General features: G+C 44.5%; 2 protein-coding genes across 6 annotated transcripts; both read left to right on the top strand.

Moving 5' to 3' along the window:
* The first annotated feature begins 8,358 nt into the window (after positions 1 to 8,358).
* On the top strand, positions 8,359 to 21,271 carry CAVIN1 (caveolae associated protein 1). Its single transcript, XM_068529509.1, has 2 exons — positions 8,359 to 9,009; positions 18,807 to 21,271. Exons 1-2 carry the CDS (start codon positions 8,539 to 8,541, stop codon positions 19,506 to 19,508), a joined length of 1,173 nt encoding a protein of 390 aa, XP_068385610.1. The 5' UTR covers positions 8,359 to 8,538; the 3' UTR covers positions 19,509 to 21,271.
* Positions 21,272 to 36,882: 15,611 nt separating this feature from the next.
* On the top strand, positions 36,883 to 100,804 carry STAT3 (signal transducer and activator of transcription 3). Of its 5 annotated transcripts, none has more exons than XM_068531438.1 (24): positions 36,883 to 37,096; positions 71,889 to 72,039; positions 73,275 to 73,419; positions 73,990 to 74,088; positions 81,439 to 81,534; positions 81,690 to 81,771; positions 81,955 to 82,049; positions 82,223 to 82,374; positions 84,494 to 84,652; positions 84,812 to 84,904; positions 85,787 to 85,846; positions 88,623 to 88,652; positions 88,755 to 88,848; positions 88,954 to 89,001; positions 90,943 to 91,026; positions 91,771 to 91,869; positions 91,982 to 92,117; positions 92,835 to 92,887; positions 93,125 to 93,219; positions 93,342 to 93,481; positions 93,996 to 94,205; positions 97,544 to 97,586; positions 97,924 to 97,986; positions 98,805 to 100,804. In XM_068531438.1, exons 2-23 carry the CDS (start codon positions 71,912 to 71,914, stop codon positions 97,946 to 97,948), a joined length of 2,166 nt encoding a protein of 721 aa, XP_068387539.1. In that variant the 5' UTR covers positions 36,883 to 37,096; positions 71,889 to 71,911; the 3' UTR covers positions 97,949 to 97,986; positions 98,805 to 100,804. The 5 variants fall into 5 exon arrangements, with proteins under 5 accessions (XP_068387539.1, XP_068387537.1, XP_068387538.1 ...); XM_068531436.1 differs by having other exon boundaries at positions 97,874 to 97,986; positions 98,805 to 100,803; XM_068531437.1 differs by having other exon boundaries at positions 93,996 to 94,208; positions 98,805 to 100,803.
* Positions 100,805 to 101,058: the final 254 nt, after the last annotated feature.

Here is a 101,058-nt window from a genome sequence, read left to right as displayed (position 1 = left end):
GAAATGTCTCCTGTATCCCTTATGCAAACGTAATCACTCTTTCCCCTGACTGGTGCGAGGTGATATCAATGGAAGCTTAATATGAAATTAAGCTCCCATTGCTCCTTGTATATGTTGCCTTTTATGGCAGTTATCCCACTAAATTGTAATTGTTGAGCTACATATCTAGCTCCCATGTTACACTATAAGCTCCTGATGGCGAAGACCATGTCTTTCCATCTTTGAGTCCCCAACTCGTAGCACTAGAACTAGCAATTTACAGGTAGTTGGTAACTAGTTGCTAAATGTTTGCTTGAATTAATGATGTTCAAAATGAACTTTTTCTAAAGTACTATAAGATCCCAAAGGGCTTTGTGAGTTATCAGAGATTAGAATCATAGAGTCATAGAATGTCAGAACTGGAAGGAATCTTAGAACTCCTATACAGATATCCTATATGGTATCCTAATAGATACTCCTATTTTTTTCATTTGTAGATGAAAAAACTAAGAACTAAGAGAGAGGTGAAAAGCAAGAGAAGGAAAGTCATTCGCTTGAAATCACACCAATTTGGAGACAGATGTGAATAAATATTCTGTTCATCAGATGTGTAGTGTAAAATGGATTTCTCCTAGTCTAATAGATTATGTACAATCTATTCTAATCAGATTATACATTCAATTAACCAATTATTAAATTAACAAGAGCCCTCCTCTATCTTTTTTGGATAAGTGGACTGTTTATTATAATTCAGTTTGAACTGGAATAAAGTTTTGCTGTTATCATGGTCAGGGAGGCTTATTTTCTTTAACTTGCTGGTAGCTCAGATTAAACTCGAGCAAGTCATTATCTCCAGTGTCTAGGAGATACTCATACTATGTGTTAATTAAATTTGTTAAACTCTCAAAGGATAGCTACATTTCCAAGTTATTTAGGAGAAACTCATTATTACCATCAGTTCTGCCTATAAGTGACACTGGGCGCATTAAAAAAATTAAACCTGGCCAGAAGACCTAAATAGACATTTCTCCAAAGAAGACATACAGATGGCCAAGAGGCACATGAAAATATGCTCAACAATGCTAATTATTAGAGAAATGCAAATCAAAACTACAATGAGATATCACCTCGCACCAGTCAGAATGGCCATCATCAAAAAGTCTACAAACAATAAATGCTGGAGAGAGTGTGGAGAAAAGGCAACCCTCCCAAACTGTTGGTGGGAATGTAAATTGGTACAGCCACTATGGAGAACAATATGGAGGTTCCTTAAAAAACTAAAAATAGATCTATATAATCCAGCAATCCCACTCCTGGGCATATATCTGGAAAAAAAACATGGTTCGAAAGGATACATGCATCTCGGTGTTCATCTCAGCACTGTTTACAATAGCCAGAACATGGAAGCAGCCTAAATGTCCATCAACAGACGATGGATAAAGAAGATGTGGTACATATACACAGTGGAATATTACTCAGCCATTAAAAAGAATGAAATAATGCCATTTGCAACAACATGGATGGACCTGGAGATTATCATACTAAGTGAAGTAAGTCAGACAGAGAAAGACAAATATCATATTATATCACTTACATGCGGAATCTAAAAAAAAATGATACAAATGAACTTATTTACAAAACAGAAACAGACAGACTTAGAGAACAAATTTATGGTAACCGGGGGGAAGCGTGGGGGAAGGGATAGCTTGGGAGCTTGGGATTGACATGTACATACTGCTATATTTAAAATAGATAACCAACAAGGACCTACTGTATAGCACAGGGAACTCTGCTCAATATTGTGTAATAACCTAAATGGAAAAAGAATTTGAAAAAGAATAGATACATGTAAATATTTGTATAACTGAATCACTCCACTGTACACCTGAAACTAACACAATATTGTCAATCAGTGATACTCCAATATAAAATAAAAATTTAAAAAAAACCCTTTTGATAGAAGGATTTGTGCTAAGTATTGCTGTTATGCAAATAGTTCTAATTTCAAATTCCATCTATTTGTTTATCACAGAAGGGTTAAGCATAATCTCTACTAGGAAAACTTCTGCGATCAGAGTAATTATACACAGCAGGAAATAATAAAGTTGAATTTCTTTTCAAAATTGTGTACTAAAAAAAAAAAAAAATTGTGTACTATTCCATAATTTAAACTCTACTAATTCATTTTCTATAATGATTCACATTGAAGCAAGTTTCCATTTATGTACCCCACCTTTTCAGGCCTTAGTTTCCTCATCTGAAAAACATTTAATCAGATGATCCCTAAGGTAATTCATGATCCTGAAAGAACATTGTACTACTAAGATCGCTTACTGAGCCAACATTCCATAATTCACTGATTTCAAGCCATAATTCTAAACTGAGTGCCTTCTGAATATATCAAAATGTGCTAGGTGCTGCATAGATTTCAGAAAAGTCCAAGCCTATAAGAATCTAGTTGAAGAGAGCAAACAAACACAGAAAGAAATACTAATGCAAGAGATGTCTAAGGGGATGTTGCTCATGGCATGTCTTTGGAATAGGGTCTATCAGGCAAACTGGAATAGCAGGAAGTTAATGTAAAGGAATAGAAGGAATTAACAATAATAATCCACTTATATTAAATCGTACAAAATCTGGCAGCCAAAAACAAATAAATCTCCACTATACTGAGTGGAGCCATAGAAGGTGATTGTTTTTTTGCCGTGCCACAGGGCTTGCGGGTTCTTAGTTCCCGGCCAGGGATTGAACCTGGCCCCAACAGTGAAAGGTCCAACTCCTAACCACTGGACTGCCAGGGAATTCCCCATAAGGCTTTTTTTTTTTTTTTCCAGAGGGAAGACAACAATCAAAGTAACTTTTTAGGGAGATTAATAGGCAGCGCTGTGCATGCCGGGTAAATTGGAGGGAAGAGATTAGAGACAAAGAAATGGAAATGACATGGACTTCGCTGGTGGCGCAGTGGTTAGGAATCTGCCTGTCAATGCAGGGGAAGCGGGTTTGACCCCTGGTCTGGGAAGATCCCACATGCCGTGGAGCAACTAAGCCCATGCACTACAAATACTGAGCCTGCGCTCTAAAGCCCGTGAGCCACAACTACTGAAGCCCACGCACCTAGAGGCCATGCTCTGCAACAAGAGACGCCACCGCAATGAGAAGCCCGCGCACCACAACAAAGAGTAGCCCCCGCTCGCTGCAACTAGAGAAAGCCCGCACACAGCAACGAAGACCCAACACAGCCATAAATAAATAAATAAAATTAAAAAAAAAAAAAAAAAAGAATCCACCTGCCAAGGTAAGGGACATGGTTTGATCCCTGTTCCGGGAAGATCCCATATGCCGCGGAGCGACTAAGCCTGTGCGCCACAACTACTGAGCCCTCATGCCACAACTACTGAAGCCCACATGCCTAGAGCCCATGCTCTGCAGCAAGAGAAGCCACTGCAATGAGAAGCCTGTGCACCGCAACGAAGAGTAGCCCATACTCGCTGCAACTAGAGAAAGACTGCACGCAGCAATGAAGACCCAACGCAGCCAAAAAAATAAATAAAATTAAGAAAAAAGAAAATAGCGTGATGAATAAAAATAGAAAAGAAAATAGCATGAATGTTCATAGAATTTTTCATAATAGCCAAAAAAAAAAAAAAAAAAGGAAAAAATCCAACTGTCCATACAGACATGTAGCATAACTATACAATAGGATTTTATGCAGCCATTGTGTACTGATACACACTGCTTGTCCCCACGGATCACTCGGAACAAAATGCTTATTATCAAAACTTTGCTTAAACTTATCTCCTTCCAGGCCCCTGACCTTTGGCCCACTCTTAGCCTGAGCCAACACACAACCCATCCTGAGGATAGGCTGGCTTCAGGGAAAAGCGTTCTCTGCTCTGCTCTCTCATCATGCCACCCTTTCATCCCATTCCCTGATCCTCGTTCTTTCTAGCCTTGTTTACTCCTCTCTATAAAAGAAAACCCATTTTTGCCTACCCCTTGAGACACCTGCAGATCTTATGGTCACAGCATTCTCTTTATTACATTAGACCCCCTCCCCTGACTGCCATAGTCCCTTTCCTCCCCTGCAATAATCCTTTCTAATAAAGTCTCTCTTTACTAACTCTGGATTTGTTCTTTATTTGACAGGTTGTTTATTTTGGGGGTTATGAAACTGTTCTAAAATCGATTATGATTGCCACCTCTTCGTACTAAAAACCGTTGAACTGTACACTTTACATAGGTGAATTGTATGGTATGTGAGCTATATGTCAGTAAAGCTAGTGGTTGTTGTTTTTATTTTTATTTTTTGAGGGGTTTCAAAAGCTGGGTTTTTTTAAGACTATGAAAGAAAGAAAAATAACGTTAGCAAACGGGACGAGAAATACTGTAAATAAAAATAATACAGCCTCACAAAGGTCAAGAGGGGGCGTCTGAAGGGCAAATTGGTCAGCAGTGCTAAATCCTGTGGAGAGTTCAAGTAACATTAGAAAAGGAGAGATAATTGGTAGAATATGGAGTTTATTGGTGATTTTTAAGTGCTCTTTTAGTAGAAAGGAAGCCACCTTTTTGGATTAACTGCAGAAACTTAAGGACTGAATTGAGGGTAAGGGATATGTAGCAGCAGTTCTAGAAAACAATGAATCTGAACAGGAGAAAACAGATGGACCAAGCTTTGGGAAGGCAGGAAGATAAAACCAATTAAGACTGTAGTTTTGGTTTGTTTATGTTTGTTTTTTATTTTTAGGATAAGAGACCAGTGCATGCTGAAGGCAGAGGAGGAAAACAGATTTTATGGCATTTCCATTCACATATTTTCTTGACTTTTCCGTTTATCAGCCAGACTCACTGCTTCCCTGAGACTAAAATTCTCACCCCGCAGCAAATTCCCTGTGTTCTTTGAATGTTTTCAAGCACCACAGTATGCATAAATTAGCACTTAATAAATAATTCTGATTGCTTTCTGGTTCAGGAAAGCTGCCCTATATATTAATGTTTGAAGGAGAAGAAAGGAAGGGATTTTTGAGGAAGAGAAATATATAAATATTATAGGCACTTTTCCTATATGTCAGAGAAGCAAGCATAGTGCTTATAAATCTGGGGAGACAAACATCTCTGCTGTCTTTGGCAGCTGTAAGCCAGCTGCTGAAGACTGGTTTTCCATTCGGGATGGTTTCTCTGATGCGATGACACATCATTCATCCCAATCATTTATTGTTAACAAAACACACTGGCTCCCTAGGATCTCTTCCAGCACGATCCAAAACTGAATGGAACATACTGCACTCTGCACCCCTCACACCTTGTTGGAGCTCCCTCAGTGTAAGCTGGTAAGATTTAAGGCAGAACCTCGATAAGAGATGAGAATGCCTGTCTGCTCTCCCACCCACCTGGCCTGTACTTTCACACCTCAGGTCGCTGCAGGAAGGGTAGGGGGTGGGGTGGGGAGGAAGGCTGTACCCTGTGAACCCTTCCCTATTCTCCCAGGAAGTAGTGGGAACCTTCCCAGAGCACCTTCCACTTTGTATCAGAAACTATTTATGCATCTGTCTCCCCCTGCTACGCTATGAGCTTTTCAACAGGAGGGACTGGGCTTTATTGAAGTCCCCAGCCCAGTAGCTGGCTCCTGGTAAATAGTCACACTTTGCTGAACAAATGGATGGATAGAGGAACACGATAGAGAGCTGTGAGATTCCAGCTGCTGACACGGTTGCATCCTGGTGTTCTTTTTCTGGGCCAAAGGGTTGTTTGTTTCCATCTCTCTATCCCTTTTACAGACCCTGCCTCACCAGCTAAAAGTACACAATGGAACACTGTGCCTTTCAGCAAATAGAGTGAGCCATGGAAAATGCAAAGCATCGACCCTGAATACAAGCTATGGCATGCTGAACACAATTCCAAATGAAGAGTAACTGCTTATTTTCACTGAAATGGAGTGAAGTCCTCTGGGAAGGATTGTTTGGCTCCAGTTCTGGGTGTCGGTGTCGATAAAGCTGGTGCACCATAAGGCTCAGCACGCCCCCTGTTGGATTTAGCTGGCATTTAGTAAGAAGAGGAACAGGAGAGAAACTTGTCTGGTGCAAATACTTCTCTTGGACATAGGCAAACAGGGAGGGTAGGGCTCTTTCTGCGAAATTCTCTGTTAAAGAGGCATCAAATGAGTCAGAGGCTCCACAAATACGGACATTCCTTTTTGAAGAATAGAAATACTTTCCTGATGGGAAAATCAGATGGCATGGACTTGATTCCTTTTAGCAAGCATGCAACCACAAAAACAAATCAACCACTAAAACTCCTCTTCAGGACCCCTCCCCAACCAAGTGAGGTTTAAATTGTAATGTGTATATGTCCATTGATAGAGAACTGGTTAAATAAGTATAGTATCAATTCATCCCTACATTGGAAAACAAGGCAGCTCTGCATGCACTGATATGGAACAATCACCAAGATATATTAGTAACTGACAAAAAACAAAGTGCTGATATATATATATGGTGTGCAGAGACTTTCTATAGACGATTCCACAAGAAAATATAACAATTGTTGTCTCCTTGGCCAGAAATTAGTTTGCTGCAGGCAGGGATAGAAAGAAAACTTCTTTTCACTATATTTCTTTGTGTGCTATTTGCAATTTGTACCTTATGTGTCACCTATGAAAATAATCTAATCAATTTTAAAAAGAACCTTAGGAAGGTCCAGTAAGGTTCTCTACTGTCACTCTTCTTCCTCTCTAGAAGTCTTAACAATCTTCAGTGGAAGGAACTTAAACTGCTAAAACACATTTTCTCTCAAATTCTAAAATAAATTGGCAATCTGTCAGTTCTAGTATATAAATACATGTGATTTTATATACCAGTTCATTCTATTTGAATCTCAGATAAGAAAGCCACTTGTTTCTGTGGAAACAGCTATTGAAGTGTCAGGGGAAATATTTTGTTCAATAGCTGTTGGGACTATTCCGGATGATCCCACGCTATCCCAGGCAGTGAGCTCTTCAGCACCTTTCTGGGTTGGTGGCTTCTCTGACTGGATTAATAGGGCCCAGGGTCCCCACCAAGCAGTTTTTCACTCTGCCTAATGACAATGCATGCCAGACTAGAACTGACCTTTTGCCAAGACCATCATCTATCCAGCTGGGGAAACCCAAGGTTGGTTTCCTAACCAGGGAAAAGGTTTGCAGCTTTTCTGGGGGAAAGGGAGCTGGTGCTGCTTCAGGGAACTCACAGCTCCAGTGCTGTGGGAGAGAGCAAAATGGGGGAGAATAGGCACTCTCTCTCCCCCAGACTTCTGAGCTAAGGGCCCTTCTTGATCCTGCTCAGAACTGCCTGCTCCTCGGTACCCATCATGGTTGAAAATATGTTTGTAGCTAAGCCTTAGGTCCACAGGCTGGCGGCACATACGGGTGAGCGTCTGCTCCTCTCTGTCCCAGTGAAAGATACAGCCTGCTAAGGTGGAAAGTGCAGGAGAGGAGTCCTGACACCTGGTTTGAGTGCCAAGCCAACGCTAACCTGCTGGTAACCTCCTGGCAAGTCACTTGCCCTCTCCAGGCCCTCCGTTTCTGGTCCGTCAAGTGAGCAGGTGGCGTTTGATAGCTCAGATTGCTGAGCGCGAGTCTCTGGGCTCCAGAGAGATGGGTGACCCCCAATCCTACTCTCTGAGGTTAGTGTCAGCCAGGTCTCTGGGGCAGGCGGAAACACAGGGAAAGGTGATTTTTAGTGAGTAAAAAGCTTTAGTTTTTACTTTATTGCCCATCTTAATCCTCCTCTTCTAGAATAATTCTAAGAGGAACCTAGAGGAGCTTGGCGGCCCCTTACCACCGCCGTGACTCTAACTTAAGTTCTCCCTTCCCTTCCGCAAACGACCCCCAACCTTTTAGAACAGTGGTGGGTAACTTCGTGGGGTGGGTAGTTAGAGGCCCCTTCGAAAAGATTGTGGAAGCCATAGATCCTTTCCCTCTCAAAAACTGGGCACAGGCAAATACTACAATATTTTGCACGTAACTTCAGGATATCCTGTCCCACCTGATGACCTAATCTAGAACTTAAAAAGGGGGAGGTGGGTTAGCCGGTGAGCGAAAAGAGCGAGAGGGAAAAGTAGAGCAACACTCTAGGACCTGTTTCCCTACCGCGGCTCACATTCCTCCGCCCCAGTCCCGCTCCCGCCGCCTCCGCTACCAGCGGAGGCCCTAGTCTCCCGCTCCAACTATTCCAACCATCCTGGGAAGGGTGGGGGCGCTCGGCTCTTGGGTCCCCCTGGGTCGCCCCCCCTTCCCCAGCATCGGTCTCCCCTTCTGCCCCGGTCCCTCCCTTTCTGGGGCCGAGCCAGCCAATGGGCGACGAGACTCCGGGGTTTGGCCTGGGAGCCGGGCAACTCACAGATCCCCCGCCCCACAGTTCTGGCCGCCATCCCGGTGCGCACGGACGCGGCTCGAATTTCCTCCGCTATCCGCTCTCTCTCTCTCTCTCTCTCTCTCTCTCTGCCCCCTCCCGCTCTTCCTCTTCTCCGGGTCTCCCGCTTCAGCTCCAGCTCCACCCGGCCGGCCCCGCACGGCTCCGGGCAGCCATGGAGGACACCCAGCTCCACATCATCGAGCAGCCGCTTCCCGGGTACCCCGACGCCGGGGACCAGGGGTCCTCCACCATGGGGGCTCCGGCGGCGGAGGAGCCGTCGGGGGCCGGCTCTGAGGAGCTGATCAAATCGGACCAGGTGAACGGCGTGATGGTACTGAGCCTTCTGGACAAAATCATCGGCGCCGTCGACCAGATCCAGCTGACCCAAGCCCAGCTGGAGGAGCGGCAGGCGGAGATGGAGGGCGCCGTGCAGAGCATACAGGGGGAGTTGAGCAAGCTGGGCAAGGCACACGCCACCACCAGCAACACCGTGAGCAAGTTGCTAGAGAAGGTGCGCAAGGTCAGCGTCAACGTGAAGACCGTGCGCGGCAGCCTGGAACGCCAGGCCGGCCAGATCAAGAAGCTGGAGATCAACGAGGCCGAGCTGCTGCGGCGCCGCAACTTTAAAGTCATGATCTACCAGGTGAGCTGGCGGGCGGACCGCGCCCAGAGGCCCGCCGTCCCCCGCCTGGGGCTTGGGGTCGGGGGACCTACCCGAGGCGCGGCTCTCCCGCCAGCCTGGCCCGGCTCGGGGGACCCGCCCTCCTTCCAGCGAGCGTTCCTGGGGTGGAGTGGAGTGGGCGGCGGGCTCCTGGAGCGCACAGAGGGGCGCGCTCTGCATCCTGCGCTCCCTCACCCAGCCCCTCCCTCCGGTGTCAAACGCGTAGCGGAACCGAGTTAGGGGGTTGGACTCGGGGACACTGCCCCTCGCAGATCGCTCCCGACATGGCTCTGTCAAAAGTTTTCCTACTTGGAGGAAGTTTTGGGGAGAGCCGGGGTGCCTGGCGGCCGTTAGGGCCCGCTGTAAGCAGACACTGGCGGCGCGGCCCGTGTTTGGGGCCTCCGACTCTGCCCGCCCGATATAGCGGGTGATTCAGGGCTCAGGCACGCACCGCGGGGGCTGCGCCAGGCGAGGGACGCGACTGCCAGCACGCCCCCGCGGACCCCGCATCAGCCTAGGCCGCCTACGCCACCCCCTCGCCGTGATCTGCTCCCGCCTCGCGGCACTTTCGGCCCCTGGGGACACCCTAGCCCGCGGCGTGCCTGTACCCTCAGCCTGTTGGAAGCAGCCGGCGGGAGGGTGGTGGCCCGCGGCCTGAGGAGTGCTAGAGAGGCTGGTGGAGGGGAGTGGAGGGGAGGGGACAGCCCCCCACACCCGGGGCCCCGCCATCTGGGCGCGGTGAGTCACCCCGCATGCCTGCGGGGGCGGCCGAGGAGCTGGAGGACAGGCGGCGGGAGGCTGGCGCGCCCCAGGCTCCGCCCAGACAGCTTGTTGCTTCCTTTGCACCTCTCTCCATTCCTCCCGCCTGGATGAAAATGGAGTTTTTGTATCCTAGCCCCACGTAAACCTGGGAATCTCAGCACTGCTGCTCCTCTCCACTCTGCCTCCCCAATCCCATTAGGGGTGGGTCTGAGCCGAGCGCTCCGTGATCTTTGATGGCGGGGGAATGTGCCCAGCCTCGCCTCCTCTCTGCTTCCCGCGGGCCTGGTTGATGTTCCCACCCAAGGAGGTGAGATCGTGGGGGTGGAAGGGTTAGTCTATGTCCCCTCTTCCCCTTCCTGCCCCTCCCGAAGGGAATGGAAAGAAAAGAAGGCCAGATTTCCCACATCCCCCCAGGGAGAGGACCTCTATCAGGAAGCTGTGGTTTCACTGACTGCTCAGAGGCCCTGGTACGCTGGGTTCTGAGTGACCATCAGGGATGCGGTGAGGTCCTTGGCTTGGTCAGTGTGGTGGAGCTAAGAGAAATGCAGACTGGGACAAGTTTGGGGGCAGTAGACACACGTGAGCTGACACTTATCTGAGGAGGTGGTGGTGGGACAGAGGCTGAAGTGGCGCTCCCCCAACCCGCTGGCGCCCGGGGACTCCTCCTGAGAGGTACTTGGCCTTTAAGCAGTTTGCTTCCCTCATATAGCACTATCTGATAGAAAATATTTGCCCAGAATTGTTTCTACTTAATTTAACTGCTCCGAGGAAGTAGGATGGGGGGTGTGTGTGTGTGTGTGTGTGACTTTTAAAGAGAACTGCCTAGTGCTGGGGTACATCAAAGGAAGGAGAACAGGGCAGGGGTGTGGGGCAGCAAGCCAGCTCTGTCTTTTCTCCAGAGCCTGGTGTGGTAGAGAGGAGCCATGTAGGGCTTGGATGGGTGACCCTTCTCACTTGAAATGTCCCAGACTGCAGAACCTGGGAAAATTCTCAGCCTGGAGGTAAACCTCCTTATGTCAAAGATGGAGATTCTGAGAGGACAGATATGGAGAGAGACTTCTGTGCAGAGGCCAATGGCGTGTCTCTGTTACTGCCTCTGGCAGTTGGCACGGATTGTGTGTCTGTATATTGTGTATCTGCCGTGGGGAGGGGGTCTAATCACAGGGTGGCTTTGACTGCATCAAGGCCAGTGGGGGACAGAGAGTTGAGGGAGAAGGAATGGTTCAAGCTGGGGACCCTGAGCCCCCAAACCACAGGAGAAATAACTAATACCTAAAGTGGTCCCAACCCACAGAGGAGCTCAGAGGTAAGGAGAAGATTCCAGCAACAGGGAATCTTCCCTGAGTTGCAGAGCAGATGTTCCAGGTGGGGGCGAGGGGGTGGGGTATTCAGCTGCTGGAGGAAGTTGGAGGCTGCTTCTGCCTGAGATCTGCAGGCCTGGGAAGAGAATGAGGTAAAAATAGCTCTGGGCCTTGGCAGACCTAATAGGGAAGATTGGGGGCAGCAACATTTACGATAAACTCAGGCTGAGGGGGTAGGATGTTTGGGTGGCCAGGCAGAGAGATCTGGAAAAAGGCCTCCTGGGATGATGTGAGTTTTCCAGTGTGGGAGCAGGGGAGGTGGTACGGTATTCCCCACTGCAGATGTGGGAGGTGGTGATGTGGCAAGGGGGGGGTGAGGTGGAGGGAGCATGAAGGGGCGGGAAGGCCCCAGCTGTGGGATCAAGCCATCTGGCCTCCCACACCTTCTTCCTGCGGGATAAAGGAAGGAATCCCTCGTGTGACCCCACCCAGATTCAGGGAACTGCTAGACATAATGATTTCACGGGTTAAGTTTGCATTTGACACCTCCCTACACAGACACACAGACACACACACATACACACACACATGAAATTCAGCCGTTCCCATCACAGGCTATCAGGGCCCTCACCTTGAACCCACTTCTGAGTCATTACTGTCCTTCTTTGGCATTTCCCTTCCTGTCTCCTAAACGAAAACTAGCAGTTTGGCATCCCATCCTGTCAGGCGACACCTCATTAGGCAACAGCTAGTGAACGAGAGAAGTGAATTCTACTAGTAGCTAGGGGTAGTGGACTGAGAACTGCTGGGAAGATCAGGCCGACTGTGGGCACCATGCAAATAGGAGGAGCTGTGGTCATTAAGAAGCCAATTCTCCCAGATGACGACTAATTTGGATATTGTTAGGGTTCTTTTAGAATCCAGAAAGGGAGGCTAAACATTTTCCGAAGTAGTTTTGATGAGGCAGTTTTGATGAGGCATGGGTCCTACCCATGGACCCATCAGACCTGCTCCAAGTGCTTGAGGACAGGACCAGGAAGCATTTAAGGGCTTAGGTGGCTCATGGGCATTAAAAGGGAGGATACCAGGACTGGAATGAGGGCCTGCTGGCTTCTCCTCCTCAAATCCTAACCCAACCTATAGCTCCTTCCTGGACTCAAAGCAAATCAGCGCTATCTGGTTCCAGAAGAACCCCACACTTTTGTCCAAAATTCTTCCCAACTTGGGGCTCTGGTCCCTCTCACCCCCTACCCCGGTGGCCTAGCAGAGAGAGTGTTTATCATACCCTTCCTCCAAAGAGCTAGTTTTGGGTTGTTTTTCCTGGTCACTGGATCCAAAGCAGGGAGCATGGGAGCATATTCTTAGGTGTATTCCTAAGACCAAAGGAAATCATACTCTTCCCTCTGATTTTTTTTTTTTAAAGCAAATAAAGTCTGACTATTGTAAAGGTCAAAATCAAAAAGGGAGGAGATGGCACAGAGTGGGCAACTGCTAGGGAAAGGGAATATTGTTGCTAGGCAACCAACTGCAGAGATGAGTGGTGGTTTGTTCTATTGTTTTGAACCATACCATTGTGAATATTTCATCATTCTGTCACTGTAGACTTTTTGAGCTGGAAGATGCCTTGGAGATAATCACCTTCGGCTCTTTTATTTTGTAGTGGAGGAAGCTGAGGCCCAGAGAGGGGAAGTCACTTGCCTACTGTCATTCAAGTGATTGGGGGTCAAAGCTGGGGCAAGAGCCCAGGTGTACCCCTTCTTCTGCTACACTTTCTGTTCCCGGCCTCCCCCTTCTGTTCCCGGGCTGTGCAGCAGAAATCAGGGAGGAGGCTAGCCCTAAGCTAGTTCTGGCTCCTTCATTCTCTGAGGGAGATAGTTGCACAGTCCTGGCACTGGGGCTGCTGTGTGTGTGTGTGTGTGTGTGTGTGTGTGTGTGTGTGTGTGTGCGCGCGCACACACGCGCGCACAGTGTTAGCTGAGTGGCTAAGGTTGGTGGCCATTAGCTGCTCCGCCTCATAGTGCTGAAGCAGAGGCAATGTGTGGTCACCAATGGCAGTGGAGGAGAGGGGTGCAGGGTATAAGGAGTGGAGCTCCCTGGCCAGCAGGGGTGTCCCCTGGCTAAGAGAGGACCACATTGGCTCCTTTCTCCTCAGCCTCCCTGCCACTCCCCCCTTCTCCCTGTATCCTACAGGGAAGGCGGGCACCTGCTGCTTTGGGTGTTTGTGGCTACACGCCTTACTCAACACTGTTGTCGCTGGAGTCTGGTAGTGCCCCTAAATATCCCTCTCCCCTGACTTCTCCTGATTGTCCAAAGCAACAGTGGCAGCTCAGCCACTCAGGAGGGAGAGTTGGGAGCTGCTGCTGGGTGCCTCAGGACATAGGCCCACTGGTTGTAAAAACAGCTTGGTTTTGGGGGTTTTTTTTGGCCGTACCGCGCGGCATGCAGGATCTTAATTCCCCAACCAGAGATCGAACCCATGCCCCCTGCAATGGAAGTGCAGAGCCCTAATTACTGGACCGCCAGGGAATTCCCAAAAATATCAATAGCTTGGTTTTTGATCCTGATTTCTCTGTGCATCTGGGTGTCTGATGGCCTATAAGTTGGTGGGGGGATGGGTGGCAAGGGAGGCAGGAGGTGGGGATGTGGCCAAAGGGAAATAGCCAGGATGTCCCTCTTCCATGCCTCTCCCTCTCCTTATCCGGGGCGGCACCCGTGCCCACCCTGCCCTGGGGAATAACTGGAATCACCAGCATCTGACTCAAGACAGTGAAGCTGTCGGCCTCTCTTTTACTCCTTGGAGACTCCCCAGTTGGAGTCTAACAAGTGGCCTCTTAGAAAACTCCTTCCCCGCCCCCAGCAGCTTCTTTCCCCCATCACTGCAACCTCCAACAGCATCATCCCACGACCACAGCTGGGTCGGGGTAGAAGGTAGGAGGCCAAGGATGGGACTGGGGAAGATTCTAGAGGGAGGCAGGGAGGGGGTTCTGATTAAATTGTGGTTATTAATTCATGGGCCTGGGTTTGTCCCTCCCCTTTCGGCTCTTGTTGAAGCATTTAAACTGTGGTGTCTTTCCATCTTAATCCTTGTGTGCTCCCCTGCCCTCTACTCACCAGCCCCAACTCTGCATGCCAACCAAGGCCTCCTCCTCCCAACTCTGTCTGCACCCATCCCAAGCCCCACTTAAACCCCTTTTCCTCATCTTAGCCCAAGAAGAAGCTGAATGTACCCTCAGACCTGGCCACACCCAAGATCGTGCCTTTTGACCTTCTGCCTGAGACTGAGCCTTTTGACCTGAAGCCTGAGACAGTGCCTGAGCTCCCACCCTTTGACCAGACACCTAGGACCCTGCCCTATTACCCACAGCCTGGGCCTCTGCCCACCCCAGAGGAGCCAACAGCCGGTGGGGGCACTTAGGGTCTCCTGGGTCACATGGGGCCATGGGCATGGGGTGTCACACCCCCAGTCCACCACCAGCTGACTGCTTAGCAGTGGCCAGTCCAGGGTGGCTGGTCTCTTCCAAGCCACTGCCCTTTGTGACTGGGTGATGGGTATTGTGAAAACACTCTCTCATTATGGGGAGTTCAGGCGATGGGGTGGGAGGTGATGGGAAGGGCCATTCCCTACGTCTTGGTTTCTGTCTTAACAGTAGACGCTCCAGACACCACACCTGAGCTGCACCCACTGCTGCCTGCATGAGATAGCCTGCAACTGCCCACACTTCTGATTCCCCCTCCCCTCCCCCTCTGCCTTCGCCTCAGGGACAGACCAGTTTGGCCCCAAGCCTCTTTGGAGAGGGCCCTCATGAAGCCCAGGCCTGGGGTCTGTTCTGTGCCCTCTCCACCCCCTCTCTATAGTTCGGGAAAATATTGACACTTATTTTTTTCCAGTTTTTTTTAGAAAATGTTTTGCAAAGAGATCCCTTATGTTTGCCAGATCCTGCCTTGGGTGGGGCATCCAAAAGCTGCCAACTCAGAGAGGCCAGAAGGGGGTACATTTTCACTGGCTCTGGCCTCCCTATGGCACAGTGTTTCTCAACCTTTTTTTTGTTTGTTTAATATGATCATTCTCCTAAGGAGTCCTTTTAGACATTTTTTTCCCCTAATTGTCCTCTCCCCCGTGAAATTTTTTTTATTTGAATTTTATTTTATTTATTTTATACAACAGGTTCTTATTACTTATCTATTTCCCATGAAATTTTAACACTACAAATATACTACATATCAGGACTCTTTGGAGCACCACAAACTATTGCAATATCTAAGATTCGTGCCCTCCCCCGCAAGAACCAATTTCCGCCCACTTGGGGGCAGCATGCCCCCTGTTGAGAATCATGCTATAGCAGAAAAGAAGGACCCTTCTACCTTTAGTGTCTTTCACCCCCTTGTCCTAGCAACGTAAAGTGGAGGTCCTGAGTTTTTAAGACTGCCCTCTCTTTCACCTCTCTCCATCTGCACCCTCCTCTAACATGGTCTCCGAGCAGATCCAGATCCTGGGTCTCTGAATGACCTCTCCAATGTCTTCTCTGGCCATTCGCAGGCAGTGGTTGGAGACAGAACTAAGTCAAGAGAGGCTCTACCCAGAGCCATATGACACTTGTCCCTTCTCCCTGACAAACGTGAAGTGCCTGGCCAAGGACCAGGCAAATAGTAGGTGCTCAATTAAATTATAATTATATAAAAATCTTCCTAAGCCAGAGAATCTTAAGTTTATATAGCGGGGTTAGGGAGTGGAGAGGAAGGGGCTGGGAGCCATCCTGGGGCTCCTCTAAAATTCATCCTGGACTGGTGCTTTCCTGGGTCGGGGAGCTGTGTGTGCTTGGTGGGGGGCAGGGGAAGCTGTGCATGCTTTTGTTCAGACCTGGTCATTAAAGGTAACTCTGGAAACCAAGCCTGTTGGGACTGGTGGTTTTGTTTAATAAAAATGTAGAAACAGAACAAACAGAGCTCTCCCTCCTTGCCACCCTGAGGCCCCTCCTTTAGCTTAGGAGCTCTGCCAGGGAAGTAGGGGTGCCACAGGGGTGCCCGGCCTCTGTGCCCAGGGTTGGGGGAGGTGCTTTGGGATTGTGTTGCTGGTTGTTGTAGCAACAGGCCAACTGGGTGGGCCCAAGACAGCACTCCAAAGCTGTGAGTCATAGGGGAAACCTGGCTTGGAAATGGGGAGAAAAGACAAAATCCATTCATGGAGGCGAAAAGCTAATGTCATGGTGGTATACCCTCTCCAGCGCCAATCCACTGGATATTATCCGGGACTTAGGTCAAACAGTTTCTTCCCCTATCCCCTGACCTTCCACCAAGAAGGCAGCTCCTCTGGTGTAAGCCATCACTCTGGAGGAAGCCTACAATGAATGGCTTCCAAGTACCTTTCTGGACTGGGGGGAGACAACCCCAGATCCAGGAATAAACCTCCCCTCACTGGGATTGCTCCCTGATGTTGTATTTGAGACCTTTCACCAGGCACTAGGAAGACACGATTGGCTACAAGAAGTCTGGAACTCTCTCCCCAGCCTTGTTCACATTCAAATTCAGCTGGCAGAGACCTTTATCTAGGAAGCCAGAGGCCAGGAAAACCAGCCAGCTCAGCCTTTAGGGGTTGCAGTGGAGCAGAGGGGAGAATCAGGGGTGCTGGCGTGGGGCAGGGAGACAATGTGGATCTGTTTTCCAGCAGCAGGGACTGTTTCCTGACTATTTCCCACCCATCACACTTAATCCTTCCCTTAATTCATCCTCATAGTCTGAGCTTAGTGAAAGGAGGCGTTCTCCTTCAAACGTCGGGGAGCGTGGGTGGGTTTTTAGACTAGGAGGCTGTGAAGGAGAGATCAGAGCTGACATTTTTTGATACTAGGGCTGCCGGTAAATTCTGGGTGGAGATGGATGAAGAAGTAGCCAGGAGTTTAGATGATAGAGAGTCCTAAAATGGTGTGTAAGAGAGAGCGCTCGGGTAGCAGGCAGGGAGAAGTGATTGCAAAAGGGAGACCCAAAGGGTACAACTGGGAATCAGAGGGACTGCTAAGAGAGATTGGGACCCTCCTACACTCAGAGCAAGGAAAACACCCGTTCAGTGCCTCCATGAGTGATAAGAAGCAGAGGATGGACGGACTGCCACAGGATGCCCATGATAGTACCCAGCCAGCTGTGGCAGGTGGAGACTACAAGTCCCAGCATGCCCTGAGCCCTGGTCACCTTGCCTGCTGGGAGATGTAGTTGAGTAACGAGAGCTTGAGGTGGCTTGGTGCCCAGCAGAGCCGGTGCCCAGTTTGGGAGAAGAGGTGGAGCCAGCATTCCCTCTTTGTCCCTGCTAATAATATTGACAGGGAGGGAAGGAAGTTGGGAGGAGGTGTTCCTAGTTTTCAATGTAAACCAGGAAACTCTGTGGGGATGTGGATGGGAGGGAAGAGGAAAGAGGTTGGGGGCTGGGGAAGGAATTTCTGTAGCAGGTGGTACAGAGATACCAAGCAGCCAACGTATACGTGTATGTGCGTGCGCGTGTGTGTGTTTATGGAACGGGTCAGCTCGTGTTGCCTCATTTTTCTCAGATGCGGTTTTCTTACAATTCTGCGAAACAATCTTCAGAAAACCCTTTAGAAAAACTACTGCCTATCATTCCTTTGTATGAAGTCCCTAAAGAGAGTCTGGGCCAAAGAGGAGAGCCTGTTTACATTCTGGGTTATGTCCCCTTTTCCTGTCTGTGCTCAATCTCCCCTACCTTCTGGTGAGAGGTGATCCTGAGATTCTGAAATGTTGGTCCAGAGTCAGGATCTTGGAAAATCTTCCCGGAATGGAAAACAGTGCTGGTGCTAGGCATTCCCAGGGGAAGAGGGAAGAACTGGCTCTGAGCTCCAGGATCTCTTGCCCTCCTACTCCTGGTCCCTTGAGCTCCTGTTTAGGGGGAAAAGAGCAAGAATGGAAAAGCAATCTCTCCCTTCCATTCCAAGGCAGGGACGTCAGAACCAGAAGAAACGTCCAGGTTGGGAAGAAAACATGTCCTTGGCTCCCAGCCAGCTTCTTCCTCTTTCCTCAATTTCTACATGAGGGTGGAGAATGTCCACTGGTGGAGCCAAACAGTATGAGGCGGGGGAGGGAGATAGGGCCACAGCTCTGCTTCCCTAATACTGGTTCTTCTGAAATGATACGAAGTCTGGGAAACGCACTCCCTTTATGGTAAACTTGCCTTCAAGTTACCCTACTTGGGGGCCGCCTGAGATTGGCTGTGAGCTCATCCCCCTACCCGTACCCCTCAACCTAAACAGACTGCCCTTTGGTTTTTGGCCTGGCTTGGGCAGTGTGGGGCCCAGTGCACCAGAGGGCGCTCTGCCCATTTCCAAAGTTAAGTTGTGGTCCCTGGGACGCAAAGGGTAAGGACTGGTTTAAAATGGGTAGTCGCAGGGCTCAAGGAGACGGCTGGAGGGCCGCAGAGATACTTAAGTGCGAAAACACAGGCCAGACTCCGATCCGAAGCTCGGTTCCCTCCTCGCCCTGTCTGTATAGTTACTATTCATTCCATACATATTTCTTGAGCGCCCATGAGGTGTCCAGCTCTGTGCCAGGCGCTGGGGATACAACGGCGAGCAAGTCCAGGCCGATTTCACGGGTACCACGCACTCCGCAGGATCACGGGTGCCACCGCCCAGCCCCGGGTTCTTCGCCCGGCGTCCCCCCAAGTCCCCGCCCAGTTCTCCGGCTCTGCCCCCTCATCTGTTCGCTCTGATCTCCCTTTAGGATGAAGTGAAACTGCCGGCCAAAGTGAGCATCGGCAAGTCCCTGAAAGGGTCGGAGGCGCTGCCCGAGAAGGAAGGCGACGAGCTGGCCGAGGGCGAGCAGCCCGAGGAGGACGCAGCGGTGCTCGAGCTGTCGTCGGACGAGGCGGTGGAGGTGGAGGAGGTCATCGAGGAGTCGCGCGCCGAGCGCATCAAGCGCAGCGGCCTGAGGCGCGTGGACGACTTCAAGAAGGCCTTCTCCAAGGAGAAGATGGAGAAGACCAAGGTGCGCACCCGCGAGAACCTGGAGAGGACCCGCCTCAAGACCAAGGAGAACCTGGAGAAGACGCGGCACACTCTGGAGAAGCGCATGAACAAGCTGGGCACGCGCCTCGTCCCCGCCGAACGGCGGGAGAAGCTTAAGACCTCGCGAGACAAGCTGCGGAAGTCCTTCACGCCCGATCACGTGGTCTACGCGCGCTCCAAGACGGCGGTCTACAGGGTGCCGCCATTTACCTTCCACGTCAAGAAGATCCGCGGGGGCGAGGTAGAGGTGCTGAAGGCCACCGAGATGGTGGAGGTAGGCGCCGACGAAGAGGAGGGCGGCGCGGAGCGCGGCGAGGCGGCCGACCTGCTGCGCGGGAGCAGCCCCGACGTGCACACGCTGCTGGAGATCACCGAGGAGTCGGACGCCGTGCTGGTGGACAAGAGCGACAGCGACTGAGCGGGGCGCCGGGCAGTGCCCGGGAGGCCGCGCCGCCCCGCCTCTCCCCGCCCCCGCCCCGATTCCTTTCTCTCTCTGAACTTTCTCTGTCGCATTCTCTCTCGGCCCCAAACGGGCTGGGATATTTCTAAATTGAGAACACCTCCCCTCAAGTAGCACCCCTCCGAGTCTTACGGCTGTTAAGACGGGAGGCGGAGGCAGCCTGCACCATGGACAGCCCCAGTTTAGGCATATGCTGGGTGGAAATGCAGAAGGCGGTGATGCACGTCCTGGGGATCCAAGTCGTGGATCCTAGAGGAACTTGCTGTCGTTTCCATGATTGGGCCCCCCTTGGGCAAGCTGCCTTCCCCCCACTTCTCCGTAACACTCACACCCAGCTGCTGTCATTCCTGCTCACTGAGCTCTTCTTTCTCATCCTGATCCCTGGCGGCTTCAAAGCCAAAATTACCATGAAAGGGAAGAGTGAATCTTGAAGAGGCCCCTTGCTCACATGGGAGACCCCATACTGGAAGGATGTGAAAGCAGCTTTGGGGAGCATCTGGGGCAGTGTCGGAGGAGAGAGGGCAGAGTGAGCCGTGACCCTGGATGAGGGTCTAGTACAGGCTGTATCTGCAAAAGGTCCCGATAAGGAAGGCTGGAGCCAGGCAGAGCCCTTGGGGAGCGGGTGGCGGGGGGGGGGGGGCACTTACGGTTTATGCATCTGCACCCAGGAGCACATGGCTATGGTTTTGAAAGAGAACAGGAAATAGTAGAAGGTGGAAATGGGTGAAAAGAGAATGTCCATTAGCAGCGTGAGAAACACAGCACAAGAATCCCATCTTACTGGGGTTCTCCGAGGACAGCAGGACCATTTTCAGGATAAGAAGGGAGGGCAATGTGAGAAATCCGAGATCCAAAGAAGAGAGAGGTAAGCCTCACCCCATGCCTCCACTGGGCATGGTGCTCCAGGGGCAGCCCATTTCTCAAAGCCCAGAAAATTAGGGTCCCAGAAGAGGGCAGCACCAGGCTGCGGAGAGCTGGTAGTTAGGAGGGAGATGGACAGGGGGGAAAAGAACTAGGTGCTAAAGGCCAGGCCACCAAGCTGAGAGCTGGAGGGGAGGGGAGGAGAGTGTAGAATTCCTGTGTGTAGAGCAGCCCAGACTTGGCTCACTCCTGGCAGTTTCTTCTCAAGTTCCTTCCCTAGAGCTAGTTATAATAAAGCTGCAGAACTTGCCAAGACTTACTTGGCCTTGTGGGTTCCTCTCCTGACTCTTTGTGGTGAGAGGGGTGCTGCTTCCAGTCCAAAAGCCTGATTTCTGATCAGGTTCTCCTCAGGACACTTTAGTCCCCCTGTTCCTCCCCAGTAACGGCGGCTTGTCAGAAGCAAGAACAGACCCCGTCACCCCCAAGTCACAGCCGGAAGAGGAGGGCTGAAGCCTCCCTCGTTCGCCCCCTACCTCCTCTGCTTTATCTTCTCTGCTCTGCATTATAGAATTGCAGCTAATTGTTTTTAAGGGGTGGAGGGAGGGAGCCTGGGGACACATCTTTTTTACAATACAAAGCTTTGCTTTTTTTTTTCCTCTTGGTTCCCTTCTCTCTTCTGGATGGTTGGAGACACGTTGGCTGAGGGAGGATGGGGATTGTGGGATGAGGTCCCTTGGTGCTGATGGGCTGAAGGGGCCTGAGTTGTGGGCAGATACAGTTTCCTGTGGGCTCTGGGGAGCCTCTCGTGTTGCTGTGTCCTGGTGAGCAGCCCGACCAATAAACCTGCTTTTCTAAAAGGATCTGTGTTGGATTGTATTCTCCGAAGGCAGTTACATAGGATGAGTTCCAGAGGACAGGAGGGAACCAGGGAGGGAAAGAGACAGAGAGAGGACCTTGGGTTTAAGTGGGCCTCACTTGCCTGGGTGGGGAGTGGGGGTGGGGTATTGTTATCATCCCCATTTAGAAATGGAAAAACACACACATAGTGACTGGTCTAAGGTCACGTAGCTGGTAAATTGTGGAGCTGGGATTCTAAGTCAGGCAGCCTGGCTTCAGTCTGTTTAACTGTGTCTGTAATCTTGTACTGTCTAGATCCGCTTCTCGCTGTCGTTCCAGACCCACCCAGTTAACTCTACTCAGCCTGAGCTTCCCCCAGATTCACGCTGCCAAATCAGACCTAGAGGAGGCAGTCTAGGGGAGAGGAAAAGTCAGAGGCCCTGACTCAGAGGCCTGAATGTCATAGAGAAAGGATTCCAGTGCATGGTATAGGTGCCAGTCATAAGCACACAGCATATTTAATTCTCCCCACAGCCCTGGGATGGGCACCTCTTTTTTTTTTAAGATTTATTATATTATTTATTTATTTATTTTTGGCTGTGTTGGGTCTTAGTTGTGGCACACGGGATCTTTGTTGAGGCATGCAGGATCTTTTTCGTTGTGGCGCACGGGCTCGTTGTTGTGGTGCGTGGGCTTCTTTCTAGTTGTGGCGTGTGGGTTTTCTCTCTTCTCTAGTTGTGGCGTGTAGGCTCCAGGGCACGTGGGCTTAGTAGTTGTGGCGTGCGGGCTTAGTTGCCCTGCGACATGTGGGATCTTAATTCCCTGAGCAGCGATCAAACCTGTGTCACCTGCATTGTAAGGCGGATTCTTTACCACTGGACCACCCTGGAAGTCCCTGGGCACCTCTTTCATTGTCTGTACAGTCTCTCTTCCCCATGAGCAGCCTGCCCTACCTGCCCACAAGTTATGGATTTCCTAGAGCAATGGACACAAATCATCATGTGGGTTCCGCCAGCATCAGAATCACCTGGGGAGTGGTGTCCCTAATAAAAACAATGTCATTTCTGGGGCTGTATCCCAGCCTCCTGCTACTACCTCAAACAAGCTGAGTCCTTCCTCAGGAGCCATACATTTCCCTTGGACTCCCCTGCTGCCGCCCCCAGCAGCAAGCACAGCAGTCTCGAGTTCTAAATCCCCCAGAAAGGGTTGGCTTTCCTCCAAAAAAAATGAAAACTAACACAACATTGTAAAGTAACTATACTCTGATAAAAATTAATTTAAAAAAAGAAATGAAATTATACTATACTATACTCTGATAAAAATTAATTAAAGAAATGAAAATTGAGGCTGAAAATTCAGAGCCTGGGAGCCAGGAAAGCCAGGAGAAACCCACTAAGGATCCTCCTTCCTCTGGGATGTAGAGGTGCAGCTGTGAGAAGCAGGGAATGACGTCAGGACCCCAGCAGTGGAGTGATAAGCCTGAGGGAAAGGAGGAAGGGCCCTGGGATAGCAAGCCGTTGTTTACTTCTCTTACCCACAGCAACAAGGCTCCTGGCCCCTCCCCCTTTGTTTCTAGAAGCTTCCCCCCTCACTGGTCCACCACACTTTCAACACCAGCTGAGTTACTTTGCTGTAACTTCCCTACCCAGTTCTATTCTGGGCACTACTTTGTTAGAAGCGACCCTAATTCTCTGAATAGCCACTTTTCTGCTGGCCCCTGCACCATGGCATTCCTCCTTTACGTCACAGCGTGGGGCCGCAGCCCCAGAAGCTCTCCCCACATCAGAAATTATTCCTTTTCTTCTCTTGCGACTGAAGGGAGTAGGAGGCTTTAAAGAAACAGCTGCCTACCAATGAACGTTCCAAGGTCGCACTCCCACAAAGCATCTTTTTTACCAACCGGTCATGAACTTGCCCATCCATCATTAACACTATTTCCATGGGTTAGAATCAGACAATAAACTAGGGGTATTTTCTCTCAAAGGATCCCATCAAATGTTACCTGTTTTGGCCAAAAAAAAAAGGACAACCTAAAAGTTGAGTTATGTTTTATTCGGCAGACATACTGAGGGCTTCAAGCCTGGGACACAGCATCTCAGATAACACTGAGAAACTGTTCCGAAGAGGCGAGAGGGGGAGCCAGGATGTATAGGAGTTTTGCAAAAAGGCCAGGTAGTCAGAACATCAAAAAATTATTGTTAATTAAAGAAATCCAGTCATCTCAAGTTAATGAAATTAGCGCTGATTTACGTATGGGAAGATGCAAAATCTGGGCTCATTAAAATCATTCCTTTGATATGCATCTCAGCTACTGGGGCCAGTATCCTATGTTTTCTCATCCTGAGTCTCCTCAGGGTGCACCATTGGGGGTGGCTGCAGCAGTTGACTGCAGGATGGCTGGCATTCTTTGTTTCTATCCTGAGTTCCCTCAGGGCTCACTGTTGGAGCAGCTGTAATATGGTGGCTTGATGGCTGCAACATCCTTTGTTTACTGATAATGGCAGGCAGCGTTCTTAGATCACACCTGGGATCTAAGGAAGTTCCTCTACAGCCTCAGATTGAGTTATCAGGTCTCTAAATGGTGCCTCCAAAGTCCTTATCCCTAAGAGGTAACTTTCCATTGGGGTCAGGAGAAGACAGCTGCAACCAATCTTGGACTGGTCCAGACCTCATTTGCTCTCACCTGGAGTATTTGAAATGACTTTAGATTCTCTTTCCAATCCTATTCCCCACATTACTGCTAGTTAGAGATGGAGATAGAGATAGATACAGATATAAATATAAATATAGACATAGATATTTATATAGTTTTTTTTTAATGAAAACATACTTTACAGTTTAAATGTCTTCCTTTGACCAAAGGGTTAAACTCCTTGGCATGGCTCACAGGATCCCTTGACAGTTTGGTCCCTGCCTTACTGTTCTTCAATATACTCTTTAGGAGTCTGCTGGTCAGAAATGGACCACAGGGACTTCCCTGGCCCTCCAGTGGTTAGGACTCCACACTTTCACTGCTGAGGGCCTAGGTTCAATCCCTGGTTGGGGAACTAAGATCCCATAAGCCACGTGGTGTGGGAAAAAAAAAAAAAAAAGAAAAGAAAGAAGGAAATGGACCACACACTTTGAGGCCCGTGGGCCTTTGCTCAGGTTGTTACCGCTCTCTGGAATGGCCTCCCTCTTTCCACCTCCCCGTGTAAACCAACCTCTTCCCCAGCTCCACCCAAGCCATACTGATCATTCCCTCCTCAGAGCTTCCATAGAACTCTATGTCAATAAACCTTTGTTGAATGAATTATAAGACTTTATTGCAAGTGTCATAAACTCACCTCAAACTGGCTTCAGCAGAAAAAACAAAATGAAACAAAACAAACGGCACATATGGTCACCTTATTTTTGATAAAGGAGGCAAGAATATACAATGGAGAAAAGATAGCCTCTTCAATAAGTGGTGCTGGGAAAATTGGACAGCTACATGTAAAAGAATGAAATTAGAACACTCCCTAACACCATACACAAAAATAAACTCAAAATGGATTAAAGACCTAAATGTAAGGCCAGACACTATAAATCTCTTAGAGGCAAACATAGGCAGAACACTCTGACATAAATCACAGCAAGATCCTTTTTGACCCACCTCTTAGAGAAATGGAAATAAAAACAAAAATAAACAAATGGGACCTAATGAAACTTAAAAGCTTTTGCACAGCAAAGGAAAACATAAACAAGAGGAAAAGACAACCCTCAGAATGGAAGAAAATATTTGCAAATGAAGCAACTGACAAAGGATTAATCTCCAAAATTTACAAGCAGCTCATGCAGCTCAATATCAAAAAAACAAACAACCCAATCCAAAAATGGGCAGAAGACCTAAATAGACATTTCTCCAAAGAAGATATACAGATTGCCAGCAAACACATGAAAGGATGCTTAACATCACTAATCATTAGAGAAATGCAAATCAAAACTACAATGAAGTATCACCTCACACCAGTCAGAATGGCCATCATCAAAAAATTTACAAACAATAAGTGCTAGAGAGGGTGTGGAGAAAAGGGAACCCTCTTGCACTGTTGGTGGGAATGTAAATTGGTACAGCCACTATGGAGAACAGTATGGAGGTTCCTTAAAAAACTAAAAATAGAACTACCATACGACCCAGCAATCCCACTACTGGGCATATACCCTGAGAAAACCATAATTCAAAAAGAGTCATGTACCACAATGCTCATTGCAGCTCTATTTACAATAGCCAGGACATGGAAGTGACCTAAGTGTCCATCGATAGATGAATAGATAAAGAATATGTGGCACATATATACAATGGAATATTACTCAGCCATAAAAAGAAATGAAATTGAGTTATTTGTAGTGAGGTGGATGGACCTAGAATCTGTCATACAGAATGAAGTAAGTCAGAAAGAGAAAAACAAATACCATATGCTAACACATATATATGGAATCTAAAAAAAAAAATCGTTCTGAAGAACCTAGGGGAGGGGCAGAAATAAAGATGCAGACATAGAAAATGGACTTGAGGACACGGGGAGGGGGAAGGGTAAGCTGGGATGAAGTGAGAGAGTGGCATGGACATATATACACTACCAAATGTAAAATAGATAGCTAGTGGGAAGCAGTCACATAGCACCAGTGAGATCAGCTCTGTGCTTTGTGACCACCTAGAGGGGTGGGATAGGGAGGGTGGGAGGGAGACACAAGAGGGAGGGGATATGGGGATACATGTATATGTATAGGTGATTCACTTTGTTATGAAGCAGAAACTAACACACCACTGTAAAGAAATTATACTCCAATAAAGATGTTAAAACAAAACAAACAAACAAACAAAACCAACCAAAGCTGAAAACAAACATAGAGGGAATTAATGTAACTGAAAAAGTTCCCAGTGATAGGTCCCGGGGTGTCTGGTTGCAAGTTCTGGTGTAACGTCATGAGGAATTTCTCTCTCTTCCTGCCTCCTCTTCTCTGCTGTGTTTGTTTCATTAACAGTCAGATTTTCCCCATGTGTTGGCAAAGATGACCATTCACAGCTGCAGGCTTATGGCTTAACAGCTCAACAACCTCAGTTAAGAGGGTTTCTTTCCAAATCTTTTCAGAATCTCAGATATGGCCCTGATAGGTCACATATTCAAATCACTGTGCCTCTGACCAAATCTAGGTCATGTACCATTTCTAGAACCCACCTGCAAGGTGGAACCGAGAGTGGAGGAAGGCTGATTTCCCAAAAGAAAATTGGGTTGCTCTCAGAGGAAGAAGAGAGGCTAAAGGGCCGACAAAGCGACAGGTGTTCTTTCCGGATGATCTGTTTGTGATGCTGTGCTAGGAGCTGAGAGACTACGAAGACGACATATCTAGCTCTTGATCTGAAACAGTTTGCAATTAGTGGGAGAGGCAGATATTTAAAATAACTCCAAGTGATGACTGTAAGAGAGGTAGAACAAAATGCAACATCAATACACTGAAGACAGATTCATCCCGCTTGGGGCATATGGGGAAACTTAAGGAGGAAGGGGGCTTTTGAGTTACAATCCTTAACAAAGGGTAGGATTTCAAATACTTGTTGCTGAAGGGCAGAGACCATATTTTACTTGATTTTTGTGTCACCAGAGCCTAACAGTGTCTCATATACGATTGCACTGGTTAATGTTATTTGGTTGAAAGCATAAGAAAAGAACATTGGCCGAAAGAGCAGAAAGGAACTTATATGGGAAGGCTGCCAAGTTATCCCATGGACTCCAAGGCTGGGAAGAGTAGGAATCAGGGAATCTCCAGGGACTTCTGAGAGGGAGTTGATGGATGGCCCTCTTGAAAGTGCTGACATTAATGGAACTCAGCTCTAAGGGCTCCCAGGCTCTGTGTCTCTCAGTTTCAAATTCCAAATTCCTGGCATAGAGAATCTGATTAAGCCAGTAAACATGTGTTCACCCCGGATTTAATAATCTATGGCCAGGAGGACAGGACCATGGAATACAGACATGGCTGAAGGGACCCATTCCAGCATATGATTGGGGAGTGGAAGGGGCAATTCCCAGGAAAGGAGGACTTATTGTGAGCCAGGAAGGACCCAAGAAGTATCTATTGACATAGTAGATACTCAATACATGTTAATTAAATATGAGTAGTGATGTGGGACAGGGAAAGTCCTCCAAGCAAAGGGAACAGTGTGTGGAAAGGCAAAGAGGCAGGAACGCTGAAGGCATGATTGAGGAACAGTTAAGAGAATTATGGAATGTTAGAACAAAACGGGTTTTGTTTTATTTTTTATTTATTTTTTGGCTGTGTGGCTTGCGGGATCTTAATTCCCTGACCAGGGATCGAACCCAGGCACTCGGCAGTGAAAGCACGGAGCCCTAACCATTGGACCGCCAGGGAATTCCCAAAAGGTCTTGTTTTATAGATAAGGAAAAGTAGGAGTTGTTTTATAGAGGAAGTTGCGGTGGACCTGAGAAAGCAGTTTATCTGTACCTTATAAGACTCAGCATAAAAGAGTTATCGGAAGAGGGGTGGTCTTTGAAGTGCTAGGAATAATTGAGTTTGCCAAGGGAGGGAGGAAGTTAGGGAGAGAAGAGGATGGATTTTATTTTATTTATTTATCTTTGTTTTTTAAATATTTTTGAGGATGGATTTTAGAATTAAAGCAGGAGCGCCCACCTTTAGAGGATGGAGGGGGCTGGGGGAACAGCAAAGTAGACTGTGGGATGGTTGGAGAGGGAGAAGGACCTCTTAACTGGGTGCAGGGCACTTTCATAAACATTATCTCACCTAATTCAGATGTGTATTGGATGTCCCTGTGCTTGGAAAACCCCTGCCCCCTCCCTCCAGGGCTTTGGCTCTGCTGGGTGACCAGGTCCCCTGCCCCGGTCCATAGCTGCTTTGTAAAGGATGCCTGTCTGGGCCAATGCAATCCTCTCTGTCAGCAATTTAGAATATTGAGCCTACACTTACCAGGAAATTGGATATTTAATTTTAATCAGATGAATCAAATGAAAAAGAATGCTTGAAGTGGTAGCATAAAAACACAAGTGATTAAAAACATTTGGAACCTTTGCTTACCCTTCAAAGGCATTTGTTGCCATAGTTAGAGACTGAACATTTCAGTAGGAGCCTCAAGTCAAGTCATGACAAGGGAAGGGCAGAGTTTAGTGGGACTTCCACTAACTCCTTCTGGTGAGGTTCCTGGAATTGTCCTTTATAAGGTGTGGTTGTTCAAGTCTTTATTGGAATTTGAGAGAGATCTCAGATTCTTTCAAATAGTTTCTTCCACACTGCCCTTGTTTTTTTAGTGGGTTTTTTTTTTTTTGCATAAGATAATAATAGCTAACACTGTATCAAATACTTTGCAGGTTACCTCCTTTAATCTTCACAACAACCTATGAGGTAGGTGCTCTCATATTCTCTGTTCTGTCGATGAGGAAACTGAGGCTCAGAGAGGTTAAGCAACTGGCCCAGGGTCACACTGCTGTGTAGGTGGGCTGCCTGAGCAGTGGACGCTGCCATGACCTGGCTCTTATTTGCCATGTTGCACACTTAATTTGAGAGTATCATCCAATCAAGAACCCTTTAATGCAAACTTACCAAGGTCAGAATTAGGTTCTCGATTTGAAGATGAGGGTGCTGATTGCCCAGGGTTGCACTATTTATTCTGTGTCAGAGCCAGGATTCAAACTCTGTGTGTCTCACTTCAGCTTCCATCAGCTTTCTAGTTAATGCAATTGCTTCTGTTAACCACTGTGATGGTTGAGGGAGGAAAGAATGTCTAGGAGGGAGGAAGGGGGATGATCGGCAGTACCAGATTCTACAGCAAAGTTAGATAAAATGACCAAGAAGAAGACATTAGCTTTGGTGAGGAGGAGGTCCCTAGTGGCCTTTAAGAGTCCTGTCCTATGGCGAGGAGAGGGCAGAAGCCACCTTGGTGCACCAAGTAGGGGTGAGGACATGGGGGCCATAATGGGAAAGGGGGGGTAACTTGAGGGTCAAGATGGGAAAGAAGGAGCATCTTCAGAGACAGAAGAGAGGGAATAAGTGGAAAAGATCTGGAGGGAGAGGAGAACGGATAAAGCTCAGAGGGGGAGGGGTGGGACCAAGAGGACTTCCATTTAGTCCATGTGTTTATTGAGTACCTACTATGTGCCCTGCACTGGAGAGATAAGGGAGCAGTAAACAGTCAAGATCCATCTTCCTGGAACTGACAGTATAATGAGGAAGACAGATAAGAAACTCTTAACACGGACTTCCTTGGTGGCGCAGTGGTTAAGAGTCCATGCTCCCAATGCAGGCAGCCCAGGTTCAATCCGTGGTCCAGGAACTAGATCCCACATGCATGCTGCAACTAAGAGTTCACGAGCTGCAACTAAGGAGCCGGTGAGCCACAACCAAGGAGCCTGCCTGCCACAACTAAGGAGCTGGCGAGCTGCAACTAAGGATCCCGTGAGCTGCAACTAGGGAGCCTGTCTGCCACAACTAAGACCCAACGCAACCAAATAAATAAATAATTTTAAAAAAGAAACTGTAAACAGATAAATAAAATGAGAATTATGATAAGAGTTCCACAAGAAACAGCACATAGAGATAGAGACTAAAGTTCCTAGGAGGAACCTTAGGCGGAGGTAGTTAGACAAGGTCTCTCCGAGCAGGTGAGACCAGAAGGGTGAGAAGGAACTAGCCATGCCAGAGCTAGAGAAGGAACAAGAAGGGCATGTGCAAAGGCCCTGAGGTGGAAATGGACTGGCTGGAATTTAGTAAGCAGGAGGGAGTTTGGTGGGGTAGGCAGGGCCTTGAAGGGGATGAGAAAGGAGAACTCCTTTTTCCTAAGCCCTATGGGAATGACATGGTAAGAATGATGATTTAAGCAGCATAGGAAAAGCGCTTAGCCTTGAAAAATAGTGAGTAGGGAGGACTGTTCTTCAGACAAGAGGGAAGAGAGCTGCTTGCATGATGATGCTTGAGAGCATTTTTGCAGAGAGAAAGTAGAAGTCCAAGGAATTCATGTTGCACAGACCTGCTCTTCCCTGTGATTTTAGTGAAGGTGAGTCGGGCAGCCCCATGTGAGCCTTTCTATTGCTGAGTCCCATGGGGGTCTCATCACCCACACAAGTTGCCCATTGCCCCCTTTGCCACCCCTGAGGGTCTTCTCTAAACCTTCTCTTCCTTTCCGGGTCTTCTTCTTCTTTTTTGTTTTAATTTAATTTAATTTATGTATTTTTGACTACATTGGGTCTTTGTTGCTGTGCGCAGGCTTTCTCTAGTTGCAGCGAGTGGGGGCTACTCTTCGTTGCGGTGCACGGTCTTCTCATTGTGGTGGCTTCTCTTGTTGCGGAGCACAGGCTCTAGGCACATGGGCTTCAGTAGTTGTGGCATGCGAGCTCAGTAGCTGTGGCTCGCAGGCTCTAGAGCGCAGGCTCAGTAGTTGTGGCGCACGGGCTTAGTTGCTCCGCGGCATGTGGGATCTTCCCAGACCAGGGCTCGAACCTGTGTCCCCTGCATTGGCAGGCGGATTTTTAACCACTGCGCCACCAGGGAAGACCCAGGCCGCCTTCTTGATTTAGAGTTTTACTGCTAATTCATCAGTCTCAGTTCCTAATCTAGATTGTAGTTCTTAAGTCTCTCTGAAGTGATAAATGTACACTTATCAGTTACCTATTGCTGTGTAACAAACCATCCCAAAACTTAGTGGCTTAACAATCCTGAGGAAAAAAATAACAAAGCTGGAGGTATCACACTTCCTGATTTCAAACTATATTACAAAGCCATAGTAATCAAAATAGCGTGGTACTGGGGACTTCCCTGGTGGGCCAGTGGTTAAGACTCTGTGCTCCCAATGCAGGGGGCCCAGGTGCGATCCCTGGTCAGAGAACTAGATCCCGCATACCACAACTAAGTGTTTGCATGCCGCAACTAAAGATCACACATGCTGCAACTAAAAGATCCTGCATGCCACAATGAAGATCCTGTGTGCTGCAACTAAAACCTGGTGTAGCCAAATAAATAAATAAATAATAAATAAATAAATAAATAAATAATTTAAAAAATAGCATGGTACTGGCAGTAAAACAGATACATAGATCAGTGGAAAAGAATTGAGAGCCCAGAAATAAATCTACACATATATGGACAAATAATATTCAACAAAGGAGTAAGGACATAACATGGAGAAAGGACAGTCTCTTCAATAGATGATGTTGGGAAAACTGCACAGCCACATGCAAAAGAATGAAACTAAACCACTATCTCACGCCATACACAAAAATCAACTCAAAATGGATTAAAGACTTGAATGTAAGACCTGAAACTGTAAAACTCCTAGAAGAAAACATAGGCAGTATGCTCTTTGACATTGGTCTTGGCAATATCTTTCTAGATATAACTCCTCAGGCAAGGGAAACAAAAGCAAAAATTAGCAAATGAGGGATTTCCCTGGTTGTCCAGTGGTTAGGGCTTGGCACTTTCACTGCCAGGCTGCGTTCGATCCCTGGTTGGAAAACTAAGATCCCACAAGCTGCATGGCATGGACAAAAAAAGAAAAAAAGAAAAAAGAAAAGAAAAACAAATGAGACTACATCAAACTAAAAACTTCTGCACAGCAAAAGAAACCATCAACAAAATGAAAAGACAACCTACAGAATGGGAGAAGATATTTGCAAATGATATATCCAAGGGATTAATATCCAAAACATAGAAAGAACTCATACAGCCTTGTTGTACAACAGAAACTAGGACAGCATTGTGAAGCAATTATACTCTAATAAAGATGTATAAAAGAAAAGAATTATGGAATCACAGAACATTGTAAATCAACTATACTTCAATAAAATTATATATTTATATACATACATATAAAAAAAATAAAAATAAAAATGGGCAGAGAAGATGAATAGACATTTTTCCAAAGAAGACATACCTGTTGATGGCCAATAGGCACATGAAAAGATGTTCAACATCACTAATTATTAGGGAAATGCAAATCAAAACCACGATGAAATATCACCTCATGCCTGTTAGCATGGTTATTATCAAAAAGGCAAAAAATAACATGTGTTGGCAAGGATGTGGAGAAAAGGGAACCCTCATACACTGTTGGTGGGAATGTAAATTGGTGCAGCCACTATGGGAAAAAGTATGGCGGTTCCTCAAAAAATTAAGAACAGAACTAACATATAATCCAGCAATCCCACTTCTGGGTATTTATCCAAAGAATACAAAAAGACTAATTTGAAAAGGTATATGCACCACTATGTTAATTGTGGCATTATGTGCAATAGCCCGGATGTGGAAACAAACTAAGTGCCCATCAATGGATGAATGGATAAAGAAGATGTGGTGTATACACACACACACACACGCACACACACACACACACACACACTCTATGGAATATTACTCAGCCATAAAAAGATTAATTCTTGCCATTTGCAACAACATGGGTGGACCTTGAGAGTATTATGCTAAGTGAAATAAGCCAGACAGAGAAAGACAAGTACTAAATGATTTCCCTCATATGTGGAATATAATAAACAAAGAAAGAAAAAGAATAAATGAACAAACCAAATGAGAACAAACATGCAGATACAGAGAACAGAGTATGACTACCAGAGGGGAAGGGCAAAATGGGTAAAGGGGATCAACTGTATGATGATGGATGGAAACTAAATTTTTGGTGGTAAGTAGGCTATAGGGTATATAGAAGTAGAAATATAATGTACACGTGAAACTTATATAGTGTTATAAACCAGTGTTACCTCAATTAAAGAAAAAACCAAACAAACAACTTAGTGGCTTAAAACAATGACAACATTTATTTTGCTTATGAATTTGTAATTTGGGTAAGGCTCAGCAAAAATGGCTCATTTCTGCTCTGTTTGGCCTCCACTGGGGTGGCTTGAAAACTGGGGGCTGGAATCATCTGGAGTCTGGCTGACTCACAGTGGATGCTTGCTCTCAGCTAGGCCTTAGCTGGACTGTTGGCCAGAACACCTTCACATGGTCACTACATATAGCTTGGGCTTCCTTACAACATGGTGGCTAAGTTCCAAGGGTGAGTTCCAAGAGAAAGAGTCAGGTGGACACTGTATCGCCTTTTATGACCTAACCTCAGAAGTCATGTGGCATCATATCCATTGTATTCTATTTATTAGAAGGGAGTCACTCCTGATGTGGAATGAGAGTCTACCTTTAGATGGGAGAAGTGTCAAATGATATGCAGACATGTTTATAAACCGCCATGGGCTTGAATGGGCTGGGCTTCTGCACTCTGCCTTTATTCACTTGATGAGTAGAGGGTGGGGGCATCATCTTTTCCCCTCCTTTAGACCCTTCCTTCCTTGGGGATCCAAAAGGAAGTTTGAGTCTGGAGATGAAGTCAAGGAAGAGCAGCTATGCAGGCTCTCCAATGAAACACACTTGGGGGCTTCCCTGGTGGTGCAGTGGTTAAGAATCCGCCTGCCAATGCAGGGGACATGGGTTTGAGCCCTGGTCCGGGAAGATCCCACGTGCCGCGGAGCAACTAAGCCTGTGCGCCACAACTACTGAAGCCTGTGCGCCTAGAGCCCATGCTCTGCAACAAGAGAAGCCACCGCAACGAGAAGCCCGCGCACCGCAACGAAGAGTAGCCCCTGATCGCTGCAACTAGAGGAAGCCTGAACGCAGCAACGAAGACGCAACACAGCCAAAAATAAGTAAATAAATAAATTAAAAAAAAAAAAACCACTCTTGGATTTGAACCCTGACTGTCATTTACCAGCTCTGTGTTCTTGGGTAAGTCACTTAACTTTGGATAAGCCTCATTTTCTTCATCTGTAAAATCAGAATATCCTCCTCATGGAGTTATTTTAAGGATTGAATGAGTTAATAGATGAGTTACATAATACATGCTCAGAAGCAGGGACGTGTGCATGGTAAACACTCCATGTGTTAGGTGTTGCTAATATGATTATTCAACACATGTTTATTAATATTTCATTAACTCAGGCTTAGGTGAGTTCTGGGCTAGATGCTGGGATTACGAAAGTGAGCATGAAAGGGTTTAGGCTTCCAGAAACCAGAAGCTTAGGGGAAATGTTTTCAAGCATATGTGGGCAAAGAGTCCAGGCTTTGGAGGCAGCCAGACCTGATTCTCATTCTGAGTTTGCCTGTAGTTTCTATCTGTGGGACCTTGGACCGGTCTTTCAACTTTCTCGGCCATAGTTTCCTAGTGGAAAATGAGAATTATAACAGTACCTACCTCACTGGGTTTTGGTGAGGATCAAACAAGATAATCTATGTAAAAAAGCTTAGCACAGTTCCTGGAAAGTGGTGATTGTTTTATGAATGTTAATCATTAATTTTATTTATCAGGAAGTAGGCTAACAAGTGGATTCATTAGAGTCCAATGTGGAGAATGCCAAACTGGATGGGGAAACAACCTGCTAAAGGAGTCCAGCAGAACAGATTAATTTTGCTAGGAAGAATCTCAGAAAGCCCGGAGGCAGTGATGTGGGAACCCGGCTTTGAAGACTGAGTAAGAGTTTTCAGGTAGGGAATGAGGAAAGAGAAGATATTCCGGGTGGAAGCAAGGAGATTTGCAAAGGCATGAAGTTACAGAAGGCGTTGACATGTTTGGAGGAAGGTGATAAATTCAGTGCGGGAGCTTCAGGTGTGTGGGATGGAGGGGATGAGACTGGAAAAGGGAGTTCAGATCAAAGCATTGGCTCAAGTGAGAGAAACTGCTGACTTTAAGCCAAGGGTAGCCTTGGTGGTATGGAGAAAGGCCAGTGGCTGGGCTGGAGGGAGGTTTTGTAGGTGGAACAGGTAGATTCAGGGCTAGATGTTCCATGTGAATTGAGCGGAGGGCAGTGAGGGAAACAAAGGCCAGCTGCAGAGGAGTCAGGGAGGAGGGCAGGGTTTGGATGGATGGAACAAAGTTATGAGATGTGGACTCTCAAATCCACTGCACCACCAGGGAAGTCCCAGACCCTATATTGTTAAGGAGGTAGTCAACTGCATGCGAGAGCACAGCTAAAGCAGAGTTTAGGTGAAGTGGAAGGTGGGGGATATCTGTCCTGAAGTGAAGTTTAAGGTAAATGCAGCCACCAATACACACACACACACACACACACACACACACACACACTACAGACACATACAGCAATTTCCACGCTGGGCTGGGTCTACAGGAGGGCAATAGGAAACTCTCAACCCCACCATGAGTGACCCTACCAGTTGCCCTATAGATGCTCTCACCTCTCACTTGCATATAAGGTGGTCCAAAGGTCTAAATTGGGGAACCAGGAGAATTTGTAAGTAAAAGCTCATGCTGAATATTTCTGGGACTAGACTCCATAGTCACCAGCAAACTCTCAGAAGTATCAATGATCCCCCAAAGGTTAGGAGTCTTTGATTTTCTCACCAGAAATTAATAAGAATAGCTATCCTTGGGGAGAAGGACTGGTGGGGGAAGGGGGGAGATTTTCAGTTTTAATTTTTGACTTTTCTTAACCGTCTGAATTTTCTAACCACAAACGTGTTAGTTTCATTGAAAAAACTGTCATCAGGGTTTATTTGGGTGGTGAGATAACAGGCTCTTTTTAGATTTCATCTTACTACCTCTTTGTACTAAACAAACACAACAAACACAAACACTAATAGCTGTTATTTTTTAAAAACCCTGATAGTCTTAACACACACACACACAAAATCACACTATTATGCAAAGTACATCCTCTATTATGTAAGGTAAAATGTCTACATTTCCTATAAACTACTAGTTTTAATGCAGTAAAACTAGCATTCGAAGTAGATAAGGCGAAAAAGAAAAAGGCACGCAATTTCAAGTATTTCAACTCAGACGCATAAAAACAATGTGTATACGTGTCATTCTTCATCTGTACTGTCTCCTCATTCCCTTGAATCGGCCAATGTGCGAGCCGTTGGCCTTTGATGCTCGAAGCGAAGACGGAACGCAGGACTGGGTTAAATCCACTACCCTCTCCCCACGCACTCTAGTAATTACTCTATTTCCACGTCATGTTTCCGGGTGTGTGTGTCCCGACTCACGCAGAAACTGAAGTTCAAAGCAGGCGGGAGTCACCATGTTCTTTTTGCTGTCCCCAGAAACCCAATTCAGGCGTTGGGCCCCTAGAGGATCTGGCGATACCTGGGGACTGTCTAACTGGCTGATTCCCACGTGGTAAGTGGCTCCCGACCTCGCCCCCACGTGGTGTAAAGGGCCGGGAAAAGGGAGAGCAGGCAGAAGAGAGCCGCATCAGGGGCATTTAAAATGTCTTGACGTCACGCACTGCCAGGAACTCAGCTGAGTTTTCAGCAGGACATTCCGGTCATCTTCCCTCCCTCCCCCCGAGCCTCTCCACCCAAGTCCTTGGTTCTTCCCCTGCTGTTGCGGAGGGAGGAGCACTAAGCCCTCGGAACAGCCAGAACAGGGGCGTTCCCAGACTTCTATTGGCTCCGCCCTTTCTCCGAGAGGCTCTTCTTATTGGCAGGTGGGCGGGGCATCGGTTGTACAGTACACTCACCAGGGCCTCTGGGTGGCCGAGAAAACTGGCTGTCTCATGAATTATGCATGAGTGGCGTGTCGCGGCCCGGCGGGGCTGGGCGGGGATTGGCTGGAGGGACTGTAATTCAGCGGTTTCCGGAGCAGGGGCAGCGTAGACTGGTAGGGGGAGCCTGGGGTTCCGACGTCGCCGCGGAGGGAGCGAGCCCGAACCGGATCCTTGACAAGAACCCCAGCTCGGCGCTCATCCCACATCTGCTAGGCGAGACTCCGCGGCCTGAGGGACCCCGCGGCCCGCACCCCGGCGCAAGCGCAGCCCCGGCCAGTCGGGCCCCAGCCCGAGCAGCAGGTGAAGGGGATTAAGGGTGGGGCTGCCCCCCGACGGCCTCCAGGCCTGGGCATCCCTGGACGGGGGCGGGGGGCGGGCGCTGGGAGCCTTTGGGGTGTTTGGGGGAGTAGTGGATGGAAACTTCAGTGGGTCGGGGGGGATACGAGGAGAAACGGAGGGTCACTCTGAAGGGGCAACTCCCCGGGATGACAGGAGCCGGCCTCTGAAGGGACAGGGTGCGCTGGAAGGAAGTTTTGTTCTTTGGAGAAAGGGGAGACGCCGAGGAAGAGAGAGAATGGGCTGGAGGGAGAGGACTGTGGGGCGAGGGCACTCTAGGGTGGGGGGGGCAGGAGTGAGGGACATCCCCCCAACTTCCTGCTCCCTGGGGCTCTGGGGACGTTCCGGCCACAGGAGCGACTGTCACGCCGGCGGAGATCTCCACAGAGGTTGGTGGGGCGGGTTGGCAAGCGCCTCCTCCCCGCACCCCGGCGGGGCCCGGCGGCTCCCGGCGGCTCCCGGCTGGGCCACTTCCTCCGCCTTGCCCTGTTCCCGCTCCTTTAGGAGCCAGCTGTGCCCCCCTGGAGGAGGTAGGAATAGGTGTCTTCCTCCTACAGCCTCATGGGCTGGTTGGTTGTGGGTAGGATTATTGCATAAGAATCAAGTTTCCTGTAGGGAAATTGACAGCCTTGTACTCTTTCTAAATTCCCTCCCATCTTTCTCTAGGTTAAAGTCGTGATTCCCTCCTCTCCCTTCTAAAAAAACAGAATAAAACCCCCATCAAGCCAGCTCTAGAGGGAAATAAACCTATTTCCTCCTTGACAATGTTCTTTTATAAACACCTGGTAAACTTGGCCAGAAGATAAATAAATAATTGAGCCCTTGCGTTTACGGGATTGTGGTGTTGCTTAATTGCATAGGACAGAATGAACCAATCCAGAGTGGGAGTTTTCTGTCTCAGAGCCAAGATCTTGGGTAAATGCGGAGGAGAGGGAAACGAAGACAGGCTGGCCTTGGCAAAGTCATGTGTGCAAACTTTACCTGTGTTTGGGGGTGTGGTTGCACTTAAGTTAGCAAAATTCAAACCATCACCCAAGTTGTTTTTTCCATGTTTAGTCCACATCCCTCTGTGTTATATCAGGTGGATATATGGTACTGACACACTTATTCTTATTAAAAATGTATGTAATGTGTCCCTGCTGGTTTTTATTGTGTGTGCATCTAAAGGGTATATTTATTCTGTGTGTGGGTTGTAATTTTTTGGCTGGCTGGGCTGATACAGCATTGGTTTGAATAAATCAGAACAGTGAATTATCTCAATCTTTTATATGTGGATTTAGACTGTGTTATGACTTGATTCAGCCAATTTTCTGTTTTATATTAAATATGTCTATTCCCTGAGTCAACACATTTATTTCCTTATTACATGTGCCAGACTGGGGTCCTAGTAGAATTTTTACTGTGACATTTGTACAGTGGGATGGAGGAAAGAAGTCTTCAAAACAAAACAAAAAATGTAGATGTTAGAGGCTTGATCTTAATCTCTATATCTGCTAGCGTATCCACCACAAAGAACCACTAGAAAATTCATAAATCTTTTATATGTAGTTCTTTTAGGAAGAATAGCCATCTAGAAATATCCACAGTTATGACTTGACCCACAAAGGGTAGATAGTGCATATAACCTTAACTCTGTTTTGTAGATAAGGAAATTGAGATCAAAGGAACGAAACACTTGCCTGGGGCAGCAGAGTGTCATAGTGGTGGAATTTGTACCTTCTGTATATTTTGTTTGCTTTTGACTATCTATGCTTAAGTATTAGATCTTGATTTAGAGTGACTGTAGGCCCTGCTGGGAAAGGTGTCAGTGAAATTCTGACATATGCCTAGACAATGAAATACCACCAGTAGTCTGTAAGGCTCCAAGGGAGATATTTAATAAACAGGTGAAAAATGATGTACAAATGGGGTTTCCTTAGGTTTTTGGGTTTTGTTTTGTTTTGTTTCCTATCTAACTGCTATGTCTAACTTGGGAAGTAACTTTTTTTAAAAGAATATTTTATATTGGAGCATAGTTGATTAACAGTGTTGTGTTAGTTTCAAGCGTACAGCAAAGTGATTCAGTTATACATATACATGTATCTATTGTTTTTCAAATTCTTTTCCCATTTAGGTTATTACAGAATAGTGAGCAGTGTTCCCTGTGCTATACAGTAGGTCCTTGTTGGTTATCTATTGTAAATATAGCAGTGTGTAACCGTCAATCCCAAACTCCCAATCTGTCCCTCCCCACAAGTAGCTAACTTTTTAGTGTGCATAATTTACCATCAGAATTTAGCTGTTTGCTAATGGAAAGAGATATTTATTTAGGCAAGTTTGTAGGTGAAGGACAGTCATGACCTAAATGTCATTTAAACCAAAGTGCCTTGTGGCTTGATCAGTGGTCATTTGTGTCTCCAGAAAGTTGCTTTCTCCTCCCTGCCTCTGCACATCTTGACATTCAGATGGTGAGATGGGGCAGAGGTGGTGGCCATCATTACAGATACCGAGTCTGGCACCTTTTAATCTTATGGCTTTCTCAGAGGTGATGTACAAATCAACAAATATTTACTTTTTACAACTTTGTGAAAGTTGCTATGAGGAGAGGAACAAGACGCCTTGTTTACAGAACTTGAGGTCCACTGAGGCAGCTTCATAAATGCTTTGTCCATGTAGTGCAACATGTTTTCCTCAAAGAGATGGTGAGACGTTAAGCCTGTGCTGTCCAACAACGTAGCTATTCTATGTTAAAAAACATATAGCACAGATATAGAACATTTCCATTATCGTAGAAAGTTCTGTTGGACAGTGCTTCACTAAGCGCTACAGGTCTTCAGAAGAAGGATTGGTTATGAGGCTTGCAGTTGTCTATAAGTCTTCTTGCTAACTGAGAGCTTTGATCTGGGGCCCAAATAATGGTTGGCATTTGACAGATATAAAGAATTTGGGGTGAGGAGGTATGGTGATATAACACAAACAAAATCCTGGTAGATTAGGAAGGTAAGTAGGGGAGAAGGAGTGCCTGCATATAAGAGGTCTTGAATGCAAGACCAAGGAATTTAAAGATTTTTGAGGCTGAATACTGGTGTTTAATTATGGAGTGCCTACCCCATGCCTGACCTTGGTTAACTTGTACAAAGTAAGTCGGTACATATGGCCTCTGCCCTAGGGGAGTTGTCACTGAAGCTGACCTTATACACTGGGTCAGCACTCAAAAAGAGGGGTACTGACTTATCGGATTTGTGTTGTTAAGTGCAGAAGTGCTTTTTGAGGATTTTTAATTGGCTACAAATGTCCACTCACATTTTCTGTCTTCCATATTTAAAAAAATTGATCATAACTTTTGGGTCATGTATAACAACCAGCCAAAGAGCACTTGAAGGACATCCCCAAATCCTGGAGAACTCCTGGTGTCCTGGAGCAGCCTTGGTGAGGTCCAGCAGGATGAAATCCCTGGGCTACTTCATACTTCAGTCTTTGTTGGTTATGGTGAAAAAAATTAATATTGTGATTACACATTTGTTGCAAGGAACCTTGGCTTACTATGGGGCACTTTTGTCAGGAATGCTAGATGTTACTTTGGTGGTAAGTTGTTTGAAATGTCTCCAGTTTTTAAAAGGAATAGCATATGCAAGAAAATTTCTGTTATGGTCAGTTCTCCTATATCAGTATTATCACAACTCAGTTCAGATCAGCAAGCATATTATATATTGAGAGCCAATTATTGTGCTAGGCAGGACCCAAGGATAATGCACTATGGTCCCTGTTTTCACAGAACCGGAAGTGGTGTTGTTGGGCTGGGGTATGTGCTGTGTCAGTATGGACTTAGGGTTGGGAAGATGACAGCACAGTGGTTCAGAGGTCAGGCTCTGGAGTCAGACACATCTGGGATTGGATCTTGGATCTGCCACTTCCTAGTCAGAATCTGAACCTCAGTTTTCTTATCTGTAAAAGGAGAAGATAACAGTACTTATCTCCTAGGGTTGTTGAAGACTCCAGGAGATAATGCAGGTAAAATACTTAGCATAACGCCTGGTACACATTACCAGGAGATGAACTCTTTTTAGGGGTGAGAGAAAGGCTTTATCATAGAGGGGTATTCAGATGGGAACACCTGAAAAGGGTTTTGTAGGATCGGTAGGAATTCTCCCAACAAAGCTGAGTGGTGAATAGTGGCATTCAAGGCTGAGGGAACATGAGTGTGCAGAGGCTTAAAACAGCATAGTGTGTTCAGGGAGCTATAGGTAGAAGTTCTTAATTTAGGAGAACTGAGGGGAAAGGAAGCTACGGCTCTCAGCCCTTCTCTTCTGTTAATGATTGGGTTCAAATGTCATTAAGTTGTTTTGTCCTGTTTATGAAAGTAATGCATGCTATTGTAAATAAATTTATATTTGTAGAAATATAAACTATATTTTATATATATGTCTTATTAATTTGGTGTATGTTTCTCCAGCTTTTTTGCAGTTTTTTCTACTTACCAATTTATCTTGGACAATTTTATTGCAAATTCCTTTTTAACAGCCTAATAAAAGAATAATAAGGAAGGCAGATCTGCCCATCAAATAAAATAAGGTTTAGATTGTCTGGCTTTTCCTTTCTGCTACCCCCTCATCCATATGAATAACTGACTTTCCTAATCACTGAACTTTTCCCTGACTTTTTAGCTACATCAAACAAGGAACTTATGTTTTGAGCTTTCCTAAGGTAACTGTTACTGTAGTGTCAAAATGCTTGGGCGGTGAGTTTGAGGGTTTCATGGTCCACAGTTGCAATAAGAGTTAAAAGAATGGCGATGAGATCAGACTTCCTGGGCTTTAATCCAAGATCCAGCACCTCTTAGATCTTGGGTCAGTTGCTTTAACTTCTCCAGGTTTCAGTTTCTCTGTCCATAAAATGCAAATGCCAGGTCCAATCGTAAGGGATTTGTGAGGATTGAGCAAGATTTGAAGCAACGTATATGAAGTACTTTGCACAGTGCTTGGGAGATAGCTAAAATTGGAGTGCTTAATAATTACTATTATTAAAAACTGCAGTATCTGTCTAACTATAAAGTCAGGCCAGTTATGATTCACAGTAGCCTTTAATGACCCAGAGGAAAGAAGGAGTAATCAGGAGATTTCTAACCTAATAGGAAAAAAACTAAATGAATAGGGATGAGGGGGATTTACACTGTGGTGGAGGAAATGAAGTCTATCACGTAAAAGGAATAGACAGAGCAAACCGTAAATTCCTGTTTACACAGATGCCCTTGTCATACATATGTCTCTTTGCATCTTCTGACTGTGGCCCGTTTATTTGAAGTAATATTCAACACATTAAATTTTTATGACCACTTAGGATTTGAACAGTCCCTTGGAGTTCTTCTTGATACAAAAAGTGCAGATAATATGAAAGGTTTGAGGGCTACGGGAGTCAGGCAAGGACGGTGGGACAGCATGAAGCTTGGGGGAGTGAGGCAGCATCCTAAGTAGAGTGAATGATCTGTACGAGGCTGGGAAGTGATTTGTCCCTTCACATCTGTGTGTGTGTGTGTGTGCACGTGTGTTTTCATTGGAGGAGCCGAGCTTTGCTTTCCTGTCTTGTAACTTTCCTTTGCAAACAAATACTCAAATCAGCCTTGTGGTTTAAGAAGAGCCACTCAGCACCGCCATGAAACGGGTTCTCTCGCACCAGCTCTCCGGTTTGGGGTCAGAGAAGGCTGGAGAGAAAAGGCCTCCCCGCTGTTTCTTGGCCGAATGTGGGGCAGGAGGAAGCCAGCAGAGTTTGAAAGAGAAAGTAAACCTTCTGGTAAATAAATGGCTTCCCTATTGTGGAGGAGGAGTGCAAATTATTAGGGGGATGTTTGGGTAGTTTTTGTAGAAGCCGTTTCTGAAGACTGATTGAGATTATTGAAGGTGAGCCCGATTTAGGAAAACCCTGCCTGGTCTGCTGTGAACCGACTGTTTTCCCGCTTTGTTGATTGATTTTATTAGTTTGTGGCAGCCTGACCTCGCATTCTTGTTATGAGAATTGGAGGATTTGAGTGTGACCTTGAGCACCTGCTTAGATGAAAGCTTCCTAAAATGCATGTTTTTCGCTTCTTTTCTAATGTTAATTTTGTTTTTACTTTTGAGCAAACGCTTTTCCTGACAGAGTCTAAAATCAGGAGACTTTCCTTTTGTTCTCTCCTCCCCCCGACCCCCCAGTTCACCCAAATGTAGTCCTCAAAACCTCAAACCCCAGATGTTAGCTGTGTAATTACCTCTCCTTTAAACCAAGCAAAGTGCAATCATGCATCGAGTTAGCATTAAAATCGTTGGCCTTCGAATTTCTTTCTACTTGTGGTTTAGACACAATAAATATTTAATCTCAGACCGACTTTGCCTGACAAATCAGTGTTATGTTTGGGCCTCTTTTTATCAGTAGGTTTAGGGAAAGCAAATTTATTGAAACATTAACCAAAATAGAACGTAATTAGGATGGTCACTCTCTCGTGCACAGGGGCAGGTGGAATAATCAAAGCATTCTGAAGCCAAATCTCAATATTTATTCTTAATTCCACATGTTATTGTCCCTTTTCATTCGAGTACATAAATAAGAGTGGCCTGTAAGTAGAAGCAGCTGGGACACTTGAGGGTCCTAATTACTATGTTGAAGAATCCTAGGTTTATGGAGCCATTTAAGATTCCTGTTTCTCAAATGTACTGCTGTGGTAGGGGATGTCAGTAGGGGTGGGGGTGAGGGAGGTTAGGTGAACTCTGCACTTCCCACTCAATTTTCCTTTAACCTAAAATTGCTCTAAAAAGTCAAGCTTACTAATTAAAAAAAAATCCTGCAGAAATATCTGAGGTGTCCTGGGTCATATGTGCCCGGTGTACAGCTGTGTGATTCCAATGACTTCTTTCTACCTCAGGGTACCCTAAGCTTGGCAATGAGAGTTCCATCCTTTTACCCAGTGAGTATCTCCCAAGTAATGGAGAGTGAGATGAACCTGCTTCCCCTTTCCTTAGGAAAGATAGGTTAAGAATGCTAGTCTTAACCACAGATTTGCAGCAAGGATGTATCAGTTTTGTTTTTCAGTTCCAGACTTCAGTTTTCTTATTTGGGGGGGCGGGGTTTTAATCAGTACAGTAAGTGGAAAGTCTCCCCTTCACCTTATCCTCTGAACTCTCTCTCCCAGGGACAGCTAGTTACCTATTTCTTACTTATCTTTCTAGAGTGATTGTGCGTGTTATACAAGCAAATGTGTTATTCTCTCTATCTTTTTCCTTCCAGGGATAGAGTAGCAAATTATACGCGTGACTCTGTATCTTACTTTTTGTCACTTTGTTTATCTTAGAAAATTCTCCATGTGAATATGTTTATATCCTCCTCATGTTTTTAAGATCTGCATAGTGTGGATTTAGGGTGGGATGAAATATTCAGTATTGTGATCTCACTTAGGAGAACTTGGAGGGGAAATTTCAGTTTATTGTTGCTTTAAAACAAAATCTTCATAGTAGTCTTCTAGGCTAGGGATGTCATAATTTATTTAATATCCTAATGATAGGCATAGATTGCAGAATCTAAAGACAGGAAGCAGTGTTGTAAGTATCATCATGTTTGTCTTGAGGCACATATGAATAACTCTGTACCTGTATACTTTTAATCATCATATGCATACTGTTTAGAAATGTAGCTTTTCAATGAACAGAGTGCACATTTCCCTCCTCAAACGTAAATTTAATTCTGGGGAGAAGTCTAGCTACCTCATTTTTTTTTTTTTTAATATTTATTTATTTGGCTGCACCGGCTTAGTTGCGGCAGGCGGGATCTTTGTTGCCGTGTGCGGGATCTTTAGTTGCACCATGAGATGTCTTTAGTTGCAGCATGCGGGATCTAGTTCCCTGACCAGGGATTGAACCCGGGCCTCCTGCATTGCGAGCATGGAGTCTTACCCGCTGGACCACCAGGGAAGTCCCTAGCTACCTCATTAAATATGAAACCCCAGTGAGTGTCTGTTACTTGGGCAGGTAGGAATTGTTGCACACCCCGCCCACCCCCCCAATTTTTTTTAAAGCTTGCTGTTCATATACCTATGATACCAAGGTCCAGCTTCTATTAATGTCAACCACTCCATCCTTAAATCACCACAATCTGTTTTGTGTAAGCTCCTGCTACTCCTTTGGCCAGTGGTGGTGGGGTTTTTGTTTTTGTTTTTGTATTGTTCCCATGGATGGTTTGCTCATTGATGCTTCTGAGTTGTCTGTAGCAGGAATTCGCAGAGTGTTGTCCGCAGACCCCGGTGGGTCTCAGAGCCTTTCATGGTGGGTCTTTGTGATCAAAACTATTTTCATAGCATTATTTGTGTTTTTTATGTAGTTGGCATTTGCACTTATACTAGTAGTCATGGTACTCAATGCACTCTCAGGAAAAAAAAAAAAATCTGATTTCCCTTAAGAATGTCTGTGATCAAACAGTAAACAATATTAATTTCATTATCTCTCAGCTCTTGAGGATGTCTTTTTGATATTCTATAATGAAATGGAAGGGATGCCTAAAGCACTTCTGCTGCATAGAGAAGTACAGTAGAAAAGCTCTGTGGTATTGTTTGAGTTGTGATCTCATACTAGCTGCTTTTTTCATGAAACACCATTTTTACTTGAAAGAATGACTGACAGACCGATGGGGGTATTGGTAGGTATCTTCTCAGAAATGAATGAAGGGGAGCTTTCTCTTCAAGGAAAACAGGTGACAGTATTTGTTACCGACGATAAAGTTTAAGCTTTCGATGATAAATTAGAGTGTGAGAAAACTTGTATCCACTACTGTGTGTTTGACGGCTTCCCAGTATTAATTAATGTAATTTTTTGACAATAACAAATGTGATTTTGTGATAGTTTATAATGAAATGTGTTGACATTTGGAAGGTCTGCATGTCTCTGAAGTAGTGTTTTCCAAATGATTAATGCATGGCATTACAAAATCATGCATGGGAAAACATTCTACTCAGAATGCAAGATAGACTAATGGATCTTAATGTAACTGAGTATGAAGAGTTCATTGCTGTGGTTTCAGAATCTGCATTGCATCTAACCTTTAAGAAACTACTACTTGTCAAGTTTTGGTGTAGTATTAAAGAATATCCAAAGTTATCTGCAAAGATTATTAAGATACTCTCCTCCTTTTCCAATTAGTATGAAGCCAAAATTTCTTCTACACTTCAATCAGAACAACATACTGCAACAGACTGAAAGAAAAACAGAGCTGTGAGAATCCAGCTGTCTTCTGTTAAGCCAAGCATTAGAGAAATCATTAAAGAAATTTCCAAAACTTTAACAATGCCACTGTTTCCATGAATTTTTGTTGTTGTTGTTGTTTTGGAAAATAAGTTATTTTTCATAGAGATTTTATTTATGTAATAGGTTTATTGTTTTTTTAATAAATTAATAAATATATTTAAAATTTCTCAGTTTTAATTTGTAATACAGTAAACATTGGTAAACCTCCATAGAGAAAAGCTCTTAGGGGTCCCCAATTTTTAAGGATATAAAGGGGTCCTGAGAACAAAAAGTTTGAGACTGTTGGTCTAAAGGTTTTAGCATAAGAACCCCTGGGATACTTGTTTAAAAAACAAGATTCTATGCTTCTGTTCTAGAGCCTGGTTTAGTAGATTTAGGGTCATTTTTAACAGGCAGCCCTGATACAGGTGGTCCTTGGTTTGAGAAATGCTGCCCTAATGAATCATAAACTATAAAAGTCTTCAGATTAGTGAAGTCATATCCACAGGGTTTAGAAATCATTATTGTTTTGGGGATAAAGGTAAATGGTAGATATGTGGTCCACTAAGTAAAAATGCTTTGGAGATTTCTTTTTATTCTGTTTGTTCTTCTTAGTATTTATGGACCTGAATATTAATCAAATAGATTATGACTATCAAAAGCATCACTTTACCAGATTAATGTTCAGTTTGGTTTTATTGATAGACTATCCATGAACATATTAAGACAGTTTCTGAAGGCTTGGATTAACTTCTAAAGACAATCCTAGTAAAGAATTGTCTTTAAATTCTATAAGAAGTGTTCTATTTCAGACATGTCTTTAACTTCAGTACATGTAATGTAAGTAAAGCTCTCATTTTCCTTTCTTCTTGTAATTGCTTGTATTACTAATTCAAAGAGAAATTTATTTGTCAGAGATCGTACAGCAGAAATAAGACTTAAAAACACAACATTTGACTCTCCTAGCCTGGAGTTTGAAGACTCCAAGTTTGTGTTCTGGTTCTCTCATTATCTGTTGTGATCACTTAACATTTCTGTCCTTAATGGGAATCACAACCTACTTGATGGAATTGTTTTGTTTAAAATAAATAAATTTATTTATTTATTTATTTATTTATGGCTATGTTGGGTCTTCGTTGCTGCGTGCGGGCTTTCTCTAGTTGTGGCGAGCGGGGGCTACTCTTTGTCGCGGTGTGTGGGCTTCTCATTGCGGTGGCTTCTCTTGCTGCGGAGCATGGGCTCAAGAGTGCAGGCTCAGTAGTTGTGGCACACGGGCTTAGTTGCTCCGCGGCATGTGGGATCTTCCTGGACCAGGGCTCGAACCCGTGTCCCCTGTATTGGCGGGCGGATTCTTAACCACTGCGCCACCAGGGAAGTCCCTGGAATTGCTATATTATCTTGGGACCCCAGGGTACTCTTTGGCTGAGTGGTTGACTGGAAAATCCAATGTGAATTCATGCTTCAGGCCAGGTTCTGTATGGGTGTGATTTTTAGAATTTACATCATAAGCTAGCCCCAACCTAAACTGGAATAGTGTTTCTAAATTCTAAATTATTATCTTTATAAGTATTTATTCTTTTTCTTTCTAAGCCATGTCCACCACCTCACTTACATTGTCAGATTATAATTTCATGAGTAATTGAGGCTTTTTCGTAAACTTTGCTTGTGTAGATGCTAATGGATAGGATCAGCTGTTCTCTGAAGAGTGCTCACATCATGCAAAATTATAATGTACAATGAGGTCACTTATTTTTCCAAGTATATTATTCATTTTGATAAGTCTTTCATAGAAAAGCTTGTCTAATTGGGGAGATAGCTTATCTTCCTTCTTAAATATAATTGAAACTTTATGGGGTCAGACTTATCTTTTAAAAATATTTTTCATAAAGCTCAATTAATACACTTTAAAAAAGTAATAGATTATATATTTAAGAGCAGTTTTAGGATACGTAAAAATTGAGCAGAAAGTACAGAGAGTCCCCCTATACCGCCCCCTTCTCTGTCCTTCCCAGTTTCACCAATTATTGATATCTTGCCTTAGTGTGACACATTTGTTACCATTGATGAGCCAATATTGACACGTTATTATTATTATTATTATATTTTAAAGGCATTAACTTTTAAAAAAAATTTATTTATTTTACTTGTTTTATTTTTGGCTGTGTTGGGTCTTCGTTGCTGTGCTCAGGCTTTCTCTAGTTTCAGCGAGTGGGGGCTACTCTTTGTCGAGGTGCACTGGCTTCTCATTGTGGTGGCTTCTCTTGTTGCAGAACACGGGCACGTGGCTCAGTAGTTGTGGCACACGGGCTTAGTTGCTCCGCGGCATGTGGGATCTTCCCAGACCAGGGCTCGAACCCGTGTCCGCATTGGCAGGCGGATTCTTTTTTTTTTTTTTTTTTAAATAGGGAGCATTTTCTTTTTTTTTTTTTTTTTAATTTTATTTATTTACTTTATTTATGGCTGTGTTGGGTCTTCGTTTCTGTGCGAGGGCTTTCTCTAGTTGTGGCAAGCGGGGGCCACTCTTCATCGCGGTGCGCGGGCCTCTCACTATCGCGGCCTCTCTCGTTGCGGAGCACAGGCTCCAGACGCGCAGGCTCAGTAGTTGTGGCTCACGGGCCCAGTTGCTCCGCGGCATGTGGGATCTTCCCAGACCAGGGCTCGAACCTGTGTCCCCTGCATTGGCAGGCAGATTCCCAACCACTGCGCCACCAGGGAAGCCCCATGGCAGGCAGATTCTTAACCACTGCACCACCAAGGAAGCCCGACACATTATTATTAACATTAGAGTTCACTCTGTTTGCATTCTAGGAATTTTGACAAATGTATAATGACATATATCCACCATTACAATATCACACAAAATAGTTTCACTGCCCTACAAATCTCCCGTACTCCACCTATACATCCCTCCCCCAAACCCCTGGCAACCGCTGATCTTTTTAAATATCTGCATAGTTTTATCTTTTCCAGAATGTCATACAGTTGGAATCATACAGTATGTAGCCATTTCAGATTGCCTTCTTTCACTTGGCAACATTCATTCAGATTCCCCATGTCTTTTCAAGGCTTGATAGTGCATTTCTTTTTATTGCTGAATAATATTCCATTGTCTGTATGTACCACGGTTTGTTTATCCATTCATCTATCGAAGGACATCTTGATTGTTTCCAAGTTTTGGCAATTAAGAATGAAGTTGCTGTAAGTATTCATGTGCAGGTTTTTGTATAGACATAAGTTTTCAGCTCATTTGGGTAAATATCAAGGAGCAGTACTGCTAGATCCTAACTGAAGGAAGGAGTAAGAATGGTGGGTTGGAGGGTCACCAAGTTGAAGGGATACTGCTCTGTCACCATCCTGCTCACCCTTTTAGTGATATTGGACACAGCTGAGCATCTTTTTTTTTTTTTTCTTAAAACATTCTCTTCTCTTGGCTTCTGTGACAACATTTCCCCTGGTTTTTCTTCAGTCTTGCTGGTCTTTCCTGCTTGCCTTTCCTGTTTCATCTACCTGAACACTAATGTCGAAGTGCCTCAGGCCTCTGTCTGGGGCTCTCTTTTCTCCTCTTTTTCTGTATTCTCTCCTTGCGTTATCTTATCCTTTACTTTGACTTTATCATCTCTATCCTGATGACTGAATGACTACCAAGGGCGTATCTCCAACCCAGGTGTCTCCAGGCTCCCAATTCCTGTGTCCTGATGCTTAATTGACATTTCCCCTTGGACAGTTGTAGTTATCTCCTGTTTATCTTGTCCAAAACATAACAATTTTTTAAAAAATTGAAGTAGTTGGGGACTTCCCTGGCGGTCCAGTGGTTAAGACTTCACGCTTCCAATGCAGGGGGCACAGGTTTGATCCCTGGTTGGGGAACTAAGATCCCACATGCTGCGTGATGCAGCCAAAAAAAAAAAAAAAAAAAAAAAAAAAAAATTGAAGTAGTTGATTTACAATATTGTGTTAGTTTCAGGTGTACAGCAAAGTGATTCAGTTAAATATATATATAAATTTTTTCAGATTCTTTACTATTATAGGTTATTACAAGATATTGAATATGGTTCCCTGTGCTATAAAGTAAATCCTTGTTGTTTATTTTATATATAGTGGTGTATGTCTGTTAATCCCATACTCCTAATTGAAACCTCTCCCCAAGAAACATAACTCTTAAGCTTTCTGACCACAAGCTTGTGCCCTTCTTCCCACTCAGCTTTTCCCATCTAAGTAAATGGCATCACCACCTAGCCCATGGTACAAGCCAAAAACCTAGGAATAGCCTTAATTCCCCCTTTCTCTCATACCTCTGCTTCTCTTCAAATCATCAGCAAGTCCTGCTGCTGGTTCTACCTCTAAAGTTTTCTTAAATTCCTTTACTTGTATCGTCCTGACTTCTGGTCCTGCTCTATGGTAGACTAGACACCCTGAAAACCTACCGTGCAAAACACCAAGAAATGTTGGATACACTGAGCTCTCCAGGAAATTAGGGAAATCTTCAGAGGCAAAAATCAAACGGAATCGCACCAAAATAAGGGAGAAGTCAGCCTATGATGGGTGTGGGTGTGGGGGACATTTCCCTATCCCCATTGCTAAAGATTTTTAGATTAACAGCCCCTCTAGGCAGCAGACAGGGTCTTGCTCTTGGTAAGGAGTCGGCCAAGTCTAAAAGAATTCCTAAGCATAGGCCTGTCCATTTTAAGATTTGAATTTACACTCTCTTTGGTCCTGGAAACTCCAATCTGAGATTTTTTTTTTTTTTAAATTTTATTTATTTATTTATGGCTGTGTTGGGTCTTCGTTTCTGTGCGAGGGCTTTCTCTAGTTGTGGCGAGTGGGCGGCCACTCTTCATCGCGGTGCGCGGGCCTCTCACTATCGCGGCCTCTCTTGTTGCGGAGCACAGGCTCCAGACGCGCAGGCTCAGCAATTGTGGCTCACGGGCCTAGTTGCTCCGCGGCATGTGGGATCCTCCCAGACCAGGGCGCGAACCCGTGTCCCCTGCATTGGCAGGCGGATTCTCAACCACTGCGCCACCAGGGAAGCCCCAATCTGAGATTTTTAACATAATAAGGTCCCTTTTCCTTTAGGAGTCAGAACAAATAGCTTACATCCTTCCAGATGCCATATCTGAAGTATGACCCCAGTCACTCACTATCCTACATCTTTACTGCTCTTATCACAAGTGATAATTATCGTCCTCATTTAGTTGTCTGTCTTCCTCCATCTCAAGGAGGGAAGAGACCTGTCTGTCCTGTTCACCACTCTGTACCTCTATACTACTGAAGGGTTTTTGTATTTTTTTTTTTTAAATGAATGAACGAATGAATGGGTCAGTGATTCGAGTAAGTAGGCTCCTTCTGAGAGAAAATAAAATGATGTTGCATCAATTTTATTTCATTTTGGTACTAAGCATTTCACTTTAAAACACAGTTTAAATTTTTATCCAGAGTAATGCATACAAATAATTTAGAAATCGAAGAGTACTGAAAGACTTACATTGAAAACAATAGTCTTCTGTCCCATCCATTCTCATTTCCAAGTATTGCTTCCCAGAGACAGCTGCTTTGAAAGCATTTAGCTTTTTGGGGGGGGGCGGTATTTACTTCTATGCTTCTAGGTAATAAGCTTATGCTGGTATTTTTAAAAATTTTTTATTGGAGTATAGTTGATTTACAATGTTGTGTTTCAGATGTACAGCAAAGTGACTCAGTTGTACATGTACATATATCCACTCTTTTTTAGATTCTTTTCCCATATAGGCCATTACAGAGTGTTGAGTTCCCTGTACTCTACAGCAGGTTCTTTTTAGTTATCTATTTTGTATATAGTAGTGTGTATATGTCAGTCCCAATCTCCCAGTTTATCTCCCCATCCCCTGATACGCTGCTACTTTTGAAATATCAAATCTTAGACACCTTTTAACTTCCTATTACCATTGGTGAAGGTTTTCTTTCACCACCGCTCTTCCTTCCCATACCTCACAATGAAATCATGATTTTTATTTTTTGTTTTTTTATCATCATAATCTTTAAACCACTTTAGTTAAACCACTAAATCATGCATTTTATTTTGACTAAATAAGTATTGTTCACTGATAAGCCAATTAGTGTACTATGATTACATTTCCTTTCTCATGCAAATATTTGTTTTTTCTGGAGTTAATGTTTTTATCTTAAAAATTGATTTAGTTTTCTTATACCTATTGCTAACTTTCCCCAAATGTTCCAGCAGTTCTCTCAAATGCCTGGCAGTTTACTTCAGATATTTACACACATTGACAATCTATTCATCATTTTCTTGGCATCCCTCTCACCCCATCGTCCTGCTGCAATCTGGGTCTCCTTTTATTACTCTCCTATGTCAGATTCCCTTTTTCCTAGATCTCGCGTCTTCCTCTTTCTGGCTTGATTGCTTCATTGCTGAACCACAAATTCTAGTAACACGCTATCAGGAAAAGGTGCCTGGGAAGTAAATTTTCTTTTGAGCATCTGAAATCTCTTTATTCTTTCTTCACACTTGAATGATCGTTTGGGTGGGCACTGAATCATTTGTTCATCATTTCGAAGGCATTGTTGGCTCAGTTGGCTTTGAATCTTTCAGTGTCTGTGTTGAAAGTTTTTTTTTTTTGGCTGTGTTGGGTCTTCGTTGCTGGGTGTGGGCTTTCTCTAGTTGCGGCGAGTGGGGGCTACTCTTTGTTGTTGTTCGCGGGCTTCTCATTGCAGTGGCTTCTCTTGTTGCGGAGCACGGGCTCTAGGCGCACGGGCTTCAGTTGTGGCACATGGGCTCAGTAGTTGTGGCTCGTGGGCTGTAGAACGCAGGCTCAGTAGTTGTGGTACACGGGCCTAGCTGCTCCGTGGCATGTGGGATCTTCCGGGACCAGGGCTCGAACCTGAGTTCCCTGCATTGGCAGGCGGATTCTTAACCACTGTGCCACCAGGGAAGTCCCTGTGTTGAAAGTTTGATGCTGTTCTGATTTCTGATCCTCTCCAAGAGACCTGGTTCTTTTCTCTGGAAGTTTGTATGACTTCTTCATTCCCACTGTTCTGAAATTTCACAGAATGTGCCTTCATGCGGGTTTATTTTCATTCATTGGATTGGGTTCTAGATGGGTCCCTTTCAATCTGGAAAGGGAAATTCTTATTATTTCTTTGATAATTCCCACTTTACCATTTTCCCCTTCTCTTTTTCTGTGAATCCTCTTGGTCAGATATTGGATCTTTTGGACAGATCATCTGAGTTGTGTTTTGTTTTGTTTCCCCTCTGCTTCTATTTTCCATCTTTTTTGTTGTGGATTATATTCAAGGAGGTTTCCTTGGCTCTTTCAACCCATCTATTTAGTTTTAAACTCTGGGTGTTACTCTCAATTTCAAGAGTCCTTTCTCAGTTGCCATTTTCATCTTCATTTTTATCCTATTCCTGAGACATATATAATTTGTCTCTTTGAGGATATTATTTATAGTTTTGTGAAATTTTTGTATACGCCTAGTGTTTTCTGATTCCTGAATTCCTCTTTTCTTTTGTTCATCTCTCTCTCTCATGTTGGAGGTTTTCTTCAGAAGTCTAGTAGTTCTTAGTTAAAGTTGAATGGTCATATTTGCTTGTTGGGCTTCCCTGTGGGGTGATTGGGGGAGGCCCTGTTTGCCAGGGTTCTGGGAGCTTCTCACCTAATCTCTGTTGTTTTAGTTCAGTGACTCTCTTGCCCTCAGCTGTGCCTGGTGTCCTCAAGCCTGGACTTGACTTTCTCCAGACAATAAGTATTCTTTCTGTCTTCTGCTGGGTTCGGAGAAAGGTAGTTATCTGGAGGATCTAAATGCTTTTTATACAGATTTTTCAACCAATTCTCCTGTTTTTAGCCAAACTTCTTATCCCTCCTTTCAACCATACCTACCACCTCCAACTTTGAGCTTTTTCAGGGTTATACAGCATACACTTACTGTTCAGTTTTCTCAGCAGTGCTAGGCAGTTACCATCTCTCTGCTTTCTGGATTCCAGAATTTTATTGACATCTTTTGTCCACTGTCATCTCATTTCCCATTCTTTGTCCTTGTGGGTTTGTACCCATTGCCCCTGCTTTACTGTCACTTTAGAAGGCCTGTGGGTCATGTTTAACCAGAAGATCTGTGTCATGTCCTCTTGAGCACCCCTGTGTTTGCACATGCTGGTCCCGCTGCTTGGACTGGCTACCCCTTCCTCTCTAGCGTTACCAGCTCTCCTGCAGAGCTACTGTACCTTGGAAAGCCAGTGTACCTTGTAAAATATAGCACCATTCCATTTCCATGTAATTACCTTGTTATTTGTCTGCCTTTCTTTCAAAACTGTATCCTCCTTGACAGGAGGGACCAGTTTGGACAAGTCCCAGGAACACCATTCACCTTGGTATTTTGGAGTTATGTTCCAGGAGTACACCCTGGACTTGCGCATTCCTCTCACTCTGGCAGAGAGACTATGAATTCTCCAATTCTGTGTTCCTTGGGGCTTAGCAAAGCACCTGGGAAAGAGGCACTCAAATGTTCAGTGAACCAGTGACACCTCTACACGTGGCCTTCTAAATGTCACAAGTTGGCTAGAAAGCCTCTGAGGTGGAGATGTAGTGTATAGCATGATGACCATACTTAACCACACTGTATTGTATGGTTTTTGTTAGTTTGTTCATTTTTTTGTTTTGTTTTGTTTTGTTTATAATTTTGGCTGCACTGAACAGCTATGCGGGATCTCAGTTCCCTGACCAAGGACTGAACCCGCGCCACGGCAGTGAAAGCCCGGAATCGTAACCACTAGGCCACCAGGGAACTCCCTTGTATGTTTGAAAGTTGTGAAGAGAGTAGATCTTAAAAGTTCTCATCACAAGAGAAAAAAACTAACTTTGTGAAGTGACGGATGTTAACTAAACTTACTGTGGTAAGCATTCCACAATATGCACATATTTCAAATCACTGTGTTGTATACCTAAAACTAATACAATGTTATATGTCAATTATAGCTCAATAAAACTGAGGAAGAAAATAAAATAAAAGAAAACCTCTGAGAAAATGATATATTTTGTTTCTGTGCATTTTCGTCTACTGAGGTCACAGTTATGTGATAAACTTTTTTTTTCAGACCCCAACATATTCTTTGGAAGAATAGCAACTGTGACCCTTTTTTTCTGCCTGGATAGAAGATTTTCTCTTTGTAATCAGACTTTTTCCCCACTGTTCTAGCCGTATTTTTCTAGTTGTAAAATTGAAGGCTTGACCTTGCCCTATTTTGTGGTGGAAAGAACACTAGACTAAGTCAGGAGACTGATTATTGGATGTTGTTCCCAATGGTCATGTCAGTGGTCTTATTTCCATGCCTGTGAAGTGAAGAGGTTGGATTTTATATATTTTAAGAGCTCTTAAACAACAGCAACAATAACAACAACTATATGCTTTTTTTTTTTTTTTTTTTTAATTTATTTTTGGCTGCATTGGGTCTTCGTTGCTGCACGCAGGCTTTCTCTAATTGCAGTGAGCGGGGGCTACTCTTTGTTCCGGTGAGCGGGCTTCTCATTGTGGTGGCTTCTCTTGTTGCGGAGCACGGGCTCTAGGCACGCAGACTTCAGTAGTTGTGGCACGTGGGCTCAGTAGTTGTGGCTCGTGGGCTCCAGAGTGCAGGCTCAGTAGTTGTAGTGCAAGGGCTTAGTTGCTCCGCGGCATGTGGGATCTTCCCAGACCAGGGCTCGAACTCGTGTCCCCTGCATTGGCAGGCGGATTCTTAACCACTGCGCCACCAGGGAAGCCCACTACGTGCTTTTTGTTATTGAGTTGTAGTCCAAGTATCTTGAGGGTACAGCATTGAAAAGCAGGCAATAGATTTCCTGTGTAAAGAGATTTACTATTGATTCTAGGTTGGGTCTTAGACCTTTCACTTTGGGAATATCTCAAAATAAACTTACTCATCCGAGTGGTTTTATGAGATATCTCATTTCAGTGTCTGTATGTCAGTATTTAGTTATATAATTTCTTCGGTTCTCCAGTACTACCAACAGGCTCATGTCATGTAATGTCCCCTTTTAGATGGCGGCAGGGAGCTGAAGTCTCATTATTACGATTTAAGGAGTAACAACTCTACTGTGTAACAGTTTAGCTTGATAGGAAAAGCCTTATAGTAAAAAAGAATTTTTGTGATGCTTACATTTTCATATAAATTCTTCCGTTGGGAAACTGTACATATTTGCTTTGTCACTTATAGAAAATTTTTATGAATTATTGTACCTATTAGCTCATGCTTAAGGAAGACCAGCTTATGCCATTATGTGAAGTTAATTAGCTGCTTAAGGTATTTCAGTCTTTGCGCTAAAAGTATGTTACAGATTTTTTTAACTTATTAATTTTCATACCTTTTTTTTTTTTTTATGTCTCTGTTGGGTCTTCGTTTCTGTGCGAGGGCTTTCTCTAGTTGTGGCAAGCGGGGGCCACTCTTCATCGCGGTGCGCGGGCCTCTCACTATTGCGGCCTCTCTTGTTGCGGAGCACAGGCTCCAGATGCACAGGCTCAGTAATTGTGGCTCACGGGCCCAGTCGCTCCGCGGCATGTGGGATCCTCCCAGACCAGGGCTCGAACCCGTGTTCCCTGCATTGGCAGGCAGACTCTCAACCACTGCGCCACCAAGGAAGCCCCAATTTTCATACCTTTATTCAACAATTATTTGAGCATCCTCTAGGTACTGGGGAAGTAGCAGTGAACAGAAGAAAGTCTGTTCTCATGGAGCTCACGTCCCTAGCAGGTGGTGATGGAGGAGAGAAACAAAAAAGAAATCTATGGTGTATTGGATGGTGATGAGTATGTGAAGAAAAATTCCTCAGGGGTAGATGTGCTGTTTTAGACAGTGGTGTCAAGGGACATTTGTACAGAGACCTGAATGCAGTGAGGGAACGAGCCAGGTAGCTGTCCAGGGGAAGAGCTTTCCAAGAGAGAGAAGAAGGTACAAAAGGCCTAGGGCAGAAATGGGTGTGGTGTGTTCCAGAAGCAGAAAGGAGAGAGATGTGAGCAAAGGAGTGAGCAGTGGGAGAGGTCAGAGAGGCATCCAGGGCAAAATGGACTGACTCTCTGCTGGGCCATGGTGGGAGTTTGGATCTTCTTCTGAGTGGGTTTTGAGCAGAGGAATGAAATGATCTGACTTATATTTTGAAAAGATCTATAATGTGGAGAATAGACTGTAGAGGGACAGGAGTGAGAGCATCAAGCATCGGTTAGGAGTTTAGTGCAGTAGTTTAGGTAAGAGCTGATGGTGACTTGGATTAAGATTATCACAGTGGAGGTAGTGAGAATTTCTCACGTTCTAGATATGTTTTGAAGGTAGAGTCCACAGGATTTGTTAATGGATTGGATGTTGGGGGGAGAGAAGCAGAGAGAAGGAGGAGGAGGAGGAGGCAGGGAAGGAGGAGATAGAGGAGAAGGAGGGAGAGGAGTCAAGGCTTATATTAAAGGTTTTTAGTGTGAGCACATGCAAGAGTGGAGGTGTCATTTGCTAAAATGGGGAAGATTGGAGGGGAAGTTGGCTGGGAGAGGTTTTTTTTTTTTATTTATTTTTGGCTGTGTTGGGTCTTCTTTGCTGCACGCGGGCTTTCTCTAGTTGCGGTGCGCAGGCTTCTCATTGTGGTGGCTTCTCTTGTTGTGGAGCACGGGCTCTAGAGCGCAGGCTCAGTAGTTGTGGCTCACGGGCTTAGTTGCTCTGTGGCATGTGAGATCTTCCCGGACCAGGGATCAAACCCATGTCTCCTGCATTGGCAGGTGGATTCTTAACCACTGCACCACCAGGGAAGTCCAGGGAGAGGTTTTTAATGAAAGGGTTAGTTTGGGGTACATTAAATTTGGGATGCTTGTTAGACCCCCAAGTGGAGATATTGAGTAAGGCAGTGAGATAGAGGACTCGAGTTCATGGGAAAGGCTAGGGCTGGAGATGTAAATTTGGGGATTGTCAGATGTTATTTTGAAGGAGTGCAACTGGATGAATCATTTAGAAAATGAGTGCATAGAGGAAAGAAGAGATTAACTAGTGAAATAGTTTTAACAGCGAAGCCTTTCCCTTTAAAACTCCAAATTCCTTTCTCACGGAAGTTGGACTCTATCAAGATGGTATTCCATCACTATGTTAGTAAAAATGTTCTAGTCACCAAGTGCCATAAAGCAACTGAAATTTAGTAGCATAAAGCAGCAACCATTTTATTGTGCTGACAGATTCTGTGGGCAGGGATTTGGATAGCACGGCAGGGATGGCTTGTCTTTGCTCCGCAACGTCTGAGGCCTCAGCTGGGAAGACTTGAACATCTGGGGGCAGTTATCATCGGGAGGCTGCTTCACTCACATATCTGATGCCTGGGCCGGGATGAATCAAAGGCTGATCTCAGCTGGGACTGTACACCAACTGCCTCTGTGTGACCTCTCTGGCCTTGGGTTTCTCACAGGATGTTGGTTGGGTTCTGGAAAAGGAGCTTTCTGGGAGAATCAGGCCTTTATAGTTGCATATCAATACTTCTGTTGGTTGGAGCAGTCGTGGGCTTAGCTAGATTCAAGGACAGGGAACAAAGACCCCTTCTCTCAGCAGGAGTAGTATCGGAGAATTGGGGGCATTCTGATGTGTGTGGCAACCACCACAAATGCCCTTTGAATTTGAGGTTCTGCCCCCAAACCACAGTTACTTTGAAGGAAGGCGTTCTAACACAGGATCCGTGGATATGGATTCTCAGCCCCAGTTATATGGTGCTCCATGCTAAGTGACCAGGATTACCTTAATATCTCTTCCAGGGAAAGTGACCTGAATAAATTCAAGAAAAGGTTTTTCCTTCTCTTCAATAAGTGTTGAACTATATTGTGGGTCTGTGAAACTGAGATTCAGAAATTTAAGTTCCCTTTCTCCGCCTTATTTGTCTGTCTTAAAAGAATTTATTACTAACTTACATAGCATTCTAGATCAATGGATGCTTTTTGACTCTTTTATTTGGGCCTTGACCAAAGATAACAGTACCTACAGGCTTTTTTCCCCAGCAACTTGCCCTCCTCCTCCCTTTGTTGCCTTCAAGCCTGGAAATTTTGACGTGATGGTTTGCTTGCCCAACTTAACAGTTGCTTCTCAAAGGCTAAACTGCTGTTTGTAAAAGTTGGTGGCTTGCCTCTGATTCCTGTGAGGGTGAGTCCCTCAGCATTCAAAGCTCATTGGAAGGATGCTTTGCTTCTCTCTAGAAAAACCTCCAAATTCTAGGTAACCAATCATACAGGGTAGAGCTAATCTTGTTTTCCTAGATGCGGTTGCATATTGGTGCCATACTTTTCAGTATTGTAGCCATCAGTGAGTGTTCAGTAGGAACTTTTGCAGTGGAGGTGGTGTTTATATGTGTGAGTAAAGGAAGCTATAAAGGAAATACTCATTTGGTGTCTTAAATTTGATATCAGAATGATATGTGAGGGTCAGATGGAGGAGATGGACTCAAAACAAAAAAAAAGCCTCAGCCACATACCTAAGTACTGTGGGCATTCCGAGTGGAAGCAGTGGTTGGACTATGGGTAGGGTTAGGGAGTGCCTCTCCAGCGGAGACAAGAAAGGGACATATAATGCCACCAAGGGGAAAAACATTTTAGGCAAGAGCATCTTTGAGAAAGGAACAAAGTCTGTTGGGGGTGGAGGCGAGAGCGAGGGGGAGATGAGTTGACTTGACATTTTGAAAACCATCTTGAGGCCGGAGAGAGGAGCTGGAGGGGCCAAAGTTGGCTGAGGAGTTGGGGAGCCTTAGCCGGGGGTAAAGATTTTGGGTGGGACAGTATGAAGCTGGTGTATGGTTTTGTTTTTTTTAAATTTTTATTTATTTATTTTTAAAAATTTTATTTATTTATTTATTTATTTTTGGTTGTGTTGGGTCTTCGTTGCTGTGCGCGGGCTTTCTCTAGTTGCGGTGAGTGGGGGCCACCCTTCGTTGCGGTGCGCGGGCTTCTTATTGCAGTGGCTTCTCTTGTTGTGGAGCATGGGCTCTAGGCGTGTGGGCTTCAGTAGTTGTGGCACGCAGGCTCAGTAGTTGTGGCTCACGGGCTGTAGAGCGCAGGCTCAGCAGCTGTGGCACACGGGCTTAGTTGCTCCGCGGCACGTGGGATCTTCCCGGACCAGGGCTCGAACCCGTGTCCCCTGCATTGGCAGGCAGACTCCTAACTACTGCGCCACCAGGGAAGCCGTGGTGTATGTTTTTGAACTGGGAGAGTTGCTGTGGTTTTACTCTTATTGAAAGGTCACTGAAGGGTCATCCTTGAATTTTTCAAGCAGCAAAACTGAAAGAGTTGGTCTGCTCCTCAGAATACTTCTTACTGGACGCAGTGTGCTTGCCTGGGAGAATCTGGTTCGGTCAATGTAGCTGTAATTCATACCAGTGGTTTATTCATTCCATATGTTTTTTTGAGTATCTGTTAAGAGCTGGGCATCCTGCTGGATGCTGGGGGGGTGAAGGGGAGGACACACTGGTGATCAAAAGCCCAGGCTCTTCCTGTCCTCAGGCTGGCAGGCTGGCATAGAGGTTACAAGTGCAAGTTACGGAGTCACAGTGCTCAGGTCCAAGTAAGGAGAACATCGGGATCTTTCCCAAAGCAGTGTCTCCCTGAACAGCAAAATCGGGGAAGTTTTAAGCTAAGGGTACACGCATATTCATGAAGGGGCTTGGGCAGAGGGGAATTCAGCATAGAATTAGGGCAAAGGTCTACAGAGTCCAAGCTTTAGTTGATTGAAGTCAAGAGGGTCAACATCATTGTTCTATCCTTCACCTGGATGGGGGCCTTAGTTCCTGCAGAACTCAAAGATATATTATCATGTATATCTCTTGAGGAGGAACTAGGACTTTGCTTTATTACTTCGCTGTTGTTTGCCTGCCTTTTCTCTGTTGGTGCACTCCTGTGTTCTCTTAAGATCATTAATTACTGAGACCTGTTCAAGGGCAAGCATTGCAGCCAGGCGTAGATCACAAAATGGCTTAGGCCAAAATGGCTTCTCTTATGTTGAGAAAGCCATTCCTGGTTCACTTTCTGCAGGGACCCCCTTACCTATCTGCTTACAGACTTGTCACTTGTCTGCTTAAAACTCTACAGATCTCCCCATTACCCTTGGGCGAGAGTTCCTGTTTCTTCTTGGGGCTTACACCAGAGCCTTCTCCAGCCTCATCTCATGCCATAGTTTCCTGATGCGGTCTCCACAGGGCTCTGCTTCATTACAACTGCCTGGACCCCATCCTTGGGGATGATTATTCAGTACATGTAGAGTAAGGACCAGCCTCCAGCATCTCAGAGCCCCTCAGGTGATTGTGATGTGCATCCTGGGTGAGACCTGATCTCTGCTCTTGTTCCAAGGTTCTCAGTCTGGCCACACCTTAGCATTGTCTGAAGAGCTTTTAAGTATTGAAACCTGGTTCCCACCCTCAGCAGTATTCCCATTTGGCATCTGGTTTGGTTCCCGGGCATCTCTATTTTATTTTTTAAAAAAATCTGCCCTTGTAATTCTGATCTGCAGCCAGGGTTGAGAACCTCTGCATACAGAGGGCAGAATCAAGGAGTAGATGTTGTGGGAAAACAGATCCTGATTCTGGAGTGATTTACCCTTTCAGATCTCCAAGTATCTGAAAAGCCACTCTTCCGTAATTTATATTTTTCTCTCCTAACCTCACTTCCTGCTCCCCAAGTCATCTTCCTGGGCAAAACGTTCAAGTTCTTGGACTCCTCACACCCTGACTGCCCCTCCCTGAAAGTGTTTGTTTTTTAATGCACCATTTAAATTGTGATACAATTAGAATATCACTAGGTGTGGGCCCGTTAAGCTGGACTAATAGACCCTTTCATCCAAATGCTACATACGTCTGTTAAAATATCATTAGATCACACTGACTTGGTATTATGGTTGACTCATGCGTTACTTAAAATCAATGAAAACTCCCACTGTAGCATAGAGGTTAAGAGCAGGAATTCTGAAAACAGACTTATTTGGGTTAGGATTCCAGCTTCATGCCTTTACTACCTGTCTGACCTTGGGTGAATCACTTAAAATTCTGTGCCTCATTTTCCTCCTCTGTAAAATGGGTATAAAAATAGTGTCTGTCTCACAGGGTAGTCGTGAAGATGAAATGAATAAATAATTATGTCAAGTACTTAAAAGAGTGCCTTGCACATAGTAAGTGCTGTATAAATATTAGCAATAACCATTAGTTCTTTGGACTGCTCTTAAACCAAGATTCTTATTTTTCATCTTTTTCGTTCATTTGGACATCACTTGGTGTTTTCACCTTTAGGCTTTTAGGACCTGGAGCTATCCTTAGGTGAACTATGGGTAGAGATACTTGATCAGGGCACCACCCAACCCTCTCTCCCCTTCACTCACACCAAATTACAGTATTACTAACTCCTCCCTCAGGATGTTACAAAGACCCATTAAAATGCATGTAAGCAGGGAAAGCTGACTTTATCATTTAACAGGACTAATCCGATTATTTAATCTATGTTTCCCAGGGCATTGAGGAAATGGATTTAGCATAAGAAATGCTGATGAAAGGGATGCCACGAGGGGAAGGAACAATATGGCAATGAGGTGTACCCAGCACATATAGGAGGGATGCTGTACATCCGTTATTATTTTAAAACCTATATAACAATCCTTCAAAAGAGGGATACTTCCCCATTTTACTAAAGGAGAAGCCTGTTATGTAGTCAAGTAATATCTCCCAAACAAACAGCTGATAAATGGTAGGCAGGGCTTGCACCCAGGCCCATCCAAGGTCAAGTCTCTCGGTCCTTGGCTTTACACCACACCGCTTCAGAGGAGCGTGTCTGGTTGGCGGAGGGGACGTGTGACAAAGTGGGGGGCCACATGATGCTCAAATTTGGTTTGTTTTGTGGTCTTTTTCTGGAGCTCAGACCTGTTCTCAGGCAACTTTAACCATAAACTTCGCACTCAGTAATGGACAAAGCGCATCTAGTTGTGTTACTTTCAGTTTAGAGGGAATTATGTTTGTTATGCTCTTGTTCTTTTAATATTTGAATCTTTGAAATATTTGTGATCAAATATGCTGCCTATCGCAAATGAAGTTTGGAGAATATGTCCATTTTTGTTTTTGTTTTTTAATTCCATAACACTATTAGATTTGAAATAAGAGGCCTTGGCAATTCATAGTTTTCAGAATCTTTTTCTCAGAGGTAGCTGCGTGAGCACTAGATTTTGGGTAGTGCTTTTGGCTTTGTTTTTAACATCCTGAGTGTCCTTCATGGATCAAGGCACTAGGTTTTCCTTCCTTTCTGCTGTTAGCATTCCTGGTAGTCTCCACCTCTTACACTTAACTGTAAACCTGATACATTTTATTCTCTGTGTTTCTGGATTTAAATTAGATAACTATACAAAAGTAGTGCTAGTGATAAGACTTTACACATGTCAGGATTCGGAATGGAAAAAATCACGTGCTCAGCACAAGATGCTTGAACTTTTCCAAGAATTAAAGTGAGATAAGAAGAATGAGGGATAGTAGAATTTGGGGGGTTGAATGCCCTCCAGAGTATCATTAAAACTGTTCTTTCGCTTACTTCTCCGAGCTCTGCTCCCCAGTAATTTAGTACTTCTTTCTTGTATTCAATTTTGCCACCTTAGTAGGGAACTATAATTCAAGTTCTCTTATATCTCAATGTCCATTTTTTGCAAAGAAGTGTTGGTTTCTGACTTTAAAGCAAATCCTATTATTTGTAATTGAATATATTTGAATATTACAATGAGGTTAGTTCAAATTGGGCACTCAAGTGTTAATATTTTGTCTTTTTAGGAAATCAAAACTGGATCTCTGCAAAGACTTCTTATTGTTAAAGGCAAACATCTAGTCTTAAACTTTACAAAGGAACTATTTGGATTTGTAAGCAAGAAAATTATATATTTACTATACAAGTGTACTTATTTCGAATTATCTTTTTAAATTTGAAATTCCAAAGTCTTAATGTCTAGTGTAATTATCAGTGGTGAAATAGTTAAGCTATAATATTTAAGTGTGGACTCCCTGTCATTCGTTACACCTTTAATCCAACAGTGAAAATGTCATGAAGATTGAGTGTCTTTGTCTAGCATTAATTGCCTTTTAGTTTTTCTCATTTTTTTCCTCCTCGCTAATTTACTTTAAGGAGTTTGCAGCTACCTCATATTATTTTTGGAATGTGGTATGGCGAGAACAAAAAATTGGAGCTTATAATTATAAATAAATTCTGTGACCCTTAATGGAATTTTCAGGATTATATTGAAAACACTAATAGAAACCAAATAGTTGTTCTGTGGGCTTTAAACAGAAATCCAGTTGTATAGAACATGTTTACTATAAAATAAGAGTTAAAAGAGAATAGAAAGCTGTAAAAATCCTATGATCCTAACTTTCAGAAAGAAATAAAAAATATATATACATACCCTGAGATAGATTAAGAGGAATTATATCAACATGTCCAACATGTCAATTGTAGTTCTAGATAGTATGATGATACGATATGGGTGATTTTATCTTTTGGTTTTTGTTTTTGTATTTCTCCAAATTTTCCACAGTGAACATTATTACTTTTTTTTTTTTCTTAGGCCACACCATGAAGCATGTGGGATCTTAGTTCCCTGACCAGGGATCGAACCCGTGCCCCCTGCAGTGGAAGCATGGATTCTTTTTTTTTTTTTTAATTTATTTTATTTATTTAATTTTTGGCTGCATTGGGTCATGGTTGCAGCTTGCGGGCTTTCTCTAGTTGCAGCGAGTGGGGGCTACTCTTTGTTGCAGTGTGCAGGCTTCTCATCGTGGTGGCTTCTCTTGTTGCAGAGCACGGGCTCTAGGCGGGCGGGTTTCAGTAGTTGTGGCACACGGGCTCAGTAGTTGTGGCTCACGGGCTTAGTTGCTCTGTGGCATGTGAGATCTTCCTGGACCAGGGCTCAAACCCGTGTCACATGCATTGGTAGGCGGATTCTTAACCACTGCACCACCAGGGAAGTCCCAGAAACATCTTCTTAAAAGGACTGGTTTCAATAGAAATTAGTACCATTTCTATGTTATTTTATACTTTGGTTGCCTTAGTCACTGGGCCTTTCCTGACGGCAAAGAGGAGCTTAGTGTAGGCAACAGATAATATACAAGTATGAATAAATATGTTCTATTTTAAATGTAGGTATTTCTAATATAGAGTATGGCTAACACCCAAAGAAAAATCTTGGGACGCATTACAAGGTAGAACAGAAATTATCTTTAGATTGCTTTCTGTTCTGGATTATTGTACAAGCCTGGTTTTCGTCCCTCTCCTCACTTTCACCCCTGACTCACTCACCCTTGTCGTAAATCCACTGGTGCCTGCATGTGAAGAACAGGTGTTAATTTAAAAAGATGTTTTATGGAATGATGTAATGAAGCCTTTTGTAAGTCGTCTTGACTTGTGGTTCTCAACACATCCCTTGGTTTCTTTAGATTGAAGTGTATAAATGAGAACTGTGACTTGGACAGACCTTTTTAGTGATCTTTACAGTAATAAGTTCCCCGTTAAACAGTAGTCGTTTGCCTTATGACTTCTTGTTAGTAAGTTATCCCCAAGAGGTTGAGAAATTCCTCTTTTGAAAAGTCCAGAAAGTCTTTGGTGACTTGCTGTTTCATTTTTATTGTTCTTTTCTTTTCAGTTGTAGAAAACAGGATCACACTCACCTTTCCTTTATCTGCTAACATTTACTATCTGCGAACCTTAAACTGAGTAAACGCCTGCAGAGAATTAAGAGAATGTATTGCCCTAAGCCAGCCACCGTATGGAATGAATTGACTTCTCTCCTCTGCACCCAGAATGGTGCTGGGCACTCACGTTGTTGTGCAAATCGCTCTCTGTGTTCTGGAGTTCAGTGAAAGTGGTTATTAGGTCAGGCTTAGAATTATTCCATAGATAAGAAATACTTCAGTTAGAATTTAGTAGAGTCCTTCAGATTAACTTGTAATTTGAAAAACCAGAATTGAGATTGTGAAATAAAGTGGGCTTAAAAACAGTTTTTTTCCAGTAAGACAATTACCACAAAGCCAGTTGGCAATGGTTTTCGTAGACAATTTGGCTTCTGATCTCTTGAGGATCTAGAGTTCTTATGAAGAGCAATTGGTCTGATTGCCCTGTGGCTCCTGTTAGTTAAGTATGGTTTGTAGCTAAGCAGCTGGTAAGGAAATCACTGACTCTTTGTCCATGTTCTCCTTGAAAATACTACCTGCTCTTTGGCTTTAATTTAGAATGTTTTTTTAAAAATATAGAATAGCTATTAAGTATTACCTACAGTGATTAGACTGAGAAGTAGAACATAACATCAGTCATTTTTGGTCCCTTAATTTTATGGAAAATACTGTTAGCTGGTTTCTGGTTTAAGAAATAGCCCGATTATTATACTACTTACTAAAACTAACTAAAACCAAAACAACAAAAACCCTCTGAGTAATGGACTAGAAACGAATTGGCAAATTTTCAACAACTTGTAATTTTTTAATGGTATATGAGTTTGAAAATGCAAATATTCATGCATGACTACATTGTTAATCCATAATTGAGCAGGTATAGTGTGATGCTGCCTTATGGTTTTAACTTGGAACTTCAGGGAGCAGACCGTGATGGCTCTACATTTGTATCCAAGATCAGCAATTAAATAATTAGTCTATTTTATTTTATTAGTCTATTTTTTAATTGATTTATAACACAGGAGTTTATTATGAAAAGTAGGTGTCTATTTCTTTAAATCCTTTATTAGAACATGGCTTTTGGGTTACATAATCTAGAGCAGTAGTGTCCAATAAAAATAGAATGCAAGTCACATATGTAATGTTAAAGTTCCTAATAGCCACATTAAAAGAAGTAAAAAGAGATGGGTGAAATTCATCTTAATAATATATTTTATTTGGGGAATTCCCTGGCGGTCCAGTGGTTAGGACTGGGCACTTTCACTGCCGGGGCCCAGGTTCAATCCCTGGTCAGGGAACTAAGATCCTGCAAGCTGTGTGGCGTGGCCAAAAAAATATATATATGATATATATATATATATCTATATATGTATGTATGTATATGTACACACACATATATAAGTAAAACATATATACATATATATAAAATTTAATCCAATATATCTAGAATATTAACATTTCAATATTAGTGAGATATTTTACTTTTTTTTTGTACTAAGTCTTCAAAATCCAGTGTATATTTTACAGTGTATTTCAGTTTGAAACCAGCCACATTTCAAGTGCTCAGTAACCACATATGGCTAACTGACTACTGTATTGAATTATGTGGGTCTGGAGTTTCATACATTCACATGCAGTAGAATCTACATAAATTGGCATATTACGCAGATGTCTATGCAAGTCAAGTCCTGAGAAACACAAGGCAGATCCTGATGCTTTTAGCCTAGGAGGCAGATTTTTTTTTTTAATTGGAGTATGGTTGTTTTACAGTGTTGTGTTAGTTTCTACTGTACAGCGAAGTGAAGTAGAGTTCCCTGGGCTATACAGCAGGTTCTCATTAGTTACTTGTTTTATACGTGTTAGCGTTTATATATTAATCCCAATCTCCCAATTCATCCCACCCTCCCTTTCCCCCCTTGGTGTCCATACGTTTGTTCTCTACATCTTTGTCTCTATTTCTGCCTTGCAAACTGGTTCGTCTGTACCATTTTTCTAGATTCCACAAATATGCGTTAATATATGATATTTGTTTTTCTCTTTCTGACTTACTTCACTCTGTATGACAGTCTCTAGGTCCATCCACGTCTCTACAAATGACCCAATTTCGTTCCTTTTTATGGCTGAGGCAGATTTTTAACTTGGCCCTAATGTGAATATTGTAAGAGAGTTCTAATGGCCTTTGATTTCTTTTTTTTTTTTTTTTAATTTTATTGGAGTAGAGTTGATTTACAATGTTGTGTTAGTTTCAGGTGTATAGCAAAGTGATTCAGTTATACATATATTTATTCTTTTTCAGATTCTTTACCCATATAGGTTATTATAGAATACTGAGTAGAGTTCCCTGTGCTATACAGTAGGTCCTTGTTGGTTATCTATTTTATATATAGTAGTGCGTGTATGTTAATCCCAAATTCCTAATTTATCTCTCCCCTCCACGTTTCCCTTTTGGTAACCGTAAGTTTGTTTTCAAAATCTGTGTGTCTGTTTCTATTTTGTAAATAAGTTCATTTGTATCATTTTTAAAAATTAGATTACACATATGAGTGATAGCATATATTTGTCTTTCTCTGTCTGACTTGCTTCACTTAGTATGATAATCTCTAGGTCCCTCCATGTTGCTGCAAATGACATTATTTCATTTTTTTTTAGAACCATATTTTTATTTTATTTTTATTTTATTTATTTATTTATTTTTAATAATGAAACTTTCTAGGAGTTAAGCCAGCATTTTATTTATTTATTTATTTTTGGCTGTGTTGGGTCTTCGTTTCTGTGCGAGGGCTTTCTCTAGTTGTGGCAAGCGGGGCCACTCTTCGTCGCAGTGCACGGGCTTTTCACCGCCACGGCCTCTCTTGTTGCGGGGCACAGGCTCCAGTCGCGCAGGCTCAGTGGTTGTGGCTCACAGGCCCAGTTGCTCTGCGGCATATGGGATCCTCCCAGACCAGGGCGCGAACCCGCGTCCCCTGCATTGGCAGGCAAACTCTCAACCACTGCGCCACCAGGGAAGCCCTATTTCATTCTTTTTTTTATGGCTGTGTAATTCCATTGTATATATATACCACATCTTTATCCATTCCTCTGTCGATGGACATTTAGGTTGCTTCCATGTCTTGGCTATAGTAAACAGTGCTGCAGTGAACACTGGGGTGCATGTATCTTTTCGAGTATGGTTTTTTCCAGGTGTATGCCCAGGAGTGGGGTTGCTGGATCATATGGTAGTTCTATTTTTAGTTTTTAAGGGACCTCCATGCTGTTCTCCATAGTGGTTGTAGGCCTTTGATTTCCTGTTGAGAGTAAAATTCGACATGGTTAACAATGCTTCAGCGTGTAGCATGCGCTTCAGTTACTGCTTTCATTAACCAGTGTTTAGCGTACATGTACCACTGCCCAGGTAGCATCGCATCGGTCCTGTGGCAGGTTAATCTTGGGGGTGCGACTGCAAAGGAGTGGTAGCTGAAAATGCTCGGGAGGTGCCTAAGACATTGTTTAAAAAAATCCCAAGCACCTAGGAAACTTAACTTATTCCCCTCTAATGTTGTTGGAAGATTCAGTTTATTTATGGAAACATATTGGCCTGACTGGGGCAAATACCTCATTCTGGCATTCTCATCTCTTTGCTTTACTGAACTTTTTCACCAGTGGAACTTAAGCCCTTGGTACTTGAGGAGGGAAATACTTTAGATCTGTGGCATAAGTGTAAAGCACACACCGGTTTAGAAAACTTAGTACAAAAAGAAGAATGTAAAGTATCTCATTAATAGTTTTTGTATGATCGCATGTTAAGATGATAACATTTTGGTTATATTAGGTTAAAGAAAATGTATTATTAAAGTTAATTTTACCTCTTTCTTTTTACTTTTTTAATATGGCACCTAGAAAATTTAAGATTACATATGCGGCTTGTATTAGATTTCTCTTGGATGATGCTGCCTTAGTTTTTTTTTTTTAATTAATTAATTGACTGATTTTTGGCTGCATTGGGTCTTCGTTGCTGTGCGGGCTTTCTCTAGTTGTGGGGAGCGGGGGCTACTGTTTGTTGTGGTGCACGGGCTTCTCATTGCAGTGGCTTCTGTTTGTTGAGGAGCACGGGCTCTAGGCACACGGGCTTCAGTAGTTGTGGCACTCGGGCTCAGTAGTTGTGGCTCGCGGGCTCTAGAGCGCAGGCTCAGTAGTTGTGGCACACGGGCTTAGTTGCTCCGTGGCATGTGGGATCTTCCCAGACCAGGGCTTGAACCCGTGTCCCCTGCATTGGCAGGCGGATTCTTAACCATTGCGCCACCAGGGAAGTCCCTGCCTTAGATTTTTAATTGTTCCATTAAAGACTGCTGTGAGGGGACTGCCCCTGCTTTCCTGAATATGTGCTTGAAAGCTTGATCAGTTGATGCCACCTTTGCAGTAGCAAGGGGGTATGCTGTTTCTGTCCCCACAAGAAGGGGAAGGAGAACAGCAGCACAGCCCTCTTGAATTCTGTAAGGACCCCAGATTCTGAACAACTTGGTGATCATTTAACTTGCTGCTCTGAGAACACAAGACCTGTTGGTTTTGTCACCAGTTTGCCTTTTTATGAAAGGACCAGTAATTAGGTGCTTATTCATGCCTTCTCCAAGAAATAAATCAAGCACTCTAGTGAAGTGTATGTATTTGTATGTATTCTATCTTTCAGTAAATGTTCTCACTGTCCCAGAGAACCATCTCAATATACTTTGATGCATATATACCTTAGTCTTCGGCTCCTACTCATAGTTATTTTTTACAGCTTCTTATTTTTTTTAATTTTATTTATTTATTTATTTATTTTAATTATGGCTGTGTTGGGTCTTCGTTTCTGTGCGAGGGCTTCCTCTAGTTGTGGCAAGCGGGGGCCACTCTTCATCGCGGTGCACGGGCCTCTCACTATCGCGGCCTCTCTTGTTGCGGAGCACAGGCTCCAGACGCGCAGGCTCAGTAGCTGTGGCTCACGGGCCCAGCTGCTCCGCGGCATGTGGGATCTTCCCAGACCAGGGCTCGAACCCGTGTCCCCTGCATTGGCAGGCAGATTCCCAACCACTGCGCCACCAGGGAAGCCCTATTTTTTACAGCTTCTTAAGACTACTTGGTCTGTATTGGTATTTCCATGACCCAAGCTATTCAGAAAGAGGACTCAAGGTGGTTAGCTGGCCTGGCTTCTCCTTGAGCATTTCCCTGGGGTGTTCATGAACCTGGGGACAACCTGAATGCCTGGTTTTTAGCTTCTCTTCTTTCTCATCCCAGACTGAGAAATTTTAGAAACAAAATTAGTCTTTTTTTTTGAGTGGGAGAATCCCAGGCAGGTCCTTGCTTATGTGTTTAAACCTGTAGTCTTGGAATTAGCTCTCTGCCCTCCCTGAACACCCATATCCCACATTTTGTTCTTAGTTTAAAGATCAAACTTAGGTTTACTGTGTTTCTACCTCCCAGTCCACCTGAAAGGAGTGTAGAGTGGGAAGAAAGGAACTCACATCTGTTGAGCATCTGTTGTGTGCTAGACACCGAGCTGGGTGCTCAAGATGTATTATCTCAGTAACCCCGAGGGGTGGGAATTATGATCTCTGTTTGATAGAGGAGGAAATGGAAATCTGGAAGTTAAGTAATTTCTCAGCTTCACATGCCTCTGAGAGACAATGGATTCTGGAACGTGGCATCGTGCCCACATTGTCATCCTGGTTTAGGAGAAAGAAGCTGCGATGTGGTTCCAGAGGTAGAGATTTGAATGTGTATGTATTGTTCTAAACTGGGAGAAACATGGAAGATCCTTTCCAAAGCACCTTTTATCCCTAATCACAGGCCCGATGCCTGTGTTGGATAGATTGTTTCCCCTTACTGGGGCTTGTGGTGACCATATAAACCTTTGGTTTGCAGTTGTGAGCCCTGATTCCAGCAGAATGGCCCAATGGAATCAGCTACAGCAGCTGGACACACGGTACTTGGAGCAGCTCCATCAGCTGTACAGTGACAGCTTCCCGATGGAGCTACGGCAGTTTCTGGCCCCTTGGATCGAGAGTCAAGATTGGTAAGTCCTTCTTGAGAAACTCCCCAAATTGTTAGGTGTTAGTTTGAGGCAAGAGACGTGATCTGCTCTAACTTAACTCTGCGCTACCTATTTCATTGAAAAGCTTATGGGTACAGGTGACGTGATAAGAGAGAACAGAAGATAGAGAGGTCATTTTAGTCTTGTAAAAACGTCTTCTACATTAGAAGGGCGTCTGGGCAGCTGTCTTTGGCACACTGAAGCAGCCTGCTTGGTGGTAGATGCTTTGAAGCCTGACTTTAATCTCATTTGCTTGATGAGATGCTCTGTGTATTCTGACACTTCAGGGACATGCTCGCTCGCTCTCTCTCTCTCTCTCTCTCTCTCTCTCTATATATATATATATATATTTTTTTTTTTTTTAATTGGAGTATAATTGCTTTACAGTGTTGTGTCAGTTTCTGCCGCACAGCGAAGTGAATTTTTTTTTATCTGAATGAGAATTCTGTCGTGGGTAAAAGTTTGGGTTCGTACTTCTGATTCCCCTTTCATTAAGGGAAAGAAACACAGAGTCAGAGAAATAGGCTCGTTCATAGAGGAGATAATGGTACAGAATCCCAACAACTATTTCCTCCACTTTTTTTAAAAAAAATCATTTATTTATTTTATTATTTATTTATTCTGGCTGCTCCGGGTCTTAGTTGCGGCACACGGGATCTTTAGTTGCGGCATGCGGGATCTATTTTCCGACCAGGGATTGAACCCGGGCCCCCTGCATTGGGAGCGTGGAGTCTTACCCACTGGACCACCAGGGAAGCCCCTCCTTCACTTTAATGTATTTAGATCCACCTGTTAATTTTGGTTTAATTCAGGCCCCTGACCTAGTTTTTCCAGAATTTGGTAAGGGGCCAGAGAGGTGATTCAGAGATGTCAGAAATAGGCCACCCTAGCTTGGGATTGCTTATTTGCTACTAAAAGTCTGACCACAGAGTTGACTGAGAATTTAAAGCAAAACAACATACCTGTTCACTTCACTCAAGTATTTGATAAATATAGAACTATGACAGTGGCTAATAGTATCTGGAATAATCGTTCATAATTTTTAAATTGATGACATTTATGGTTGCTGAGCAAGATGCATCTAAAATGATGAGTGGGTTAAAGCATCAGGTTTGCCTTGAGTTTTTTCCTCCTTCTCGATGGTGATTTCTGCGTGCATGCATGCGTATGTATGTGTAGGTTTCAGAATCATTCTTTATCCTTCTTCCTTTTCCTAGGGCATATGCGGCCAGCAAAGAATCACATGCAACTCTGGTGTTTCATAATCTCTTGGGTGAAATTGACCAGCAGTATAGCCGCTTCCTGCAAGAATCCAACGTTCTCTATCAGCACAACCTGCGAAGAATCAAGCAGTTCCTTCAGGTGTGATGAGAACCTGAACCTGCAGAGGAGGGTTTTATCTTTCTTTCCTGAAAGTTTCTTTTCTCATTTGGCTAAATAATGAGAACGTATCTTGTACTTTAAATCCAAGGAGAAGTAACTAGCCCTTTGAGTATCGTTGCCTGAAATTCACTTCTTTGGTTCATTGAAATAATAATGTGATTGCTATGTTATGTTAGCATGTTAATAACACGATTGTGATGAGGTCAGATGACTAGGAAGATGACTCTTATTTTTCAGTGTTAAAGGTTCGACCATAAATGGATACTCCTTGACAAAGTCAGTTGCCTCCCTGTAAGACTGGGATAACACACTGTCCAAAGACAGACGACCAAGCCTTCTCTCACTGAAGTACTGCTCCTCATGACTGCCTTTCTTCTTCTCTTCTTCCCTTCATCTCCCACTAATGGCAGCCAGGCTCTGAGGCCTTTGCTGTGTTGTTTCATGTAGTAAATGTCATGCTTTCCCTAATTTATGAGGAAGTTAGCAAAGTTCAGTCCACATCTCCTTAGTCTGCTGCCACTTTTCATTCTCTTTCTCTCCTACGTACAGAGCAGATACCTTGAGAAGCCAATGGAGATTGCCCGAATTGTGGCCCGATGCCTGTGGGAAGAGTCCCGCCTCCTCCAGACCGCAGCCACTGCAGCCCAGGTGAGGCCTGGGAAGAAACAAAGCGCTGTTGAAATGTGCTTCCTTCGTGTGTACAAAGATGTGCTTGCTCTTCCAGGGTCTTTAGGATGTGCACTGACCTATGGGGAGAAGTGGGTGTTTGGGTTCTTTGGTTTTTGTTGTTGTTGTTGTTTGGGTTTTTTTTTTGGTTATTTTGGCTGTGCCACGTGCAGCATGTGGGATCTTAGTTCGCTGACCAGGGATCGAACGCGCGCCCTTTGCGTTTGAAGCACAGAGTTTTAACCACTGGACCACCAGGGAAGTCCCTGCGTTTTGTTTTATACAGTGAAAATAACTTTTTTTTCCTGCGTATAAAATTCATTCTACTTTTTAAGAAAAACTTTAAAACATTACAGAAAATTACAAGAAAGAAATTTAAAAAACAAAGATCTGAAATGTCCCTCACTCCTCTTTTTTTTTTAACATCTTTATTGAAGTATAATTGCTTTACAATGTTGTGTTAGTTTCTGCTGCATAACAAAGTGAATCAGCTATACGTACACATATATCCCCATATCCCCTCCCTCTTGCGTCTCCCTTCCACCCTCCCTATTCCACCCCTCTAGGTGGTCACAAAGCACCAAGCTGATCTCCCTGTGCTATGTGGCTGCTTCCCACTAGCTATCTCTTTTACATTTGGTAGTGTATATATGTCCATGCCACTCTCTCACTTCGTCCCAGCTTACCCTTCCCGCTCCCGTGTCCTCAAGTCCATTCTCTATGTCTGCGTCTTTATTCCTGTCCTGCCCCTAGGTTCTTCAGAACCATTTTTTTTTTTTTTTTTTAGATTCCATATATATGTGTTAGCATACTGTTTCTGACGTACTTCACTCTGTATGACAGACTCTAGGTCCATCCACCTCACTAAAATAACTCAATTTCGTTTCTTTTTATGGCTGAGTAATATTCCGTTGTGTATATGTGCCACATCTTCTTTATCCATTCATCTGTCGAGGGACACTTAGGTTGCTTCCATGTCCTGGCTATTGTAAATAGAGCTGCAAAGAACATTGTGGTACATGACTCTTTTTGAATCATGGTTTTCTCAGGGTATATGCCCAGTAGTGGGATTGCTGGGTCGTAAGGTAGTTCTATTTTTAGTTTTTTAAGGAACCTCCATACTGTTCTCCATAGTGGCTGTATCAATTTACATTCCCACCAACAGTGCAAGAGGGTTCCCTTTTCTCCACACCCTCTCCAGCATTTATTGTTTGTAGATTTTTTGATGATGGCCATTCTGACTGGTGTGAGGTGATACCTCATTGTAGTTTTGATTTGCATTTCTCTAATGATTACTCACTCCTCTCTTCATTGTCTCTTCCCAGGAATCCAACATTAATAGTCTGATATATATCCTTTCATACCCTTTTCCAGGCTCCCATAAACTATAGAAAATACACACATACACATTATATTTAAATTGTTTTACTTTTCTGCATCTTGCTTTTTTCATTTAATTATGTCATGTAAATCCTTCTAAGTCAAGTAGGATAAAGCTGACTCACTTTATTTGCTGCATAATATTCTGTGGTATAGATCTGCTATAATTTATTCAATTATTACCCCTTCGATAGATAGTCACTTCTTTCTGGGTTTTTTTTCCTCCACTGTAAATACTAGTGCAGTGCTTCCCTATATATCTTTATATATTCATGCTTTGATTTCTCTACTATGGATTTCCAGGCATGGAATTGTTAGGTCAAGGGGTGTGTGCGTGTGTGTGTATAAAATATATATAAATTTCTTATAGGTAGTTCTGGATTGCTTTCCCCAAAGGCTGTAACAGTTCACATTTGCACCAGAAGGATATGACAATGTATTATTCTTGGGAGCCACCTGGGGGATGGTTTGGGATTGAATCATTCAGGTTCATATGCATTTCTCTCTGTGGTTAAGTTTGAGAATAACCTCACTAGAGCTAGAGATACAGTTAGTTTAGGGAATAGGGATTATGTGATGCTAACAGGCCCATTGGGGGAACACATATTGATATATGATAGTCTATCTGTCTAGATCGTCTAATCTATTATGTGTATATGTGTATGTGTATCCTACTGTGTGCTGGTTGTTATGGCCCCCTGCTTTAGAGGAGGTTGTGGTCTGGGAGAAACAGAAAATCAAACAACTTTATAATGCAATAAAATACAAATTATTAAAATATGCTAAAAAAGATGAAAAAACTTAATTAGATCAATAACCATAAAAACATATTGAAAAAGACTTGAAAAAAATTACACTCGCCATTCCACCAAAAAAGCCAATAGGCCAGATGGTTTAAAAGTTTTAACAAACTTTTGTGGTACAAATTGTTCCAGTATCATTTAAACTCTTCCAAAGTGTAGGGGAAAAAAAGAGATGTTTCCAGCTTATTTTATGAGGCTAGAATAATGCTAATATCAAGACCTAAAAAGACAGTGTAAGTAAAGAAAAGGTTAGGATTTTTGAATCCTGCTTAGTATACAAAGCATGGTTTATATTCTAGGAATGCAAGGGTGGCTTAACATTAGGGATTCTATTAATATAATTCATTAAATTAGTAAGTTAAAGAAGAAAAATTGTATTTTTGTTAGATGACAAAATTTAGTGTCCATTCTAGATTTTAAAAATAAGGAACTTTCTTAGCAAAAAGAAGAATATTTGTCAGAAACCAAAGGGAACATGATGTACAATGGTGAAGCACTAAAGTAATCTCATTAAAAAGTTACAAGATTGAGGGTGCCTCCTGCCATTGATATTTTTCTCACAGATCCAGCCATTGTAATAAGACAGAAAAAGGGAGTGTTAATGTTGGAAAGCAGAAGACAAACTTTTAAAAAAACAAAACATAATTACTGGAACTAACAAGGGTTCAGAAAAGTGATTGTGTTCAAGATAAATGTTTTAAGAATCAGTAGTTCTCTTATACAATAGCAACAATAACCCTCCATTACATGACAGTGTAATGGAAGCAAAGATTGGATTCATAACAGGAAAGACAAATGTATATGATATGCATATATTATTGAAATGTATGATAAAACGTCTAGAAGGATATATACCGAAGCATTAATGTTGTTGGTTACAGGAGACTTCTTTAGTTTCCCTGAGGTGTTTTCTTTGATATCCTATAATCAGGGAATTTTTTTTCCTTTTTTTTTCCCCCTTCTTTTAAAAAAAATATGGTAGAATACACATAACATGAAATTTACCATCCTTTTTTTTTTTTCTTTTAGCTGTGCTGTGCAGCTTATGGTTGGGATCTTAGTTCCCCAACCAGAGATCAAACCCATGCCCCCTGCAGTGGAGGCGTGGAATCCTAACCACTGGTGCGCCAGGGAATTCCTGCATCTTAACCATTTTTAAGTGTACCATTCAGTAGTGTTAAGTTCATCACATTGTTGTGAACCAATCTCCAGAACTTTTTTCATCTTGCAAAACTAAAATTCTATACCTATCAGACTGTAGCTCCCCATTCCCCCTGGACCCTGGCAACACCATTCTAACTTCCTGTCTCTGTGAATTTGACTACTCTATGTACCTCATATAAATGGAATCATACAGTGTGTGTCTTTTTGTGACTGGCTTATTTCACTTAGCGTAAAGTCCTTAAGGTTTATCCATGTTGTAGCAGGTGTCAGAATTCCCTTCCTTTCAAAGGCTGAATACTATTCATTGTGTGGCTCTATCACATTTTGTTTATTCATTCATCTGTTGATGAACACTTGGGCGGCTTCCACCTTTTGGCTTTTGTGAGTAATGCTGCTATGAACATGGGTGTACAATTTTTTCTTTTTAAAGACAAAAATGTAGCAGGAACAAAGAAGAAAGAACATCTAAGTCTAATTGAGAGAGTCAAGAACGGCATCATACAGAAAGGAGAGGTTTGAGCCGAGACTCAGTGCTTATTGTATGGGCATCAGGCAGATGGTAAGGCGACCACAGTGTAGGGAGAAAGAAGATCGTGTTCAGACAGAAACAGGAGTGCATGTATTCTTGGGAGAAGTGTAGGAAGTTCAGCATCTGACTGGGTAAAGGAAGATAAGGTGGTCAAGGGCCACATCATGACAGTCTTCCTAGTTACTCATGCCTGGCAATTTGGCCTTGGAAGAGCAGTTTACCACAAGGGCCTTGGTCCCAGACCTCCTGGGTTTGAAGCCCGTAGATCTGCCACTTGCTGTGTAACCTCAGGCAAACTGTTGACTCTCTCTGTTCCTCCACTGGGAATGATAATAGCACCGACTTCATAGAATTAAATTAATTCCTGTGTGTAAGATGCATAGAACAGTACCTGACACATAAATGCAAAATAAATGTTAACTGTTTCCTGTTGCTGCTATCATCATCATCATCCTCATCCTCATCCTCACCACATCTGTAGGAAATGGGGACCAACTAAAGAATTTTAAGCAGAAAGCTGATAGGCTCAGATGTGGATGAGGGGGTAACTGATAATACTCACTGTTCAAGACTTGGGCGTCAGGGAGATTAGCCAAATGGCACTTGTCTGTGTATCACTAGAGTTTGCTGTTGTGGAGAACCTTTATGTTTGCATCCTGTTCCATAAGATAAAAATAATCAATTTAAGCCCATTTGGAGAGGCACCAACTTTGCCATGAGAGTTAGAAAAGCAGTAAGTGTCCCAATCGTATTGATCAGGGGCTGGCAAACAACACCCAGGGCCCAAATCCCGCCTGCTGCGTGTTTTTGTAAATGAAGTGTCTTTGGAACACAGCCGCACACATTCACGTATGCACTGTCTCTGGCTGCTTTCATGCCGCAGTGGCAGGGCTGGGTATTTATACAGTCATGCAGACTGTATGGCCGACAAAGCCAAAAAATATTTACCACCTGGCCCTTAGACAAAAAGTTTGCAGCCCGTAATACAGAGCTACCTCAACCCAGGCCTCACTGTGGTTCTGTCTGTTTACATCATCTGGCATATTCCCACCTGCCTTTCATGGGTAAAGCACGAGGAGACAGGAAGACAAGTGAGCGTGATCGCTTGTCTCCCAGGGCTCTCAGTCTAATTGGGTGATAGGTGCACAAACACTTCAAGGGAGAAAAACGTAGAGGAGGATGTGAGTACTTTTGCTTCGGGAAGTTGAATAAGGTTTCACAGGGGAGAAAACATTTGCACCGAGTTTGAAGGTGAGTGAGTTCAGCTGTGCTAGGCTGAGTGGACAGGGGGCGGGGAGTCAGTGTGCAAACACGTTGTGTGTGGGGAAGGGTGGGTAGTTTGCAGTGACTCAAGCACAGGGAGGGAAGGTTTCAGTTTTTGGATTGTGTGAAACATCTGTCTGTGCTGGGCTGAGACATTTATACCTGGAAGCAGCGGGGAGCCAATAGATTTTACTAAGGTATCAGAAGTAGGTTTCTGTGGGTAATGACTGATCACATCTATTTTCTCCCTTTAAGTGCAGTACCAATTTAGAAATAGACATGGGAGTTGAATACAGATTAAAATATCAGCTGTATTGTTGGTAAACAAGACCGAATACATGACTTGGATGGGTAACCATGGGGGCTTTATTTATCTATCTATCTATTTATATTGTAGTACAGTTGATTTATAATGTTTCAGGTGTACAGCAAAGTGATTCAGTTATACATGTACATGTATCTATTCTTTTTCAAATTCTTTTCCCATTTAGGTTGTTGCATAACACTGAGCAGTGTTCGCTGTGCTATACAGTAGGTCTTTGTTGTTTAGATACCTGTCCCCTGGGTCAGGTCTTGGGGTGAGAGACTGAGTTTGCAGGGGCAGGACTGCCCCAGTCATCCTTATGGAACTTGAAAGACCTCTCACTAATGCCCACTGAACAGAGACATAGGCCTCTAGAACTGCTTCTAGAAACCAGGCCCTCGCTTCTGCCCCAGGAGTGCCCCAGGAAGGCAAGAGTGGGAGGAGAGAGGCACCAGCTTAAGTGCTGGGCCCTTCGAAGGTCTCCATGTGCTAGAGTCTTTGTCCCAACCTCACTAATCCGATGAGTCACTCTCCCTGTGAAGAGAGTAAGGGTGGAGGTCGCCTTCCCAGAACTTCTACGGGAAGTTTGTATTCTGTGGGCTTGGACAGGGTCCACTGGAAAAGGAGAGCATGGTTCCCTCTAAAGCTGGCATGTTTAGATCTATTTTGGAGACTTCTGGCAGCAGTATAGAGAGCAGACTGGAAGTGAGCGAGATTAGAGGCAAAGGGATCAACAGTCGGGGCTTGAACTGAGCCAGTGGGGCTAGAGATCAGTTGGAGAGATTACGGAATATAGAGCCAAGAGCCAGGAAGATTTGGTGGCTCAGTGTGAAATCAAAGACAACCCAGAATTTCTAGTTTGGGAAACTGGGTATATAATGTCTTTCTTGGACTCTCAGTTCTGTTCCATTGGCTGATATCTCCATCCTATGCCAGTAGCACACTGTCTTGGTCACTTGCAGCTTTTACATGGTCTTTTTTGTCCGAAGACGTCCTATTACTTTGACAAAACTTATTTGTAAGTTTCATGTGCAGTTCGACCTTTTCAAGGCACCGGCCTCCTCCCCTTCTCCCCTGAGATAATATCTCTTGATAGGGAATTTCACCCTGGGACAGAATGGTTTTTTTATTATCCCACAGAAATGTATTGGACACCCCCATGCATTTTTTTTTTTTTGGCTGCACCTCCTGGCGTGCGGGATCTTAGTTCCTCAACCAGGGATCGAACCCCTGCCCCCTGCAGTGGAAGCGTGGATTCTTAACCACTGGACCACCAGGGAGGTCCCCCCGCCCAATGCATTTATTTATTATTATTTTTAAATTTAATTTTTAATTTATATTGGGATATAGTTGATTTACAATGTTGTGTTAGTTTCAGGTGTACAGCAGAGTGATTCAGTTATACACATACATATATCCATTCTTTTCCAGAATCTTTCCCATATAGGTTATCACAGAATATTGAGTAGAGTTCCCTGTGCTGTACAGTAGGTCCTGCCCGATGCAATAAAATAGGCATCTAGCATCTGCTGTCATAAATTGTTCTGAATCTTTTTATATATATACTTACCTAGAATGAGTTTTCTGAAGGTAGGGACTGTGTCTTAGCCCAACATGTGGTCTCCTAGTGCAATACATAGAGTGGGTTTATATTACGACCTAGAGGTAAAAAGCCAAGGATACAGGTAGAAGTGTGAGAGCTTTCTTGGCACCATACTGACAGCGGCTGGAGGGCACTGGCTGCCGGTGTAACCACCTTTCCCCTCACAATGGCAGCAGCAGCTCAGGCCAAGCAGGAAGCGTAGCGGGGGTAGATGGAGACTAGACAGAGATGTTTTTCTCCCCGTATTTCCAGCATTCACATGTACATTGGCTCCCTTTTTTGGCAGCAAGGGGGCCAGGCCAACCATCCCACGGCCGCCGTGGTGACGGAGAAGCAGCAAATGCTGGAGCAGCACCTACAGGATGTCCGGAAGCGTGTCCAGGTGAAGCAAGTCTAGGGCAGGAAGACTTTTCTTGGGGAAGTTGCCTGTGGGTCCTGCGTGTATCTTTTGTGAGGTTTTTAATCCTATTCAGAAACTTCCTTTTCCCTCTCCCCAGGGAAATCCTTTTTACTTCTGTTTTGGTTTGTTTTAAACAGGATCTGGAACAGAAAATGAAAGTGGTAGAGAATCTCCAGGATGACTTTGATTTCAACTACAAAACCCTCAAGAGTCAAGGAGGCAAGTGAATATTAGAGACGTTAAAATCTCCCGTAGAAAGTGAGTTTGTGCTCCTTGAGTCTCAGGACTTGCTTGTTCAGACTCGGGGGAGTGGGTGCTCAGGGGCTGCTGGCGCTTAAGGGAGCCTAGTTACTGAGGATAGGAGTATTCCGTCAGCTCAAGGAGTTTCTCCTTCCTTCTCAGATATGCAAGATCTGAATGGAAACAACCAGTCAGTGACCAGGCAGAAGATGCAGCAGCTCGAACAGATGCTTACTGCGCTGGACCAGATGCGGCGAGTAAGAGCTGTGGGCACCTCCGCCTGCCTGTCTCACTCACGTGCAGGACTTGGGCATCTCAGGGAAGAACTGGCTTGTTTTCTGATGAGTTCCTTTTCTGGAATTGACTAAAGACTGTGGTGAGAGACGGTCTGAGGAAATGTTTTCTGACTTTGTTTTTGGTTTCCAACCAGAGCATCGTGAGTGAGTTGGCAGGGCTTTTGTCAGCTATGGAGTACGTGCAGAAAACTCTCACGGATGAAGAGCTGGCCGACTGGAAGAGGCGGCAGCAGATTGCTTGCATTGGAGGCCCTCCCAACATCTGCCTAGATCGGCTAGAAAACTGGTAAAACAGAAAAGAGAAGTTTTTCCTCTCTTCCTAGAAAGCTGTGCTAAATTATGGTCAGAACTGCAGGCCCAAAGAGTTGCTACTACATTTCAGAGGTGGGGACTTCAACATACTCAAATTTAGTCTAAGGGTTAAAGCTTTTACTTTATTTGGACAAATTTTTTTAATGAAAATGTATTTATATTGCTATATTTTATATTTTTTAAATAAATTATTTATTTATTTGTTTGGGGGGTTTTTTGGCTGCATTGGGTCTTCGTTGCTGCACGCGGGCTTTCTCTGGTTGCAGCGAGCGCGGGCTGCTCTTCGTTTCGGTGCTTGGGCTTCTCATTGCGGTGGCTTCTCTTGTTGCAGAGCCCAGGCTCTAGTGCGCGGGCTTCAGTAGTTGTGGCTTACAGGCTCTAGAGCGCAGGCTCAGTAGTTGTGGCGCACGGGCTTAGTTGCTCCGTGGCGTGTGGGATCTTCCCGGACCAGGACTCGAACCTGTGTACCCTGCATTGGTAGGCGGATTCTTAGCCACTGAGCCACCAGGGAAATCCCTATATTGCTATATTTTAAATATATTTGACTACTTGGAATAAAGCTTTTGGTTTAACTGTATTTAACACGTGGACTAAATTTCAAATTTTAGTTACTTTAATACTCTCAAATGACATGCTTTTTATAAGGGAAAAAAGTTCAAATACGGAAAATTAATAAAGAGAAGAAAAGACTTTAAAGATCAAATCATGCAGAGGTACTTAGAGTTAAAATTTTGGTGACTGTCACTCTAGACATCTGTTGTATATATACAAGATAGAAATCTATACATTCCACATTAGTAGGATCATTCTTTATATGCTCTTCTATAATCTGCTCTTTTACTTTCATTCATTCAGAAAATCTTGATGGAGCACCCTTGATGTGCAAGGCCCAATGACAAATATGCTGCACCAGCTTAAACTGGGAGAAACTTGACATGAAAGGGAACCCAGATACACAGAGCATGAAACTGGAAATTTAGGACAACTCTACATGAGATGCCTGTTTGTTCACATCCTCACTAACCCTGAGCTTTGCTGATTTACTGAGAGCAGTTTTAAATGCTTCCTGATCAGGGAACCAAAAAGCTTAAGTTCTGGGAATGGAGAATGTAGATGCCAGAAGGGAGTCAGCGAGCTCAGAAGTCCTGGTGCCGTCCTCCCCTGCCCCTTGCCTTCCACCTTCTCTCTTTGGGGTCTTTACTAAACTAGTGGGGGGGCCATCAAAGAGAGACACTGATATTCTCCATTCCTGGGGACAGACTTAATCAGCCTTTGTCTCCCTGTCTACTTTTTCTATAGGCATGTTATCAATATTTTGAAACATTATGTCACATCCTTTGATCCATGGTAGGTGAGGTTGAAAGGGCTCCTGGGGATCGTGCAGTTCTACCCCCCATCTCTCAGGCAAGGGAACACCAAGGCCCACGAGAGTGAAGGGACCTGGCCAAGTTTGCACAGGTAGTGAGGGACAGAGCTGGCTCAAACCCATCTTCTTGGGCTGTCTGATGTCCTGCGCTTCCCCAGTCCTCAGATTTGGGTACAAAGACAAGTTAGGCTGAGGAAAGTGAGCATCAAATTCCTTATTTCACGTTCTCCATATCTGGGTTCTAATGTTCGTCACTTTCCAGTGGTGACGCGATTAATGCCTCCTAGTGGCATAAGTTTTGACACTTCTTCCTCTGTGCCTGCCTTCCTCTTTGAAATGTAAAATTTTAGGAAGGCACTGTTTTAAAAAGGCAAAATAGGGAATTCCCTGGCAGTCCAGTGGTTAGGACTCAGCACTTGCAGTGCCAGGGGCCAGGTTCAACCCCTGGTCAGGGAACTAAGATCCTGCAAGCCACGCAGCGTGGCCAAAAAAACCCCAAGAAAGGCAAAAATAAGTTTCCCTTTTCTAATCTAATGCTGCTGAACTGTACATTTAGAAATGGTCAATTTTATGCTATGCATATTTTCCCACAATGAAAAAAAATGCCCCTTTCCTATGTCAGGGGACTGCATACAGGTGTTTATACCTGTGGTATTCCCTTCCCCTTCTCCAACTCACCTGTGTACACCCACTTAGGTAACTGGTATCTTCCTTATTTTATTGGCAGGATAACCTCATTGGCAGAATCTCAACTTCAGACCCGCCAACAAATTAAGAAACTGGAGGAGTTGCAGCAGAAAGTTAGCTACAAAGGGGATCCCATTGTACAACACCGGCCAATGCTGGAGGAGAGAATCGTAGAGCTGTTTAGAAACTTAATGAAAAGGTAACTTAGAGTCCCTGCCCCTTTCCCCCATCACCCCCGCCCTCCACCCCCCCTCCCCAAAATGTCCTTGAACAAGAGATTGGCTGACTTCCGAGGAACAGGACAGGGACTGGCCCACTGAGTTGTGTGTGAACCACTGCCCTTCTCTTTCCCTTCCAGTGCCTTCGTGGTAGAGCGGCAGCCCTGCATGCCTATGCATCCCGACCGGCCATTAGTCATCAAGACCGGTGTCCAGTTTACAACTAAAGTCAGGTGGGCCACGGAACCTCCACTTCTGGCAGATATTGTATCAAGGGTCACTCTCAGGGCCAGAACAGAGTTGGTGACCAGGGTTGTTCTTTATAGGCGTCGCAGGCAGTACTATGATGGGTATGGAATTTGTTGGCATGATATCAGCTTGCTCTCTGATTCTCCTGTCAAAAGCTAAAGAATGGTAATCTTTTTGAGGTTACCTGGGTACATTCCTATGATTCAGGCCCGTTGTATTCCTAAGATTCCAGACCTAAAGTCTTAAGCCATAGAATCTCCATCTCTCCTGCAAAAGGGGCAGAATAATGCCAGTTATTTTTTGTTCTTTGAGCCTACTTTTCCCTGAGGATTTTAAGGGAAAGAATAAAGCTTAGTGATACTAGAAGCTAAGAGGCCACAGGGCAGGTGGGTGAGGGGCCTGCAGGTGGAGCGTTACTTTCGCATTCAAGTCAGAACAGGTAAGCTGGGGTTTGCCCTTCTGCAGTGAAATTTCCCTCCTCAGAAAGGTAGTATGGTGTTAGGTTTCAGGTTTAATAGAAAGAATACCACCTGCAGAGCATGTATTCCTGTAATATTTTTCATGAAATGGCTTTCATTATCCTTTGGTGAATCTCTCACAACTTTATCTAAGTTCTTAGTTCTTAGGCTTTCTTTCAGTCCCTTTTTGCCTGATGCTTGACTTAAAGTGAAACCCAGCACCCGTGGGAAGAGGAATTTGGGATTATGACTTACCTCTTTAGGATTGAAGAGTTAACGAATTTTATATTACTTCAACTAGAAGTTGCTGGGGGAGCCTAGTGACTTTTTTTTTTTAATTGGATGTTTTTTCTTTGCTCTGAAACTTTTTTTTTCTTTCTTTCTTTCTTTTTTTTTTTTTTGAAATAGATTGCTGGTCAAATTCCCTGAGCTAAATTATCAGCTTAAAATTAAAGTGTGCATTGACAAGTAAGTACTCCTTATCTTAGCTCTTTTTTTCTTTTTTTCAAACGAGGGACAGAGAAATGGGAATTTTGACAGACATCATGTGAACTTAGAGGCTTTATCTTCGTTCAGAGATCGTCGTTTCTTTAAAAAGTTTTCAAAAGCCTTGCTGTGCATTGTCATTTATGTGCCTGAACAAAACCACAAAGCTGGCGGTACAGATTTGAGTTACTATTGCTATTGTGACCTCGAGTTCCTCTTTCTCTTTATTCATTTTTTTACTTATAAATGTAATGTATGCATATTATATAAAACTGAGAATATATGGGAAAATTGATTTTTGTTGCTGTTTCGCACTTTACCACATAATGGAATCCTCTTCAGAATTTGACAGTACCTTTAAAAAATTAAAATGCCCTTCCCTCTGAAAAGATTAAAAAAGAGAAAATGTAGGTGATATAATTGTTTATCTGGAAATTTCATGAGAATGAATTGGAAAATAGTTACTAATGAAATTAGGGACTTGAGGAAGGTGGTAAGTTTAATAAATAAATAAATAAGCAAAAATTGATTACTTTAACCATAAATTAGCATCAACCAGTTAGAAATTATAATAGAAAAATGATCTCACAATAAGCAACAAAAATAAAAAATAAATGGTGATAAACTTAACAGAAATATTTAAGACCTACTTGAAGAACACTGTGAAATTTTAGTGAGGAAGTGACTTTTTAAAAGTGAGGCGATAAGTCATACTCCTGGACTGAAGACTTTTAATTTTATTATAAAGATGTTGATTCTTCCCAGTTAATATAGAACCAACCAAAACATGAATAGGATTTTTGAAAATTCTTGACTTGCTTTTCAAGTTATATCTTAGATGAAAAACATAAGCAGAGATAGTTTTTAAAAAGGATTTGTTTATTTTTAATTGTGATAAACATAAAATTTACCATCTTAGCAATTTAAAATCTTGCCCCAAATACTTCTTTAATATCATCAAATAGCCAGTTACTGTTCAAATTTACCTCATATTTTTTCTCAGTTGGTTTCTTTTTATTTTTTTATTGATGTATAGTTGATATCAACCGTTTGTAAGTGTACAGTTCAGCAGTGTTGAGTATATGGACATTGTTGTGCAACAGATCTCCAGAACTTTTTCATCTTATAAAACTGAAACTCTATATCCATTGAAGATCAAATCCCCATTTCCCTCTCCCTCCAGCGCCTGACAACCACCATTCTACTTTCCAAAAGAATTTTTTTAACAAATAAAAATTATGGGGGGTGGTATGGGAAGCTGCCTTGCCCAATATTAAAATGTATCACAAAGTTTCAGTTGCTAAATGAGTGTGTTACCAGGGCGGGAATAAACTGATCATTGAAGCAAAATCTAAAGTCCAAAAATAGACTTCAGGTTTATATAAGGAATTAATATACATTTTAATTGATATCTTAAATTAGCAAGGGAAGGGTGGATTATTCAGTAAGTCGTCTTAGGGAAACTTGGTATTGGGGGGATTTGAGTAAGAAGTTAAACTTTTCACTGTCCATCAGAATAAATTCTAGATATATCTTAAAAGCATAGGCAAATGTATAGTATAATGGTGGTAAAAATGGCAACCACTTTTGGAAGACAATTTGGCAGTTTCCTAAAAAGTTAAACATACACCTACCCTATGACCTAACCATTCCACTCCTAGGTATTTACCCAAGAGAAATGAAAGCATATGTCCACACAGAGGGTTGTACAGGAATCTTCATTGATAGATGAGTGTCCATCAACAGGTGAATAAACAGTTGGTGGTATATCCATACAACGGAATATTATTCACCAACAAAAAGGAATGAACTATTGATACCCACAACACAGGGATAAATCTCCAAATTAATACACTGGATGAGAGAAGCCAGACCAAGAAAAAAAGAGTACATACTTTATGTTTTCATTTATATAAAATTCTAGAAGTGCGAATGAATCTATCATGACTGAAAGCAGATCACTGATTGCCTGGGGACAGGGGTGGGTGAAGTGTGGGACTGGGGAATGGGTCACGTAAAGGCGTGGGGAAACTTGGGGATGCTGGATATGTTCATTATGTTGATTGGGTTGATGATGTCACAGGCGTGTATAGTATACATATATCAAACCTCATCAAATTGTGCATTTTATATATGTAGTTTATTATTTGTCAATTACATCAAAGGTATAATACAAAGAAAAAAGAATGTAAAAAGAAAAGTAAATATAGGCTAGACATGAGGGAAAATTTTCTGATAATGAGGACTTTATTTAAGTTCTCAAATGTGATATATGGGGAATTCCCTGGCAGTCCAGTGGTTATTAAGACTCTGAGCTTTCACTGCCGAGGGCCTGGGTTCAATCTCTGGTCAGGGAAGTAAGGTCCCACAAGCTGCATGGCCAAAATAAATAAATAAATAAAAATAAAATAAAATGTGGTATATGGAAAGGTATCTTCTGAATGGTTTAAAAGTTGATCCATTTTAATCTGTGAACTCCCACAGAATGTACTATTTATTAAACAGATGGGAAAGATACTTGACAGAGTCAAGGTTCTGTTAGGAAGAGGGGAGTAGAGTTTGGGTAGGCAACCAGCTGTGTCTACTATTTCAGCATGTATAGGATTGTTAATTTCACATATAAAATGTAATAGAGTCATGTACAGAAATCCCCAGGAGAACAGCAGTTTTTCCATCAGAATAAATTATAGGTGTTCAAAGTAGACTTTTGAAGAAACTCAGGGCCTTTTTTATTACCACTGGTTTGTGTTCTTAACAGAGACTCCGGGGATGTTGCAGCTCTCAGAGGGTAAGTTCAGCCTGGAGGCTTCCTTGTGTTCCCGTTTAACCTAACTTTGTCCTCTGACCACTCGCTCACCTATGTGGTTGGTTTTTTTCTCCTGTGATTCAGATCCCGGAAATTTAACATCCTGGGCACAAACACAAAAGTGATGAACATGGAAGAGTCCAACAACGGCAGCCTCTCCGCAGAGTTCAAACACTTGGTACACGGAAGAAGCCTGGACTCACCTTCTCCCAGGGCCTCTGGCAGGGGGAGGGGTTAGGGGAGAGCCTCACGTGACAGGGGATGCTCTTTGCTTTTCTTACAGACCCTGAGAGAGCAGAGATGTGGTAACGGGGGCCGAGCCAACTGCGACGTAAGTTTTGTTGGGGATGAAAGCCAACTATAGGAGGGTTTTCTTTGAGGAGGAGAGAAAGAGAGCCTTCTTAACTGCCCAGAAGTAGAGACACCTGACCAGCTGCAGTCACCCCAGGCCAACATGACACATCAGAAGTCACTCATGCCTTGCAGTACTCTGGCTCGGAGCATTTCCTTGATTGTCCAGGGAGTCGGCTAGTCATTAAGGAGTGGAAAGTCCCTTGCCCACACCCATGTAGTGGAAAAGAAGCGTTCCACCTTTCCTGGGGCTTTCCAAATTCCCCTTCCAACTTCCGTGCGCTGACATGGCTTGGCTCAGCTTTTGGTGACCTGCTTTGGTCACTGAGGTGGGATGGAAGGTTTCAACAAATCCGAGTTAAACATTTTACCAAAAGAAAAAGAACAAAACAATACGAATCCCCTTATTTCTTCTCTGCCTCCCATTTATTCAGATTATTGGACTCAGTGTCAGGAATAAACTTAAGGGACTTCCCTGGCGGTCCAGTGGTTAAGAATCAGGGCTTTCACTGCCAAGGGCCTGGGTTTGATCTCTGGTTGGGGAACTAAGATCCCATAAGTTGCATGGCGTGGCCAAAAAAGAAAAAAAAAAAATAAACTTAAAAAAAAAAAAAAAAAAAAAGGTAAATGTGACCAAAAACTAGTTTTAAATCTTTTTTATAAAACTGTGACACCCTATTCTTTTTCTGATATTTGTCCCCTGAGCTATTCTTACCCTCTTCTCTAGAACGTAGCAGGCCTTTTGAAAAAAAAAAATTGAATTTATAATACTTGACAGCAGTTAAAGAGTGAGGTATGCAATGATACAGGAAAATGTATGTGGCATATTTAGGAAAAAAAGATGCAAAATAATTTGAGTAGTATATTAGTATATCTGTTTAAAAAAACTTGCACTGTATTTTGTCTATTCATGTCTGCATTACAAAATTCTAGAGGAATATCTACCAAACAGTGCTGCTGTTCTTATCCAAGGCTACTCTGTACTATCTCTGTAGTATTTGCATTTAAACTGAAAGTGTATTACTTTTGTAATTAGAAAAAGAGCATTTTAAATATGAATTGGAATTTCTAATAATTCATTGGCAATTCTCATTCAAAATAATGTCGCTATATTGCTGGTGGGAGTATAAATTTTTTCAGTCACTTTGGAAAACAATTGGGCATTATAAAAATGAACATACCCTGTAAACCAGCAGTGCCCCTCCCAGGATTTAACAATAGAGGAATCTTTGCACATAGGTAGCAGGAGATATGTACAAAATGTCAGAGCAGCCTGATTGTAAGCCCTAAATACAAACCAAGTGCCATCAGCACTAGAGTGGATAAATGATCTGCAGTATAGTCAGGTGATGGAATACTATACAGCTGTGAAAATGGAGAAATTGCAGGTGCACACAGCTACATGGATGTGAAAAGCGAGTCACAAAAGAATACACAGGGTGTGATTCCATATGTATAAGATGGAACTAAACAAACTATACCACACATACATTGTTTAGAGGTATAAATGTGGTAAAACCATAAAGAAGAGCTAGGAAATGATGAACTCAAAAGACAAAATAGCCGTTACTTCTGAGGGAGGAGGCACAGGGATGGATGGGGTTGGGAAGGGTGCCCAGAGAACCTCAGTAGTGATGGTCTTTCCCTTAAACTGGGTGGTGGGTACACAGGTGTTCACTGTTTTGTCATTCTTTGTGCCTTACGCATTTTATACATAACCTATTGGATCTCCTTAGTATCATAATAAAGCTAGGAGGAGGTCAGGTTGAGGACCATAGCACTGGAGAGTGATAGTGTAGAAGAGACCACGTGCTCCAGTTGTGTCTGTGGCCACCTGGCGGATTGCCCTTCTGGATGGTGTGGTGGCGTCAGGACTGAATACCATGCTCTCTGAGGAATAGCGTCCTCCTCCTTCTTGCAGGCCTCCCTGATTGTGACTGAGGAGCTGCACCTGATCACCTTTGAGACTGAGGTGTATCACCAAGGCCTCAAGATTGACCTAGAGGTGAGTTCTGTGACAGAACTGGGTAGGGCTGCACGCAGTGGTAATTCAGGACAAGACTTCTTCCGGTTGAGGTTTTTACTCCAGAAGGTGGAATGGTGACTCTCTGCTAAGCACTGTGTTTACTTTTGCTTCTCTTCCTCCCCAAAAATCCTTAGTATCCCACCTGAGAGGAAAGTCTTGCCTGAGTGCTTAGAAGATACATGTCTACTCAGCTTTCAGCAAACTTGATATAAAAACTCGTATTTAGACATTGATCATAGGTGACTTTATAAAGTTTGGGCAACACAGTCTTTCAACAACCAGTGTTTTTAGTATACAGACAATCATGGCATTTATATGCTCTTTCCCCAGCTTTCTTGATCTTTAAAGATACACCGGAAAAAGCAGGAACCCTGGTCTTTGATCCCTGGGGCCTCTCTGTTTAATGGGCAGGCACAGCTTCGATTCGTGGAGGGTGCCTTGCAGGTGTTGTAAACGGGGAATCCGGGGACTGTGAGTCCACCGTGAGCAAGCTAGCTTTGCAAGTTCCTGGTGATGTTCAGACAGCCGCCGAGTTCGGCATTCTTTCCGCTCTGGGTGTTGAGCGGACTCGGCCCCGCTTCTCCCTGAGGGCTGGCAGCAGGTGTGCTCCACGGCCCGTCCTTTATTCCGAACCCTGCGAGATATGGGTGAAGAGGTTTTGGAAGCCACGAGGGCCCTCTGCCCCCCGCCCCCCCCCCAGCTCATTCCCCGCTCCCTCCACAGACCCACTCCTTGCCAGTTGTGGTGATCTCCAACATCTGTCAGATGCCCAACGCCTGGGCGTCCATCCTGTGGTATAACATGCTGACCAACAACCCCAAGGTGAGTCGGGCCCCCGTTTTTCCTGAGACTCCTCGGGGCTGTCACGGTACCTGGCGCAGCTCATCAGGCACCACCCTCTCATCTAAAGGAGCAAATGTGTCATTTCCAATAGAACGTGAACTTTTTCACCAAGCCCCCAATTGGAACATGGGATCAAGTGGCCGAGGTGCTGAGCTGGCAGTTCTCCTCCACCACCAAGCGCGGGCTGAGCATCGAGCAGTTGACAACGCTGGCGGAGAAACTCTTAGGTCAGCACTTCACCTCTTCTCCCCTCACCCTCCTCAGAAAAGGAATCTGGCCCATGGGGCTGTTCATTCAGAAGAGTTTACTGAGCTAGGTGCTGTGCCAGGGCCAGAACACATGTGCTCCAGCAGGTCAGGGAGTCAGGATGCAGAGGAGGTGTGCATCCTGGGGGTCGTTTTTATGAGGCGGGAGGCAGATTTCTTTTCTCTTGGTGGCTGTCTCCCTCACCCTTCCAGGGTACTACTTTATCCAACCTTGGAAGATATTTTAAGTGCGTGTTAGAGCTAAAGGCTTGGTATCCCTGTCTGTTTCTTCAAGAATCCGTAGGCTTGTTTTTAATTTTCTCCCTGGAAAAAAAGCCATAGTAGAATGTTTTGCGTGCTACCTGTGCTTTGTCCCATGCTGCCACCAAATGTGACCCTGTAACTCAAGCTGTCAGCTTCTTAGTGTGTGCTGCTGGTTCCAGGACCACCACACGAGGCTAGAAAGGGCAGCTGGGCTAAACAACAACTCGGAGGGGTGGTGTGTGTGTCAAATGATGGGGTCGGGTATGGGGCGGACGGGTGCACCACATGCACACAACAGTGGCAACAGTCAAATACATGAAAACCAACGGTTTCAGGGCCTATCGTGGGGCAGTTGTGCACATGGTTCTGTTTGAAGAAATAAGATCTTGATTCAAAACTGAAAATTATACTACTTTATTATTTTTTTTCCTTCAGGACCTGGTGTGAACTATTCAGGGTGTCAGATCACGTGGGCTAAATTTTGCAAAGTAAGCAACCGTGTGAACTCCGTGTGTCTGCCTCACGGGAAGGGGAGGGAGAAGGGTGCTTACCTGCTGGGAGGTCGTGGAGGACGCTGGGCCTGAAGGCCCTAGGCTCTTGGTCCAGCGGCCAGTAGCACCTGCCTGAGGCTAGATGGGCCTGAGGATTTTGGTGGCACCTCACCCCTAGGAAGGAAAAGCCTGGGATGGTGGTGGACTTGGCTTTCCCATTATTCTTTTCTCCAGGAAAACATGGCCGGCAAGGGCTTCTCCTTCTGGGTCTGGCTGGACAATATCATTGACCTTGTGAAAAAGTACATCCTGGCCCTTTGGAATGAAGGGTAGGTTGGAACTCTTGTGTCTGGCAGGGTGCGCAGGTGTGACAAGTCCCCCGCTCTCCTAGCGGGCCAATAGCAGGGCAACCCTCAGCCCAAATCTTGCTGTTTCTCCTCTTTGCCTCCAGGTACATAATGGGCTTTATCAGTAAGGAGAGGGAGCGGGCCATCTTGAGCACCAAGCCCCCAGGCACCTTCCTGCTGAGATTCAGTGAAAGCAGCAAAGAAGGAGGAGTCACCTTCACTTGGGTGGAGAAGGACATCAGCGGTAAGCTTGGCTCTTCCCCACCCCACCTGGTGGTGAGCTGCTGCCGTGGCCTCTGCTGGTTTCAGGCACGTGCTGCCCCCTCGTGGGCAGAGATGGCCTTGCACACACCCCCCCCCACCCCCCCCCCCCCCCCCCCCCCCCGCCTCAGACTTGTAAGGCACATTTGGGTGATTCTTTTCTCTAAATTCTACCAGCTGGAGGATTGGCTTGCCAGTTTTGTTTTGCTGGCTCCAGGGACTAATATTTGCCTATTTAAATTTCATTCTTCATCTCCTTTCTTTCCTACCCTGTTAATATATCTTATGTAAATAGTTTATCCAAGTGTATTACCTGTGGCCCAGCTGGATAGCCTCTCCCAAAGCCAGCTGAACATTTCCCCAGTGCCAGGCAACTGGGCAGGATATTCAGGGTCTCGAGCGCTGGGTTGGCATAAGCCTTTCCCCCTTGAGGGAAAATAAGTCAGGTAGTTTTCTCCAAGATCACCTGAGTCTTCCCTTCCCGTTTCCCCTGACAGGTAAGACCCAGATCCAGTCGGTGGAACCATACACCAAGCAGCAGCTGAACAACATGTCGTTTGCTGAAATCATCATGGGCTATAAGATCATGGATGCCACCAATATCCTCGTGTCTCCGCTGGTCTACCTCTACCCTGACATTCCGAAGGAGGAGGCGTTCGGAAAGTACTGTCGGCCAGAGAGCCAGGAGCATCCCGAAGCCGACCCGGGTAGTTGTTGATTTTCCACGACAGCCGTTTAGTCCTGGGGAAAAGTGGGAAATTGTAGGATCCTGGGAGGACAGGTAGGGCAAATGCCTGAAGAACCTGGTGATCTTTATTCCTCTTTCTGGGAAAGAACTTTGTAGTGAGTGCCTTTGGGGGGGTGGCTGATGGGGTTAGAGAGAGGAGAGGAATCAGTCACCAGGCTCTGCCCTACAAGAAGCACCAGTCTCTGCCCTACAAGAAGCACCAGTCTCAAGGGGGAAGCAGCAGGCACACACCCAGACATACCTAAAACACCGTGGAGAGAAAGCGAGGGCGGAATTCTTTAGAAACAGGATGCCCAGCCAGCACAGCACTTCTTACAAAGCAGATGCTGGAAGGTTTGCGATTCAGACTTCAGTCTAGCGTGTTTCCTTTTCTGCATCACGGAACAATGTGAGCAATGCCAAGAGGGATGAAGAAAGGCTTTCTGGAGGAAATGAGTGTTAGCAGCGCTGGAACATGGTTTAAGAGCACGAGAGTGGTGATTGAAGGGGAAGACAGTAACTGGTGTGAGGGGCGTGGACTCGGTCCTTTGAATGTGCAGCTCTTGAAAATAAGATGTTTTTTAATGTGCAAGAGCCCATGTGCTTATGTAAGTTACACATACATTTTCCACACTAAACCCTCGCTCTCTAGCACCGCCGCCAGCGTGGAGGGGCAGAGCCCCCTAGTCTGTTCCCGTGGGCGTCTGGGGTTCGGACACTGGGTTCTCTGTCCAGATCTTGATGAGAACACTATAATCTGCTGTTCTTTGTTTTTATTTAAGTTTTCTTAATCACAGAGCCAGTAATGGTTTAAAGGGATCCTTTGAGGTTGGCTTCCCTGCCCCAGTTGCTTTGGAAAAAACTGTTTTTGTACAAAGAGCTCTCCCACACACAAACACAAACCCACCGGCTTCCTTCCCACTTTTTCACAGGAGTTCCCTGTGAGGGATCTCTTGGGGTGAGAAGAACGAGACTTGGAAGAGGGAGTTGGGGCTAATTGGCAATTGACTTTCCTTTTTCCTTTGTTCTGGGGTTGAGTCTTGGCCACACTCTAGGCGAGCGTAACTCTCACTTCCTGTTTGCCCCTTATCTCTCCTTCCACGTTGTGCTTCGGTTGGGAGATCTGTTTATCAGCCCCCATCACACTACCCTGTTCCTTCTGCAGAAGGCATTTAGGTCCAAGTGCTGGGCCCTTGACTAATTTTGCTTTCAAGGTCCAAGTTCCAAGTCTGAGGCTGCGCCCTCCCTCAAGCCTCCTGTGTGCCCGGGAGGCAAGGCCCTTTCCTGCCTGGAGACCTCAGTGTTTCCTCAGGGGCAAGACGGCAGTCACAGGAAGGGAACTAATTACTTGAGTGCTTGTCTGCCTCCTGGGGCTGGGTGTGAGCTTGGCGAATGGGTCCGCAGGTGTGGGGTGCTGGCGGGCTGCATGTGGGGTCCTCCGGAGTTGAGCAGCTGACCATTTCCTCTCTGTTCCCATCCTGAAGGTTGTTTTTTTTTAAAAGTATGAGCCCATTTTTAGAGAGCTCGTTTTATTTATTTATTTAATAATTTATTATTTATTTATTTGGCTGCATTGGGTCTAAGTTGCTGCATGGGGGCTTTCTCTAGTTGCGGTGCGTGGACTTATCATTGCGGTGGCTTCCCTTGTTGCGGAGCACGGGCTCTAGGCGCACGGGCTTCAGTAGTTGTGGCGCATGGGCTCAGTAGTTGTGGCTCACGGGCTCAGTAGTTGTGGCTCACGGGCTCTAGAGCGCAGGCTCAGTAGCTGTGGTACACAGGCTTAGTTGCCCCGCGGCATATGGGATCTTCCCGGACCAGGGCTCAAACCCATGTCCCCTTCATTGGCAGGCGGATTCTTAACCACTGCGCTACCAGGGAGGTCCCTCATCCTGAGGGTTTTATTGTCTCTAGGAGATAAATCTGTCTCCTAGATTATCTTCCCAGGACTCTTCCCTCCTCCTTACTCAGAAGCTCACGCTGTATTTCCTCATGGCTTGAGGGAGACATTCCTCTGTAGAAATGACAAATTCCTTATCTTACAAATTAGATAAAGTACATTTACAACCTTGTACGGAGCCATAAATCAGCTTTTAGTCTTAGTTCTCCTTTGCTTCTACTGTGGCATCTCAGGCCGAAGGTGTTTTTCTCAGCAACGTTGATCACTTAGGGAATTAAACCCTTTTCTGTCTGGGGTGTCAGCTCCCCTCAGGCCTGGGCCAAGATGGATTCATAAGACACCAGAACCCTGCCTTGATAGCTTCTTTGGATTCGGTACTGAGTTAACCTATTTCTTGGCCAAAAGTAAACTCAGATGGGAGTCTAAGGGCCCCTCGGCAATGCCCTTTCTCAGGCTGTCATTGTACTTTCTGATCCCTCAGTTTCACTGTGAGCCCCAAGCTTTATAGCTGTGCTTCTCTCAGCCCACCCCACCCTGCCCCGCCCCATGCCTCCTAAGTGATTTGTTCACCTGAATCCCCCAAATTCCATGCCAGTGTCCCCGGGGCTCTTTGACCTCTTGCTGTAAGCATTTGGCACTTGAAATTCATTTATTTCAGTCTTCACTTTTCTAACTGTAGAACAAGAATCATAAATGACCAAGATGGGCCCCTCCCTCTTCCGCCTCCTTCTTATTTTATACTCAAGAGAGAAAAGGCCTTGGCCGGATCTCTTAGCTGTTGAAGACGTAAGGCCTCCTGTCACCCAGTCCAGAGCCATCCTCCCCATGGAGAGGCTCTTCTGTGTGATGTAGTTATCCAACTGGGGAGTTACTAATACCCTCACCGAAAAAGGTAATAGAGGCAGATAAGTGCTGATGGGAACAGAAGGTGTCACCCTCAGCTTTGGAAGTGCATTAGCCGTTCCCACGTTCTCTTAAAAACTCGGTGACTTCGGTATCTGAGCAGGACGTGGTGCCCAGACTGCGTGGGCTCAGTCCTGCATGCGGGGAACTCAGTCTAAGAGATACAACCAGGCTAGAATACAGTCCTCAGTCCACATACAGGCAGTTAAACTCTTTACATGATGGAGGGGGAGAACGAACACAAGGCTGGAGCTCATCTGAGCTCGGGTGGGACCAGGGTCGGCTGAAAAGTCTCAGGAAGGCTTGAGGGAAAGAACCGAGCTTCCAGCTGCAAGCACTGGAACATCAAGAGCAGACAGTGAGGGAGGGCAGCCCTGAGGGGAGACGGAGGTTCCAGACAATCTCTGGTCAAGGATGGAGTGAGTTTCAAGTCGGCCCTGGGGAGGCAGCCGGCTTCCCCCTGCCGGGTACCCAAGAGTGGAATCGCAGTCAGTAAGCCTGAGTTTTCTTCTACCCAGGTGCTGCCCCATACCTGAAGACTAAGTTCATCTGTGTGACACCGTAAGTGGCTTCCCTTCCCAGCTTTGCCTCCATTTCTAATGTCCTCAGTTATCCCTGGGAACAGGACACCGGGTGAGAGTTCTCTTGTGAAGGGTTGGAACCCTCCGAGCTATGTTCAGTACTCAAAGTGACCTCGTGTGTTTAAAAAGCTTGAGCTTTTATTTTTCTGTTGGAGACCAGAGTTTGATGGCTTGTGTGTGTGTGTTTTGTTCTTTTTTTTTTTTTTTCTCCATTGTGTCTTGTCAACCCCGGCCCTTTCCCCTCCTGCTGCTCCCCATTTCCTACAGAACGACCTGCAGCAATACCATTGACCTGCCGATGTCCCCCCGCACTTTAGATTCATTGATGCAGTTTGGAAATAATGGTGAAGGTGCTGAACCCTCAGCAGGAGGGCAGTTTGGTGAGTATCTGGTTGCCGGACTCTGTCCCTGTGAGGGAAGTCAGTCCCCTTGGTGTGATGCTCCCATGTACATAGCCAAGCGAGGGGCACCTGGATTGGTAGAAGGAGTTCTCGAACAGCGCTATCCTATAGAAACGCACACCCCCATGCCAGAGTAAATTTTCTAGCAGCCACGTTAAAAACAGTGAAAAGGAACAGGTGAGGTTAATTTTACAAATGTATTTTCTTTAGCCCAGTGAATCCAAAATAGCGGCATTTCTGCACGTTAGAAAAAAATGAGTGTGGGATTTCCCTGGCGGTCCAGTGGTTAGGACTCCATGCTTGCACTGCAGGGGGCATGGGGTCGATCCCTGGTCGGGGAACTAAGATCCCCGCAAGATGCGCGTGCAGTGCAGCCAAAAAAAAAAAAAAAGAAAAGAAAAGAAAAAAATGAATGAGGTTTTCTTTCGTACTAAGTCTTTGAAACCTGCCCGGCGTTTTATAACCACAGCCTATCTCGGTTGGGACTAGTCACATCCCAAGTGGCTCCAGGCTGCTGCGTTCAACAGGGCAGCCTTAGAGCTTCTTTAAACCTGGAGAGTTGGTAATGAGTTAAGGTAGGAAGGAGGCTGAGCCCTTCCAGAAGGGAGGAGAGAGAATCTGGATTCTCTGACCCCATCTTGACGACCAAGGGGCAGGGGCAGGGGCAGGGGCAGGGGCAGGAGACTAGATGGCAGTGGCGGCCTGAGCCTCTGTGCCCCGAAAGGCTAGGGGTGTGGGCCCCCCCAGCTGTAGAGCCCAGGCGACTGAACTGGCTCTCCCTGTGTGCCCCCCCCCAGAATCCCTCACGTTCGACATGGAGCTGACCTCGGAGTGCGCTACCTCCCCCATGTGAGAAGCCGAGGACGGAAGCTGCAGAGAGAGGTGACGGAGGCACCGACACGTGTTCCACCAGCCCTTAAACAGCCCAAGCCCAGATCAACTCAACTCCCAACTCTGTGGTTCCAGATTTTTTTTTCGTCTCTCACTTCGGCTATCTTTGAGCAATCTGGGCACTTTTTAAAAATAGAGAAATGAGTGAATGTGGGTGATATGCTTTTATCTAAATGCAAATAAGAATGCGCTCTCTGAGGCTGTGATCAGGGGATGTGGAAGGGGTGGCGAGAGGGAGAAAGAGGAAATGTCTTTTTTTGCCCCCCTGCCCGCTTTTCTCAGCAGTTTGTTGTTGTCATTGTCAGACAAGTGCCTCTGGTGCCAGCGGCATCCCTCTGCCTATTTCTGTAAGCTAATGCCACAGCTGTCTGTAGCTACATCCTCCTGGCATTGCACTTTTAACCTTGCTGACGTTCAAATAGAAGATAGGACTTTCAAAGCCCCTAGGTTTCTTTTTAAACTTAAAAAAAAAAAAATGTTTTTTAAAGGGCAAAAAAACACTGTATCAGCATAGCCTTTTCTGTATTTAAGAAAACTCAGTTAATTTCCTCCTTGGTGCTTTAGGCATTCAGCTTTCTTCAGGCTGATAATTTATATAAACGCTGACATGAGCTTCAGATCCAGCCCTTAACAGACATCTGAAGATGTGGCTTGGCCTTTGGTTTTCATATAGGAAGGTTGAAGGAGACCCTAAACATTTTAGACTTTTTTTGATAAACAAAGTTTTTATTTTCCCCTTTCACCTACTGGCCTATTAGTAGGTGAGGCTGAGCAGAGGGGCACTTTCAACCTGCTCGCCTTTCCTCCCCAGACTTCGCCCCTGTTTCCGAGCCTGCGTGGTTTCTGTGGGTGCCTTCTAAGGGATGGGATGATTCTTCCTCTCCCCCCAGTTTACCTGAGCCCCTCTTGTGGCGTGGCTCCTTCCCATGTCTAAAGGTCCCTTGTCCTGTTTGCTTTAGGCATCCTGGTCTCAGGACCTCCTGGAATAAGAGGGAGAGAGTTACAGGTCGAACATGAGTCAGACCGTGGGGCCCCAGTCAAGGGTCTAGTTGAGCTCAGGGAATATGGTTCTTATCCCAGTTTCTTGGTGATTTCCTGCAGCACCTGTAATCACTTCTTCACTTGGTTAAGCCAGGGGCAGAGGCTTAGTGATAAGCTCGAGGTCTGTCCCTCACGTGAGGGAGTGTACACCCCAGCCTTCCCCCAGCGCTGGTGACCGTCTCCTCCACATGGGGGCCCCCGCGGTGAGGCAGAACAACTCGCATTTTCTGTGCATCTCAGAACACTTAGTAGCATGAGAGGTGGTCTCTGATATGGGGCCTCCTCAGACCCAGAGGCACGGCCAGATTGGGTGGTCCATAACCACCTTGTCTCGGTCGACCAGAGTTTCTAGGGAATGCTATGCGTTACACCCAAATTTGCCAGTTTTTGCAGGAAGGGGATGAGACTTTCTCTCCAAGACAAACAGAGGTTGATAGGTAGTACCGAGCAATCTCCCTTTAGCGACTTTCTCTAGATCATAACTAGCTTAACTCGAGGGACCTCGGGAGAGGATCCCGGCTTCGCTGGAGCAGAAACTAAAACCCCGTGGCTTTTAGGTCGCATGTGTTTCTGGTTTTAACCCTGATTATAGCAAAAGCCCTGAGAGGAGCCGAGACTTGTTTTGGCCCCTCCCTTAAAAAACCCAGTCCTCCAGGACCTGCCTGCCTGACCCCTGCCCAGCCGAGGGATTCCCATGGATGCCTAAGCTACCCACACGGTGGTTTGTGAGATGCTGTCCTGACCACTGCATTCAAATTCCAATGTATACTTACTTAATAGTGTAAAAATTTATATTATTGTGGGTTTTTTCTTTTCTTTTCTTTTCTTTTTTTTTTTTTTTTTTTGTATATTGCCGTATCTACTTTACCTTCCAGAAATAAAAGTTATATAGCAACCGTCTGCTGGCACGGCAGCTCTGTCCGGCTGGAGGCTTGGGGTGGCCCCTCTTCCCCTGCTTCAGTTCTGAAGGGGTCTTAACAGGCTGAGCCTGGGTCTTGAGAGGAGGTGGTTGACCCCGGTCCCGGGCTGGCGGCCTTAGCCTCTCACGCCCGAGTAGACACAGGCCCGCCTCTGGGGCACCGAGCGCTTCCCATCTTAACGTTAGCCGCCAGCCTCCAG

The sequence above is a fragment of the Eschrichtius robustus genome, chromosome 20 (genome assembly GCF_028021215.1).
Source record: "Eschrichtius robustus isolate mEscRob2 chromosome 20, mEscRob2.pri, whole genome shotgun sequence".
NCBI classification, from domain to species: domain Eukaryota; kingdom Metazoa; phylum Chordata; class Mammalia; order Artiodactyla; family Eschrichtiidae; genus Eschrichtius; species Eschrichtius robustus.
Note: the sequence above shows the minus strand (reverse complement) of the source record. Positions and strands in the feature narration are given on the sequence as shown.

Bases quoted from the DNA above. Each gene is read 5' to 3' on its own strand.
- CAVIN1 (XM_068529509.1), top strand. From the start codon at position 8,539: ATGGAGGACACCCAGCTCCACATCATCGAGCAGCCGCTTCCCGGGTAC. The intron at 9,010-18,806 runs GTGAGCTGGCGG...ATCTCCCTTTAG, and splicing joins TTAAAGTCATGATCTACCAG to GATGAAGTGAAACTGCCGGC.
- STAT3 (XM_068531435.1), top strand. From the start codon at position 71,912: ATGGCCCAATGGAATCAGCTACAGCAGCTGGACACACGGTACTTGGAG. The intron at 73,420-73,989 runs GTGTGATGAGAA...TCCTACGTACAG, and splicing joins GAATCAAGCAGTTCCTTCAG to AGCAGATACCTTGAGAAGCC. The intron at 89,002-90,942 runs GTAAGTTTTGTT...TCCTTCTTGCAG, and splicing joins GGGGCCGAGCCAACTGCGAC to GCCTCCCTGATTGTGACTGA.